At 43.8% G+C, this 103440-nt stretch overlaps 2 protein-coding genes across 6 annotated transcripts; one reads left to right on the top strand and one right to left on the bottom strand.

Moving 5' to 3' along the window:
* Positions 1-1376: 1376 nt before the first annotated feature.
* On the top strand, positions 1377-62171 carry ABCG1 (ATP binding cassette subfamily G member 1). Of its 5 annotated transcripts, none has more exons than XR_011679665.1 (16): positions 1377-1512; positions 4478-4721; positions 39471-39588; positions 40329-40461; positions 41848-41898; positions 43907-44052; positions 44805-44928; positions 46512-46626; positions 47445-47593; positions 47756-47857; positions 48965-49133; positions 49893-49993; positions 51475-51633; positions 53639-53757; positions 55098-59669; positions 59705-62171. XR_011679665.1 is itself a non-coding variant. In XM_071430195.1 (15 exons), exons 1-15 carry the CDS (start codon positions 1471-1473, stop codon positions 55324-55326), a joined length of 2052 nt encoding a protein of 683 aa, XP_071286296.1. In that variant the 5' UTR covers positions 1377-1470; the 3' UTR covers positions 55327-62171. The 5 variants fall into 5 exon arrangements, 3 of the variants coding, with proteins under 3 accessions (XP_071286296.1, XP_071286294.1, XP_071286295.1); XR_011679666.1 differs by having other exon boundaries at positions 59740-62171; XM_071430195.1 differs by having other exon boundaries at positions 47445-47600; positions 47712-47857; positions 55098-62171.
* Positions 62172-72277: 10106 nt separating this feature from the next.
* Positions 72278-75177, bottom strand: LOC139591903 (trefoil factor 2-like). Its single transcript, XM_071431132.1, is given in 4 exon segments — positions 72278-72558; positions 73920-74066; positions 74992-75078; positions 75081-75177. Coding segments are annotated over 4 exon segments (591 nt in total). The 3' UTR covers positions 72278-72298.
* Between the last annotated feature and the right edge of the window lie 28263 nt (positions 75178-103440).

Here is a 103440-nt window from a genome sequence, read left to right on the forward strand (position 1 = left end):
ATTTGACAGAAGCCAACCCTGTGCTGAAGCACTTTTTTGTGCAGCCACTGTCAGGAGGGAGGACACTGCAGGGCAGGGACAACATCTGATCTGGCACAGATGTTCTGGGCAGCAGTTGCCTCCCTGCAGCGCCGTGCTGCCTGTGGTAAACACAGGAATAAAATACTTACCTGCCTCCCAGGGCTTTGTGAGGCTTATCCCATGTCTGTACAATGCTATACGAGTTCCAACCACTCTGGGAAGCTCCCTGATTAGAAGATTCCTCTCAGATTACGAACTCCTGTGTGTCATGTTTGATGGTTGCTCTGAAACCAGTTCTCAGACCGCTGCTGTATTTTATCCCCACTTTCTGCTGCTTCCAGAGGAATCGAGAGGGAGCCTCAGCACACACCTAAAACAGTCCCAGCAGGAGTGGGAACACTCAGATGGCTTGTGGATTTTTCAGCATCTGGCTTCTTGGGGCAGAGCTTTTTGTCCCCAATGGATTCACCTCCAAGCCTAGTCATGGATCCAGATCCAAGCCAGCAGAGCCAGCAGAGCCCTAGTGCCATGTGAGCACCAGACACTGCCCTTCCTGTGCAGGACCTCAGTGTCCAAAGGGAGGTGTCAGAGGATGAACCACGCTCTGCTCTGTGGTGCCCAGCAGTGCGACAAGAGGAATGGGCAGAAACTGATGCCCAGGAAGCTCCACCTGAACATGAGGAAAATCTTTCCTCAGCAGTGACTGAGCACTGGGCAGATTGTCCAGAGAGGGTGTGGAGTGTCCTTCATTGGAGATATTCCAGAACCATCTGGACACAATCCTGTGCTGTGTGCTCTGGGATGGCCCTGCTGGAGCAGGGGGGTTGGACCTGGTCCCTTCCAGCCTGACCATTCTGTGATTTAGTGACTGTGTGACCTCGCTGAAATGCAGGTCTTCGGTGTGAGGAGTAAATGAATGGAGAATGTAACTCAGTGACAACTTCCCTTCCTCTTCATTCCTGAACTACAATGGCTCACTCACAGGTCAGTGGGCAGGAGTCCCAGGGCCAGAAGAGCTGCCTCGTCCTCATGAAGATGGGACGCACAAGGCGATTTCGGATGGTGCTTCTACTCCTCATTTCCTCAGGGAAAGCCCCGGGGAGCTCTTTAGGAAGCTGTCGCTGCCTGGAGCGTGCGGACAATGCTGGCTGCCCTCCTCACTTTATCCCGGCGAGCGACCTTCGGTGCCCCAGTCCTGGGGACAAGCGTCTGCCGCGTGTTTGGGCAGAGCGACAGCCACGGCCACCAGCGGCTTGGGGACACGCTGCCCACCTTCCCCAGTGCCGAGGGGTGCCCCGAGCCCCCCGCTCTCCCCATCCCCGGGGGGGGCGGGCCGGGCCGGGGGCGGCCCCAGCTCCATCTCGGCCCGCCCGCCTCCCGCAGCCAGTCGGGGCGGAGAGGCGGCACTGGAGGGCTCCTCTGCCGGCAGCCGGGCGGGCAGCGGTGCACATGGCATGTCTGATGGCGGCTTTCTCCCTGGGCAGCGCTTTGGTAAGGCGAGCCCTGCCTTCCCCCTGCCAGCGCCGGGCGGGGGGCGAGGTGCGGCGCTGGGGGACGGAGATGGAGCCGGGGCTCCGCGGGCAGCTCCCGAGACGCTTCCCGAGGGAAAAGCAGGGTCGGAGGGTACACCCGGGGCTGCGGGGTGCAGGATGGGGACTGAGGGATGCGCAGGGTGAGGGATGCGGGGTGAAGGATGCGGGGTGAAGGATGCGGGGTGAAGGATGCGAGTGTGCGAGCGGCTGGCGGCGCACGGCGGGACTTGACCGCTGGTTACCTCTGTCTGTAGCTAAGGCGGGGGGATTATCGCCGAGCATGCTCCCTGCGCCGCTGCGCCCCGCCGGCTTCCCGGAGGATTTGCGGAGGGACCGTAACCTTTGCATAACACCCGGGGCCGGCGGGGGACGGAGCGGGCAGAGCCCGCGGGACCGTCCTGCCGCTGCCACCGGCCGGGCGCTGCCGTCCCCGCCGGGCTCCGGGAGCGGCCCGGCTCCTCACCGGCTCCACCAAACTACATGGGAAATAGCCCAAAGTGTCCAAAAGCAGCTGAGAGGTGAGCGCGGTGCTGCGGAGCCGCCGGTCCTGCGAGCGCAGGGCTCGGCATGCGGGGCTGGGGCATCGCTGCGGGGTGGCAGCGGAGAGGAGAGAGCGCTGCAGGTGTTGGGGCGTACAGAGGGGGCTCAGGTGTGCCTGTGCCTTGGCTGAGTCTGTGCCTGTCGTAGCCACGGCATTGCCCAGCTTTTTCCAAGCGAAGGTGAACCCGGGAGGCGTTTGGATCATCCCGGTTGCTCGGGGGATCCTCACCCGTAGCGGGTGGTCCCTGGAGGAGGAAGGTGTGTGAACAGGCAGTTCGGTCCACACAGTGACTGAAATTGTTTAATGTCCCAGTAACAAAAATCTTTGGCTTCACACTCTCGGGTGATTGAGTAGTCAGAGGCAAGGGTCTTGTCCAAAGGATGTTTTATTTGGAATCGATCTAAACTGGAGAAGCTCTGACTGTCACCTAGATAATCAAGGTGACCTACTCATTCAGAGTTCATTTTTGGATATTCCCTCTGATTGTGTGGAAGTGCCCAGTGGTTCCTCAGAACAAAAGAGATTATGAGTGCCAGAGTCAGCCTTGAAAACATTCAGGGAAGAATATTGTAAACTTGCCTTCCCAACGTTTCTAGGGAAGTTCCCCTGCTTTGATTGTTGAGCTCTAAGATGTTTCACATTACTCTTGTTATGTTCAAATTACATACCATGGCACTGAACTATTTAAGAATTTGACAGTAAGTGTTAGTGGATACCTGACCTCTAAGTAAGTTGAGAGCATGATTAAAATCTCTTTCTTGAGAAAATGTGGCGAGCAGAGCTGATTATTTTCATCCAGAACTTGGGGCTTGTGCGTGAAGAATGTGAAGATGCCAGCTATGGAGTGGTTAAGCAGAAGTATTTTTTTTTTCATCAGTGATTATGTAGGACTTGAGGTTTTTTAAATGTTTTTGTCAGCATTCATGACAAGTGACTGATCTGAGCTGGGCTGGTGTTACAGCAAAGATGGGAAGACCGGGAACCATGAGAGGGAAATGGAAGTGGCACAGGCAAGAGGAGGCAGTGTCACTTCTTAGCTGAATTAGACAAATAGAGGGAAACAATGGCAAGATCTTCAGCTCTGTTTGTGTTCATGCATTGAAAAGTAGTGCAGCACATCTGCTTTCCAGGAGATAACTTTGTATTATGTGTCAGCATGGAAAGCTTGGCACATCAGCCATATACAGGAGTCCTTTCCAATACAAACCTACATTAAAACCACTAAATTTCCTAATAGACAACTGTGCAGATGTTTGGCTCTGCTTAAGCCATCCACCAAACAACAGATGACAGTGAACAGCCTTTCAACAGAACTGTTCAAAATTCTGTTTAGCTGAAGAAAATTCATGACTGTTTTTCTGTTGAGCTTACACACATCCTGCTCATATTGGTCCAAGGCACCTGTGGCGGTAAAAGGAATCCAAAAAGATCCAAATTTTGTAGGCATAATAAAAAAAAAAAAAAAAAAAAAAAAAAAAAAAAAAAAAAAAAAAAAAAAAAAAAAAGAAAAAAAAAAAAAAAAAAGAGAGAAAGATGGGTGGAAGGCCATTGTCATGGCCAGGAGGTGGGGGGGGCGGGAGGTTTAGTCCAAAAAGTGCCAAGTGGAATTGCACAGAGTGCTGTGATAGGCAAAGTGTAGCAAGAGGGATGGCTGTGAGCACAGGACATTGACCTTACAGTGTCAGTGGTGCAAGAACTGGAGCAGGGTTTGTGTGCTCATGTGGCTGATAAGATTTCCATTAGTTATCACTATCAAGCATGGAAAGCACTCAAGGATTTTGGGTGCAAAGCATTGTGCTTTCCTAAAAGACCTCCAGAAAAGAACTTATACTGTCGTCCCAGGTTGCAAAGTCTCCAGAACTATCAGTGCAGGAGAAAATAAAGCATGAAATAGTACATTTGAAAATTCTCAGAAATATAATTTCACCTTGACAAAAGCATAGGCTGATCTAGAGGAGCAAGAGCTCTTAGATATTTTGAGTGGCTGTCTGTTGAAATGTCGGCACAAATAATTGTTCAGCCAGCTCCCTTCCCCCTTCAGCTCTGTACCAAGCCCTGGAATCAGAGTAACTAGAACCAAATTCCTTGAGTGCATGAGAAACCAAATACAATGGGGACTGAACTTATAAATGTATTAATCTGGTGCAAGATCTGAAAGACAAACTGGTGCTAAAGGAGCTGTATGTGCTGCAAAAGCTCTTTTACCTCTTCTGTCAAGGCTCAGGCAAAAGAACCAACAAAAGATTGCTTTATTTTACTCCTCTTTCACCTTTCAGCACATTACAGCTGGATTTTTGTGCTATTTAAAGAACAATTCTGGTGCAGAAGGTTTTGAAACGTGTTCCTAACAAAAGTCTGTGAACTTTCTCCACTTTCCCTGCAGGGTGGCAGCAGTTCTGGTTGCACCATGGCCGAGCCCAAGTCTGTGTGTGTTTCAGTGGACGAGGTGGTCTCCAATGGCACAGACACCCAGGACATCCACCTCATCAATGGACACTTAAAAAAAGTGGACAATGCTCTGACAGAAGCTCACAGGTTCTCCTACCTGCCCCGCAGGCCAGCTGTGAACATTGAGTTTAAAGAACTGTCCTACTCCATCCAGGAAGGGCCATGGTGGAGAAAGAAAGGTGAGGAAAACAAGGTTTCATCCACAGGAGGCTGTAGAGGCAGCAGTTCATACAACTGCTCATTTCTGCCTCCCAGTTCTTGAGGATCTGAAGTAAATATAGTATTGCTGTGCTGCCAAATATCTGTCCTGTGATCTTGCCTGTCTACAATTTATTGTTGAGGGTGGGTAGAGCATGCAGGAGTTTAAAGATGGGGGTGGGGGAAGTGAGGAGGCTTTGTTTTTTTACTCCTGCAATTGGCTGTTTTGTGAGGTGGTTGTTTTTTCAGTACTCTTTCAGAACAGTGAGTATCTCAGAATTTCACAAGGCATTAGACACCAGGATAAAAACTGTTTTCTTTAAGGGCTGTGTTTGGAAAGAAATGCTGTGAGCTCTAGGTTTCTCTGCAGCTTAGATGGGTCTCTCAAAGCTTGTAATTTCTGTGATGAAATCACTGGTGCCTGCTGGGACTGAATCCTGGGGTTCAGTCAAGGGCCAGGATGCTTTTTGGTTTGCTGATACACACTGCAGAGAGTTCACACCAAAATTATAGATATTGGGCACTTCTCAAAGAAGAGAAGCGTTGGGAGTAAGAAGGGATTATTCAGCTCTCTTCTCTAGAGGTTCTTGGTTGATTCCAGTTCTAAAAGGTGATTCTGTCCTTTCTCCTCTGCTTGCCATCAATTCCTTTCATGCCTTCATTGGCTTTGTGTAACCATGTGTTTCCTAGAGAGTTTTCTGTTTTTTAGGGTTTTTTTTTTTTCGTGTGTGTGGCTGGTTGTCTCTGAAAGGAAAACTAGGTCATGCAGTAAATTCCTGCCAGCGAAAAGAAGTATGGCCCAAGAGAAAAATATTGAAATCTTCAGGAGAATTTTGTGTACTAAATGCCATAGTTGCCCTTCCTTGAGGAACTCTCTCCCAGCAATGTAAGTTGGCATGGTTGTGTGCTTTAGTTCTTTATAGAGATAAGGCCCTGCCAGTGCAGCCCTCACCTGAGCCATACTTGATACCTGCACTGGCCCTGAAACTACAAATCCACTGGCTTAAAGGTTCCACTTGAAATTGTTTCACCAAGTACTTGGCTGCTGTCTGTAAATTGTATCATTATCACAACACCAAGGCTTCAATAGTCTAAACATGTATGGTATGAAAAGCTCTGGAGCTGTTGCCATGAAAGTGCTACTGTATGCGGGCAGGCTGTGCATACAATTATTCATTTGTTGAAAGATCTGCAGATTTCATGCTTTAATGGGTTTTTCAACATCAAAACTGTATGTAGACCCACTGGCCTTCTTTTAATTGCTTGCTAAAATTGCATGGAGCTACATTGTCCATAGGAGAATAGCTTGGTTTGGCAGCAACTTTGGTACATTCAAAATTATTCTTTATCTTATCAGAATGAGCACAAAACACTGAAGGTTTTTTGTCCTCCAAGAAATGGAGCAATGCCAAAATGTCTCATTTAAGATTTAAAAGCTTGAGATTTCTAACTGAATCTCTTTCTCACTGGCCAGAATTGATTGAGGGATTCTATACCCAAAACCTCTGTTAAGATTTTCTGACATGCCTGGGTGACTTGGCTTGAACAAAACAATGTCCTGGCAAAACACCCTGCTGCTGAAAATGACCTGTGGAGGTATTTAGCTCTGGGCTATGGTTATATGGCTGTGTCACCACATTTGGGTTTGAAAGAGGAGATTGAACTCTCCTGGCTGGCTGTGTGGAGGGGTTCAGGTGTTCCTCAGCTGCTCTCACACCCCGTGTCACCCCTGGGACCACCAAGGACAGGCTCAGAGCGGCTGAGCTGCTGTCTGCCAGCAGGGCTTGGCTCTCCTCTGCTTGCCAAGGAGCTGACACAGACCTGGGAGGTCTGCACCCAGTGCCAAGTGAGCCAAAGAGTGCTCTCACAGCCAGGGAGCTGAACCACATCGTGTGGCTGAGGCCATTCCCAGCTGGAGACGAGCCCTGACCCTTCTCCTTCCTCATCAGGGAGAGCACAGCTGGAATATTCTGTCAGTTTGGGTGCTTTGTATCAGCAGAGATATGAAGCTGGAAAGGGCCTGTCAAAGGGGTAAAAAAATGGTTGAGGGGACCTACAAAGAGCAGCTGAGGAGTCTGGGCTGCTCCTGCCAATAGTGCCAGATGATAAATTACAAGAGCCCATGGGTGGTTCGGGGTGGACACCAGGAAATAAATTCCTGTTGCCAGCTGCAGCACTGGGATGTGTCACCCAGGGACAGTGGGGACACGTGGCTGAGCTGCTGATCTGATCTGGAGCTGGTGGTTCTCTTGCTTTGATGGAAAGCTGGGCCAGGTGACCTCCAAAGGTCTCTTCCTCCAGTGTTTCAGTGAGTTGCTGGTCAGATTATAGAAACCTTCCAGAACCAAACTTTCCTCCCAGCCGTGTTCCCTCATCCAGGGGCTGGCTCAATATATTGGTTTTAAGAGAAAATATTTTCCATTAGAGAAATAGAAAAGTAAGTTGCTTAAATAGTCCCCAATGAAGGTAGGAACCAAACAGTTCAGATTCTCTCATTTATTTTAGTGGTTCTGCAAGTAGAAGATTTTTTTGTGTGTAATTTGGGATATCTCTGTTCAAACCTGGTGGATTTATAGCTGAGTGCATTACATATAAAACTATTCTGAATACCTTATGCAGGTATAAGGTATTCAGAATAGTTCCAGTGGGAAGCTGGGACTTTACAGTGCCCAGGAGAAGGGCAATATTGTACCTCCAAACATTGTGCTGGATTCAGCACTCCTTTTGGATTCCCTGTGCTAAATGTCTCTCTCATTGCTGTAATGTGAAATATTTGAATTCACTTTTTATGAGAAGAGTAGCAGAAAACATGCTGGGGAAAAAAAAAGAAAGGAGATGTCTCTCAGTTCACATTGTTCTTGGGTGTTGGTTGTGGTAAGAAGAGATAAGGAATGCTGTTTCAAAAATGTCTTTTAATTAATGGTGTTTCTATTCTTAAATGGAGCTTGAAAAAGAAAATCTACTATTTCTACATCATTCTCTATGACTGTATATGAATTAGTTAAAACCTTTCAAGAGTGTTGGATCACAAAGGCAGAAGTGCAGTTCCCTTGCAAAGACAATTTGTGCCGGCATGTTGGACAGGAATCAGCTGAAGAGCAATTCCCTTCAGTAAAAATGGCATTGCAAAGTAATGTTAAGGTTAGGCTCTAAATGAGCAGGAGGAGGAATAATTAGTAGTGCTGCCATTGTGTTCTGTACTTAGCTTGATTGTTCAGGCAATGCAACTCATGGTATGTCATGTCTTTTACTTTGCATTAAAAGCCCGAAGAAAGGTGAATTTGCATTGCTTGTCAACAACAAAGAAGCTAAATAAGCCATAGTAGACTTCAGATTGGAATTTTTCATTTATTTTTGTCTCAGCCTTAAACTGCTTAATTAAACTATTAAATATCATTTTCTCTTTAAATACAGGGAGGGGCATTTTGATTCTAATGTTTATATGATAATGCTGCTCTCCTTCTGAGGTTTTATCAGACTCATGGCAGAGATTGGTGTGACTCTGGAGCTGATTAATTCCTGCTGTAATTTCCCCTGAGGTCAGTGGGATTAACAGGGAAGGAATATGGCAGGTCAGTCCTTGATCAAAGCTCCTCTATCTGACCCATTCCATTTGGTAGGAGCTGTTGCCAATATGGGAATTTGGGAGAGGTCAGAGAGGTAAAAGTTTCAGAAGGTCTCAGCTGACTTTGGCATTTTCCCCATAAAGCTTTTAGGGAGTTGGCCAACAAGTAGAAACAGCCATTCCTTCAGGTTTGAAGGAAAGGGATTTTTGAGTGACTTGTGAGGTTAAGGATCTTCCAGAACTGAAAATGTGTCCCAGTCTTTGAATCCAGGCTGTGTTCAAGCACGTCCTGGTGGTTTCCTGTGGGTCAGTGAGGTTCATGATTTCAGAAAGCCCCAGGGCTCCTGGAGGAACTGCTGTGAGGTTAAGATGGACTGGCAAAGACAGAAAAAGGGAACTTCAGCATATTTGGTAGAAATAATAGGGCTGCTTAGTCCTAGGATACTTCTGCTTTCTTTTAGGATGAGGGACCCAGCTGCCTTGGAGGGGAAAAGAAAGAGTCCTGTGTTACATCCAGCGTGGATCCTTAAATGTGAAAAGCAAGATCTACAGAGCTTTGGAACAAAACACGGCCAAAGTTTCACTGTCTTGTCACAAAGCCATTTATCTAAGGGCTGAGGAAGAGATGGAAGTGGGTCTTGGCTCCTGAGCTGTATGTTTAAACTGCAGTTTGAAATGTAAATCACAGGAACACAGAGATTGGTTTTACAGGTTCACAGAAAAATTACAGACGTGTAGGTTTTCATACTAGGACTCCTGAAAACTGTTTGCAAGAGGATTTGGTAGAAAAGTCAGTGCCTTGGGTTTCTGTCATTTTTCTTAAAAGCACCATGAAATAATTTGAATTGTGGTTTGGGGATGAATTAAGTACAGTCCCCTCTACAAAGGGGGCATGAAAAGTACTTTGGAGCTTTCTGTCTGGGTCAAAGTCATTCAGCTTTATTTGAGAAAGATACATACATTCTATGTATGCCATGAAAGGACATTTGTTCTATTGTTTCTAGGTGGGTTTGCTATAATGCAGGATGGAGATGGAAATGTTCTGCCTATATAATTGAGTGCATCCAGCAAGAAAATAGTAATAAATTTGCTTGCAAAACACCACAACAACTCAGGGATTGCTTTTCTTCTTTTTTTTTTTTTTTTTTTTTTTTTTTTTTCCCCTCCCCTCTCACACTTCTCAGTATTCATGGTTAATTAGGCAACGTTTTCGTTGGAAATTTCTCCGTTGTTATTTTTAGGGCTGTAATGAGTCACTTGTGCTGCGTTCGAGCTCTGCTAGGATTTGGTCTGGAGTAACCTCTGAGGGAGCTGGCTCCGGCCGGGCACAGTGCACCCGGGGATTTTCACTGCAGAAATTCGTGCTCAGCAGAAAACGCCCCATTTCTTGTTATTTTGGGTTTGCTCTGACGGCTCCAACCCCGTGCAAGCAAAGCGGAGCGGTGCTGGTGCTGTCCAGGTTGCTGTTCCGCAGCTTTGAGCGGTAGGAGGGGAATGAAGCGCTCGGACGGCTCCGAGGTGTCCGAGGGGGAGCACGGAGCCCTTGGCAGCTTGGTTGGTATTCATGGAAGGCCAGGAGTGGCCGTCACAGCCCGAGACAGTGTCATCAGAACAGCGCGATCCCTGCCTGCCGGCCCCGAGCGATGTTAATGCCGTTCTCTGCATAAGATGGAAACTTCACCGCTGTCAAACCATCAGCAGAGATTTAAACAGCCTGGGCTTTGCCGATTTGCTTCGGTGCCGTCTTAGGAATTAGCTCTAGTACACACACTCGGACAGACCCCTTTCTTTTTATTTAGCTGGGCTCTTTATTTATTTAATTTTTTTTGCAGCGTCCTCTCTATGACTTCACCGCAAAGATCTCCCGCACCCCCGTCTCTCTCCCATCCCCTCCGGAGATACCCAAACGAACCGCAGGAGAGGAGGGGGGGCCGGAGGGGAGGATTTGGCCTGGATGATGTGCTAATCCGTGCCGGGGGAGTCGGAAAAAGCCGGCCGGCGCTGCTGGGGCAGGTGCAGTGCGGTGGAGGTGCCGCATGCCCGCCCGGCGCGGTTACTGCCGGGCAATGCACTGCAGTAACCCGGGATGCGCTGCCGGCTGCTCCGCCGCTGTTGCTAAGACGGGAAGGAGGGAGGGAGAGATGCAGAACGGGAGCGAGCGAAAACCCACTTTCCGAGAGAGATTTTTGTTTTTCTTTCTTTCTTTTTTTCCCCTTTTTTCTTTTTTTTTTCCTTTTTTCTCTTCTTTCTTTCTTTCTTTCTTTCTTTCTTTCTTTCTTTCTTTCTTTCTTTCTTTCTTTCTTTCTTTCTTTCTTTCTTTCTTTCTCTCTTTCTCTCTTTCTCTCTTTCTCTCTCTCTTTCTCTCTCTCTTTCTCTCTTTCTCTCTCTCTCTCTCTCTTTCTCTCTCTCTCTCTCTCTTTCTCTCTTTCTTTCTCTTCCTTTCTTTCTCTCTTTCTTTCTCTCTTTCTTTCTTTCTTTCTCTCTCTCTTTTTCTCTCTCTCTTTCTTTCTCTAATTCTCCCTTTCTTTCTCCCTTTCTTCCTCCCTTCCTCCCTTTCCTCCCTGTCTTTCTCTTTCCTTCTTTCCTTCTTTCCTTCTTTCCTTCTTTCCTTCTTTCCTTCTTTCCTTCTTTTCTTCTTTCCTTCTTTTCTTCTTTCCTTCTTTCCTTCTTTCCTTCTTTCCTTCTTTCCTTCCGCCACTTCCGCCACTTCCTCTCCTCTCCTCTCCTCTCCTCTCTCTCCTCTCCTCTCCTCTCCTCTCCTCTCCTCTCCTCTCCTCTCCTCTCCTCTCCTCTCCTCTCCTCTCCTCTCCTCTCCTCTCCTCTCCTCTCCTCTCCTCTCCTCTCCTTTCCTTTCCTTTCCTTTCCTTTCCTTTCCTTTCCTTTTCCTTTCCTTTCCTTTCCTTTCCTTTCCTTTCCTTTTCCTTTCCTTTCCTTTCCTTTCCTTTCCTTTCCTTTCCTTTCCTTTCCCTGAAATTTCCTTTCCCTGAAATTTCCTTTCCCTGAAATTTCCTTCCTTTTTTTCCTTCCTTTTCCCCCCCTCATCTCTCTCTGCCAGATGGGTTGTATTGTTCTCCACCATTTTTTTGCCTGCTTTGTCTGAGAGTTGTTTTCATCTCTTGTGCAAATCAAGATCCATATGTTAGGAAGAATAAACAAGTTAGGCCGGTTGAAACCAACTGCAATACTGGTAAAAGGCTCATTTTAGGCAAATATTGTGTAAATTCTTTTTCAGTGGCTTAAAGTGTTGGCAAAATTAATTAAAATTAGGCATGATTTTGTAGCAGAGGGTTTCTAAGCACATGTTTTAACCTTGATAAAATCTGTGTAGTTTTTGTTTTAACACTTAAGCTGTGTCAAGACGGTAAAAATACATTGAGTAGCTGCTGTTACTGGGATAGTTCACAGTGTTGTATTAAGTGATAAATAACTCTTCCCAGTGTCCTTTTGCATGTGTTCTGTAAAATAGAGGTTATTGGGAACAAATCTTGGTCAGCCCCTTTGTCTGATCCTTCTACTGTTTCCCAGCTGAGTATGCTCTTACTTCAGCATTACTTGTTTTCCTTCAAGCAGAATCCATTGTTATTGTGGCTTTGTTTTTGTTGGGGTTTGGGTTTTTTTTTTTGTTTGTTTAGAGTTTTTTGGACCTGGAGCTTTTATAGAAATGTGCCTTGAGTTTGACTCAGTGCTTTTTGGTCACTGAGTCTTAAAGCAGAACATCTTCTTTCTCTCTGCTGTATTGTTTGTTAAACCTAAACATTACAATGACCTCACTAGTTTTCATTCTAGCTAATGTTTTGATAGAATAAACTTTATTAACTGCTGCTGTGAAAACTTGTGGCTGAGGAAGGAGGCTTTAGAGAGTTACCAATTAAAGCATTCTGGAATTCCCATGCCAGGAAGTGGTCACAGTGAGCTGTTTGGTGTCTGAGCTCTGGTTTTTTGCTGTTTCCATCTCTCACAAAAAGTGTTGGGGGCTGGCTGTAACTCACCCTGACACCCTTTACTACAACTTGCTGTGTTCTGAGTGGGGTTTGATGCAATGATTTATCCTCTGCCCATAGGTGGTCATGCCCTGCTCGAGGCATTGAGGAGGTAGAGGCAACAAGCACCAGCATCTGGGTGTACTTTTGTCACATTTCAAAGTAGACTTTGGTTTCTGTGGTCTGCAGATCCATCTGAAGGCTGAGGAAAGATGAAGCAAGAGGCATTTTGCAATTGGAGAACCTCAGACATCACATGGTTCATCAGGGTTTTCCACAACCTCACTGAAAGGAAAGAGAAATCACAAGAGCAGACAAAAGCAGAAGCTAACTTGAGTAAAAATGCTGGTGAAGTTCATTTTTTGTTGCGCACTTTGATGCCATTTTGGAAAGTGCCTTCTGGAAGTCCTTGGGGTCTGAGCTTACCAACTCTTTAGGGCAGATTTTTTGTTCTGTGGGGATTTAATATCTCAGAGTTCAGCTCTGTATCCTCTGAGAAATTATTATTATGTTTTGTTTCTCACAATGTAGCATTTTTCTTGTAGGTAAACTGTGGGGACAGTCAGAGCATGACACTACTCAGAATGTGGCAGGCCCTCACTCAACTCAGCTGCTTTATAATTCACATCTGCACCCTTTAAACTTTGGAGGGATAACTTTGTCTTCTATTAGAAAACAGTGCTTGGTGTTATTATTAAAATAACAAGCCAAGACTTACAAGAAACAACATGCAAGGAGATCCCCAGCAAAATTTACATGATTAGCATGTGGGAACGAACTGATTTGGATTCATAATTAAAGCATTGCAAACTGAAAGGTGGGTGTTCATTCTCAAAATGAAAGCCCTTGAGGCAAAACCTAAATCAGCCAGTGATGCTTTAACCCCAGAACCTCTGTGACTTGCACCTGGAGAGGTGCAGAAGGAAATGTATCTTACATAAGACTGACTTTCTGTCAAAAAGAAATTGGGAGTTTGTGTCACTGTGCCCAGAGTCCCTTCCTTTGCTGCAGGCATCTGAGAGAACTGAGCACCTACTTTCTTGTGGGACTGATTTATTTAAGAGCTTTAATAAAATACCTTGTTCAAACATGACATCCAGGTCAGATGACAAAATGCCCCTTTTTTTTTTTTTTAAGTATTCCTTCTAAAGGAAATCACATGCAATTAATATTGCCAAATCTTGTATCAGGAATTTCTGCACAAGGCCTTTTATCTCTTATCAAAACCCTTGGGACAGCAAGAAGCTGAGGTGGTGGTGGTTCAGATTGCCTGCCCACTGTGCCAGCTTTGGACTCAGAAATTTTTGGTTAGCACCACTGGTACAGAAGGACAACAAATTCACTCTTATTTACCATGTGGAAAATTTAGTTTTCTTCTGTGAAAGTAGTTTACATTCAGAACTTTAGTGCCTGGGACCAGCAGAGTGTTCCTTATTAAGCCCAGGAGCAATTTTTAACAGACATCATCTTCTTAATATCAAAGTCCATTAGGAAATGGAAAAACTGAGGGTATCCAAATTGTCCAGATGTACTCACTTTTTCACCAACTTCATGAGAAGAACACACAATACACCATGTATGGAAGGATTACTGCCCTTTTCAACCAATTCTTTAAGTTGTGCATCCCCAGGTATGATGGAGAAGGGTAACAGCACAGACAGAGGAGGCCAAACAGTTTTGGCTGTTTTCAGTAACTCCCTGAAGCTCAGTAACTCCCTACAGGTAACTGCAAGGAGGCCTGCTGAAATATCCCATTAATGGTTATTTTGAAAGCTGCTCCCTTGTGAATTCTGTGCTTTGGTGCAGATGTTTGAGTTTAATTTGGGCTGTGGATACTTTGTTGCCTGGAAAAGAAGATTTCAGAGAGAATATTTGATCTGAATGTGAGTGGTGGCATAAAATACAGCAGTACCAGTGCTGTGTAAGTGTCTCTGGAAGGAGGACAAAGCAAAGACAGACAGAGTTCTGTCCAGGAAATGGAAATGGTGTGGCTGGAGCTGTGTGCTGCAATGTGGCTCCAGTCACCCTGCAGGTCCTCACTGGGCCTTCTTGTCACTGCTGAGCTTCTGTTCCCATTTGCAGCTCATTTAGGCTCTGCTGATTTGTGGGGGGGAACAGATGCACTCTGCAGACTTAATTTTCTTCAGAAGGTACAGGGATAAATCCATCCAGATTCTTACCAGGCAGAACTACATGGAATTACACGATAGCCATAGAGATAACCGCTTGTTTGTTCAGGGTTTTTTTTTTTTTTTTTTGGTTATGTATCTGTTCCAAATAAAAATAAATGGCAGAGACCTTGGCTTTACAAGCTAATTTACCATCTGCCTCTCATCTAGTATGTACAGCCTGCATCTTTTGTGTAAGAACCATATTTCTTCCGGCTTCACGTGTTTAGAGTAATGACAAATGTTGTTTATAATTGCCGAGCATCTGCTACAAAAGAGAGGAGAAGATTGAATATGCAGTGGTCAGGTTCCTGGGTAAATGAGAATGGACCTGTGCTCTGTCTCCTGCTGAGCTTTAGAGGGTAGGCTTTTATGCCAGACAGAAGAAAGAAGTTTCAAATGAAGCCATGCACCTGGTTAATATGAAATTTAAAGGAAAAAAACCACCACAAACTGAAGCTTTTAATATTCTTGTTAAGCAATGGAGCTAAATTCTGCCCTGTTGCATCTGTTTTTGAAGCAGTCAAGTGGATGGGGCTGCACCAGCAGAGCCTGGCCAGTATAATTTTTTTTTTTGTCATGATGCAGTTATTACCTCAAGTGCTTTGAAAATTAAGCACTCTAATAACACCAGCATGGCAGGGCTGGAATGGGTAAATGAGTACCCAATTAAAAGAAAGGGGATTGGAGCTAAATATTTGCTATTAGAGGAAGAGCATTTTCTTTTTCTGGGTCAAAAAGCCACAAACTGCAGCCAGCTTATTGCATATGAATATCAAGGCCTGATGTCTAAAATTCAATTTGAGGCTTATAAAGCTGAAGCCTGTGGGTGGCTGGCTGGGATGGAGTTCCATTTCCTTCTCCACTTGCAGAGGTGAAGCTCTGATGCTGTCACCAGAGAAATGTGAGCCAGAAAGCCAAGGACAGTGCAGGGGGGCACATCTGTGCACAGCTGGCAGTGAAAAGTTACTCCCATGGGTTTTAATTTTGACCCTGAGTCTTGCAGAATTTCTTGAAGAAGAATTTTCCCCAGAGAAACAAATTGACAGTAGATAAATACAAAGATGAACGATGGGAGAGCTTTTGGAAAGGGAAGAAGTTGGGTCCGTCTGTTTTGAAACCAGAACTGCTGAGTCCTTCACAAGGAGTGCCCAATGATAATGACAGTAATTATCAGTAATAAAAATGAGACTCTTAGGAGCAGCTGGAGCTGGTGGGGCTTTGAGGCATGAGGAGATTCCTCCTGCCCTGGGGGGTGGCAGCCTTGGTTCTGGAATTGCAAGTCCAGCTGGTGGTGAGGCAGGGCACCCAGGCAGCTGGATGGACCAGCAGGAGGACAGAGGGCTCCTCCGGCACCCTCCTAAACTCAGATGACACCTGGGCAAAGCTGAGCAGCCCCAGAGCCTCCCTGGCATCCTCTCTGGCTGGTTGTGGTTTGCACACACAAACACATACAGATCTCTCCACCACTGGGTTTTGGACATGCTGTCCATCCCATCAGTCCCTCAGACTTTGGTCTCCTTCAGTTGTTGGACCTCCAATAACCCCTCAGATTTGCAACCTCTTGCTTCAGCAGCTGGTGTGGAAATTTTCTGCTGCTGACCACTGGGTCCATGGTGATGTCTCCTGCACATGAGCTCACAGAGGTGAGGGCATTCCTATCATAGAGATTTTTGCCCCCAACAAAAGGGGAGGAATGATGAGGACAACTCCATCTCATCAGAAGACAAATTAATTACTTTATTATACTGTATATTTATTAGACTGTATTATACTTTATTATAATGCATTATTCTATATTATATTACACTATATTACATTACATCTAAACTGAATCTGCCAAGCACTCAACTGCACAGAATCTCGTGGCTGTCAGCCCCACACACACCTGGATTCAATGGTCAGTGAATCAAAACACACACACCAGAATCCAATTACCAGTTCTCTTCAGGTAAACAATCTTCCATGATGCATTCCACTTGTGAACAACATGGAGCAGTAAATGGGATAAGAATTGTTTTTCCTTTCTCTGCAGTCCAGAGAATGTGAATCTCAGAAATATTCTTGGGATGAATTGTGCCTTGCTTGTCTCTGTGAAGAGAAGTGTGGTGACACATTCCCCCAGAGGAGTTTGGGAGCAGTGTTTAGCAGGAGTGCAGGCTGGACTGCAGGGATGAGGAGCTCTGCCAGGCAGGGGTAGCTGCCTCCTGACATGCCTCTGGCCCCTCTAATCCTCATTTCCATCTGCTTTCTCAGGCCTGTTCCCCCTCAGCCCCTGATCCATCCCTTTCCCTGCCTTTGCCAAGTCCCCTGAGTGTGCTGTGGTGGATGTTTGTCCGTCTGTAATTCCCATGGCCACCCCATGGCTGGTTTCACACCACCCCAAACTCCTGTTCCCCCTGTGTGGGATCTCAGCACATCGTTCCCGATGTCCAGAGATGCCAGGAGAACCCTTGGGGGTCTCGGAAATCCTGGAATGTTGCCAAGAGTGCTTGGTGGCTTGATTTTGATCCATCCACAGAAGTGACAGCAGTTTGAGGACATGAGAATCACTTTAGAGTGAAGGGTGTAACAGGGACACATTTAGAGGGTGAAATATAAACTTTAAGGTTTTTGGTACAGGGGGGTTATGGAGACAAGATGGAGGGATCAGGGCGTGTCTCGTCCTTCTTCTTTCTTCTTCTTGTCTTCCATCTCCTGTGGTGATGTTGGCACTTGGGGATTGGTTTATGGTGAAGGTGCACTTGCCAACATGGGTGAAAAGCATTGGGAAATAAAGGTAAATATCATGTACATAGATTTTAGTATAAAAGGACATGACCGCCCCGTGGGTGGTCAGAGTGCCCTTGGCTGCCTTGCAGATCAGACCTCTGTTGGGCAGACAGAAAATTTTGTAGATAAGGAACAATAAACAATCTGAAGATCGAAAAGCTGAAGAGTCCAGGCTCGTCCTTTGAAACGCGTGCCACCCAAGAACCACCCTGCCCGTGTCGGGGCAGAGACAGACAGACAGACCCGACACCCCTGCACGCCATGGTAAAGTTCAGCATTCCACTGAGACAATTTCCTTGGGGACACATCTTGGTGGGATTTCCTCCAGGAACAGCAGCCCTGTCCTTTCCATTTTAGCCTCTTCAGAGTGCCCAGTTTAGTGGGCTCTGTCCTCTGAGCCTCGACTCAGTCTCTGTGCCCACTCTGCCTGGCCTTTTATCACATAACTGAGCCAAGACCATTGTTAGACCTTCTCAGCTGATTTGATTTTTCTAAGCTTTGAATTTAAAAATAAATGAAATAATATGGCTGGCCAGTCATTTGTTTAAGCCCATGGGAAGTTTCCCTGTGGTGTAAATCATCACTGAAGTGCAACTCACATTGGGCACATTTTTACCCCTCTCCTGTGAAAGTTTCAGGGGAGTTGTGAGTGACTGCAAATAGGAAATGGAGCTGCTGCACTTGTGATTAGAATAAATCAGCTCCTGCTGTCTTACAGGCTGAGTTATGACAATATGTGTGAGCTGCTCTATCACAAACAGTCAGAGAAGCTTGACAGACAGCCCTGAAGGAGGATTTGATACTTGATTTATTGCCTGGGAGAACGATGATGTAAACCTGAAGGAAAATGCATTAAACCTGAAGGAGAAATTCATAACCTGAAGGAGAAATGCATTAAACCTGAAGGAGAAATGCATAACCTGAAGGAGAAATGCATAACCTGAAGGAGAAATGCATTAAACCTGAAGGAGAAATGCATAACCTGAAGGAGAAATGCATTAAACCTGAAGGAGAAATGCATAACCTGAAGTATTCACCAGTGAATTACCTGTGAACCCTGGGGTCACTGTCAGACTTGGTGTTCATGGAGGAGGATTGTGCCTTTTGCAGTGATCTGACATCTGAGGACACCAAAAGAAAGATGAAATTTCTGAATATATATGATAGTACTTAATAGATTTACTCTTTAGTCTCCCAGCAGAAATATGGGCATCAATCTTCTGAATCCCATACATTCTATTCACATTATAAAATCAACCAAACAAATAAAAATAAAGCAGGCCTTCCCATGTAGGGCATGGCTGTGACATTTTAGCACTCATCTTCTGATTCTTATTGACAGGCAGTAAAAATAAGCTCCTCCAGCAAACTGAATTGGGACAAAAGGGTGGCACACGTTTTACAGTAAATAAAAATAACTTCAAAGCCAACCTACAATTCTTGGATGCTCAAACTGTGCTGCTCTAAAAGTACAGGCCCAAAGGAATGCTGGAATCACTGCAATGACACACAGGACAGAGTTTAGCCAAGGAAACAGGTATCAGCATTCTGCCAGGGCTGTTGTCTTATGATAGAACATTTTGGACCAAATTAACAGAAATTAATAAAGTTTGATGAAGGAAGGGTATGGCCTAATACCCAGAAGGAACTTTTTCACTTATTTGTATGTTTCACTGCTAAAGCAACAATCTAAAGATTACAGAAGCCAATGAAATTAATTCTAAATATCAGTGTTGAATGTCACCAACATTCAAGGCATGTTTATGTAGTGGTGAAATGTGTCAGCAGACACCATCCCATACAGACCTGTCTGAAAGCATCAGAGGGCCTCCTTTCAGAGCACTACAAGTAATATATCACAAATGTATTGTATGTGCATTGTCTTTCTAGATATAAATATGTTCACTATATGTGCATTTAATTTACCTATAGATACCTGTAAACATGAGTGAGAATATATATAAACACAGGCCAGATATATATTTCTATCTATATCTCTATATATATAGATATATATAGGTTATATATAGATATTTATAGGTTACCTGTTCTCATATTTAAATGTATGTATGCACCTACACTCAGGTGTATTTATTTATGTACTAAAACTGGCTGCATATCACTGCAACAAACACTTTGAAGATAACATTTTAATCGAGGTGTATATTCCTCCTCCTCCTTTGTAGTGACAAGATGATGTAATTATGGAAAAGCAGCAGCAACCTGATTTTTTTTCTTTTTTTTAATGAAAAGCAAGAAAGTAGCAGTTGCTTAAAAGTGGTTCAGGTCTGTTGCTACTGGATTAACAGCATAACAGGCTAAAATAGCAGGAAAAATGAATGTAAAATGGAAGCTGTTTTATCTGAGTGTAAGTGGTGAAAGGAATGGCATGAAGAAATGGCAGCATTTTGCAGATGCTTTTCAATAGGGACTTATTACATTACATAAGTTGAGTAATTTTCTGCTCCCAGTAATTTCTCTGGTAATCAGATTGTTTGTGGTTTGTTCTTGTTTCCTTTAGAAGTTGTGTAGGAATTGGTTGGATCTCTCATGTGTAGCAGTGGTGGGTCCAATTCAGACCTGTTTGGGTTATTTTGCCTGCTTATAGCTGCAAACAGCATCATTGTCTGAATTTCCTCATTAGCTGAGGAAATCTTTGGAGCTTGCTTTCCTGCTGGGTGTAAAGGAGAGTGTGTTTATGTGCCAGATAAATGGCTGCTACTTCTGCTTGTTTCAACAGTGGTTTGCTGGTGAAAGCTGGGGGGAGTTGTGTATCTTGTATTTCAGAAGGAAAATAACGAGGTTTTAAGTAGAATAATGTGTTTTGATTTGCAAGAGCCACCAAGAGAGTGGTGCAGAGAACAGGGAAATGGTGGAGATGTTCTTCTGGCTGATTTTCCTGGGGACTGGGAGCATTCCTTAACTGCACCAGGAAGGCCAATAACAGCACTGCAGATGCACAACTGGAAGCTATGGGATCTTCCCAGGAAGAGCTCTGTGCACATGCTGGGTGTCCACATTCCCCTGTGGCTGCTTCTGCCTTCCCTGAACACCTCTGTTGGGAGAAAGGGAATGGGCTGGGGGGGGAATTGTCTGTTTGTGGTCAGCCTGGGGAGGATCCACCCTGTGTAGCCCTGGCACATCTCAGAGCTGTGAGCAGGAGTGCTCTGTGGTCGCTTCATCACTGCACAGAGCAGAGTGGGATGGGGGTGACAAGGGGGAGCAGAGTGGGGTAGGGGTGACAAGAGCTGTAATGGCATTTTTGCTGGCCACACTGGCACTCCCACACCTTGGGATTGGTGTGAATTGCCCATTCAGAGGCTGGTCCCACCTGTCCCTGCTCCAGCTCCCCCATCCACAGGTGCAGCCGTTCTGTGCAAGTGCTGACCCTAAAACCACAGAGGTGGCTCCAAATGCTGCCAGGGTGTTTACAGCTGTACACAAGGAAAGGAGATTGGGGATATAGTCAAGATTAACCTCTCCTTTTGTATTGCAGTATCATTATCTAATGAGATCAGGAGCAAAGCCCAGCAGCTTAGTCAGTATTAGAGCGTAGGCACCCATTTCGGGAGGGAGCCTTTGAGAAGAGCAATCCTGAGCCATCCTCCTACACCATTTTCTTTGCAGCTCTGCAAGATGGAAAAAGTGACAGCTGTAAACCTCCCCAAAGGCAGTTAGTTGCATGTTCTCCTCATGTGCATTGCCTCCAGACACTTCTGCCCCCTGCCCCATCATGGGTGATCTCCAGGGTGACCCCAGCCCCTGCTGTCCCTGCTCTGCTGGGACTGAAACAGAACTTTTGGGGACAACGTCTGGTTTTGAGCCATCCATGCTATTTCCACCAGACCAGGTCTCATTTTTGGGGTTTATGTACTTTGGGACTCATGCCCTGTGCTCTTCCCTTGATTCTGCATCATTTCTGAAAGTACTCTCTGGTTTAAGTTCAGCAAACACCCCTCCACCAGAGCATGCCTTATGCAGTTTCCCCAAAAATTATTTTAACATAACAGATGATGGGATTTTTGTGGGCAAAGCCAAATTTTAATTTTTATTCTGTTTTGAATAAACCACTCTCTGTAACCTTTGCCTTACTGACATATGAGTGTGGCGTTTGTGAGGTCCCCAGGACGAGGTGGGAGATGAAAATTTGACTCCATGTTCTCAGAAGGCTGATATTATATTATATTATATTATATTATATTATATTATATTATATTATATTATATTATATTATATTATATTATATTATATTATATTATATTATATTATATTATATTATATTATATTATATTATATTATGCTATACTAAAACTATACTAAAGAAAGAGAAAGGAGACATCAGAAGGCTTAACAAGAATGAATAATAAAAACCCATGACTGACTCCTCAGAGTCTGACACAGCTGATGGTGATTGGCCATTAATTAAAAACAATTCACATGGAGCTAATCAAACATTCACCTGTTGGTAAACAGTGTCCAGACCCCATTCCAAAGCAGCAAACACAGGAGCAGCAATCAGATAATTATTGTTTTCATTCCTCTCTGAGGCTTCTCAGCTTCCCAGAAGAAAATCCTGGGCAAAGGGGATTTTTCAGAAAATATCATGGTGACATATGAGGGACTGAAGAGCAGTGCTGTGGGAACTGCAGCAAACCCTTCAGTTGTATAAGGACAATTTATCATCAGCAAATAAATGGAGAGTGTGGGAGACAGGAATTGAGTAGGTAAGATCCTGTCCCTGCTCCAAGATCTTGAGCTTAATATTTGATGTCAGTAGACTAAGAATGTGGGACCAGGGCATGTGGAGGCTGCTGTGCAGTAATATCAGCTGTAAAAGCACAGGAACTGTTGCAGATATTACAAGTACAGAGGTAGAAGCTCATCTGTTGGGGGCAGATAGCAGAGCTTAAAAGCAGAGTGTTGGGTTCCACTCAGGTCTTCACTGGAAGTGGAGCAGTGACTCAGTTTTAACACATACACACAGGGATTTAAAAACATGGCAATATTTTGAAAATGTTGTGATCTGGTAACGGAGCAATGTTCTGTACTTGTGCCATTACCCAGATTGCTGCAGCCCCTGTCAGAATAAGGTAATCTCACCTGTTGGCACAAGGACAGAAAAAGACACAGGTGGTGCATTCATCACTTGCACACAATGATCAAAAGCATTTTAGCCAGCACTGAAATGAAAACCAACAATATTAGAGGTGCTTATTTTTCCATTTGCACGCAGGCTACAGCTGTTATTACTGTGCTTTGTTCTGTCACATACACTTAGGAAAAAATTGCTTCAAAACTCTGAACTTGTGCATTGCCCATATGGCACTGAATGTGCTGCCCTGAGAATTGTCTGCAGCCTGGCAGACCACAATTGCTTTACCACCGTGTGTAATTCATGTGACAATGAGATTTGGAATTATTTTAAGGTATTATTTATTTTTAAGGGATTTTTAAGAAACATGGATTGCACGAGCTGTTGTATCTATAGGCAGTAGAGCAAATTTTTCCTCAGGTTTCTCACAGCAGTGAGAAACAGGGAACACATTCCTGGAATCACAGAATGGTTTGGGCTGGAAGGGAGATGAGAAATCATCTTGTTCCACTCCCCTGCCATGGGCAGGGACACCTTCCACTGTCCCAGGCTGCTCCAAGCCCCAGTGTCCAACCTGGCTTTGACACTTCCAGGAATGAGACAGCCACAGCTTCTCTGGGCAGCCTGTGCCAGATCCTCCCCACCCTCACAGGGCAGAATTCCTTTCTAATATCTAATCTCCATCTACTCTATCTTAATTTGAAGCCAATTTCCCCCTTGTCCTGTCACTCCATCCCTTTTAAATAGACCCTCTCCATCTTTCTTGTTGGCTCCCTTCAGGCACTGGAAGGCCACAATTAGGTGGCCAAAAGCTTCTCCTTCCCAGGCTGAGTCAGCCCAGCTCTCCAGGGCTTTCCTCACAGCAGAGGTGCTGCTCCTTTGAACCCATGCAGGTTCCTGGTGTGTAAGAGCACCTGGACAAATGATACAGCAACCTGGGCTCCTTTAATTGACAAAAGACTTCATTGATGGTCAGCAGACTGTGAGGTACTCTGAATTTCATCCAAAAGGTGCCAGACAAGTGAGTCTCCAAATTTCCTAGGGGAAATAGCTGTGGTGGGGTGGCCCTGGCCTGTGCCTGAGCATCCTCTCAGCCCCTCCCTCAATGTCTCCTCCATGCCTCCAGAACAGGGGAGAGCAAAAGCTGAAAATTATGAAGATCAGGGCAGTTTAATTAGTGAAGCCAAGCTGCCTGTGTCCCCTCCCAGCTTCTGGCACACCCCAGGCCACTCTAAGAAAAGAAAGCCTTGACTTGGTGCAAGCCCTGCCCAGCAACAGCCAAAACTCAGCGTGTGACCAATTCTGCTCCAGAGCTGCTCCTTGGGGGCTGCTCTGCAGGAATTCACTCTGTCCCAGCCAGATCCAGCTCACTTTTAATGTTTACATCACAGGTGTTTGCAGCTGGGTAAAATAAACCCCAGATTGATATTCTGAGTTCCTGGTAGATCAGTGTTGCTACATGGAGGGTTTCCATCTTGCACAGTTTTGAGTGGTGCAATATTGCCTTTTCTCTAGGTTGTCACGAGTCCCTGCTTTTGATCCCTGAGCCTGTGGCAGCTTCTGAACCAGCACAACTCTGTGCCACTGTATTGATTTTAGTGGTGCTGTGTTGTTTGGCAGGGGCTGAGTGAGGAGTGCCTATGATTTTTAGGATCAAAGCATGTTTTGAGGTGACATGGATATTCTTCTGGCTGTGTCTCTTTATTATTTCATTTAAAGTGACAGTATTTGTGGGGAAAACTGTGTAAACACCCTGGAATCTTTGTCTCCTCTTTATTTCCTGTGTGTACTGATGTGTTAATAGGTAGCAGAGATAAACAACTTACAGAAGGAGTGAAGTACAGCTGGGCCAGTGATACAAAGTTATAATAAGGGAATAAAGAAACCTCAAGTGACAAGCTGAATTTTCTGGTAATGCATCCAAACACTTTTCTGAAATGTCCTTGTCAGTTTAGTTGGTGGTCAGGAAAAAATGGAAACATGTTGCCTTGACTTTGGGAGAAAAGATGTGCACTGGAATATGGTTTACAGAGACATCTAATTAGAAGGGCTTGAGAAGACCAGCACTTTTAAAGTGTGTCTCTCTTACTAATGATATACATGAGTCTTCAGGCCATTAAAACAGCTCATTTCTTTTGATGGACTTTCAGTTTGTGGAGGAAGCAGCTGCTTTTACTACCAAATTTCTCCTGTCTAATTAGACCAGTTGAGTCAGCCAGCTTAAATCAGCCCATAGCTTACCCTTTGCCTCTTCACTGAAGAGCTGAATAACCTAATTGTAAAGAAGGACAGAAAATGTCAAAAGAAGTTACAGTTGTTACTGGGAAATGAACCAGTGCAGGGTAAAAAATCCAAGGGAAAAAAGGCTGTTAACACAGAGGGCCTCCTGATGAGCCTGTAATGAAAATCCCTCTGGAAATTCTCAATATCCTCTCTTTGTTGGAAAATGACAGTGCAGCAGAGTAAAAACTTGTTGTTTGTTCGCTGAATTTTCCTCTGGCTACATTTTCATGCAGGAGATTTGCTAGGTGGAGGATTTTTATAGCTAGGAAGGGGGAAAGCCCAGCTGAGTGGTGACCAGGGCACCACTCTGTGAGACCCAAGGTGAAGTTCTTGATCCAGCTCCAGGACCTGGGCTTGGATCATCCTCACCTCAGTGAGTTCCATTGCCCTCTGGAATGACTTCTTGCTGGTCAAGAACATAACCAAATGCCAAGAATAATATGCCAAGATATAGATGCAATAATATGCCAAGAACATAACTGAGCAAAAAAAAATCCACCTCCAAAACTCAGAGTTGAGTTTTCTCTCTGCCTCAGAATAGGGTGGGAAACTTGTAGTGGAAGTCAGGCTTTTGTGATATGAGTTACTGCTTCCCACCTTGTATCAATAATAATTCTGTAGATAATTCCAAAAAGACAGGAATCCTAAAATGCTGAATGACTCTGATTCCTTATTTTAGTATGTCCTGAAAATGTGAATCAAAAAAAGTTCATCCTTTTTTTAAACCTCAAATAATTTTAGTGTGTACATTTGATTTTTTTTTTAGTCTGTAAAATCAAAATTAATCAAATGGATGGTATTATACTCCAATTGAAGTGCATATATATATATATTTTTTTTGCTGTTTTGTGTGTGAAAAGTTTTTCTCTTAAAAACTCTTGATTTTTCCATGGGGCATATTATTGATGAAACATTTAATTGCTTATAATATGTGGTTAGCAGCAAGACTCCTGCTTTGCTTATGCTACTCTATAAGCTTCAACTAATCCATAACATAAAATGTAGGTCAGCTGGAGCTTTTAAAAACAGATGGAAATTCAGGAGTTTATGGTAGTGCAATGGATGTATGTCCCTGTGAGGCTGCCAACTTCTCCAAATGCAGAAAAAAAAAAGCAGAAATCAGAGTACTGAAAGGTGCTCATTCTACTAATTTCCACTCCAGAACCAGCAATGCCCCATGCAGTGGCTTTTGTTTGTAACTTATTCAGGTCTGACATGCTACAGAAGATGATAATTAATTCTGAGGTGTTTAAAGGTTATTATATTTACTTTGTTGACAACAAAAATATAATTTTTTAATATTTTTTTATATTTTAATTTGTGCAACTTCATTAGTGTAAGTAATCTAGAAGAGAGAGGTAAAGCACAGTTATTCTAAGCAAAATGTGAGAAGTGGAACTAATCCAGGTTTATTTCTGCACACGCTTCAGGTTCCCCTTTGTTTTTACATTCAGGATCATAGGTTGTATCTTTTACCAGATTAGTGTGGAGATAAAATAAATACATTCCCTCGTGTTTCTGTCTCATTAACGTCTGCAGTGTTTGGAGGAGAAGTGGTGAGAGGCACGGGGTGTATTTCTGGAATGCACTGGGTGTATTTTCTGTCCCCAGGACTCGTGCTGCAGCTGTGCCCATGGCAGGGAGCAGGGATGTGCTGCTGCCACCGGGGCTGCTCTCCCAGACACGGCCCCTGCTCCCTCTGACACAGCCCTCCCAGGCCTTCCCATCAGGAGCTCCTGTCCGTGCCTCTGCTCCTGGGTGTGTGAAAAACGCCAACCGCTCGTTTTTTAAAATTTTAAAGGTTTAATGGTAATAAAGTGGTTATAAAAATAGTAATGTAATTGGAGTAATAACAATTTGGACAGTTAGGATTAGGACAATATGAGACAATAGAAACAAAGAGTTACAGACAGTCTGGGTACCTCTTTCTGGGCAAAATAAGCCTGAGAAAGGACCCACATTAACAGAGACACATTAACCCTTAAAAGCAACAGCCTGTTGCACATTCATACACCTCATCCATGATGCATAAATTCCATTCAAACACAGGATTCTGTCTGGGCAATGTCATCTTCTTCCTCTTAGTCCTAACGGCATCTTCATGGCTGAGCAAGGAGGGAAGAAGTTCATTTCTTCTGATAATGGAGCAATAAATTCTCTTTCTCTGAAAGATTGGGGTGTCCTGTGGCTGCTCTCCTGGTGTGAATCCTTTCTTTTTAAAAAAAATATCCTAAATAGCATAGTTTCTATTTTAACATTATGTTATAACCTAAAATTATATTTAACATTTAGCTATATTTAATTTTATTTAACTAGATTTAATTTATTTAATAATTTAATAATGTATTTATTTAACTATATTTAATTTCTTATTAATTTTAAGAAAATGAATACAGCATAACTTTCTAACATATCACATACAATATTCATTTGAATATATGCAAAAAGCCAATCATAAAATACACGTTTTTCACAGTAGGGTTAAAGGCTCAGTGCCAGAGCTTAAAATTTACTTTTTAAAACAGCTCTGATGCTTGCCCTGCGTGTGTTTCAGAGGGTTCTGTTGGCTCTGAGTGCTCCTCACCTTCCTGTGGGAGAGGAAGGGGCAGGAGCAGTGGGCATGTGAGGGGATGGAAGTGCATTTGCAGTTTGCAGAATTGGTTTGGGACGGGGGAGAGGCAGGGCAGGGATGTGCAGGGTGTCCAGAGGCTCAGATCACCTGTGCTCCAGAGAAGGTTCCTGCCATCACTAGTGCAGCTGAGCTGGACTGATGTGAAAAGATGGAATTTGTTTGGAGTAAAATGTAACATTTTGAGTTTCCAGGGCTGACTAATGATCTGTGATTTTTTCCTTGATCTCAGGCTCCCTGGCAGCTGTTAAATTGCAGTGACTAGGGCTGAAAACATTTTTCAAAATCCAATAAATGCCTCTCCTCATGTCTGAAGGCTGGGGACAAAGCATTGTCTTGTGAGCGTGTGAACCATGGCAGAAGGCTGTTTTAGACAAAACTCTGTTTCTAACAGTCTGAGAAAATGTTTTTTTTCCCTGTGTAGTTTACAGGAGACATCTCATCACATCCCATTTTACCTAGAGAGCCTGATGCAGATCACAGGAGGCTTTCCTTTGTGCACCAAGCTCTTTGGAGCAGACATTGCCATGAGGCCCAGTGTGGAGGAAGGAGGTGCTGAATACCTTCAGCTGCCTCTGCTGTAACCCTAGAAAGCCCCAGGGCTCCCCTCTAACCCTTACACAGCTGGACAGGAGGACGGAGCCAAAGTTTTACTTTTGCTTTTCCCCCTTCCCTCCTTCTCGCTTTATTTTTTTTTTTTCCAAAAGGAAGGGGCTGTTGTGAAGGATTCTAGTTTTATTTGTTTGTAAGACTGTGAATAACACTGTTTGTACCTTGATGTATGAAGGTACTGCAATTATGAGAAATTGCTTTCTGCCTGATTGTCACACATAAACAGCTTTCATCTCACAGTGCATCAGGCTCGTGACTCCAGTTTGTCATCCCAGGGAATGTGTCAGCCTTTCATTTCAAACTGCCTTGGCTTTGCTTTTGTCAGGAAAGACCTTTCCTGTGTGCTGAAGTAATAGAAACAAAGGCAATTAAACCAAAAAAAAAAAAAAAAAAAAAAAAAAAAAAAAAAAAGGCAGCAAAAAGCAATTATCAAACAAAGATTAGGCTGTGGGTATTGCTTGGAAAAGACAATTCCACTAGATTCAGAGGAAAGATGAAGCTGTGCGTCATTCATACTTTTTTTTTTTCTCCTTTCATATTTCCTAAGGGTTGAAGATAAATTAGGGTAGCTATTTTCTGTACAGGCAAAGTACAAGCTATGCCCCAGATCTCCAAAATGCTTCAACATGTAAATAACTGCTTCTGGAGCCATCAGGTCCTGCTGCAAGTAGAGATTTATTTGCATTCATGTTTGAAGGTTACTCTCGTTCAATGACCTATTTAATTGTCATTCTCTATCCCTGGCTGCAGGCATATGGCTCCATGTGCCTGTGGAGGGAAGAGGAGCAGCTTTAACTCTCTCAGGCAGAAATATTCCACAGGGAAAAAACCCAAGAGCTGAATCTTAACATGGATGTAGCATGGTAATAATAAAAATAATAACAATAATAGCAATAATAAAAATAATAGCAATATATGAATAAGAATAAAAGAATAAGAATGAGAACGAGAATAAGAATGAGAATGAGAACGAGAACAAGAATAAGAATAAGAAAATGAATAAGAATAAGAATAAGACCCCTGGACTCACATGTAATGGAAATCATCCTGTAAACCTCACTAGAAGGCTGAAGAATCAAATAAAGAAGAGGCAAAAAAGGTGAATGCAAGGAAACACAGGTTGCTTAGATGCTTCTGCTCTGGTGAGAACCATAAAAAGCATGGAATTAAAGGGTGTTGGCACAAACCCATCCATCTCCCAGCACAGTGGGGAGGTGTAAGCAGTAGTAACAGGGACAAGGAGGTTTGCCACAATATTGGTGACACTTTGTTCCTCTCTTCTGTTGCTGGAACATTTATCAAGAAAATGTTATCAAGAAAATCAGGAACATTTATCAAGAACATTTATCAAGAACATTTATCATTTATCAAGAAAACCAGAATTCTGTGTCCACCTTCAAACACCTCTGTTTTTTGTCCCTTGGAGGTTTGGATTCTCCAAATGAGGGGAGAAGGGTTGTATGGTCTATTAAACCTTCAAACTCAAAATTAGGGAGCTGCAGGTCTTGCAGGCCTAACAGAGTAATAACTCAGCAGTTATTCAGAGGAAGAGCAGCATTCAGATACTGAAATAATGTGATGAGCAGCCAGGATAACAGAGAAGGAGCATGGTGCTCATAACTCCTATTTCAGAGTTTCAAAGGAGTGGAATCTTTACTTAGGGCTTTTTTTGTTTGACTGCACAATGTGAACTGTCACATCCAGTGTCTTGCATAAGTTTAATATCTAGTCCATGGATCTGAGAGAACAATGAAATTAAAGGACTTTGCAGATTCTCTATAATCTACAGCTTGGTTTAAGATTCTCCCTCTGCTGGAACTTGGTTTCTTGCCTGATTGGCCTTCTTCTCATCATTCTCTGCTATTATACAACATGACCTGCAGTTACTGGGGATTTTATGTCATAAATCTTGGCTTGGGGGCTCACAATCACTCTTTAGGCTCCAATTTATTGTGTGTTTTTCTGACTTGCCACAGAAGGAAGTTACTGTTCAGCATGGAGGAAGTGGTGTCTAACGTTAGGCATTCACACAAACCAAATCCAAAAACTGCTTTTAAGTTTGTCCTCAAATGCTTAGCTTTTGATTAACACCTTCCAAAGCCCATTTGGGTTTTTTCAGGCTCTGAGATGTTCTGGTGAAGTTTAAACCCAGTGCTACCAGCACAGGGCTGTGTGCTGGAGCTAGGGGATAGCTTGAAGAAAATAATTCTTGTGTGTGAGTGTGAACTGCCCCCAGTTATCAGAGTGAAAACAGCATCTGATACCTTTGGGCATCCTGAGCATGGCCAGGCTGCTCTTCTTGATGAGCATCTGAAGGTGTGGAGTTCCAATCCAGCCTGAAGTTTGGGAGTGTGCAAGTGCTGTGATGGTGCAAGCAAATGAGGGACCACAATCAAACTGGCATTTCAACCCACAAAAAAGATGCTGAAGTCAGCCATCATTTTCTTGGCAGTGGATGAATTTCTCACAGCATCAAGAGGCTCACCTAAGCTAATTGTCCTAAACTCCCACTGTAGTGAAGACAGAGGCATTTCCACAGGGTTATTTATCCCTTCCCAGAGCAGGAATGCAAAATAAATAGAATTAATCAGCAGTTTGCTGTGCTGGTTCCTATCCATTGATAATTTATGGGCCCTAGAAATGAATTTGGGTTAAGCATCAAACATTTTGATGTGTGAAATTAGGTAGATTGAGCACCCCCAGCCTTGCTGTGAGCCGGGGCTAAGCCCTGCACCTGAGTTAGGACTAATCCACCTCACGAGCACTAAGTGGGATGTGGATCAAGAGCAATATGTTTGACAAGGCCTGGCTGTGGGCTATATTAAGAAATGCAGTTTAGTCCACTGCAAAGAAAGAGCTTTGCTGCCCACAGGGGGATTTCTTTTCTTTTTTTAAAGCTTGAAAGACTTACTCGTGTAGGTTGTGAGGAATGAATTCCTCGTTTCTGAGCTGGAACGAGCTGTGAGGCAGAGGAACTGGATTTGGTTACTTCACACACTCCCTTGGCTTCTCTGCCCTTTCTGTGCCGATGTTTTGGAGCCTGGCTTGCTGTTTTATAGACATTTACATAACCAAGGTCGTTTCTCTGAGGCAAGGTACAAGAATACATTACAATTGCAAATTCCCTTAATTGTCCTAAAGCTGGGCTCAGGGCTTAGACAATGGAGAATCCTATTGTTTAAGGGAGACTGTGTGCACAGAGCAGAAATGTTTGGATGTGTTGATTAGAAAGTTTTAGAATGAGAAAATTATTAGTGGGAAAGGTTTGCTCAGTTTTGGTACACAGTGGATGGCAGAAATTATGAACCATTGACATATGAGTTCACAGATAGGTTTTATTTGGTGGGCTTAAACATGTTTGTTATTTCTAGTGTGAGTTTGGCCCTCCAGGCTTTGTAGAGGCACAGTTCAAACCAGTGTAAAATTAGGAAGGTGCCTGTTATTAAAGCAATATATTTTTTCACTCTGTTTGTCAGGAAAGCTGTTTCTGTCCCCCAGATTTTCTGGGAATTAAAAGATGCTTTTTTTCTTCCCAAGTATCTGTACCTGTAATTCACTTTAACTTAAGCTTGTTTGAACTCAGTGTGGAGCTTGGGAAAGGAGCCTCCATTTAAATAATCCACATCAAGAGGGTTTTCAAAATCCAAATTATTTAAATAATCATCATCTGATGCAGATAATCCCTTTCAAGTGAGAATTTACAAACTGAAGCATCTACAAACCCTGTTGATAGCAGGGAGAGGAAAATGCTCTGTACTCAAGTAATGGGTGGGGAACACAGAGCCCTGGCTGGTTAAAGCAGAATTAGAAATAAATGGCAAACTATATTCCAGCTTAGGGAAACACCCTGCCTTTGATCTAATGTTGCTTTAGGTGAAAAATCACTGGATGAAGCAGATTGGTGTGGTCCCTTCTAGTAAACACAAAGATGTTTTCTGAGGTGGCTTCTCAGGAGTGAGGAAGGGGCTGAGATGCAGAAAGTGAATAAGAGACTGAGAAGGAGCAGGCAAGGGAAATTCTTTCTGGCATATTCACACCTGGAAAAGGATGATGTAAAAATGATAAGGAAAATTGTTTCCTAACTAATGTTTCATTGCACCTCCAAATGTAAATCTGGCCTTGAGCTGTTATCTCTGTGTGTGTTTCTCATCTTGTGCTTCTCCATGAAGTTTCTGCCAGTATTTCCCAGCTGTTCAGTCTCCTGATGGAAATCTGAAGAATCTACAAATGAAATTCCTGCCAGATCACCTGAGGATGTTTCCAGAGGCTGGGGGGGATTTCTGCAAGGTCCCTCTCTCAGCCATAAGTCACTAACTCCACCTTCAGTGGGACATGGCACCAAGTTATCCTGCATTTCCCTTACTTGGGCAGTTCCTGTCCACTTCATAATCCAGGGAATGGCCTTTGGCATCGAGGTGGGACCCTGGTGGATCTCAGGGGCAGCAGCAAACTCATGAATTTTCCAGGAGTGTTTTCCTTAATGGGAGGATTCCTTGCTCCTGCCTCAAGGGGAAAGATGTGACAGCTTGGCTCCACGTCCCCTTATTTCAGTTTAGTGCTGGAGAATTCCCTGGATTTCTGCATAAATTTGGGGATTTTTTAATTGATGTAAGAGGAGGTGAGGGCTGAGCTAACAAGCTTTAGAACAGAAAAATACAATGGGGATTCTTTAATGGGTCAATATACAGTGCCAAGAAATTGCTGTGGTTTCTTGCCATGATTTAAGAAACAATTTGGTTGATAGTACAGTAAGATATTTGTGGATTGAAATTTAAACTGCTGTTTAAAAAGCATGTTTCTTATTGAAAGCATTAAAGGAAGGCAAGTAAGTAATACAGTAGTTGCCAGAGATGTCTTCTGTATTTCCAGCTGGATATTTCTCTGCAGGAATACATCCTATCTAAAAAAATGCAGAAAAATAGTCCTTGTACAATTATTTAATTTTTAATAAAGGAATGCTTCATTTCTGCCTGGCAGGGAGTGTGGAAAGGGCAGGTTATGATGCCTGTGGTTTCGATTTTTAAGTGCCAAATGCTGATTTCTTTGTGGCTCAGTTTCCAGTTGTTTGTGGCTTTGCCAAACTGGTGCTGCTTGAGTTGAATTTCCCCTGCTCCCTTTTACTTCAGTCAATGCTCTGAGAAACCTTTGAGCAGTTCCAGGCCAGTGGCACTTGCAGGGCTCCAGCAGGGATTGCCTCCAGAAGAGCTTGTGATGAAAGAGAAGCAGTTCAAATACATTGGGAAGGGCAAATCCTGCTCTAATTGCAGCGGGCAGGGAAAGCCTGCTGTGCTCACCCGGGACCTGAGACGGGGTCTGGTGCCCACTGATGGAGGCAGAAAGAGGTTACAGCACCTAGAAGCTTCCAGGAGTGTGTGTGACATTTCCCTGAGTGACAAATGAGGATTACTGACAATGACATGCAAATGAATGAAGCATTTCAGTCAAAAACCCAGAGGTGGTGTTTACCTGAGGAAATTCACTGTGAGGTAGGAGTGGGTTTTGGTTATGTTCTAATTGGTGCTGATTCAGACACATCCTGAAGCATTATTCCTGCCCTGAGGGTGAGGAGGGGATGGCTTGCTTCTTTCCAGATTAATCATAATTTCTGCGGGAATGGCACAGAAATTATGATTAATCAGAAAACCAGATCTCCCTATAAAACTCCGTAAAATCCACGAAGAAGCAGATAACACCATCAACATGCTTCTCCCTTACTTGCTGATTCCAGTAGGTAAAAAATGTTGTTGATTTGAGCAGAGGGAGCTCCCTTGGTGTCTTGATCAGAGACACGAGGTCCCCTCTGTGCATTCATTGGAAAAGGGGCTCTTGTGGGCTCAGTGCTGCTGCAGGCAGGGAGGGAATCCCACCTCTGGGAGCGAGGTCTGCTCAGGCCAGGCAGGTGGTTCAGCTGTGAATCTGCTCAAATACCACAGTGCCTCACTGATTCCATGGGAAATCCTAACGTGGGAGAACAAAACACATTCCGCTCTTCTGGAGAAGCATTTCAGCTCCACAATGTAATGTGAGGTGAAATTAAGGCCAAAACAGTTTTGTGTCGCCAGAGTTTTCTGTTTCAGTTTTGATTTGTTTCTGCTGTGCTCTATTTTTAGGGGGTTGGGCTGAGAAATTTGCTGAGGGGTTGTTCTGGTTCGTGATGGTGTGTTAATGTCAAATCCGTATTTTAAGTAGTCCTTGAAAACTGATATTAAAATTCCCATGGGTTTCAGCCCCTAAATATATATTTTTAAATATATATTGGTAATCATCCTGTAAACCTCACTAGAAGGCTGTGAGGTTGTGTCACAGTAACTTCAGGAGGGGACATAGGAAAACTGAAAGATCCAGGCTGATTTCTGTTGGAAATTGAAACAATTTTAGGAGAAGTGAAAGAGGAGAAAGTCATAATTCTGCACTTGCTCTTGGTGTAAGTTGAGTCCAAAGGGAGTGTGAAAAAGGCCAATCGCTTGTTTTTAAAATTTTCAAAGTTTAATAGTAATAAAATGGTTATAAAATAATAATATAATTAGAGTAATAATAATTTGGACAATTAGGATTAGGACAATATGAGACAATAAAAACAGAGAGTTACAGACATCCGGGTACCTTTTTCTGGGCAAAATAAGCCCGAAAAAGGACCCACGTTAACAGAGGATTAACCCTTAAAATCAACAGCCTGTTGCATATTCATACATCTCACACATGATGCATAAATTCCATTCAAACACAGGATTCTGTCTGGTCAGTGTCAGCTTCTTCCTCTTAATCCTGATGGTGTCTTCAGAGCTGAGTGAGGTGGGAACAAGTTCGTTTCTTCTGATAATGGAGCAATAAATTCTTATTCTGTGAAAGATTGGGGTGTCCTGTGGCTGCTGTCTGGTGTGAGCACCTCATTCCTTTTTAAAAAAATATCCCGCTTACATAGTTCCTATTTTAACTACAAAAGTTACATTTTAACTACAAAACTACATTTACCATACAATTAAAACATTAATACAGCACTACTAATCAATACAACAAAATACCTATAGTAAATATCTGCATAGAGCCATATAATATGCACTTTTCACAGGGAGAGAACTGGAACTGAACAGCCCAAGGTGTGCACCCACCCTGGAGTGAGCTGGCTTTGAGCTCCCATTAAACTCTGCCATATCCCAACTCTTCCATATCCAAACTCTGCCATATCCAAACTCTACTGTATCCAAGCTCTGCCATATCCAAGCTCTGCCATATCCAAACTCTTTCATATCCAAACTCTGCCATATCCAAGCTCTGCCATATCCAAATTCTGCCATATCCAAACTCTGCCCTATCCAAACTCTGCCATATCCAAACTCTGCCATATCCCAACTCTGCCATATCCAAGCCCTGCCGTATCCAAGCTCTGCCATATCCAAGCTCTGCCATATCCCAACTCTGCCATATCCAAACTCTGCTATATCCAAACTCTGCCATATCCAAGCTCTTCCCTATCCCAACTCTTCCATATCCCAACTCTGCCATATCCCAACTCTTCCATATCCAAACTCTGCCCTATCCCAACTCTGCCATATCCAAACTCTGCCATATCCAGACTCTGCCCTATCCAAACTCTGCTATATCCAAGCTCTGCCATATCCCAACTCTGCCATATCCAAGCTCTGCCATATCCAAACTCTGCCCTATCCAAACTCTGCCATATCCCAACTCTGCCATATCCAAGCCCTGCTGTATCCAAGCCCTGCCATATCCAAACTCTGCCATATCCCAACTCTGCCATATCCAAACTCTGCCATATCCAAACTCTGCCATATCCAAGCCCTGCCGTATCCAAGCTCTGCCATATCCAAGCTGTGCCATATCCAAGCCCTGCCATATCCAAGCTCTGCCCTATCCAAACTCTGCTATATCCATACTCTGCCATATCCAAACTTTGCCATATCCAAGCTCTGCCGTATCCAAGCTCTGCCATATTCAAACTCTGCCATATCCAAACTTTGCCATAACCAAGCTCTGCCATATCCAAACTCTGCCCTATCTAAACTTTGCCATAACCAAGCTCTGCCATATCCTTGCTGCAGGGACTGAGGAAAACAAGGTGGTTGTATCTCAATATGACACAAAATGAACGACACTCACAGCTGAGATGTCCAAGGCAAAAAAAGGCACATTTATTTCTGGACCTTAATATTTATAGAATTCCAAAAGTGACCATGGATTGGAGGATGAAATTGCCACCTCTCCAACCACACTGGTCAAACCAACAGTTTGACCATCAATTCTCTCCTCCTCCAGAAAGGAATGCAAAACAATCATTATTTACATGAGAAGCGAGTGAGAAACTCCATTACAAAAATGTAAACATCAGAAGGCTTGGAAGAACTTTAGAAGAACTGTAGAAGAACAGGGTGACAGGGCTGCTAGGATTGAAGGCAGTGAGAAATTCCTGATGTGTGGATGTGGAACAGTCCCTCACTGTGAGAACACAATCCCCTCCAAATGCATAATCTGTTTCTCGTGAAGCACATGTGGCCCCGTATAGAAGTTTTAGGTCAACTGATTCAGTTGAAGATTAGCCTCAATATTCTGAAAGGGGAGACTGTGGCTGCTCAGGGGACTTTAATTCCTCATAAAGGATTATACTGGGGCACCACACTGCTGCCACGGTGTCAAATCTTTTTGTGGGTTTGCTAAATTAACCTTTGTAATGGAAAAGCTTATTATGCACTTCCAGCCAAAGGAGGAGACGAGTTTGGGTCTGTAGCAACTTAAAATGCCAGTGATTAGGATCCTAATCTAATATTCATAGTTTTGGGGCTTTTCTTCTATTTCTTCTTAAAGAACATTTCCTTACTGTATTGCAAATGACTTGCTGAGAGTTTCAGGAAGAATTTCTCCATGGAAAAGGGTGGTCAGGCATGGGAAGGGGCTGCTCAGGGAGGAGGAATGTCCAAGGAATGACTGGATGTGGCCCTCAGTGCTCTGTGCTAGTTTGAGAGGGTGATGATCAGTCAAAGCTTGGACTTGATGATCTTGGAGGTCTTTTTCAAGCTGATTCTGTGTCTCTGTGATGAGTCCTGCTCTGATTTAACATCGTGTGCAGGATACTTAAAATGGAAAACTCTATCAGAGGGACAGGAACACGTGAAGGTCATGAGGGGGAAAATACTGCAGTTAAAGATAAACCAATCATCACTTGTGAAACTCTGGAAAAGTGACTTTAATGTGTGTAATGTTAAATCTCGCAGTCCTACGTGGGGAGAGGAAAGGTTTCAGTTTTAGGCAGTGATATCTGTGTTTCCACATGTTTGCAGCTGCTGAGCCTGTATTTTAAGGTTGCATGCCCCTCGTTGATGGCAGTGTGCATTTTTTATCCTCCCTCACGAGTTTGTGCAATATTTACTGCCTGGTGCATAATGCAAATAATTGGCGGCACATTCTAATATTTAAGTCTCTTACAGGTTTAACAGGGTTGGAAGCGAGCAGCTTCTCATTACACTGAAGAGGCAGAATGAAGGACTTTGTTCCTGCATTTCCAGTTTATTAAATATTGCCATGCCTGAAAGGCCTGATTGTTCCCTGCCCTTTGCCTTCAGATGCTGCTGTGGATGGGGGCCTTGGTGTGAAGGACAAGCTGGCTGACCTTGTGGGGTGCCATGGATTTCTCTCCTCAGAGCTGCTGTTCCTTTTGATAGATTGTCCTTGCTTTCCCTTTCAGGACTGGTGCCACAAACAGGCTGTGTGGATACTCTGATATTTTTGTACCTGTGACCCTGGTGCCTTCCAAACAAGTTGTTTCCTCTAGGTCCAGGGCAAGATTTATAGGGAAAAATTACTGGCCTGTTTAGAAAAAAAAAAAAAAAAAGGCACTCAAGGAAATGGTTGTTTTGATCCATTTGGTCAGTTACATTTTCTATTCTACATTTCTATTTCTATATTCTATTCTGCCATGAGTATTGTAGGATCAGATATTTCTAGAGAGATTTTTTTGGCTATTGAATTGCCCCTGGGCTGGGTGTGCTGGGGAAGAGGATTTGCTGTGGATTTGGGAGACCAGACAGCAGCATGACATTGTTTTTGGTGCAAAATTACCTCTCTTGTGGCATAGGGGGAGTGTGAATTGAGAATATTGACAAGAAGAAAATTTAAAGAGAATAAGTGGAGATGAAAACAAATAATGACGTTAGGAAGAAGGAGAAATGAGAAGATAACACACAATTCTTTTTTTCTAGGAGCTGGCAGACAATGAGGGTTTTTTTACCATTTCCATGTTCCAGCTACAACCTTTGCTCATCATGAGAGCTCTGGGATAGTTCACATGTGGGATTTACATCCTGCCTTCATATCCACCAGGGTGGCAAAATGGATTGCCAAACCCTGACTCTGCATTTAAATGGATTTTCCACCCTTCTGTTTTAGTTTTAATTGAACCACATAAACATTGCCAACATGTGAGATTGGCTTTTGACACCTTACTTAGCATTTTTTTATTATTAGAAGCTTTACCTAGAAGCACTGGTAATTAAAATAAAGTAAGCAAGCAAAGAAAAAAAAGACAAAAGGGAAAGAGATCCTGAAGAATTTAAATGCTGGTCAGGGCTCTCTCCACCTTCCTTACACAGTTTTTGTGCCTTCACATGGAAATCCTGCAGGGCAAGGTGGATGCAATTGGTCCAAATCTGGAATTCTCATTGGAGCACAGTTTGCTTACACTTAGAATAACATGGAGTTAAGGGTTTTAATAAAGGTTTACTGGCAAAGATAATTAAATCAGAAATAAGTTGAAATGCTCGAAGGAGGTGGTGTTGTCACTCTAGAACATCCTTGCCTGAGGATGTAATTATGGTGGCATGAAGTTTTGGAATGGATTAATCTAAATGAGAAAAACGCCCTGCATGTTCCTAACTATAAATTTTCCCTAGAAATTGTTTTTACAGTTCCTGTGGTCAGTCTCCCTGTCTAGAAAAGCCTTTGCAGTTCCTCTGGTAAGAGAGTTACTGTGGCAAGAGAATGAGGAAGTTTGTGTATCTCCTTTTGCTGAGTTTCTTGTCATGCAGGACAATTTTTCCATTTCTTTTATGGAAAAAGGTCTTTGAGATCTTGGCTGTTGCTCTCTCTAGGAAGTTGCTGTTTTGGTGAGAGGGCAGAATTTTGGCACTGAAACTGCCGTGATTGGAGGGCAGCCTGCTCCAAGACTGTTAACTTGGAGTGTTGAATATTTTAACAGCATCCTGCTAAAATACTCTGGGAGGACTCAGAGTATTTATAGTATTACAGCATTTCACTATTTTATATTGCTGCCACTTAGAGAATGGCAACAAGGCTTCATAGCCCTGTTTAAAAACCATCCTGCAGTGAGGCAAGAGTGTGAGACCCTGTAATCCCATTTGTGTCATGGCAGGAACTGCTGCTCCCACTCACAATTTGGCTTTTGATAGTTATTTTGATAGTTACTTTGATAGTTACTTTGATAGTTATTTTTATAGTTATTTTGATAGTTATTTTTGACATTGCAGCATGCTGATGTTGGCATCAGCCCCTCAGGAGGTGGCTTTTGAGGCCTGTTTGTCACCAATATTCAGTGGAAATGAACTTTCATTGCTCTCCAGATGTGATTAAGGGTTCAGTGGGCTTTTCTCTCTTCTTCCAGGTTATAAGACCCTTTTGAAAGGAATTTCAGGGAAGTTCAGCAGTGGAGAACTCGTTGCAATTATGGGACCTTCAGGAGCTGGGAAGTCAACACTTATGAATATTCTAGCAGGATACAGGTAAGTACCAATGAAAATCCCAAGTTAAGATAAAATCACTGAGCCTGAGGGCTCCTTGGAGACAACAGAAGAAGAAATTTTGGCCTGGAGTTTGTCAAAAACAGGCACTTCAAAGATTTTGAATTAGATTCTTTTTGCTTATCTTTTTTCCTCTGTGTCCTGTTTTGGTCACTTGGGATTTATCTCTCAACAGGTCTGATCCAAAAATAAAAAGCAATTTAAAATCCAAAAAACACACATATAAAGAAAATCTCCTTTTTTGGCTGCGTAACAAATCTGACTCAGTGTCTTATGTTTGTGATGTTTTTTAAAATCACATAAACACTTGAAAAATCTACTCTTTTTAGTCACCACTTCATAATGTTGATGTCTTCTTCACCCAAATGCAGTGACTGTGCTTCATTTTTCTAAATCCCCTCCTGTATGGACATACAAGGTGTCTCTGTCTTGTCATTTGGGCATAAGGAACAGGATAGAGAAACCTAAAAAAAACCCCTCAAATTTAAGTTCTTGATATTTCTTCAGATTTATATATGACAGCATACATTTTGAGTAAAATTTTCAGCATCATGGCATGAAGCTTTCTATGAAAGAAAGCCTAATCAGGAAATAATTTAATTTCTATCCAGTCTACCAGATTTATTTCACAGCGGCAGCAACTGCCTATGACTTCCAGGTGCTGAGTCATTTGGGAGCACAAGTGATGGTGATATTCACCTCTGGTTGTTTTGCTGTTTCAGAGAGACGGGGATGAAAGGAGAAATCCTCATCAACGGGCAGCCCCGCGACCTGCGCTCCTTCCGCAAGGTGTCCTGCTACATCATGCAGGATGACATGCTCCTTCCTCACCTCACTGTCCAGGAAGCTATGATGGTGAGCTTGCTTCCTTGCTCTAATTTCTCTGAGCAGCAGAAAATGGGGAATGGTTTGTGCTGTGCCCTTGGTCCTGCCCCTGGACCGTTATCCCCGTCCGATCCCGCTCAGTGAGAGTTCTCGGAATTTGGTGATGCCTTCAGTTCCATTTCAGGCTCATCCTTCTTTGGCTTTATAATTTCCAGTTTGTGCCCAGCATTATGCTTTGGAAGGAGATCTAAGTGTCTGCTCCTTAGATCTAGAGAATGGAACCTGAAATTCTTCACAAATGAGCCTTTGTAGGGACCATCTGTTTGCTTGGGTGGTGGATGAGTAACCTCATCTCTCTCTCTTTCTCCCCATCTTTCATGTTCTGACTGAAAATTGGTATTTACACTTCAGTGTGATCTCTCTGCCACTTCTACTCTTTGGTGCCTTTTTTTAAAAATAAAGGCATTTTATAAAATCTCTTTCCTTTCTTCATGGGGAAAAAAACAGGAACAGAATAAGTCCAAGATGCACAGGCAATGTTAATTCTTCTCACTGTTTTGCATCACATCAGCAAGTTTATGAATTGCCAGCTTGACCAGTTAGTCTGGAAGTGTCTGTAGCTCAGCTTGAGAAATGAGCCAGTTTTTCTCAGAAATTGTTATCAAAACAAGGCTCAGGTTGCTCACACTGTGCCAGCTCAATTCACAAATTTTTAGGCCAGGAGAAATCACTCCAGTTTTTATGTGGCTGATTTTCTGCAAAGGTTCTTTTCTGTGGAGAAGTTTTTTGTCTCTTTTGTTTACTTGAGTGTTTTCATCAGAATCCCACGGGACCACTTTTGCAGAATTTGGCCCAGATCATAGTTGCTGTCTAAAATTAATCAATCAAGGCTTTGACAAAAAATAATTACCTAACAGTTTAATTGCTTTTAAGAAAGGTTAATCATGATGTTTTGTGGAGCTGCCTTTCAGGACATCAGATGACATCTTTCACAAGATTATTTATTTCTGTGCTCACTTGTTTGCATGCTGGAGAATGGCAGAGTTCAGTTATCCTTCCAGTGAGAATGAAGCACAAATAAACTCTGTTTCTAGGATTATCTGGGAAGTTTTTGGATGTGCAAAATATGTTACTCCCCCATCCTCCTGTAAAGCTCTTTGATTTGCAGAATGGCCTTTTTTTTAATACACTTTCTCTCAGGTGCTTTCCCTAAGTCAAATTAAACTCAGTTATTTACTGCACAGAAAAATGTGATGCTTGTGACTGGAACATTGTAGTTCAAGTTCAGATTTTCTGACTGGGTTGAAAGGAGTTGTTTAAGGGATACCTTGGATTGCTGTCCCTGAGACATCTCCTCTCAGTGGTGGTTGTGCTTCAGAGCAGCTCAAAATCAAATTCCACTGTTTTGCATTCCAGGTATCTGCTCATCTGAAACTTCAAGAGAAAGATGAAGGGAGGAGAGAAATGGTATGTACACTGCCCATCAAACTGGAATTTGGGGGATGCCAAGAAGTGAGCTCTGTAAAGCAGACATTTTTATCTGACATTGAGCTGCACTGGACTTGCAGTGACAGAATAATTCATATTCTCTAGGCTGACATGTGCATTAGGAGGGAATGTTCACTGCAGTCTCCATGAAAGCTGCTTTCAGTACAAGACTGGAAAATTGGGAAAGGTTCACTGAAACAAATCCACAGGTTCTGCAGGATTCCTGTTAATGCACCTTGGGTTCTCCAATGTGCATCTCATGTGGGGTGAGATAAATCACCCAGCTGGACCTGCATGAGGACCTGTGCTCCTCCAACCCATCCATGGAGAAAAGCACAACTTTTCCTGAAATATGAAACCTGTGGCAATTTCCTAGGTAGATCAGCTGGTTTTGTGATTGTCCTTTCTCTGTGTTTATTTCCAAATTGGAGCAATGGGCATTTCTTCAGACTCAAAAGAACCCTTGAAAATCAGAAAGGGAAACTTACAGGAATCAACTTGTGAAAAAAAGAAGCACAGGTTATTTTCTTATTGGAAAATATATTTCTATAGAAACAGCTGTTAACTTAATTGTACTTTGGAAGCCTTAGTTCATTTACACTTTAGTGAAGTTAGGCCAAGCAAGTTAATTCACTTGTTCACACTGTCACTGTAATTACAAGCAGCTCTTTGAGTTAAAATCTGTGCTGTGTTTATTCAACACATGTTAGAAGAATTTTCTAGTTCATGTGCAGGAGAAGATAATTAGTTTTATTGTTGTAAATTGGAGGATAAATGTTTATCACAGATAAATGTTATGAATTTATACACTTGTGCCAGCAGGATTGCAGACTCCTGTTTAAAGCAGGGACCATGAAAATCCTCAGGTGAACCACAGTTTATGTTTCTAGCTGTCCTTGCTTGGGCTGCCTGAGTCCTGTTTACCCTTCTCAGAGATAAAGGGAATGAGGCAGTTGGGTTTTTTTTCTCTGAGAAGCAAGGCTTGGTGGGTTTTGTTACTTTTTTACTCCCCCTTTCTGGGAGAGAGAACTCCTGGCAATCAAAATCAGGACAAGCAAAGGGTCAGGCCCTGGTTGGTGTCAGCAATTTTCACCAGGTCAGGCACTCTTTCTGGAGAACTCTCTCCATCCAAGCAGTTGATGCTTTGAAAAGTGGTGGGCTCTGTTTCCTAAACTTCAGTGAAGTATTAAATGTCTGGGCTGCTTTCTACCTTTGAAGTGGTGGAGTTTGTTAATTGAATGAGCCATGTAGCTCATGGATTCACTCATTTTTGTGTCCATGCTTTTATTGAAGCCAAAGAGCCGTTTTCCATATATAGGAATGCCAGCCCAGATCTACAGTCACTGAAACAGAAAAAATCCTAGAGCCTGGGATTGTCCTCCTTTTGCTCCAAAAGCCCTGGGACGAGCTGTGCCCTCCTGAGGCTGTGCCTTGAGGGAATCCCAAACATCTGAGAGTCCCTGTGACAACTGCATTGACCCTGAGTGGAATGAAAACACTTGAAATCAATGGCTGCACTTGAAAGAGGAGACTGTGGAGAAGAGATGAGATAAAGCAGGTCACTGCTCCACAGAATCCTCTGGTTTTTGTTATAGATCCCTGGTAGAGACAGCCCCAGAGTTCTACTGAAAGAGGCTTCTTGGTTTCACTGTGTAAGAGCCCCTCACAGGCTGCAAAGCTCTTTTGATGTCAGTGCCATGCCCATAAATACACAGCTACAGAAGAGCTGATTTCCACTCCTTTTTCACCTCTTCACTGAGTGAGGTCATGCAGGACAAACAAGCAGAATTTGGGTCAAAACAGTAAATGGCAGAAAAACCTGTCAACACTGAGTCTAATAAATGACTGATAAATACATTAGATGGGAAAAGGCTTTATGTGGGCGATGGAACAAAGTTGTGAGCTGGTCTGCACCCTCCATGAAAATCAGTGAAGGGGCTGGAGGTTTTTCATGTTCCAACACTCTGGAATGTTCTGCTCCCTCCAGGTGAAGGAAATCCTGACAGCCCTTGGTTTGCTGACTTGTGCCAACACGAGGACTGGGAGCCTCTCTGGGGGCCAGAGGAAACGCCTGGCCATTGCTCTGGAGCTGGTGAACAACCCCCCTGTCATGTTCTTTGATGAACCCACCAGGTATACTTCAAGGCCAAAAATCAAACATAGACAAAAATGCTTTTGCATAGTAGAACACAGCTACAGAAAAGCCATTCCCCTCTAAATCCTTGGAAAAAGCTCATTTTGTGTTGTCTGCAAGCGCTGAATTAGGCCAAGAAATAATTTGATTTGGGTTCTTGGCGCCTTGGGTCACTGCTGGAACTGCTGGGCTGTGGGGCTGTAAGTAAAATTTAAAGCAGAAACAAACTGCTGGGTTGTAGGTTTGTAAATGATATTTAAAGCAGACACAAACTGCTGTGGACTGTGGGGCTGTAAGTAATATTTAAAGCATTCACAACCTGGAAGGAAAGGAAGGAAAAGAGAGGAAAATATTGTGGCACGGATTTTATTTTTCAAGCAAAGACTGCTTGAATGTAAACATTTTAAAATGTGACTTTTGGTAATGAATGTGATCAGGCTGGGAGGAGGCTGGCAAAGCTATGAATATGTATCTGTTCATTAAAGCTGGGAGCATTTAAATCTGCAGCCCTAAAATGTAGAAGTCCCTTAAGGCAGCTTTGACAATACTCTTTTTCATTCTCAGGCATGCTTCCAACTTAATTAAAAGCCTGATGGAGAAGTTACAAGCATAAGGTTGGCATATGATAAAATGAAACTGCTACAGAGAAGATTTGTCAAAGGATAATAATGGGATACCTTGCAGCAAATGCATGTGCTGGTTTTGAGCGGTGCCTGTGCATAATAAACTTGTTTGGGTTTTTTTTTTCCAGTGGCTTGGACAGTGCATCATGTTTTCAGGTGGTCTCTCTGATGAAGGCTTTGGCCCAGGGTGGCAGATCCATCATCTGCACAATTCACCAGCCCAGTGCAAAACTGTTTGAGCTCTTTGACCAGGTATTGCTCTCAGACTTTCTCTGCATGTGTAGGCCAGGGTGCTTATGCTTTCAAGGCATAACCACCTTTTAATCAAAAAAACCATCAAAAAACCATCAAAAACCATCAAAAACCCAAAAACCATCAAAAAGGCATAACCACCTCTTTAATCAAAAAACCACAAATAATTCTGGTTGATGGCTACAAATCATATAAAGAAATTAAATAAATAACAGCAAAATAGACTTTTTTATTATTTTTTTTCCTTCTTCTCTGCCTGTTTCCTTTATTTATGCGTAATGTTTGTGAAGAATCTTGCTGTTATCAAGACCATTGCACTGGTGATTATGATGCCTTCACCCTTGCACAGGGCTGTCACTGAAGTAAATCAGAGCAATATAAAAGCAGGAGAGCTGCAGTGTCAATGTCTGCAATAGATCTGTGTATCCTAGATACACATGAAATAATAATAATCAAATTTAGTATTGAAAATTAATTGAAATTAAGTCAGTCAGAGAACTTTTCTCCAAGCCAACAATGGCATGTGGACCACGTGTGTTTAGGTTAGATAAAAAATGTATTTTAGTCTTGTCAGAGGGTTTAGATTAGCCCTGTGAGAGCTGAGAGAAAACCTCCACCACCACAGGTGAACAAACTCTTGCAGATTGCCAGTCTGGCAGGGAGGTTTATTTAAAGTCAAAATCGTGGCTAAAAGTGAGAGTGATGGAGCTGTTTGCTGTTGCTGTGCTGTCCCAGCTCTCCTTCCATCCCTGCCCAAAATATCCATAATGTGTGGAAATTAGATGGCTTGGCTCTCCAGCTCCTTGCCTATTTTCAGCATGTGCCAAAGGCTGGAATGAGTGTGTTTCTGTGTTAATGTGTTTGAAGTCCTGCAGGCAATGTGTGCACAATTCCAGCTCCAGGCATTACATTTTCCATTAGTTGAGATTCCATGCAAAGTTAATTTCGAGTGGTGACAGATCTTCCCAAGGTGTTCTTCCCACAGGGACAAGGAGATGTTATCAGGCAACAGGTTCAAATATTTTGATGCTATCTCACTTTTTTCTTATTTATTTTCCTTTCCTTTCCTTTCCTTTCCTTTCCTTTCCTTTCCTTTCCTTTCCTTTCCTTTCCTTTCCTTTCCTTTCCTTTCCTTTCCTTTCCTTTCCTTTCCTTTCCTTTCCTTTCCTTTCCTTTCCTTTCCTTTCCTTCCCTTTCCTTCCCTTTCCTTCCCTTCCCTTCCCTTCCCTTCTTTTCCTTTTCCTTTTCCTTTTCCTTTTCCTTTTCCTTTTCCTTTTCCTTTTCCTTTTCCTTTTCCTTTTCCTTTTCCTTTTTCTCTTTTTTCTTTTTTCTTTTTTCTTTTCCTCTTTTTTCTTTTTTCTTTTTTCTTTTTTCTTTTTTCTTTTTTTCTTTTTTCTTTTCACTGTTGAGACTATGGACCAGTCTACCCGGATGATCTCAACCTCCCTTAAAGAGGATTTTTCAATTAAAAGTGGTGTCAAAACTTAAAGAACTTGGTTATTCTTGGTTGAGACTATTCCACATTTTTTCTTATTTCTTTTTTTTTTTCTATTTCCTTTTTTTTTTTCCTTCTTGTTTTCCAGCTCTATGTTCTAAGTCAAGGTCAGTGCATTTACCGTGGGAAGGTAACAAACCTTGTCCCTTACCTGAGAGATTTGGGGCTGAATTGTCCAACCTACCACAACCCAGCAGATTTTGGTAAGGACAGCTTGAATAGTTTATTTCATTTATTTTGTATTTTATCATCTTATAATTTTATCACCTTCAGGGTAAAGGGAACCATGGTGTGATTTATACTTCTGTACATATATTCTTATGTGCTTTGTCCATATATCAACCAAAATAAAAGTAATCAGATTTTTTTTTTCCAAAGTAATTTGAATGCCACCTAGTGGTGCAATTTAGCGAATATTGCTCTCTGTTAGAAGTCCAGGAAATAAAAGATAAAGTGTATTCTTTAGTGTTTCATAGTAACTAATATTAGTAACTTTTTAAAGTGGCTTCAGTTTTCTGTTTGTTTTCTTTTTATCTTGAGCAGTTAGTACAGCTTAGAGCATTGAGGGTTTTTTCAGTGTGCTTCTTAATTTTAAAAATAATGGAAAGTGCCACAAAAATAGACTTTTGTCTATTTTCTGTATAAAAATGAACTGGTTCATTTAACTTCCAGGATGAAGAGATCTCTCTGAAGATTTATGGAAAGATAAATTAAAACATTTAAATGTTGTTTGCGTGTGGATATGAATTTGCAGGTGGCATGTTAAAGCCTGTACCAAAAAAAAAATTAAAAAAAATTTAAAAAATTTTAAAAATTTAAAAAAAAATTAAAAAGTTAAAAATCTCGTTTTGTCAGTGCATCAAGGGGATTTAACAACAAATCTGGTCAGCAGTAACTTCAGCCTTTGCAAAGCAGTAATTTCTAACTTCAACCCTTGTAAAGCAGTAACTTCAGCCTTTGCAAAGCAGTGATTTGTAAGTTCCCCCTTTGCAAGGCAGTAACTTCGAGCTGTGTTTTTCAGTGATGGAAGTGGCCTCGGGTGAGTACGGGGACCAGAGCAGCCGCCTGGTCAGGGCGGTCAGGGAGAGGATTTGTGACTCCGACTACAAGAGGGACGCGCCTGGGGAGCACGAGCTGAACCCCTTCCTGTGGCACCGGCCCTCTGAGGAGGTACTCTGTGCATCTCTGCAGGGAAGGGCAGGGGATTTAACCCTCCCTCGGTGGAGGAGGCCCTGGGCACACTCAGCTGATGTGAGTGGGCTTTGGGCTTTCGTTTGTGAATGAAAAGCGAGGCTGCAGGGGAAGGGGTTTGTTCTGTGTGTGTTCCTGCAGGACTCCTCCTCCACGGAAGGCTGCCACAGCTTCTCTGCCAGCTGCCTCACCCAGTTCTGCATCCTCTTCAAAAGGACCTTCCTCACCATCATGAGGGACTCGGTAAGAATAATAACTTGTAACTCGGTTGTAATAACTTCTGTGGCCAAAAGGTCTGTCCAGCTGGGTGGGAGGCTCCTCAAAGGTCCTGAACAGCAGCCCACCCATGAATTATCACAGAATTGCAAAGGGAAGAGGCTGTTCTCTCTGTCTTGCTGTTAACTCTGCCATCTTCATTGTCAATGACAGCTTTCTACTCAGAAGCACCTGGCCTAAAAACCCAAAGTTCAAATCCCCTCTGTGCTGGCAGGTCCCTTACACAGTTATTAATCCTACTGAAAAGTGAGTGGGAAGTTGTAGTGCTGTGTCACAAAATTAGGTTTTCCAGAAAATTCAGGATGGAGGAGATAATAACTTCAGTGTGATGTAATGTTACCACTTAAAATCTTCATTTTTGTAAATGAAAGTTGGTAGATAAAAACTTTGCTTCTTTGCCATAATTTGTTCTCCCTTCCTCCTTTTTATAAGTGCATTTGTCAACGGGGATTAATTAAGTTAATGGATTAAAATCAGGAGAAACTGCAACTGATTTGCTGATGCATAGATTGAAGGACAATGTTGTTTTTAATAATTTTTTTTCCTGCTCAACTCTAAAGGCTTGCAGTTGTTCCCAATGTTATTATTTCTCTTGTTCTTCCCAGCCTCTTGTGGGAATACTGTGTTGCAGAGAAGGCACAGAAAGCTAATTTATTCCTGATGAACTTACTTGGGTCTACACAAGCCTGAAATGCCTTTTCTGCTTCTCTTCTGCTCTGGGGAAATTTAGCTTTTAGTCAGAAAGTCTCTTTCCCCTGAAGAATAAGAGCCAGTGGCTCCATGATATTGTCAGACAGGGAGATTTCAGCTTGCAGCATTTGCAGTTCCTGCCTCTGTTACCTGGAAGAAATTTTCGTGGGAAGCTCATAGTTTTTGTAGGAAATGAACATTTCTCATGACAGGGCGTTGGAGCTTGGTGATCTTTAACTTTCCAACCCAAACCACTCCATGGTTTCTATATAAGATTTTCTGGGCATAAGTGCTCCTTTTCCTGCAATCTATCCAGTTTCAGCCCCACTGTCACTGTTTTTGAGCCCAGGCTCCCTGATAAATGCCACTCTTTGCTTCCCACAGGTCCTGACACACCTGAGGATCACCTCACACATTGGCATTGGGCTGCTCATCGGATTGCTCTACTTGGGCATCGGAAATGAGGCCAAGAAAGTCCTCAGCAACTCGGGGTTCCTCTTTTTCTCCATGCTGTTCCTCATGTTTGCTGCTCTCATGCCCACTGTCCTCACCTGTGAGTGCTGGGTGCTGTGTCACAGCACAGGGAGGGGGTGCTGGAATGCTGGAATGTGTCTGGGTTGCTGACTTGGGATTCTGCCTCTAAGACAGGTGTGGGGATAAACCTTGCACCCCCAGAAGCAGTGCTGTGCAAGCAGGAACAGGCTGGGCCAGTGGCACTGCTCCCTGCCCAGTTTTCCCAGTGTTTTCCAGCACAGACAGTTCAGTGTTACAGTCCTGGACTGGAATTTCTCCTTATCCCAGTGCGTCTCAGCCATGCCCTGAGCTCGTGGTTGGACTTAGGGAGGATGGAGTAATTTATCTGGGGCTTCCAAGTTATGATTCCTGCATCAAATCAGCTCATTCATGTGGTGTCAGAAGCAAACTCCTGCAGAATGGACTGTTTCATAGCTGCTCTGTTACTCTGGATTCCCTGTTGGACCATGAAGAATAACCAAGTTCTTTAAGTTTTGACACCACTTTTAATTGAAAAGTCCTCTTTAAGGGAAGTTCAGATCATCTGAGTAGACTGGTCCATAGTCCCAACAGTGAGCAGCTCTAGGGGCTGACATTTTATATCTCATTACAAATCACTGACACTTTTGCTGCTCTGTCAAAAACCTGAGGGTTCTAGTCCCACCCTGGGACTGCAGCAGTGCAGGATTAGACAGGGATAAATCTTGGTTTTATGTGTTTAACAACAACATTTGAGTTGTTTCTATGTGAAGCAGCATTGCACCTGCCAATCTGACAGAATAATCTGTGTTCTCTGCAGTTCCCCTTGAGATGGGAGTATTTCTCAGAGAGCATCTGAACTACTGGTACAGCCTGAAAGCCTATTACCTGGCCAAGACCATGGCTGATGTTCCATTCCAGGTACATGCTCTACTCTTCAATAAAACAGAACCATTTCAGTTCATGAATGACAAGCCCTCTTGCCAAGAAGATTAGTACTGGTATTTTATCCATTGGAACAGTGGGGAAAATGTCCAGATGTGTCTGGTGAAGCTTCAGGGATGAATCAGAATTCCCAGAATCCCTGGGTTGGAAGAGACCTTCAAGGCCATCGAGTCCAGCCCAGCCCCAACCCCTCAACTGAACCCTGGCACCCAGTGCCACATCCAGGCTTTGTTAAACACACCCAGGCATGGGGACTCCACCACCTCCCCGGGCAGCCATTCCAGAACTTTCTCACCCTTGCTGGAAAAACCTTTTCCCTGCTCTCCAGCCTGGATTTCCCTTGGTGCAGCTGGAGGCTGTGTGCTCTGGTTGTGTCAGTGCTGCTGGAGAAAGAGCCCAGGGCCAGCTGAGCACAGGCCCCTTTCAGGAGCTGTGCAGAGTGAGGAGGGCAGCCCTGGGTCACTCCAAGCCTCATTCAAGGCAGTGTGGTGGTGTTCACAGGGGACTCAGGAGAAGGGAAGAGATGAGAATCTTGACTCCACATTTCAGAAGGCTGATTTAATATTTTATGATATATATTATATTAAAAGAAAATGATATACTAAAGCTATACTAAAGAATAGAAGAAAGGATTTCGTCAGAAGGCCATAAAGGAATAGAAAGGAATGGAATGATAATAAAATCTTGTGACTGACCAGAGAGTCCGAGACAGCTGGACTGTGATTGGCCATTAATTAAAAGCAACCACATGAGACCAATCCCAGATGCACCTGTTGCATTCCACAGCAGCAGATAACCATTGTTTTTCTTTTCCTCTGAGGCTTCTCAGCTTCTCAGGAGAAAAAATCCTAAGGAAAGGATTTTTCATAAAATACATCTGTGACACAGGAGGGTGAAGGGTTGGGAGTGGAATCCTTTTTTAAATGCCCAAGCAGAAAGACAGGTATCCTCCACCTGTCATGTCATGGAAAGGCTGAGAGCTGTGGATTAATGGGAACCCCCCTGTGATGGTGTTCACAGGGGTCTGAGGAAGAGGGAAGAGATGAGGATCTGACTCCATGTTTCAGAAGGCTGATTTATTACTTTATGATATATATTGTATTAAAACTATACTAAAATAATAGAAGAAAGGATTTTATCAGAAGGCTGGCTAAGAATAGAAAAAGAAGGAATGATAACAAAAGCTTGTGTCTGGGACAGGGAGTCTGAGCCAGATGGACTGTGATTGGCCATTAATTAGAAACAACCCCATGAGACCAATCCCAGATGCACCTGTTGCATTCCACAGCAGCAGATAACCATTGGTTACATTTTGTTCCTGAGGCCTCTCAGCTTCTCAGGAGGAAAATTCCTAAGGAAAGGATTTTCCATAAAAGATGTCTGTGACACTGGCCCACGTTTTTGTGTCAGTGAGTGTCTGGCTGTCAGGGGCTCACTGCCAGTGCTTGTCCTTGCAGATCATGTTCCCTGTGGCCTACTGCAGCATCGTGTACTGGATGACCTCCCAGCCCTCGGACGCGCTGCGCTTCGTGCTCTTCGCTGCCCTGGGCACCATGACATCCCTGGTGGCTCAGTCACTGGGCCTGCTCATAGGGGCAGCCTCCACATCCCTGCAGGTACTTGTCCTGCTTTGAACAGGCAGGTGTCTGCTGAAGAAGGCAGGAGCCTCCCTTGAAATGGAAGATATAAACCTTATCTCTCCAAATTATTATGATTTTGAAATTAAGGGGCTCTCGGGCAAAGATATGGGAGTAGGAATAACAGTTCTTTATTAGGGAAAAAATAAAAATACAAATGCAATAATACAAAGACAAAACAAAAAAACCCCAAAACCAAAACCCTGACAGAGTCAGAACAGGAGCTGACACCCTGTGGGTCAGGGTGGTGGCAGCAGTGCCATTCCATGGTGGCTGCAGCTCTCCTGCCTCCCTTGAAATGGAGAATGCAAACTCCCTCCCTCCAAATTATTAAGATTTTGAAATTAAGGGGCTCTCAGGCAAACATATGGGAGTAGGAATAACAGTCCTTTACTAGGAAAACTAAAAATACAAACGCAATAGTACAAACAAAAAAACCCGACAGAGTCAGAACAGGACCTGACCCCATGTGGGTCAGGGTGGTGGCACCATTCAGTCGTAGCTGCAGCCTTCCTGCCTCCCTTAAAATGGAGAATGCAAACCCCCTCTGAATTATTATAATTTTGAAATTAAGGGGCTCTCGGGCAAAGATATGGGAGTAAGAATAACAGTTCTTTATTAGGGTAAAAATAAAAATACAAATGCAATAGTACAAACAAAAAAAACTTCACTGCCAGAGTGAGAGCAGTCCCTGTCCCCCTGTGTGTCAGGGGGTGGCACAGCCCCATCCCATGGGGGCTCAGCCCTCCTGCAGTGCCAGCTGTGGCTCTGCTGGAGCAGGGATCCTGCACAAGGGGGGAGTTTTCCTCTGCAGCTCCAGGGCTGCTGGAGATGGGCCTGGGCTCCCTCTGGCAATGCAGGGCAGCAGAAGCTGCTCCTCTGGCAATGCACTGGGCAAAGGCTGCTGGGCTGTGCCAGCACCTCAGATTGGATCCAGGTAGGAATGCTTGGCTCCTCCCCTGGGCAATGCAGCATCTCCCCATGGGATGATGGGATTGGATCAGCCCTGCAGGGACACTCAGTGGCCATGGACAGCAGAGATCTCCTGCAGGGAGGATTGGCTGTGGGAGAGAGAAAGAAAAAACTGCCCCATGAACAGCAGAGAGCTGCCCCAGCTCTGACAGATGGGAATAGAACACACACCCCCTGCTACATTTTCCAACTTAAAACAGTACTGATGGTGTTTCGTGGTCTCACAGGAGCTCTGCTGTGCCCTAACTCTGCTCCCTGTCACGGCTGCTGTGTCCCCAAGACGTTTGTTGAGAGGTGACAGGCAGAGAGTTTCTTGCTGTAGCAGAGTTCTTGCTGCTCCCCCCTCACCCCCGAGCACAGACATGCCCTGGATGGGAGGCTCTGAAGTTCCTGCCCCACCTGAAGGGGCTGTGCCTGCCCCTGCTCGGGTGGATTCTCACCTGCTGTCCATCCCAGACTGAGCAGGTCCTGGGAACTGCAGGACTGATGTGTTTCTGCAGCCCCACAAACTGGAAATTTTCCACAGTAGCTCAGAAGGTTCTTCCATGCACATCCAGAAAAGCTGTGGAAAGAAAGGTAGGAAAAGGCTACAGGTAGGAATTTGCCCAAAATCCAAATTTCTGGAAAGGAAGGGAGAGTGGCATCTGTTGGCATGGCTGGAAGCTGGCCATGTAACTCCTGGCAGGAGATGTGCTGAGGTGACCATTCCACAGCAGAACAGATGATTCTGACCTCAATATGCATTGATGCTGTCAAGCTTTCAGCAGTAGAACACTTGATTCCCTCTCTGTGCCACCCTGTGGGGACCAGCATAGCCTTACTGCATGATCCCTGGGCTTCTGCTCTTCCCCTCACAAGAAAAAAAAAAAAATCAGTTTTCTACTATTTCAAACTGTGATAATTTGATAATTTGGGGCAGTAGAATTTTTCCTAGGAGTAATAGGAGAGCAAGTTAATTTTTGCTTTTTCTCTGTCTTTCTGACAAGAAATACTCTGTTCCTTCTCTGCACAGGTGGCAACTTTTGTGGGCCCAGTCACTGCCATCCCAGTCCTCCTGTTCTCTGGGTTTTTTGTCAGCTTTGATACCATCCCAACATACCTCCAGTGGATGTCCTACATTTCCTATGTCAGGTACTGCTGGGGAGGCCTTCACCCTCCCATCTGGACATGCTGCTTGTTTGCCTTTGCTTGCTTGGTTATTTTGGGTGCCAAAAGGACTGTTCTCAGCATGTTCTCTTAGAGTATAAACATACTCATACATGTGATGTAAACCACATTATCTCTCTGCATTTTAAGTTGTTGATGTTGTGAAATAAATAGGAACAGGTTGCTGGCCACAATTCCATGTCAGTCCCTTTGAATTCAGTGGGATTGCACAGCGTGAAAATCTTCCTGGATTTTGCAGTAGTGGATGTATGAAATAATGGGGCATCACCAACTGAGAAATTGATGCCAGCACCTCATTTTGGAAGAAAATGTATAATTCACTGCTGTATCCTAGATAGGTTTGTTGGATAAAGGCCTGTTTTTGAGTTTTGCAGTAGCACTGCCACAAGGGGCACAGGATTTGTGTCACCTCTAATTTAAACTGCTGCTTTAAGATCCATAGGCACCTTACAGTGCCTGTGCCTGTGTCTGACTCAGCTGTCTTAGGATGGGGCAATTCCCACCAGGAAACCTCTGGAGGGATAGTTTAGACTAGAGACTGAAAGGTTTTTAGCTGCAATTAGGAGAGGGGAGTTTTCCCACTCCCCATTTCCCCACTCTGCCCAAGCTGCACTGTTACTGAAAAATCCCAGGCAAAAAAAATCCTCTTTGTTGCCAAGTGAGGTCCTACACAGATTCCTATCAAAGATAATGAGACTGCACCCCCTGAATTACCACTTAGAATTCAAGGTAAGGCCTTAAATCATTGCCTGGCTCATGTGGGCTCTCCTGAAGCCAGAGGGAGCTTTCATAGGCATGAGATCCATGATGGTTTATCTCCTTGCAAAAGCAAATGCTGGGAACATTATCAGTGAAACTGTAAATGTACAGAGGGAAGAGAAGGGACATTCTAGATTGATGCTGGTTTTAACATTTTTCTGACTCCAAGCCATAATTGTATCCCTGTTGCTTGTTAAAAGATTTAAAAAGGCAAAATAATGATGTCACTTTTAAATGGGGAATTTCTGAATATGAGCTGAAATCATGCTGCTTTCTGAATTAACATTTTTCTCTTGGAGAAATTGCTCTGTGCACCAACTGGAAGCATCAAAGGCAAAACTCCTGCCCTTGTTCCCTCTTACATAAAATGCCTGTGACCCGCGATGTGCCTGATTGCAGCAGGGATAGAACTTGCCCCAAGACAGATGTGTCAGGGCAATATTGAACCCCTCAGCGTTTCAGCTGGGCTCTCACAGGGATTGTGTTGCACTTCTAACCAGATCATCACCAGGATTTTCCTTGTAATCCCTCCTTCCTCTCTCCAGGTATGGCTTCGAAGGCGTCATCCTCTCCATCTACGGACTGGATCGAGAAGATCTGCACTGTGACAAAGATGACACCTGCCACTTCCAAAAATCAGAGGCCATCCTGAAAGAACTGGATGTAGAAAATGCCAAACTTTACCTGGACTTCATCGTTCTTGGGATTTTCTTCTTCTCTCTGCGCCTGATTGCCTATTTTGTCCTCAGATACAAAATCCGAGCGGAGAGGTAAAGGAGAAGCAGCTGAACCGAGGCAGTAGGAGAACTTTAGACATCAAATAGAGGGCACTTGACATTGTCTCACTGTGGCAGGCTGGTCCCCAGGCTGGGGACAGCCAGATGCTGTCCTGACCGAGCCCATGGAGAGCCACAATGGGATAGTGGACATCCAGTGTTAAGCCAATCAGTCCAGTTGGGTTGGGTCATGTTCTCATTACACTTTCTAGCTTTAACTAGGAAGAAGAACTAGAAGGGAATTTTACACCACAGGGTATCAATACAGAGGCAATGTAACTGTCACAAGAAACCTGGCTGCAGGAGCTTTCCTTATGAAAACCAATTTTGGGATAAGGTCACCAGGATCCTGGTGGCCAGAATAGTGTAATGTCATCTCTAGTTGACAAGGTAGTGCGATGCAAAATGAGGAATGCAAAGAAAATAGGATTATCTCATCTTTTTAAATTTCATCTTTGCAGTTTTCTATGTATTATTTTGCAATTCTTTTCCACAGAATTACCCCCTTCTGGCTAAAAGTCTGTAAATGTATTAATAAGGTAAAGATATCTTTTTAATATGGATACTTTTTTAAAAGAAACCTAAAGTGATTCAAGTAATTATTTTTGTTTCTGTCTGAATTTAGAATTCTGGTGCTTTACTTGTCGAGCTGGTCTCATATCTGAAAACTGTAATGATAGGAGGAAAAGGCAGATTCTGAATCTGCACTAAACCTGTGGTCCCATTTGGAAGCAGCACTGGATAGCACATGCAGTTAGACATGGTCAAGCTGTCACTGAATGGTTGAAAAAAATATTCTTTTGCAGTGTCTTTAAATCCTTAGTATTTGTGATATTTTGGGATACTAGCTCTGTTCATTATCTGTTTGATCTACCTCCTGCCACTGAAAAAAAATCAAAGCACTCCAAGGCTTATTTTTAATTAAATTGTGCAAGCAGGATCTGTCCCTAAAGCGATTGTTAAAGGAGTGCAAGAGCTGTCCACGGATTAAAGCTTGGGCTGCTGTGTTAAAACACCTGTGACTGCCTCATCCAGAGGTGTTCATTGTATCTGCAGCACCCTCTGTGTGGGACCCTCCCAAAAACACACAAATCACCTTGAAATGCTGCAGCTCTCATTGTGCCCGGCAGTTTTGTTCTCATCCCTAAGTCTACATGCACAACATGAGAATCAATTGATCTGAACACCAATGAAACTGTTATTTTGGGTATCTCACCTCTGTAAATTTGGCAGGGGGAATTCTGGTTCCAAGCTGATGTGAATTTTCTCACTGATTTTCATGGGTTTGGATTTTCCACCCAAAATGAACCCACCATCCTCATGTTGGACACCTTGGTGAGCTTTGGTGCAAATTGCAGGGCTTTCTGCCATGACTGTGAATTTATCTGGGTGTCCCAGACCCCTGAGTGAGGCCTGAATGTTCTGTAAATGCATTATTCCCATCAGGATGCTGAACTTTTGCAGGTTGGAGGCAGCTGAATGTCAGCAAATCCTCGAGGAGCCCAGCAGCTCATGGCAGCAGGGTAGATAAGAGGGACCTGGGGCATCTTCTGGCTCCCAGCAGTCAAAAATTCACAAACTTTTCCAAGACTCTGTGGCTGTGTCTATCCTAGTGGAATAAATAGTGCCAGGCCCAGCTCTATCAGCCCTCAGACAGCTGGGGTTAACAGGAATGGCCCCTGCACTGACTTTTACACAGCCCAAACACTGTCTGCAAAAGCTCTGGCTCTGCTGGGCTGCAGCTTTCACATTTAGCAGGGAAGAAAATTGTTTCCCAGTTTTCCTGGCCCGTGCCCAGGCTCTGTTTGATTTACCAATACAGACACAGACTGCATGTATCTGTTAAACTCAGGACATCTGAACTAAGCCTGGGGTCTGGAAGGCTTTAAATCAAGTCCCATGTTTTAGGAAGGCTAGCTGAACTTTCCCTGAACATAAGGTTTACCTGTGAAAGCAAAACCAATCTTTACTGTAGAAGAAAAACCCAAATTCCTTGCATGGCCTCTTTACATAATTTTTGTTGCTGTTCTTTCTCAAAAAGGTTTTGTACAGCTCTGCAGCTTTTCCAGGCATAATCACGAGCAGGTACAAACCTATATGGCTGTCAGATTTGAGAAATAAAGAATTTGAGCTATTCCAAACAATACTCATAGCTGTGAGCAGTTCTTAAACAAGGCACAGGCTGCAATCCCTTTAGCACAACGTGCCTTGGTTATTTCAAGACTCACAACATATTTGAGACTATAACAGGCAGTTCAAACACTTCTTGCAAGCAGACAAAGACATTTGCCAAATTCCTCTTGGGTTGCAGACTTCTGGTCCAGGCTGAGCTCAAAGAGTGTGACATCCCTGGCACTGAGTACTTTCAGGGTTGATGTTTTTTGTGTTTACCAGCTCCATTTACCAAATGCACCCTGGCAATCCCTGCAGTGCTTCAGCTGAGGTGACTTTGCTCCATTCCCACACTGGCATCTTGCAGGATGCTTTTCTCTCCCATCTAGACCACTTTAGCTGTATGAATTCCTTGGATGCTGTCTTGTTATCTGTGCCTGTTCCTCTGGTTTTAGGCTGTCTCATTTTATGTTTTTTAGCCTCCAGCATGTGCTCCTTTACTGTAACTTTGTGTGTTGTGTTATGGCAGCCAAAAATCTGGTCCTCCACGGGTGTTCCTGAGAAAATTCCTGCTCTGGGAATATTTTTGTCACTCTTTTTTTGGTTAGATATGCTTTTTCCAGCCTTATACTGGCAGCATTTAGATGGAAGTTACTATTCTTAGGAATGCTTTCAGGCTGTAGTATCCCAGTAAAGAAGTAATTCTCTGGAGACTCAGTGATACACACAGATGAGATAATAATTTTTTCTCTCCCTAGCTCACAAATTAACTGATGATCTCTCTTTTGTCACTGCTTTGGGACAGAAGCATTTAAAATCCATCCCAATTATATCTTCATCTACTGCAGAGATTTTTAATGTAGTCTCAGGTTGGCTTTTTTTCTCTTTATGTGGAGATAAATTCTAACAGGCTGGTAAAAAACACATCCCCAGGTTAATGGGCTGAGCAGGTGCTGTTGTGTTGAGCAGCACTTTGTGAAGCTCTGGAGGCTTCACTTGGTAGAATAACAAGGCCAGCAAGATTCTGAAGGCTTCAAATGTTTGATTTTCAAGTCCTCAGTCTTATAGCCATATATAAAGAGCCATAAACTCTCTGAAATCAATGCCACTTTTACCAGTGGCACCAGTAGCCACTAAAAGTTGTCACAGCCTGGCTAAAAGTTGTGTAAGAGGCTGAAGGTTTCACTTGAAAACTGAATGTATGATTTTTGTGGGAATTACAGGAAGACTTTAATGTCCTCTTGGCCTCCTTGTTCTATTTTGACTTGTTTTGAGGTGTTGCTTTGGTTACTGTGTGCATTAATTAAGGCTTTAGCTCCTTCACAATTTTTTTGTTGTTTTTCTTCATGGAAACTTGCATATAATGTGAAAAACCCTGAAGGTTTTTAAGAATAACTTGGAGCATTATTATTTACAATTAAATAAAAGATTTGAAAAGCAGATTCTACTCTTAAGAAATTGAGAGGGTTCCATTGTTACAGGTCAGAATCAGAGGCCATCCTGAAAGAACTGGATGTAGAAAATGCCAAACTTTATCTGGTCAAAGGGAGTGGAAGGGCACTGGTGCTGAAATCCTCTTCAGCTCTCAGAATTTGGAGCACAAAGCACCTATTTTAATTAAAAGAGAGGAATATGTGCACATGTAGCAGGGAGAGCTGGTTATGTAAGTGGGAGATAATGAGCTTGAGTCCAAGAACTGGATGTCTCAGGTGATTGACAGTTCTGTCCACACTTCTGTGTCAAACTCAGTGTTCTCAGCAGAAAGGAATGTTTTATTAAACACTTGCTTCTGTGAGGAAGTGTGGTACATCCTGACCTGTGCCACCCCAGTGCTCCTCATAGAGGTGACCTATTTGCACAGTGCTGGGTGGATTTTGGGGTTCTAAGCATTGGGGAAGGCCAGCACAGCAGATATCCTGGTGGGAATCTCTTACAGACCACCCAGCCAGGATGGAGAGGAAGGTGAAATGTTCCATGGGAAGTCTTGAGACCAATGCCCCTTTTCCTGTGGGAGACTTTAACTTGCCAAATGTCTGCTGGAAATACAGCACAGCAGAGAGGAAACAGCCCAGGAGGTTCCTGGGATGTGTGGGAGGTAATTCCTGACCCAGCTGGTGAGGAAACCAGGCCCTGGTGATGCCCCACTGGCCCTGTGTGTGAGCAGAGAAGGGCTGGTGGGAGATGGGGTAGCTGGAGATGCTCTTGGGCACAGGGAGCACGAAGTGAGAGGTTTTGGTTCTTGGGGAGAGGTTTTGAAGTGAGAGGTTTTGGTTCTTGGGGAGAGGTTTTGAAGTGAGAGGTTTTGGTTCTTGGGGAGAGGTTTTGAAGTGAGAGGTTTTGGTTCTTTGGGAGATGGAGGGGTGGCAGCAGAACTTCTGCAGGGCAGACTGTGCTTGAGAGCTGGGCTGGCAGAGCCCCTTGGGAGGCAGCCCTGAAGGGCTGGGAAGTCCAGGGAGACACAGAGATTCTTAAGAAGGAATCCTAAAGGCACAGCAGGAGCAGGACATCCATGCCCATGGGCCAAAGGATGAGCCAGAGGGGCAGAAGGACTGGCCTGGCCAAACAGAGAGCTTTGGCTGGAATTCAGGGAACAAAACAGGGTGTTTGACCTTTGGAAGAAAGGGCAGGCAGCCCAGCAGGACTACAGGGACACTGTGAGGTTATTCAAGGAGAAATTAGAAGGGCCAAAGCCCAACTAGATCTTAATCTGGTTACTGCTGTGCAAAAGACAATAAAAAATATTTCTGTGAATACAGCACTAAGGAGAATCTCCATCCTTCCTTGGATTTTCTTTATTTCCTACCAGAACAGCCCCATAGGGTGCAACTGCTCAGGAGTTTCTGTGTGCACATCCATTTATAATGTATGATCATGTGAAAAGCTGTTGGGAACTTGAAGTAGGCAGAAAATGACACCGTGTCATGTTCTGTGTGACAGCCTGTGACAGGCTGATCACTGCAGTGCCACACAGCACTGGGGAGTGCATGCATTAAGTGCTGAGTGCCACTGGAGTTAATCAGAGTTAATCAGGAGCTCTGCCATTTGTCAACAGGGGCAGTGGCGTTTTCAGGGACTGACTCCTGCTGCCCTCCTCCCAAATTCCTGTTCCCCTAATGCACGGAGGGGTTGGTGTGGGGTGTCCCACTGAGTGATTTCTGTCAGCCCACATAGCACTCTTCACATTACATGTCTAAAAGTTTCAGGTTTGAGCCTGCAAACATGGCAAGTTTCATTTTAATTCTGTTTAATGCTTTATTTCTGTTTCTGTACATACTTCACATGGAGTTTCTGAAGGAGTAATTGTACTGCAGAGCACAAAATTCAGCTGCAGTCTTTTTGTTGTTTTGAAATCTTATGAAGAAGGATCATTTTATGCAGTTGTCAGCTGTAGAACCTTTCTTTAAGAGATTTAGACCATGCAGGATGTGTCTCCTATGGCACAAAACGTGGCCATGGCTCAGCCTGCATTCTCTGCACTGGTTGTGCATTCAGGACACATCCAGATTTTGCTGGTTTTTTTTTTTTTTTTTTTCCCCTTGGGGGCTCCCATGCAGCTCAGCCCATGCCTATCAATGGTTTGTGTCCCTTTTTTCTGGCTGTTCATGGCTGCTGTGCAGGTTGGTGTGAGGATGAGCTGCTTGGGGAGAGAGCAGGATGGGTAAAGGTGGAGGGATGACTTTGGGGCTTCTTTCAGCTACCAAAACCCCAGTGTGCTGGATCTCTGGGTGTGCTTTACTCAAAAAAAATTCAAAAATGTCTTTTTCAGCAGATTGCAAAGCAACATGGAAGCTTCTACTTTTAAAGGTTGATGGGGTTTTCTACTTCAGTGGCATCTGTGATGTCTCATTTTCTGACCCTGTTGTAGCTTATTTTGGGGTAATCGTTATACAAACTCCTTTCTGTTACTTCCAGAAGCAATCTTTCCTGGCCTCAGTGATAATTATACTAACCTTTCCAAATGTGAATTAGTTGTTGAATAATATTTAAAAAAAAAAAAAATGGAAAAAATTCTCTTAAATTATGGCAAAAGAAAATTAAATTTGAGACAATTACACTGATGATGTACCTTAAAAGAAGGAGATAACAAGCCCTGCAGTGGGGCCAAGCCTTCACCTGTGTCAGTAAAGATTTATCAAATACCTTTTCTGAGTCAGTTGACCTTAGTGTGAGATTCTGCCCTTGAACCTGTTACTGAATTATTTAACATTTGGTTCTTTTGTTTTTCAAAGCAAGAGTCAATGCAAGGTATGATTTTAAATCAGCGTGCTAAAGTGTGCATATTCTGAATATCTAATATGTCATTGTTGTCTCTTGTTTCTGTAATGCATTTGCATTACTATGAATCAATTTTATTCTGCTTCTCTAGAGACTATTGCTGCCTGCACGCTGTGATATATTTGCACTGTTGTAGATATATATATATACATATATTGTAATTATATTATACAAACCATGTCTTTTCCAGGTTGCTTGTTACCTTTGTAGTTTATGCTTCCTGGTACAGTGGACCTGAGTAAAAATGTGGGATGTGGGGCATTCTGATGATATATTACAGTAATAGAGAAATCTTTGTATATTTCTGTATACTTAATACCTGTAAGAAGAGATTTGTATGTGCATTATTTTCCAGACTTAGGGCTTTGTTTTCTGAGACTAGAGGACATTTATGATAATGTAACACACACACACAACAGAAAAAAATCAAATAAAGTGTTATTATTTTCAGACAGATGCCTTTGTTCTTGTTCTCACTCTGAGGGAAGATGTGTTGGTAGTGGTACATTTTCACAGCCTGCTCCTTGATCCTGGCAGCCAGCAAGGACATGGGATTCCTGTTTCCAATTGTGGTGCTTTCAGGTAACCCCCAATACAAGTGGGTTACAGAAATATCCAGTATTCATCCATGAATTGCTGTCACACTGGGGGTTGGAATTAGATCATATTTAAGGTCCCTTCCAACCCAAACAAGGCTTTTGACACCCCCAAATCAGGGGGTGCTTCTCTGAGAAACCCTACACAACTGAAGGACTTCCTGAACCAGTGGAATTAATTACCTTTGTGTTTTCATCCAATTTTGATGAATTTTTCTTCCACAGACTTACCTGTTCATCTTGTCCTTGCTACCTGCAAGAGGAAGATGTTCCCTGTGCTGCTTCATTACAAGAAGCAGGAAAGGATCATTCCCTGTTTGCCTTCTGCTTGGCACTCTGGAATGGCTGGGTTCCTTCCTCCTTTCTTCCCAGATGAGCAAAATCTCTGTTTCATCCTTCCAGTCCCACCTGTCCATTTCCCATTTTAGCAAACACTGCTCTCCCTCATTCTGCCACAGCACCTGTGGGATGTTCTGCAGCCCTCAGGGCATTTCTGGCACCAGGAAATTCTTCAGCAGGTTTAGAAAGTCAGTATTTTCATTTCTTGTGTTTCTCCTGATGATCCACATTGGCCATGAAGTGACATTGGGCAAGAAGTGACACTGGCCAAGAAGTGACATTGGCCATGAAGTGACACTGGCCAAGAAGTGACATTGAAGAAGAAGTGACATTGGCCAAGAAGTGACATTGGCCAAGAAGTGACATTGGTGATGAAGTGACACTGGCCATGAAGTGACACTGGCCATGAAGTGACATTGAAGAAGAAGTGACACTGGCCATGAAGTGACATTGGCCAAGAAGTGACATTGGCCATGAAGTGACATTGGCCATGAAGTGACACTGGCCATGAAGTGACATTGACCAAGAAGTGACACTGGCCATGAAGTGACACTGGCCATGAAGTGACATTGGCCATGAAGTGACATTGGCCAAGAAGTGACATTGGCCATGAAGTGACACTGGCCATGAAGTGACATTGGCCAAGAAGTGACATTGGCCATGAAGTGACACTGGCCAAGAAGTGACATTGGCCAAGAAGTGACATTGGCCAAGAAGTGACATTGGTGATGAAGTGACACTGGCCAAGAAGTGACATTACTGTTCCTGCTGCTGCCTCCTGCACTGGCAGGAAACCCTTGGGCAGAAATCCTGACCCTGTAGGGCAATGCCAGTGCCAGGAGGAGGGTTCAGGGTTGGTGTCCCGTGCTTTGGCAAACACCCACTTTGCCTGGCTGGTTTTCCAGGCATTTTTAAGGCTGTTTCTTGGTGTTTGTTGGATTTGAGGCCAAGCCTAGACAACATCACTGTCTTTGTGCCACCCATCCAGACCACCCCAGCAACCAAATTCCCTGCCTTGCTCAGCACAGCTCAAATGAAACTGCCCTAACTTTTACAAGTACCCACTCAAAAATAACATGAGCAGTGATGCTTAAAGCATGGATTGCCCTAAGGATGCAGTAGGATTACATTTTCAAGACAGTTTTCTCATGATGACAGAGATCATACTTTATGTTATGTTTTACAGCCCTGGGATTAATACTAAATTGAAAGAATTATGTTCCCAAAAATTTGATGCTTCCCAGTGCCAATTTTTGTCCACATATCAGGAAGGGAAGAGGAGGAACAGGAGTCCTTCATAGCCTGAGTGGCAACATAAATTACTTTAAGCATTTTATGTGGCAGTTAATGCTATTAAACAACCCAACCATAAACTTCTCATTAGCAGCACTGCAAAAATTAATATACCTCACATGCAATTCCTATCCACCGTGCTCTCCAAATGGATGCATAAAATAAAGAGTGTTTGAAACCAAAGGAAACTTCATTTTCTAACAGCTACCCCTTGAATTCCTGCTTTGGGATGCAGGCTGGAAGGGATGGGAAGCCAAGGGGGCGGGTGGAGTGAGAGATGGAGCAGGGCAGGGTGCAGGGACCTGCCCAGGTGAGCAGGGGGCAGGTGCTGCCAGCCACCAGCACTGACATCTGCCCATGGTTCACCTTCAGGAAGGGCTTTCCAGTTTCATTTAGGGGCAGGAAAGCTGTCAAGGGCTGGATTAGTCAAACTGACACTAATTGCATCCATTTCTGTTGTTTAGTGCATTTTAAATTTCATGGCTTCGTTTGGTTCTGTGCCATTTTTTCTTTTTCTTTCTGTGCCCTGTAGATTTTTTCAAGATCTGTGAGTTTCATTATGCACTGTTAAACTCTGTGTGATGGCTTTTCTGGATTCCTGACATTCCTGTCCAAGCCTGTGCCTGCACACACATGGGAAGGCTGAGAAAAAAGTCAAATTCTCTCTCTTCCACAGACAGAAAACATTATCAAGACATGAAGCCAATCCATTGTCAGCTTCTGACAGCTCAAACACCACTCAGAGTTTGCACTGTTTCCCCCAGATCTTTCTAGCAGAGTCATTCTCTTGTCCCACTGACTGTTTTGCTCTGCTGGACAGACAGAATAAAGCTCCACCTAACCTAAACAGGTTCCTAGGACCTGTTTTCTTCTCCCCATGGCATCTGTAGAATCAAATATTCAAGCAGATTTTGTGGCTTCATCAAGAGTCTTGCAGGTGCTTTTTGTCCTTCTCCTGTGAAAGAATCACACAGTAACCCCAAAGGACTTAAAGAAGAAACAAAAGTGAAAGTAAATATTTTGATTTTGCTCCTTCTGCTCATTAAAACTCATGTTCTGTGTCTTGGTGCAGCATTCCTTGGATGGGGCATGATGCCAAGTCTCAAAAAGGGTAAGAAGCAGGGAAAACCTCATTTTGTAGCAGGGAGGAGCTGGATTTTACTTACCAAAAGTTCTTCTCATGTAGCTTTCTGAAAACACCCCAGACTGGAGTGTCAGTCCACACTGGTGGCAAGTCAGACCCTGGGAATGTCCTAGAATTTCTGCCACAGCTGCTGCAGGAACATCTTTCTGCAGTTCAGACATTTGGCTCAGCTGCAGTGAAATATTTCAACTCAAGACTTTCAGATTCTCATTTCAATTGTGGTGTTCTAGTGTTGAATCCCCCAAAACTGCTGTTTACCAAAACAACCTTCTGTTATTCTCTGAGACAAAGCTCATGCTGGGGGAAGCCTGAGGAGCCCACAAGGACCCTACAAGGGCCTCTCTTTGTCTGGTGGCTTCTCCAAGGGGGATTTCTGGGTGTGCAAAGGGAGATCACAAAGCACAAGGAGTTATCCCAGCTAGGAGAGCAGAAACTCTGCTCTCCAGCAGAAAAGCACTTTGTTTTCTTACCCTGCCCACCTCTGGTACATGGAACTGTCATGAAATGAAGTTTTATGAAGTGAAAAATGGGAAAATTTACCGTTCACAAGCAGGGGAAGGAGCACCCAAGGATGGCAAACACTGGAAAAAAGGAGCATCCTCTTCTACAGCCCAGCTGCTTCTGGAGCCTGAATGCATTCTGTGCTGCAGAACAAATATTTTGCAGCAAAGTCTGTTTGTCTGGCTGTTTGTTCTAGTACTGAGGACACATTTTTAGCCCCATTGTGTACCAGGTGAATGTGCTGGGACAGGGATCATCCGTGTATGGGAGTTGGGCAGCTCGTGTTCATATACCAGCACTGGCAGCTCTGAAATGCTTCAGAAGAAGGCTCAGATGAGGGGAAAAAGCCTGCAGAGTAATAATGGAATAATGGACTGCTGTTTCTGGCATAGAGCTGCTTGGAAAAATCACCTGAGAGCTTCTGAAACTCTCACCTGAACATTTTTCCTAAGGAAGGTTTAGCAGCCATCACCCCAGAGTAGTGAATTTTCATTTTTTGGCTCAGTCTGGCAGTGAGGGTGACCTCTTGGAAACTGACTCTGGATCTGGAGATCATCATTCTGCCTGATTTTAACACAGGGAACCAGGCCTGGTTCTTGTGTTTTATGTTCTGTTCTCCAAGCTGTTCAATGGCATCGTGGTTGAGTTTTCACTCTTTAGCAAAGCCAGTAACACACACAGAGACCTGAGGCAGCACTGTGTGTGACTTAGCTGCTCTCCACAGAGGAAGATTTCAGTTCCCATATCCTTTTTCACGTCAGTTTAGCACCTTGTCTGAAATCTTTCATTTTTGCCAGAGGAGTTGTGTGACACAGTAGCAGGATCCATGCCCTGGATGGGATCCATTCATTTGGGAATGGCACCTGAAGGAGGTGGTACATTAAAAAAACCCCATTTTTTTGGAGGTGTTAGCAGTTAAATCCCGTGTTCACATGGCTACAGGTTTGTTCTTTGTTGCTGGCACCCACCTGCTCTGAGCTCCTTGTCTGTCCCATTTTTCTCCCCTGTTAGTTCTCCCTGACAGCCAAGCACAGCTTTCCTGATTACTTCAACATGAACGATTTCCCAGACCTTTTTCCCTCGGTGACAATTGCTTTAAAAGCCAGCAGAACACCTTCAATCACTGAAGCACCGTTGCAATCAATCTGCAATGTCAAATGTGCAAGATGCATGTATTTTGTGATTGGCTTTTCACAAATGTTCAAATGAATGTTATATGTGTTGTGTTAGAAAGTAATGCTGTATTAATTCTCTTAAGTAGTGTGGTAAATATAGTTTTAGGTTATAAAAAATGTTAAAATAGAAACTATGCTATGTAGGATACTTTTCTTTAAAGAAAGGACTCGCACTGAGATAGCAGCCACAGGACACCTGAATCTTTCAGAGAAAAAGAATTTATTGCCCCATTATCAGAAGAAATGAACTTCTTCCTGCCTTGTTTAGCCCTGAAGATACAGTCAGGATAAAGAGGAAGAAATTGATGATGACGAGACAGAATCCTGTATTTGAATGGAATTTATGCATCATGTTTGAGGTGTATGAATATGCAACAGGCTATTGCTTTTAAGGGTTAATCCTCTGTTACCATTTGTCTGGGCTTATTTGCCCAGAAAAAGGTACCCGGACTCTGTAACTCTTTGTCTTTATTGTCTCATATTGTCCTAATTCATATTGTCCAAATTATTATTACTCTAATTGTATTCCTATTTTTTTATAACCATTTTATTACTATTACACTTTAAAAAGGTTAAAAACAAGTGATTGGCGTTTTCCACAATAAGTAAACAAAGCTACGTTCAGCCTTTATTGGAAGCTGGAGCTGTGGTGGCTCTCAGCTGCCATGGCTGCAGTTTGGGACTATTGGGTATTTGGGATTTCCAACGTCATTCACTGCGTAATGGCCCCATCAGCACAGAGCCTTTGTGCCACAAATTGACACAAATGGGTTCCTGCAGCACCTTTGCTGACGAAAATCACAACGCTGACCTGCTTTTTGCCCCTTCAGAAAAATATTCTGCATTTTGTTTACTTATTGTGAAAAACGCCAATCACTTGTTTTTTAAAATTTTAAAAGTTTAATAGTAATAAAATGGTTATAAAAATAGCAATCTAATTAGAGTAATAATAATTTGGACAATTTGGATTAGGACAATATGAGACAATAAAAATAAAGAGTTACAGACAGTCTGGGTACCCCATTCTGGGCAAATAAGCCCAAAAAAGGACCCACGTTAACAGAGGATTAACCCTTAAAAGCAATGGCCTGTTGCATATTCATACACCTCATACATGATGCATAAATTCCATTCAAACACAGGATTCTGTCTGGGCAGTGTCAGCTTCTTCCTCTTAATCTTGACAGTGTCCTCAGGGCTGAGCAAGGCAGGAAGTTCGTTTCTCCTGATAATGGGGCAATAAATTCTCTTTCTCTGAAAGATTCAGGTGTCCTGTGGCTGCTATCTTGGTGTGAGTCCTTTCTTTAAAAAAAGTATCCTACACAGCATAGTTTCTATTTTGACATTATGTTATAACCTAAAACCACATTTAACACACTACTTAAGAAAATTAACACAGCATAACTTTCTAACACAACACACATAATATTCATTTGAACATTTGTGAAAAGCCAATCATAAAATACGCATTTTTCACACTTATTCAGCACTCCCTGCATGGCAATGTGGCTGTGCACAGCAGCCACAGGTACAAAGGGTGAGTCTCCATTCAAGGCTTTTTCTCCCTTGGCTGTGAATGAGGCCCATGGACCCTGACCCAGGTGAGGGGAGCCCTCAGGAGAGGAAGGTCCCTCCTTTTGTAGGACCAACATCTCTGCAGGTCCTGCACACCTCCCTTTGGCGTGCACTCCTGCTTTGGGATCTCACCTCGCTCTGCCTTGGCTCTGCCTGTCATCTTCAAACCCTCAGTGGCTGCAGCTTCCACGCTGATCCTGCCAGCTTTATTTTCTCACCAAAAATATTCCTTTTTAGAACTCTAGGCAGTTTTTTTTTCAGGTTCATTTGTGTGGGTGTTGAAAACAGTCTACCTAGAGAGACCTCGAGCTCTTCCTGTGAGAAATAGCTACTCACTTTTCATAGTTGAGGAAGGTTTATTAAACCTTATCAAAAACACAACAGAAGACTGAATAAAGAAAAAAGATTATAGCGCTGGGAGCAAAGATTTTCCCTGCCATGTGCTCAACCCCCTCACAATGGGTTTTTTTTTCCTTTTTAACCCTTTCACCCCTCCCAAAGTTCTGTCCATTGACCCCTTCTTCACTGTCCAGTGGTGGAGATCTCCTCAAATCCTGACTGGAGGTCAGGTGTTCCATAGTGACAAGCCAGCCCTCCCAGATGTCCCAGCTCCAGCTGTCCCTTGATACCCATGTGAGGGGGTACAACTTAACTATAAATCTATAAAACTTTTCTTAACCTATATACATGATATTTACCCATTAATTGTGAGAGTCAATCATGGCATTACTCATCTATCACATTCCCGAATGTAAATTCCCAGAACTGACATCATCCCCTTGGACTCAGTGATGATGCCATACCCTTAGGTAATGATTATTGGTGCTGTGAGCAGCTAACTCTGATTTATAATCCCCACCCCAGTGCTGGCTCAACTCTTGGGAATTCTGGTTCATGGTTCCTGAACAAGGTTCATGGTTTTTGCAGGTGACATCATGCCCAGGGATGATGCTGGGGGCACTTGGTCTGCTCAGCCTGGAGAAGGGGAGGCAGAGGGGAGACCTCACTGCAGTCACAGCTCCTTGTGAGGGGCAGGCACTGCTCTCTGCTCTGTGCTGACATTGACAGGACTCAGGGAAATGGCCTGAAGTTGTGTCAGGGCAGGTTTAGGTTGGGTATTAGGAAAAAGTTCTTCCCCAGAGGGTGGCTGGGCACTGAGCAGGCTCCCCAGGTTCTGGTCACTGCAGCGAGACAGAGCTCAGGGAGTGTTTGGACAATGCTCTCAGGCACATGGGATTCTTGGGGCTGTGCAGGGCCAGGGGCTGGAATTGATTTCTGTGGGTCCCTCCCAGCTCAGCATTTTCTGTGATTCTTTGAAACACTCCCAAAGACCTTCAGCACACTGCTGATATTACAACAGGTAATACTGGGTAATATGGACAGCATAAATATGGACCATATTTAAATCATATTATTGAGTCTGTTGGAAGTGGTTGATGAATTTCTAACCTGCCTGGATAAACTTACCACTAAAGTGTGCAGGGGTAAATCAAACCTCCAAGGAGGCAGGGAAAAGAGGAAGATTTGTACAGTGGGGGTGGTGACAGGCTGCAACAGATTGCTCAGAAAAGTGAAAAATCCCTGGAAAAGTTCGAGGACAGATTGGATGGGGCTAGGAGCAATGTGATCCAGTTGAAGATGTCCTTGCTCACTGCAGGGGGGTTGGATTAGAGGACCTTTTAAGGCCCCTCTAAATAAACCATTCTATGGCTCTGTGATTCAGTGTCTCCATCATTTTCTCCCTCCTTGCAGCACAGCCCTGCACAGGTGCTCTCCCCTGCTGAGCCCTGAGCACAGTTTGCTGCTGCAGCACTCTCAGGTCCCCACTTTGCTCTCAGCACAGCTCTCAGAGGCTCTTTATGGAGCTCTCACTCAGCTGAAGCAGGGAAGCACTCGAGCTGCTGTGCTGAGCATTAAACACTCCCAGGAGAAAGCAGCCACACTCAGCACCAGGAGCTTCTCCTGTGTCTGGTGAGACACAGCAGCTGCACTTCAGGTTTAGGCCAGGGCTGGGTGCTTTTAGTTTTTATTCTATTATTTTATTTTATTTTATTTTATTTTATTTTATTTTTTATTTTATTTTATTTTATTTTATTTTTCTTTATTTTATTTTTTATTTTTATTTAATTTTTTATTTTTAATTTTATTTTTATTTTTTATTTAATTGATTTTATTTTATTTATTATTTTTAAAATTTGTTTTAATTTTTAAAATTGTTTTATTTTTTATTTTTAATTTTTTAAAATTTTATTTATTTTATTTTATTTTATGTTATTTTTATTTTATTTTTATTTTTATTTATTTTTCATTTTATTTTATTTTATTTTATATTTATTTTTATTTTTAATTTTTAAATTTTTTTAATTTTTATTTTTAAATTTTTTTAAATTTTATTTATTTTATTTTTTACTTTATTTTATTTATGTTATTTTTATTTTATTTTATTTTTTAAATTTTATTTATTTTTTCATTTTATTTTATTTTATTTTATTTTATTTTTAAAATTTTATTTATTTTTCATTTTATTTTATTTTATTTTATTTTATTTTTATTTTTAATTTTTAAATTTTTTTATTTTTTATTTTTTATTTTTTTAATTTTATTTATTTTATTTTTTACTTTATTTTATTTGTTATTTTTATTTTATTTTTTAAATTTTATTTATTTTTTTATTTTATTTTATTTTTATTTTAAATTTATTTTTTAGTTTTTAATTTTTTATTTTTTAATTATTTTATTTTGTTTTACTTTTTAAATTTTTTTAAATTTTTTTTTTTTTATGCATCCTCTGTGCTGCTTTTAGTGCTGCAGAGACATTTCCTGAGTGTGACCCATTGCACCTGCTCATGGTGAGCACCAGGGACAGGGAGATGAGAGAGCAGGAGGTGTTTGAGTCAGACCAGCTATCAAAGGCACCTTCCCTATGTCTCAAGGGGAAATAAAAGCCCCAAGCCCACAGCTAAATCTATATAAAGGCAAACTCTGAATATTTCCAGCATTCAGAAGGATGGGTGGCCGTGTGATGCCAGCTGACAAATTCAAGCAATCACTTGCAAGTGTGAAGAGCAACTAACACAAAAAGCTGAGTGCTGTGTTCCTTTTGGAAGCACTGGTGCCTGCTCCCTCATCAGCAGGTTGCTGACATGCCAAATTTCCTGGGAAACCGAGAAATACACAGCTTTAAAATAGAGACAGCAAAAAACAAAACAAAAAAAAAGCCCTCACAAGTTGTGTTGTACTTGTTTTATTACAGTGAAATCCTGTGCAGTGCTAGCCTACAGAGAGAATAAAAGCTACCAGTAACTTTTCATCAGAAAGGAGTCAATCCCAGATAAAAAACCAGCCTAGAAATCATGGCTGTTGTAAAATACAAAGTCTGAGTTGGGACCTCCGTCTGTCGTTCCGTTGGAGCAGATCCAAAATCGCAAAGTTCTCCATGGAAGTTTCTCCTTTAACAAGCTGGGGAGGTAAAGAGGAGAAGCAGATTAAGGGGCATGTTTTCTCCATAAATCACACAAGATGCTAGGAAGAGTTTTGCCTCAATGTAGGACACCCAAAAGGGAATTTTTTAGCCATCTCGACCAACCCTCCTATGTAGACGTGTTTGCCAATTATGATCCAGAGCAGTAAAACCAAATTATGGTGAGTTGCATGTATTACAGAACACAGTGTGGCTGAGAATATTGGTTATTAAAGATGCTGAAAGGTCAATCCTAACTAAAACAAAGTTAGCTGGGGATCAGAAATTTCTGTAAGTTTCACTCCACATTTCCAAGGCAAAGCCTTTTATCCCTCATGATAAGGTGGATGTGAGCTGGGTGGCTGCACCTCTGTTCTGGGATCAGCTGGGGTCTTAAGCTCACATTGCCCACAAACCCCTGATGCATCAGCAGCACCCTTGTACAGAGAGTGCTCTGTACAAGAAGATGGTTTTTTTTGGGTTTAGCCACCTTTTTGTGCTCACACCCTTAGGATTCTCTGGCTGGCACAGCACAGCAGGCCTGGGCAGGGCAGGGACACTGCCAGGAGCACCCAGAGGGACACAGGGGACATCTCCAGTGGGACATTACCTTCCTCCACGACGCGGTGGTAGAAGCACCAGGGGACACCGGCGGGGTGTGCCCTGAAGCAGCAGCCCTTCCTTGTGCACTCCCTGGGCTTGATGCCAGGGTAGCCACAGTTTATCCTGGTGTAGGGATCATTGGGACACACTTTCTTCACTGTAAAGCAAAAAAAAAAAAAAAAACCAAAAAAAAAAAAAACAAAGGGAGGAAGGAGAATGTGTTACTTCGTGCTCTGTCTGTCCAGCACCATAGTTCAGAATAAAAGACAGGACACAAAGGTGAGGGCACTGGGCAGATGGGATGGCCATGATGACCTTCTCTGAAACAATTTCAACCACCAGATTCACTCAAATCCTCACCCAGCCTCCCAGGCAAATTAAATTCCAAAGGGTGATGAATTGCTGCTGTGCCCCAGGGATAAGAGGAGGCAAAATTCACCCCTGGAAGTGTCTGGCAGCAGCCCATCCTAAATGCAGCACTGGGGTGAAAAGTCCTGTGTGTCCTGCAGGGGTAACACACACACTGGCCTCAGAGCAGGTATGCCCATGACCTGAGCCCATGGTAACCCCAGAGCAGCCTGGCTAACACAGGGAAAGGACCACCCAGCCTTCTCTGCATGCCAGCTTCAGCTATAGAAAGGAAATAAGTGTTTTAGCAGGAAATCACAGCTCTTCAAGGCACTTAAAACTAAAATCCCAAGTAAAGAGATTATACCACCCAGCTTGAATACTTCAGTTTTCCTCTCATGGAGCAGTTCTGCTCAGAAAAACAATTCTATGAGAATACCACCCTAAGTTGCTGCTGCTCATTTTTCAAGGTTTACAAGAGTTGCAGGCAGTGCTCAAAAGCCAAACTGTTTTCCTACTGTAATTCTGATCCCTGCTGACTAATTCCACTTTATATCAGGCTCTTCTGTAGGGTAACATTGCCTTTGCACCCTCATTTCCTTTCATGCCACCTGTGCAGCTGCTGAGACTGCTCTGAAGCTCTCCTAAGAAGGAGTTGTGCTGTCAGCCCAGCAAATGTAGCTCACACTGAGTTATTTAATACAGCTAATTACACTCCATTACTTAACACAGTTATGTAAAATATCCAGCTAATCCTAGAAAGACTAGGAGAGCACCTGTTATCCCCTCTGAGAAAATAATGGTAAAAAATAGAAGCATGGTGCTGACAGGTGTAACCACAGAGCAAACCCACTTAAATAAGTGCTGAGTATCCCTCGCTCTACCCATGGACAAGACCACAAATGACACTGAAATGTGTCTGAGTAACCAGCACAGGTTGTTTGATAACTGAAAACCTGAAGGAAGAGCAAATATATTGTGTCAAGAGGATGAGGCAGGAGTCTGACAGCTAAGCAAGTCTCAATTTTGCATTTTACTGCCACTGGTCCCCTAACAGAGGTTTGTGCCCACTTTTCTTGCCTAAGGAGAAAAGCAGAACTGCTCCCTGGTTGTACACATTTCTGGATTATCAAACACGAGGTAAATCAGTGTTTCTGGCAGAGATATTACCTTTCTTTGGTTTGGGGTTGTAGCACCAGGGCACGCTGGGGACTGAGGCATTGAAGCAGCACCCAATTTTCTTGCACTCTGCTGCTGAGATCCCTGGGTAGCCACAGTTTGTCCTCTCCCTGGGAACCACTTTACACTGGCATTTTGCTGTTCAGGACAGAAGGAGAAAGTTACAGGTGTCAGTTTGCACTGCTGTCATGGAGAGGTGTTTATCAAATGCTCACTGGGAGCAATGCTCTTTCCCTAGATGATTTCCATCTTTTCTGTCCCCTGCTAAGACCACAACCTGAATGGTTTAAAAGTTGCTTTTACACCACTACCAACTTTGGTCAGGGCTGTACATCACATTTTGAGAATCTGTGGTCTCACTTGCAGCTGAGCAAGTGGGGTTTGTGGGCTTCAAATTGACCACACCAAATGGGAAATCCCATAAACTTCAAATATTAGGCAATTAAATCTTTTCTGCTTTGCCCTTCTCATGTGAAGAGGAAAAGACTTAAGGGTCCAGTGGATATTCAAATAGGTGTAAAGATACCAAATCTTTGCAATATTATAAAATATAGGATGTTGTGCAAATAGCTGCAGCAATGCTTTTAACATTTTAAGTCATTTGCACAGTCAGCCACGACCAAGAAATTCTGGAGCTGTCCTCCAGCTGCCATTGAGTGACTTGCTTTCCACTTCTGGAGATGCCTACATGACTTGCCTTTAATGAGGAGGCAGATAGACTCCTTTAAAACTGTATTCACGTGGCAAAGCAGCATAAACCAAATATCAGAAGAAAATTTAGGCAAAGCTGGCTCCTGTTCCAGCCCCGGTCCTGCTCTAGTGACCACCTCTGCCTTCGCAGCGGGCTCCTGGTTATTCCAACAACACACGAGTCCAGCTGCAATCTTTCTTTGCTATTGATCTCTCTGATAAAAACTAAAAAGCAGGCTCCACTTTGGGGATGAGCAGCAGCACAGAAAGCCATTTTCTGTCTGGCCTGCCAAAGCTGACAGGCTCTGGCTGCCCTTGGTGGGATGAGGGTCCCACACGTGCCTGGAGGGCAGCAGCACATGGGGGTACTTACTTGGAGGTGCACTTCCCTCTGCCAGGGTGCTGAGGGCTATGATGAGGGTGATGGAGAGTGCACAGACCACCTTGAGATCCATGGCTCTGGAAGGAGGAGAGGAGGAGAGGAGGAGAGGTGCTGCCTTCCCTGGAAGCCGCGGGTTTTATGCGCTCCCCGTGTTTGCCCAGCGGGCTCTGATAACATTGTTCCCTCTGAAGCTTCACCCAGAAGGTTGGGTTTTCTTTTGTTTGCTTAGGAAGTGTTGCCATGCATATTGTGATATCCCAGAGATAAATTTCTGGGCTCCCATGAGCTGTTGATCACATATCTGTTACGTACCTATAGATCCATGTCTATTACGTGATCCCACAATCAAATGGATGCTGCTGGGTGCCTCTGGCTGCCAGATGCTCTGAGTGCCAACCTTCATTGTGCTCTTATTTCATTGCCTTTAGAGCATTTTAAGCCTCTAGGCAGTTTTATTTTCCAGTCATTACTAAAAAACATGCACATGTATTTTCTACTCAGTGTATCTTTTTCTGCCTCGATTTTCCCTGGCTTTATGCTTACTCTGAATCAGGTGAGGGAGGAGGGCTGGAGCTGTGATACCTACAAGCTTCAGGAGAGCACTGTGCACCTGAAAAAATACATAAACACAGAAAATGGAAGGTGTGGCTGAGAAATACTGAGCACATAAGGCCACTGTTGGTTTCCACACAAGGGGGTTTAGAAAAAGAAGGTAAGAGCAGGGAAAAAACCAAACCCCAAAAGCCCCAGAGGTCCAACACCATAGAGACACCAGAGAAGAAATGAGAGTTTCTGTGTGATCTCAGCCTATCCCACAGGTGCTGTGCCCACCCAGGCATCAGTCCTGAGAGTCCCAGCTTCATTCTGGAGTTGCTGCCCTGTGCAAGGCCCTGTTCCAGAGGTGCCACCTCAGGGACTGTCCCCATCCCCTCTGCCTGATCCCCAGAGAGGAGCAGCACTTCCCAACCCATCCAACACCACCTGCATTGGTTTTGACAAAACCAAACTTCTGAAGCACCGTGTTTGACCTAATAATTTCCTGATTGCTTTTCTCCTGGTTTCAAAGGTGGCCTCCCAGGCAGCCTTTGGGTTGTTTTGGCACAACAGGCCTTAGGACTTGGACTGCTGAAGGCTTTTATCTTCCTTATGGTAGGGCAATTTCCTACCATTTACTGTAACATTTCTTAACTTCTAGCTACTTGTCAGCTCTTAAAAACAATCAGAGCAGGGCCAAGGAGGAGGGAGAAGCAGTGGGATGGTGGAACCATCTCCCAACAGGAGGCACCTGCAGAGCAGGCAGGGCAGGCTGCAGCCCCTTGGGTGCTCTGCAGCATCACTTTTCCTATGGGAAAACCACCAGGTGACCCTTCCTGGTCATCACCAAAATAAAGAGATTCAATGCACTTTTTGCATCTTTGACAGAATTGTGTCTTCTTGCTTTTGAATATTATTTATGAATTAGTTTTGTGCATCTTTCCATTACAAAGCTCAAAGTGAGAACTTTCAGCTTCTTATGCTTGTGTTCTGGAGGAAGTTTATTTGTTGAAAAGTATTTCCAACAAAGGGGGAGGGATTTTGTCCTACAAGAGAAAAAATAGTAGGGTTCTTTTTCCTAAAGGTGAACTTATTCAATACTGTATGAACTCTATTTATATCCATCCCTATTTAAGACATGAGAGATGTTTCTCATTGACAGCCACAATTGATAAATTAGGTATTTTGTAGTAATTGTAAATTAGATATTTTAGTATCCTCCATGTCACAAGAGCCCAGGCTGCAGGCAGAAGAGGGAGATGGAGCAGAAGAGGGAGATGGAGCAGAAGAGGCAGAAGAGGGACATGGATCAGAAGGGGTAGAAGAAGGAGATGGAGCAGAAGAAGGAGATGGAGCAGAAGGGGCAGAAGAGGGAGATGGAGCAGAAGAGGGAGATGGAGCAGAAGGGGCAGAAGAGGGAGATGGAGCAGAAGAGGGAGATGGAGCAGAAGGGGCAGAAGAGGGAGATGGAGCAGAAGAGGGAGATGGAGCAGAAGGGGCAGAAGAGGCAGCTGGAGCTGCAGCAGCTCCATCACTCAGCAGCACGGATCACATTTTCACCTCCATCACTTAGAGAAAATAGACTGAAAACTTTAAAATCCAGTTTTCCCCTGATGTGCAGAGGTCCACCATGATGCCTTGTGCAGAGAAATCATGGGGAGCTTTTCCAGAGCCTGGGAGATGGGCAGTGAGGGTGGCTCCAGGAGGAAAGCAGCGATCCCAATCCGAGGAGGACCATGGAATTCTCAGGAGATTATCAGCCCATCGTGTGAGTCAGCTGAAACTGCAGATAAGTTTCTTGGTCCTGCTCCTTTCTGGACATTAATCAAGCCCTTATCTGCTGGCTGTCACCCCTTGGGCCCGATCCCAGCTGCGGGCACAAAGGCAAATCTGGCCCCGAGCTCTCGCTGCGGAAAGAGCGTTTGATTGGCATCTCAGAGCAAACACAGCACAGGGAATGGGCTGCCTGCTTTCTGCCAGGGGATTACTTAAAGATCTTTAATATGTTTATATAGCAAAGCCTTGAAAATTATCTGGGGTTTCCCTGTAAATGTGTTTCCTTCTGAGAGGCCGGCACCTGCCTAAAGCTTTCGGTAACTCTGTGATGGAGCTCGGGCTCTGCAGGTGCCCATGGCCAGGAGGGGCCTGGAGGGCTCCTTGCTCCTCTCCAGGCTCCTTCCTCCTCTCCAGGCTCCTTCCTCCTCTCCAGGCTCCGTGTCCTCCTGTCAAAACCCAAAACATTCCTCTGGCTGCCCTAGAAGACTCGAGACCCTGGCAGGAAGCTCAAAGTCAAAGACACCTGTGCCTTTGATTTTAACCCACGGAAACAATTACCAACTTTGTATGAAGAGTTACAAACAACAAAAGTTTGAACAGAATGTTAGTGAATTTATCACAAAGTAAAAACGTGGAATTTTGGAGTTTTTGAATGGAGGTTCAAGAAGCAAAATAAAAGAATCTAAGTGTGTTGAATCTAAGTGTTCTGTGTTTCTTCTTCTTCTTCTTCTCCTCCATCACCTGCTGCGACAGTGACAATTTTAGATTAAAGTAGAGAGAAACTGCCTAACATAAGTAATAAGTATTACTTATAAGTAGTAATAATAATAATAATAACAATAAATAAAACAATTTAATAATAAAATATTTAGAATAAAAATAAAAATAAATAATAATAGGTAAAAAATTATTGTAAATAAAATACATGTAGTTTCTAGTATAAAAAGTTAACACCACCCCAACGGAGGTCCATGTGCCTCAACCCAACCTGCTGGACAGACCTCAGCAAGTCAAAAAAAAAAAAAAAAAATTAGATAAGAAAAAATAAACAACCTGAAAAACCAAAGCTGAAGAATCTTGACTTTTTCAGTGGCAGAGCTGAGAAAAAAGACTCTTTAATACCTTGGAAGCCATTCCAGCAACACCAAACCCGAGATCCTCCCTCATCATCCTCCCCTGGTCCCTTTCAGCTGCACTGGGGTGCTCTCATTTCCTCCCCAGCAAGGAGAAACCACAGCTGGATCTTGCTGTGGATTGGTGGCAGCCTACAACTCCTTATTCTCCTAATCCAGAATTTTTGAAGGATAAGGATGGGTTTTTTTCTATCTCTTTTCACTTAAAATAACAAGCAAAGAGTACAACTTTGATTTTCATCCTGAAGGGAGTGTTTTTCCCTGAAGGGAATTTCTTTTTGTGGTAACTCTTCGTTTGGATGCTGACATGAAGAAATCTGTCACTGGGCCAACATCACTGCTGATCAGCCCACAAAGTAAATCCCAAGTTTTTAGTGCTCTCTAAAATAAATCATCATAACAGAGAAAAAAAATCAGTGGCAAAGGAAGGGGGTGTCTGCAATTTGCTCCTTCCAGCCGTGTGAGGCACAGAAAATATTAAGTAGGCACATGGAATTCCTCAAACCAGGACAATATCTATATCAGATAACACTGAGGGGTCAAAAACAAACAGAGAAAACCCTACACCTTCATTTTGAAAATGGACAGTTCAAAATGACCCCTGAGATCCCTGGCTTTGATAAAGATCCCTGCCACAGATGTGTTCATGCAGTTGTCAAAATCAACTTGAACTTTGTGAGTTCAAACTCCTTCAGGGGAATTTTTTTTCAAAGAATATGTCATTCCTGCAAACCACAGACAGTGCTGGAAGAGGACTTTTGTCACATTTCTGTGGCAAACATCCTTGCCCAAGGTGAAAAGAAAGATTTAATTACTGAAGTGAATCAAATGTGTAACTCAGAGCTGAGTCAGGGATAAAAGCCTGAATTTCAGCATCCAATACACTACAAAAAGGTCTGATTGTGACTGCAAAGCCCAGTGCCAGCTCAGAAATACTGATCTGAGCCAGTAATTTTCCCTAATGCTTCTGGGATCTCCAAGCAGTCCGTGATCTCAGCATTGCCATCATTTTCTGTGAGCACCAAAATAACCCCAGAAAATCCTTATCCTTCCTGAAATGAGGTGGGGACCAGCCTGTGGAGAAGAGGACACACTGGCTGGAGCCAGCAAAGCAGGGAAATACGTATTTTGTTTATTTTCTAGACCCCCATCAGATTTGTAATGAAATCAAGAAACCCCTGAGAAATGCAGATCTGGTTGAAAATGTGGCCTCTGAAAGGTCTTGTTATGATAATGGTTATGATGCATTCCAGTTTACCATGCCACAGGCAATGAGGGAACCCAAATCCTGACCTGCTACCATCTAAAAAGGGAAAAATAAATCAAGAAGACTTATTAAATTGGGCTTAAAGGAAGAGTGAAATGTGTGAGGTGTTGGTAAACAGCAGGGTGCTATTGAAAGACACAATCTGAAAAACTCAGTAAATATTTACCATTGAACAAAAAATATGAGAAGGATGTCCTCAGGCACACATATAGACCCAGAATAATTAAATGAGAGAGTAAAGGAAGATACTAGAAGAAAAAAGCCTTTTTTTTTCCAAAGTAAAATAAAGAAAATAAGAAAAAAATACTGCAGAGAAGTAAATTCAGAAAGAGGTAAACAAATAACTTCAGAGAGGAGACAAAGGCCAGCAATCACAGGGGAGAGGATTTTTGCTCAACATACTCATAAATGATCAGCAAAGCTTGGTGAATAATGAAACAATGAATATGCTGATGATTCAGAATTATTTTTCATATTTTTTTTTTAAAGTGCAGCTAGCTGAACAGTGGTGAAAATATTTTACAAGATTGACTGGGTGATAAACGGTAAATGAAATAAAAAGTAAAGTGCAGAGAGGAAGAGTAACCTAAGATATAATCACCAAGATGGGCTGCAAATTAGCTGCTGTCACTCACAGGGCTTCCCATCACTGTGCATGTGCCAGCTGAATATTCAAAGTGAAAAAAAGGCAAATTGCTTTCAGCGGTTATTAGGAAAGGAGCACAAAGGAGAAAACACAATTCTGGTTCTGTCCCAGTCCCTTTGTGACGTTCTGGCTGCCCTGGGTTAAAAAGGAGACAATGCAATTAGAAGAGATGCTGAGAAAATCCCTCTGGCTCATGAGAGCAGTGAGCTATGGAAAAATGTTTTGAAGAGAGTTGGGATCTTAGAAACTAAATCATGCCAGGCCAGATGGGGAAATTTTCTCCTGGATTAAAACAAGCAGAGAGCAGGATGGTTTTCACTGCAGGGAGAGGTCATGAGAGGGCTCCTGCAGGGAGTTATGCTGGGACCTTTGCAGCCTAATGGGCTCAAAAACATCTGAAAGAGGAGGTGAGAGAGTAAAATCTGTTGGTGACACAGGATTTCAGTGGCAGTGAAAATATGGGGCAGCTGCTCTGATGGATTGTGCAAAATGGAATGACTGCAGGGTTGGATGTGTGTGAAACAACTGCTCACTTTGAAAAGTTAAAGAGGTTTATTAAACCTTGACAAAAACACAACAAAGGACTGCATAAGGAAAAAGCTGCAGTGCTGGGAACTGCCCCTCATGCACACCACATGGCCAGTTCATCTTCAGGATGGATGCTCAGTCTTTTATACCCCTGGGGGCTGCATCAGCCAGCCCTGGCCCTCCCAGAGTCTGTCAGTCAGCTCTTCTGTGCCATTTATCAGTGCAAACTGCTTTCTTGTCCCTGGATTGGAGCTCAGGTGTTGCCATGCCCACCCCCTGAGCACCCCCAAGCTTTTCCATTCCCAGCTGCCCCATGCCAGGGACACCTGTGCAGCTTCTTTGTACCTGTCCTGGACAGCCCAGGCTGTCTGATGGCAACAATACAGGGGGGAAAGGGAACCATGGGGAGAACAGAGGACATCTAAACCACAATAACATAACCATACATCACTAAAGCTTTTATTGATATTCACACAATAGTTATCCTTTAATTGCCAGAGCCAATCATCTCATTATCCATCTCTAACAGGTGGCATGTGAGGCATCACATCTGGAAATGTGGAGTGATGCACACCTGGGAAAGGGGCAATCCCACCTTTTCAGCTCCAGCAAAGGAACCTGAGCTGGCTGTGATCACTGAGTGTGACCATGTCCACAGGGGTCTCAGGATGAGGGAAGAGACGAGGATCTGACTCCATGTTTCAGAAGGCTGATTTTTTATTTTATTATATATATTACATTAAAACTATACTAAAAGAATAGAAGAAAGGATTTCATCATAAGGCTAGCTAAGAATAGAAAAAGAAGGAATGAAAACAAAGGTTTGTGGCTTGGGCTCTCTGTCTGAGCCAGCTGGGCTGTGATTGGCCATTAATTAGTAACAACCACATGAGACCAATCCCAGATGCACCTGTTGCATTCCACAGCAGCAGGTAACCATTGGTTACATTTTGTTCCTGAGGCCTCTCAGCTTCTCAGGAGGAAAAATCCTAAGGAAAGGATTTTTCATGAAAGATGCCTGTGACACTGAGGTTCCTGTGAGTGCAGGGGGAGGATGGCAGGAGCACATGGAGGATAACAGAGAGTTTGGAGAAAACAGCAGCCCAGTGCTTAGCAACCATGACAAAAGAAAATGCCAGATTAACAGTCCTTAGGCAAGGAATCAACAATCACAGATTTACAAAGCTTTTCCATTTTATAAACCCACTCTGTGTCTACTTTTTCATGCTGTGCTCTCAATCTCCAGCCTGTAAAAGGTCCCTGTAAAAGGGGACAGCAGTGTGGGCCAGCATGCCCATCAGGAATATTTGTGTACACCAGGCCTCTCCAGGTCCAGACAGGTCACAGGGGGCACAGCTCATGGTCTCATCTAACATAAAAGTCTCAGTGCTAAGTTAGAAGCACATGAAGGAAGATGGCTCATCACACAGCACAGGGATATGATGCAATTCAGCTGTGGATGATAAAACTTCCCACAAGTCTGTTTGTTTTTTGACCTGTATGAATTCATTGAACAAATATTGTTTGGGGCTGTTCAATCCCCAGACTGCACATCTATCTCAGGAAATGTCTAAGCTGCAGATCCTTGGAGGTTGGAAGGGTATTTTTTGGAAAGTATCACTGCCTGTGGCTGGCTGGACTTGAGCAAAAGTTACTCATCATTTCTCAGAATAAAACAACCAGAAAGCATTTAATAAAATGATGGAGCAGGACTGGGAAATGAAAATAATGTAGTGTATGACTGGATTATCTTTGCTTCTTGTTGAAGATCTCCTGTGAGCACCTGTAACTGGCTCAGGAAACTGGGCTAGGGAGGGATTGATTTAGTTTGGACAATCCCATGATTTTATCATTGCATCTTTTGATTTTCACCATTTCTCAAGGACATCTTTTCAAATCATCTAGTGAAAGTTTCAAGCTCAAAGACAAGATAATCTAGCTTGAGTTTAATACTGAATCTGGTAAAATTTGGTCCTGGTTTGGAGAATGTAAAATGCTGATGTGTGACCGTGGTCACAAGGGTTTTCAGGATGAAGAAGAGACGAGAATGTTGACTCCATGATCAGAAGGCTTGATTTATTATTTTATTATATATGTTACATTAAGACTATACTAAAAAGAAATAGAAAGGAAAAGGTTTCTTCAGAAGCTAGCTAAGCTAAGAATAGACAAGAATGAATAACAAAGATCTGTGTCTCAGACAGAGAGCAAGAGCCAGCTCTGCCATGAGTGGTCAGGAAATCCAAACACCCACAGGAGACCAATCAGGGGTCTACCTGTTGCATTCCACAGCAGCAGATAACCATTGGTTGCTTTTGGTTGCTGAAACTGCAGCTTCTCACAAGGAAAAATCCTAAGAAAGGATTTTTCATGAAAGATGTCTGCGACACTGATGGGTGAGGCTTCACAGATCATTCAGAAACTCACCAAAACCTGAAGCAAACCCTCATCTGTGGATTGGCTGTGATTCCCAGAAGAAAGACCCAAATCCAGCATCAGTTGTGACGTGGAGAAGGCTTTTGGGTCTGTTCCCTTCCACAGTGACTGGAGGTGTGGAGGGAGGGATTCTTACAGTGCAGTGAAAGAGCAGCACCTGCAAGGGACTGAGCCAGCCCCTCTCACTGCACACAGGGACAGGGACAGGGGGTCACTGAGGCCACCCAGCAGCCCCAAACACTGATGTTCTGAGGGCAATGGCATCAAACAGCTGATACACATTGCCCATATTGCATCTGTGAAAAAGGAGTATTTTGTGATTGGCTTTTCGCAAATATAAAAATGAATATTATGTGTGTTATGTTAGAAAGTTATGCTGTATTCATTTTCTTAAGTAGTGTGTTAAGTATAGTTTGAGGTTATAACATAAGGTTAAAATAGAAACTATGCTATGTAAGATACTTTTTTTAAAGAAAGGACTCGCACTGAGATAGCAGCCACAGGACACCTGAATCTTTCAGAGAAAGAGAATTTATTGCTCCATTATCAGAAGAAATGAACTTCTTCCTGCCCTGAAGATACAGTCAGGATAAAGAGGAATAAGTTGACACTGACCAGACAGAATCCTGTGTTTGAATGGAATTTATGCATCATGGATGAGGTGTATGAATATGCAACAGGCTGTTGTTTTTAAGGGTTAATCCTCCGTTAAAGTGTGTCCTTTTTCGGGCTTATGCTACCCAGAAAAGGGTACCCAGACTGTCTGTAACTCTTTGTCTCTATTGTCTCGTTTTGTCCTAATCCAAATTGTCCAAATTATTATTACTCTAATTATATTACTATTTTTATAACCATTTTATTATCATTAAACTTTTGAAATTTTAAAAACATGTGATTGGCGTTTTTCACACATGACTTTAGCATAATTCATTCATTAATGTCAGAGCAATTAGCAGTGTAAATAGGAGCAGGCAGGGGTCAGCAGCCATTCACCCTGCCAGCTAAAAGGAAATGTTACCCCTTTCCTTTTCTGGCAGTTTCTTAGAGCAGATTGAGAGCTCTGGGTTTCACCTCACATGTCAAGGACTGAATATTATTTGGGACACAAGAGATAATAAAAAAAAAAAATCCATGGCTCTCATTTGCTACTATGGGAACAATGATCAAAACTTTGAAAACCAGGCAATGCAGGCAAAGGGCTGCAAGGTTATTTCTGATACAAATAGCTAAAGAGATAAATACAAATGAGAAATGCCTGAAATAGGAGAAGCAGGAGACTTAGGAAATAATCAGTGAGCCTAAGACCCTGTGTGGGAGGAAAAGGTCACTTCAGAGGAGTTTTGCTCTAGTGGTTTCAAAAGTGGGCAGCAAAAAGATATTGCTTGAACTGCTGATGGTGAGGAAAGGCTGAGAGGGACGTGCAGTGTGACAGGGTCTGGGAAAGAATTGAGGTCAGAAAGTGACCTGGGCTGGCTCAGCTGAGCTGATAGCAAAAATTACCTACAGAGCTGGCAGAGTGCAGTCGAGATTATTGCTGTTTTTAGCAAGTTTCACTTACTGCTCTTTTCATTGATGACTGTGAGGGGAGGAAATATTGGCTAGGAAGTGTTTTTCTGCATCAATTAAATGTGGTTAAAAATAGAGGGAGAAATATTAAGCTCCAGTGTTAGCAAGAGTTGATATATGATGATTACTGGGAGAGCTACTTCAGGGGAAAACTGGGTCTCTATTCAGTTCAATTCTTCAAGGGATTTAACAAAATAATGATAAAGTAGAAAGTAGAAAGAAAGCAAGTAGAAATTTCAACAGAAAAAAGAAAGGCTAGCTATGAAATTCCTTTGAAATCTTCACTTTAAAGATTTTAAAGAGACTGGGCATACAAAATGAACAAATGTAAAGTTCTGGCAAGAATCAGAAAAGAAAAAAAAAAATCTCTCTAGACAGAAAAATCTTAACAGGAACGTCTTATTTTACTGTGCTTTTTTCACAAAAAGTTACAGCAGGTGAGAGCATTGCAGAAGCCAGAGCTCAGCCCAGAGGAGCACATTGGAGATTTCCAGCTGGGATGAAGGATGCCCCAGCACAGGAAAGGGCACCTGAGGCTGCCCTTGCTGTGTCCTGCTTACCTGGAGTAACCCCAGGAAAGGAAAAGAGCTGCAGCCACTCTGATCCACAGCTGAGGAGCAAGGGCTGGGCCAAATGCACCCAGCAGGATCCAAATTCGGCTGCTAGAGCTGGCTGGGGTCTCCCCAACATGAAGTTTTGTCAGGATGAGTGGACTGAAGCAGAACTTGAGGCCTGCAAGGATTGTGTTGGCAGAACAGAGCTGTGACAGCCCTTCCCCACCTGAAGGTGTTTTGGGATAGGGCAAACAAGAGGGGTCCTTGTCACCTCAACAAAAAGCCATTTGCAACAGTTCCTGGGAGGGAAAATCCATCTGGGCTTTAAAAGACCAAAAATATCACAGCTGGTTCATGAATTCCGTGAGTCTGTGGCAGCAGCAGCTGGGAGGACACGAGAAGGGGACACTTCCCCTCTTGCTGTGGCCAAAAGTGTGTCCAGGGCCCAAGGCAGCACAGCTTTGCCTGTCCACTCTTGCTGTAAGAGCTGAAATGAGGGATGGGGGACTCCAGGGGCTCTCCAAAATGCAGTTTATTCCATCCAAGAGGTTGCAGCAGCCCAGGGTGGTGGGTGACAGAGCCTGTGCCCACAGCTGTCAGCTCCAGCTGCAGGCAGGCCTGGAGACCCTTTGGTTTAGGTTCCAATGCATTATAGACTGTTCTTTGCTGAGCATCTTAATGCAGTACAACCAATCTATACCTGAACTTTTATCTATAGCCTGTCATAACTACTGTAATTACCATATTCATGTTACTGTTCTCCAATCACTAAAAGTCAGTACATTGCAGTTTAAGCTAGAAGTTGTTTTTCAGTTTTCTTGCAGTGGAAAATTCTGAGACCTTTTTTCTACTTGCATCTTTGCTGACTTGTTTGCCTGTGCTGTCTTTCTGCTTGGTAAAAACATCTTCTTGTTTGGGGTGGGTTTATCCTTTGTTCTAAGCCATAAAAGCCCCTTCTAACTAACACACCCTGTGCATCCTTGGTTATCCAGTCAGATTGGCCCAGCAATTCTTTTCTTCTATATCAAAACTTGCTTCCATCTCTATTCCTTCATCAGACTCTACATTCAAAAATCTTTCTGCTAAGCACACATATCTGTGAGACTTTCTTGTCAAATTTTCATCCTTCCCAACAACTTGCCAAGGGTGTGGCACTGCCTCAACCTTCCCCACTCTCATATGAAGTCCTTTCTCAAGGGCAAAGTGAAAGCCAGAAAACCTCTTTGGTAGTGAGAACACAAAGCTAGTTTGGTGCAAACAGCAGGGCAATCAAATGTTGATGATGAAAGATTTTGTTCACATTTTCTCTATATGTTAAACAGACAATGCAGTAACCCAAGAGAGCTCTCACATTGGATCGCTGGGTTAAATCTGTCATTTGTAGCACAATAAAAAGAAATTAAACATATTCAATATGAATTCAAATGTATTTCTGTCCACAGCAGCAAAACAGCAATTAATCCATGCCCATAAATATGGGGAAGAAATTCTAATACTGCAGTAAACCATGCAGCTTCCCTCTCTAACATATTTTGCTTTTCATAAATGAGACCTGAATTCTCAATGTCTCTCCACTAATGAGAAAATTCTTAAAACCTAATTAAAAGGTCTCTATTCAATGGGCTGTGGAGAATTTATAGCAGTGGAGCTGCCTGTGTCAGACAGATATGCTACTGATAGTCCTGTGGGAGCTGATGATGAAGGGCTGCGAGTCAGAATGGAGAGGAAAAGGAACTGGGAGAGCAAAAATAACTGGGCAGCAGGCTGGGCATGTGTAGCCATGATATTTTCTGAAAAATCCTTTCCTTAGGATTTTTTTTCTCCTGAGAAGCTGAGAGACCTCAGGAACAAAATGTAACCAATGGTTATCTGCTGCTGTGGAATGCAACAGGTGCATCTGGGATTGGCCTCATGTGGTTGTTTCTAATTAATGGCCAATCACAGCCCAGCTGGCTCAGACTCTCTGTCCAAGACACAAGCCTTTGTTATTCATTCTTTCTTTTTCTATTCTTAGCTAGTCTTCTGATGAAATCCTTTCTTCTATTATTTTAGTATATTTTTAATATAATATATATAATAAAATAAAAAATCAGCCTTCTGAACCATGGAGTCAGATCCTCATCTCTTCCCTCATCCTCAGACCCTGTGAATCCCATCACAGGCATGGTTTCAGGCAGCTGGGGTGGTGTGCAGGGAGGCTTGGGAAGGGACAGGGCTGATGTGAGAAATAGCTACTCACTTTAATTTAGAAAGGTTTATTAAACCTTATCAAAAATACAACAGAAGACTGAATAGAGAAAATGTTATGGAGCTGGGAGCAAAGTATTTTCCCCACCACGTGCTCACCCACACCATGGAGGTTTTGCCTTTTAACCCTTTAGCCTCTCCCAAAGTCCTGTCCATTGACTCCTTCACTGTCCAGTGGGATTAGATCCCAATATTGCTGGATGGAACGTGCCTGGGCTCGTCTGGCCCTCGGTGCTTGACCAAGAGTGGCAGCTGTGGTGGTTTCACCTCAGAGACACCTTTGGCTGCCTGGATGCTGCAGCTGGAGCCTGGGACAAGTCCAGGCAAGCAGGAGCTCAGGTTTACCTCTGGTGGAAAGGCCTTAGGGGATGGTGAAGGAAAAGGAGACGGGTCCTGCTGGAGGGTTTTGATCCAGAGCTTTATTCCTGGCACCCAGGCCTCTGAATGCAGCACCAGCTCCAACAGAACCCAAGGGCCACGTGGTTGCTGTGTCTTTTAACCCTGGGGAGAGGGGCAGGGAAGGGGTAGGGTCCCACCAACCAGGTAAGGGAGGGGAAGTCTCAAGGGACAAATGACACCTGGATGCCCAATGTCCCCAGGGCTGAGAGGCATCTTTGGAACTCTGCCAACCAGAGGATGCCCTTGCTGGAATGTTAAGATTGATGGACAGCACTTAGCAGGGGCAAGGGAGGGGAAGGGAGGGGTTATTGGCACACCTGGGTAAAGAACTGGGACACTGACACAGGCTAATGGTGGAGTTTGCTTCCTCAAATCCTGACTGGAGGTCAGATGTCACCATAGTGAAAAGCCAACCCTCTCATATATCCCAACTCCAGCTGTCCCTTGATAACTACACAGGAGGTGAAAAAAACCACCCTTTTTTTAACCTATATACCTGATATTTGTCTGGTAATTGTGAGAGTCAATCATCACATTACTCATCTGTCACAGCTGGGGATGTGCTGGTGTCAGCCCATGCTGGTGCCATCCAGTGGCTCTGGTAAAAGCCACTGAGGCTTCTGGAAGGGCAGCAGCAGCAGCAGCAGCATCTGTGAGGACAAACAGATGTGCTAAGAGCAGTCTTTGCTGTTGATGAACTGCATGGAAACCTGGTGGATTCAGGGGGAGTTCACAGCACTTCTCATTTCAGCAGCCACAGAACAAACACTGCTTTTCTCCCAAAGTTAAACCAGTTTGCCCAAAGCTGGAGCAGGCTCTGGCCCAGCATTATAGGCACACTCATGCCAGGCAGGTAAACAAAGGAAAGCAGCCCAGCTCTTTCACCAGCCCTGCCCCACTGAAAATGCTGAATTGGTGGCAAAAGTCCCCCTCCTGCAGCTTTGGAGAGCCACTGGGTTAAATTCTGAGCTGGCACCAGTGCAGAGCCCAGGCACACAGCACGGTGCAGCCAAGGAGATATTCCAGAGCATCTGGACACAATTCTGTGCTCTGGGATGCCCCTGCTTGGGCAGGGAGGAGGGACCAGATGAGCCTGACCCATCCTGTGAAGGGCTTTGCACCCACTGAGGCCAGTGGGGTTTAATTGCTAATAAACTGAACTATGAGTTTCTGCTTGTTGGAACCCACTGTTCCTCTGCTGTACAAATGCTCTTTCTGGGTTTTAGTCCCAGCCTGGTTGGACTTTGTTTGGAGTGGTTCAAAACCTCTTTATTCACCTCCTCGATAACAGAGGAGAGGTTTGGAAATGTGGAGAACATGAGGCCCCTGTAAAAATAGGGGACTGATTTCTGAGGAACCCTTCCCTGCCTGCTGGATGTTCCTCCTCATTTGGCAACAGGAGCAGCCACCTTCACCTGAAGCCCATTTAATTGTTGGCATTAAGAAGGGGAGAAACTGAGAGGGGAATTGTGTGAGCCAGAATGAAGCCTTGGAAGTTGGGAGCCCCAGCCTGCTGCTCTCACCTGAGGGTTTCAGGATTGGAGCTTTTCCCCTCATTCTCTGCTCTAGACTGGAGTTAAATGCCTGGCTCAGTCCCTTTGCCCCTTAAAGATATTTTTACTTAATAAAATTGCATTAGCAGTAAGAAAAAAACTCCTGCCAATGATTTAAATTATTTGTTGCCACCTCTGCAAGTCCTGCTGTGTGTGCTGGGATCTGTTCAGAGTAACTGTTATTTAGTAAATGCTTTGTTTGCTATTCCTAAGAGTAGTTTTATACAAACTTTGATTAGAACGTTCCCTACCAGTTATGGGAGTGAACACACTGGTCAGGAATTTTTAGTCAGAGGTTTTCTTCCCGTGTTGGATCTAAACTTGGCCATTGTAACTGCATGATGTAACCAAATAATCACTACTGCAAGGCCTAATTTGGTGAATTTCTTGGTGCTGCATTGCTCTCAATGAGATTTGCAATGTTCAAAGCAAGCGATGCCCATTGCTGCCCTTAGGGAAGCACAGACCTGCAGATGTGTGAAAGGATGAGATACCCTCAGCTGAAATGCTCCTAAAAACAGCTCCCAAACAGATTTCAGGTGAGAGGACAGCTGGGAAGGTCTTTAAAGGGCAACCTTGGCAATGAAGCTTTCTCCCTTTTGAAGGAGCCTGTCTGGACGTGGAAAGGTGAAATTAATTTGCTTTAGATGTCACCAGGGTCAGGGACCAGCCTGGCGTGAACATTTGGCTGCCATTCACACTAGGTGGGTCATCCTAGTGCCAACAGGACTTTCTGGGACTTTCCTGACCTCATTCATTTCACCCTTTAATAGAAAGAAAGAAAACAAATTTGCTTGTGTCCTTGGAGAGACCAATTCCTGTGCCATGGTGGCAGCAAAGGGGGTGAATGGGGACAGGATGAGGACAAAGGGCTTTGTGTTCTCCATCTGTCATCTTTATGTTCCTCTGGGATATAAAAATGTGAGTCATCTGTCTGTGGGACTGGTGGAGAGAAAATGAACCCTTAAATAACCTCTTCCTCTCTTTCTTCCTCTTTGTAGTTGGTTAAATCCAATGGGCTTTGTGCATAGAGACCCCTACAAAGCAGATGTGCCTTAAATCCTGTCCTTGACTAAAGTTTGGGCCATTCCTGTTCTGAACTCATCCCTCTCATGCCACAGCTCAAAGGAGGGTGAGATTTAGGAGAAGGAAATCATTTTCTCTTAGCATCCTTTTACCTTTCTAGACATTTTAAAATTAAAAAACTGCTCATGCCCTAGTGAATATTTGCTTTAACAGCTTCAGGATTCCTGCACTGCAGGTTACCCCTCTGGCTCCAAGTCCCCTGAAGCTCAGTGTGGGTCACTGATGGCTTGGTGTGACTGCTCATGGTCACCAGGGAAAACAGCCCAGCCAAAGCCCCACCCCTGATTCCAGGAAAATGCTACAACAACCCCAGACTGAGGTGGCCAGACCCCTTTTTCACCTCCCTACACAGCCCAGGAGGCAGCAGGGCTCTCCTGAGCCCCTCATTTGTGCTGGGTCAGTGTGTGATCCTGCAGGAACGAGGCTGGAATTGCTGGGTCAGCCTCTTGCTCTGGTTTTGGGAGCCAGCCTTTTGCTCCTGCCTCATTTTCCTCACAGGAGAAAGTCAGCAATCCCTCTCCTCAGGAAAGCAGCAGGATGAAAGCAGATTTCAGCAGGTTCTCTGCTTCACCCCCTTGCCATCCAGCTAAACTCAGATGGTGTCTTTCCTCTCCAGTCCTCCATAACAAACCTAAAAGTTAGCAAAACTGGTTTTGAAATCACAAATTAATTAGGTTGGAAAAGACCTCTGAGATCATGGAGTCCAAAAAATTCTCCTCCACGTGCTGTGGGGTGTGGTTGATTGTTCAGAGCTGAAGTCATGGGAGTAAAACCCACCTGAGATGCGAGATCCCTGCAGGAGATGGGGAGGGATGAAGCCACAGCCCAGCACTTTTCCCCCATTTTTCCTGAAACCAGAAGTGCCCAGGGATAAAGGAGCAGGAGTTCAGCTTTGAGTGGGCCCCAGGGAGGGCAGAACCTGCACCAGCCATGGCTGGGCCCTGCCTGTCCCTGGTCTGGGGCCGTCCCTGACCTGGAGGAGCCAGTCCTGAGGGCTGCATGGGAAGGGCTGATAATTGCAAACTCCATTTTTCCTCCAGCTTTCCTCTTCTTCAGCAGTATTGGGACAGGAATACAAAGGGATTAATTACCAGAGATAGAGGTCTTTATGTTTTCTTGGCAAACTGAGCACGTTTGGGTATGCCCAAGTCCCTGAGTGCTGTTCCTCAGGGCTCAGTTTGGTTGTCTGCACCCTTAATAGCCCATGGCATCTGCAGCACCAGCCAGGACCTGGGGGATGTGCACAGCACCCCAGTGTGAGCATCCCCATCCATGCCCAGCCTCTCTGCCCTGCCCTGGTTCCTGTGCACAGCTGGGACAATGCTGCTGTTTAAAAGATTCCCATAATCCAGGGGTGCTGAGAGGACAAATTTTCCCATTCCCCTTCCCCTCCCTCCACCAGCATCTGAGCACATCCACGCCTGAGCTTGCTGCAGCAGAAAGGAATTGATTTTTTTCTGGTTAATTTGTGTACTTAATGACCTGGAGATAGGGTTGTTTTTCTTCCAGGATTACCCTGAGCTCCTCCTAGCCCTTGTTCTTGCTCCCCAGCCATGCTCAGGAGATCTCTGCTGTGGGCACACACTGGCATTTGCCTCCTCAAGCATTCCCAAGTCCTCCTCCCATGCCACAGCCCTGGAATAAGGGACACCACAGCACAGGCTGTCCCCTGAAGGCTGCATGTCACAGAATCATTGACTGCTTTGGCTTGGAAAGAACCTCAAAGATCATCTGTTTCCAAACCACTGCCATGTCACAGGTCCTGCTGTCAGCTTCTCCTTGGTCCTGTCAGGGCCACACCTGCCCTTGCACTGATGGATCCAAACCTGCATCCAAAGCAGCCACGAGCCCAGGGCTGCACTGTCACTAGAAATGGAACAACACAGGTCAGTCCTCTGAGCAAAGGGCTGCCCAGTGAAATAGGTTATTGTCACAGACATCTTTTATGGGAAATCCTTTTGCTAGGATCCTTTCTCCTGAGGAGCTGAGAGGCCTCAGGAACAGAATGTAACCAATGATTGTCTGCTGCTGTGGAATGCAACAGGTGCATCTGGGATTGGGCTCATGGGGTTGTTTCTAATTGATGGCCAATCGCAGTCAGCTGGCTTGGACAGAGCGTCTGAGCCACAAGCTTTTGTTATCATTCCTTCTTTTTCTATTCTTAGCTAGCCTTCTGATGAAATCCTTTCTTCTATTCTTTTAGTATAGTTTTAATGTAATATATATCATTAAATAATAAATCAAACCTTCTGCAACATGGAGTCAGATCCTCGTCGCTTCCCTCATCCTGGGACCCCTGTGAACACCACCATAACCTCAAAGTTAAAGCTTTCTCCATTAGAAACCTTAAAGGTTTCTCCATAAGAAACCCTTCTGAGCTGTGTAAAGCATGGATTATACAGGATGATGCCCCAGAAACTTATTTAAATAAACCTTACACTGTTAGCAGATTAACTAAGCCTTTAGGAAATCTCTTTTCCCTTCTGAATATTGGCTTGTTTTTTGAGTTCATTTATCTTGGAGAATGAAAATTGATCTTTTGTAGCACAGTCCTTGGGGTATGTTCTCAAAGCCACTTTATTTTTCCTGATGTCACATACACAACAGAGTGAGAGGCTCCCATACAGAATTTGAAAGCATCAACACAGCTTTACTCCCTAATTCTCTGCTGGTAGGATGGGGCTGCTCCCTTTGAGCTACTGAATGGTTTAAATCAGCTTTTCACCAACTCAAGAAAGAAAGAAGCTCCAATAATTCCTAATCTGATTCAGAAAAATGTGATTTTTGGTCTGTTCAACAAGCAGCATTGCTGGGACAGCAGATCTCTGTGTGACTGTGCTACCACAGCTCAGAGAAACCCAAATCATTGGTGTCCCAACCTTTACCCCCCTCCTTTTCTGAGGAACAGTGCTCAAATTTTCTTCATTTGCTGTGTCCATCATGTCCACCATGGTCCTGTACTGAGCTACATTTCACCTTGCACATAACTTTACAGCTATAAGCATAATCTTCACTTAATATTTAATATTTCTTGGTAGTGAAGCATCACTTCCCTATGAAGTGTTATGCAGGAGTCCAGGCTAATTTCAGATGCTGGATTTTACATTTCCTGGATGCCGATAGGGAAACTCCTGAGTTTTCAGAGATTCAGGATAATGCCCATCTGCAGGCTTTGGGCAGGACATGTATCCAAAGGAAAAAATCCCTTTTGAGGCTTTTATTTGACACTGGTTGTGTTCACTCAAACACACTGATTTTAATTGTGGAGCTTTTAATTGTTTTAATTTTTTTAGTCACTTTAGATTAATGTGTTTTTAGCACATTCAAAGCAGGCAAGTGGCTGATCCTGGGCAAAGGGAAGTTCAACCATCAAGCTGGGCATTCTCACCAGCCTGGCTCTCATTTATCACTGGGTGTGTGCTCTGCCAGCTGCTAAATAAGTTCTCCAATACAGTGAATCACCAGATCAATGCTTTTATATGTGTGTGCAGCAATATTTTCTATTTGCTTCTTAAATTATGCAAGTGATGGTGATCCAGGGGACAAAATGAACAGGGGCTGCAAGTGATGGGGGGGAAAAAGGAAGAAATAGTTTTTTTCTTTGTGAGGCAAATATGTGCAGCCCCAAATGAGACAGGATTTGCAGAGGGGCTTGTTATTATACCTCCTTTCTTTTACCAGTGTTTGGTGGATTTGGTCCCTGTGCTTTCAGGTGAAAGGCAGAGCAGTGGTGCAGTCCTTCCATTCCAGGCTCTCCCTGCCTTGCTAGATAATCTGCAGAGGTTGTAGCACTGGGGAAATTGGGATTCTGGATCTGGGGGAGCTGCAGTTCAGCAGCAAAACCATCATTGACAAGAAAAGCCTGGCAGAAGCCCCATTCCCGTGTGTGCCTGTGGTTTCTGTTGCTTCCTGGGAACTTCCAGAGGGCCTGAAGGGAGCTCATTAAATGCTACACTCATTGCAGTAATTGCTATCCATAGGGACTGATTAGGGCTCAGTCAACATTGCAGGGCTGGTGACGTCAGTGGGGTACAAAAGGTGACACTGCTGCCTGCCAAGCTTTGGGGTGCAGGGGTCACCCTGGCAGGCACCAGCTGGGTGCAGGCAGCCCTGGGGAACAGGGAGATTTTGGGAACAGGCAGCTCTTGGGAAAGGGCAGCTTTTAGGAGAAGGGAGCTTTTGGGAACAGGCAGCTTTTGGGAAAAGATAGCCCTTGGGAAGAGGGAGCTTTTGGGAACAGGAAGCCCTTAGGAACAGGCAGCTCTTGGGAACAGGCAGCTTTTGGGAACAGGCAGCTTTTGGTAACAGGCAGCTCTTGGGAACAGGCAGCCCTTAGGAACAGGCAGCTTTTGGGAACAGGCAGCTTTTGGGAACAGGGAGCTTTTGGTAACAGGCAGCTTTTGGGAACAGGCAGCTTTTGGGAACAGGCAGCCCTTAGGAACAGGCAGCTCTTGGGAACAGGCAGCTCTTGGGAACAGGGAGCTTTTGGGAAAGGGCAATTTTTAGGAGAAGGTAGCTTTTGGGAATGGGCAGTTTTTGGGAAAAGGGAGCTTTTGGGAACTGGCAGCTTTTGGGAACAGGCAGCTTTTAGGAGAAGGTAGCTTTTGGGAACAGGCAGCTTTTGGGAAAAGATAGGCCTTGGGAAGAGGCAGCCTTTGGGAACAGGCAGCCCTTAGAAACAGGGAGCTTTTGGGAAGAGGCAGCTTTTGGGAAGAGGGAACTTTTGGGAACAGGGAGCTCTTGAGGACAGGCAAGGGCAGCTTTTGGGTAAGGGCAGCTTTTGGGAACAGGCAGCTTTTGGGAACAGGCAGCTTTTAGGAGAAGGTAGCTTTTGGGAACAGGCAGCCCTTAGGAACAGGCAGCTCTTGAAAACAGGGAGCTTTTGGGAACAGGCAGCTTTTAGGAACAGGCAGCTTTTAGGAACAGGCAGCTTTTGGGAACAGGCAGCCCTTGGGAACAGGCAGCCCTTGGGAACAGGCAGCCCTTGGGAACAGGCAGCCCTTGCTGGACTGCAGGAGCCCTTCCTGAGGGGAAGGATGCCCTGTGGGCTGGGAGCTCTCTCCAACAGCTTCCCTGCCCCTGGGATGGCTCTGGCTCCATCCCTGCTCTGCTGCAGGGCTCACACTTGAGCTGTGTGTGTGTTTGTGTGATTCTCATGAGTGACAAATCCCCCTGCCATGCAGGTCCCTGTGAGGACAGGTCTCACAGTGACACCCCTGGTGTCTCACAAAGGGATGCTGGCAGCACTCACAGGGCTGCCAGGAACAGCAGTCATCACCCCCCTCCCCAGCAAATCCATAGCTCAGGCAGGGACCAGGATTTTTCAGGTCCCAGAATCAGCATTTGCAGTGGGAAGGGGATTAATTATTTACCTGAAGCAGCATTTCTGAATTTCCAGTCCCAATCTGTCAGTGACCACAGCTGTTGCTGGCCAGCACAGCAGCTGCCAAAAATGAAAAGGAAATTTAAAGGAAAGGAAAGGAAAGGAAATTTCAAGGAAAGGAAATTTCAAGGAAAGGAAAGGAAATTTCAAGGAAAAGAAATGGAATGGAATGGAAAGGAAAGGAAAGGAAAGGAAAGGAAAGGAAAGGAAAGGAAAGGAAAGGAAAGGAAAGGAAAGGAAAGGAAAGGAAAGGAAAGGGAGAAAAGAAAAAAGAAAGGGAAGCTTTATACATATGAACACGTGTCCATGCATACACATGGGTGAACAGGAAAAGGGCAGTCCCATAAATAAAGGAGCATCTCTACTTGTAAATAAAAAATCATTTGGCTGCATGGTCCAAGGTGGTCCTGACTTTGTTTCAAATGACTGTGGCCCTTAGCTGAGAAAGCTGGGAAGGGCTGATCCAGAGGTGCAGCACATCTGGCACTGCACAGAAAGCTGGGAAGGGCTGATCCAGAGGTGCAGCACATCTGGCACTGCACAGCAGGCAGGGTGCCAGAGGAAAGGCCTGGCATTTGTCAGCACACAGCCTGGGATGCTCCCAGTTTGCTCCATCTGCTGCTGGCAGGGAGGGGAGCAGCTCTGAGTGCCCACAGCCCCCGAGGCAGTGAGGTATGCTCTGCCTCTGCAGCCACTGACCTGGCCTTGAGCTTCTATGTGGAGCCCAATCTCCACCAAACACAGCCTTTTGGGAGCTCCTGGACTGTGAAAGATGGAGCAGAAGGTCCTGGATATAAACCACAAACTCAAAGCTCTTTCACTTTTCCAAGGCGTTTGTTTTCAATCCTATCTGCAGTTTGAGGCTCCATTCCTTTCTCTGTCTCCCTCCTTTCTCTGCAAACACCCCCCAGGAGGCTCAGTTCCACAAGAGAGAAGGGTGAGGTGGCCAGGGGGGCTGTGGATCCCTTGGGAAGGAGCAAGGGACGGGATCTGCTGCAGTGACACCTGTGCAGGGACAGCAGCACAAGCCCAGGGATGCTCAAGGACTGACTGGGACAGGGACAAGAGGCTCCACCCCAGAGGGGTGAGGAGCTGAGGAGGAGAGGGTGCTGCCTTGAGGTATTTGTAGGATCCCCAGGATGAGGTGAAGAGATGAGTTTGACTTTATGTTCTTAGAAGGCTAATTTATTATTTTATGTATTTATACTAAAACTATACTAAAGAATAGAGAAAAGATACAGACAGAAGGTTACAAAGAAGAATAATGAAAAACTCATGACTGACTCTTCAGAGTCCAACACAGCTGATGGGGATTGGTCATTAAGTAAAAACAATTCACATGAAACCAATCAAACAATGACCTGTTGGTAAACAATCTCCAGACCACATTCTAAAGCAGCAAACACAGGAGAAGCAATTAGATAATTGTTGTTTTCATTTCTCTCTGAGGCTTCTCAGCTTTCCAGGAGAAGAAATCTTGGTGAAGGGATTTTTCCAGAAAATATGACAGTGACACTGCCTTAGGAAGGGAATGAAGGCTTGGAGTTTTCTTATACCTTGGGGTTCTGCCTGTTTCTTGCAAGTGGGGAGCACATCTGCCCTCCTCCCTCAGGGCTGCCCAGTCCCCCAATCACTCCATGCCCTGGTTTTGGCTGGGACAGAGTTAATTTGGCTGGGACAGAGTTAATTTTCCCCTCAGTAGGTGGTAGAGTGCTGTGTTTTGGATTTAGCAGCAGAATAATGTTGATAACACACGGATGTTTTGGCTGTTGCTAAGTAGTGATCACTTTAAAACAAGGACTTCTCAGTCTCCCATGCTCTGCCAGTGAGGAGCTGCACAAGGAGCCACGAGGGACAGGACAGGGGATCTGAGGAAGCCAAAGGGATATTCCATGCTGTGGAACCTCATCCTCAATGCAGAAACTGGGGGCAGCTGTCTGAGAGGGGCTGGGCTGGGCATTGGTCACTGGGTGGTGAGCACTGGGCATCACTTGGTTCTCCTGGGTTTCATTTCTCTCCCTCTTTCCTTTTCAGTGTTGTTGTTGCTTTGATTAATATTATTATTTTCAGTAATTAAGCTGTTCTTATCTCAACCCACATTTTCACCTTTTCCTTCTGATTCTCCTCATCCTGAGGCAGCTGCATGGGACTGGAGTCGAACCACAACACCCCTCATCCTGTTGGACAGAATTTGAGACAGAAACTGCAGGAGAAACTCCTGAAACGGTGACACCAATGTATGCCAAGTTTTGTGCCAATTTGTGACAGTTCCCACTGAGGGAAAAGCAGGGATGTGGCAGGTTTGCCTTGGCACCAGCTGCTGGGCTGGGGGTCTGGTGCCTGCCCTGCCTCCTGGGCACAGGCAGGGGACAGGAGGGACAACCAGCAGAGGGAAGGCTGGCATTTAGGGACACAGACCTGTGGAGAAAGCAAAGGGCTTGTGAGGCAAGAAGGTGTCTGAGAGGTGGAGAGGATCTGGGGTGTTGCAGAGGAGGAGCTATAAAAATCAGGGATTATCCTGGTGTGGGTGATGTGGGGATGCAGAGCCAGGGAGGGACAGGGACACAGAGCCTCCAGCTGCCATGGGCATCCTTTCCTCCTTCTGCAGGAGAAGCAGGAGAAGGATGTGGTATTTTTGGGGGTCCCCCGTGGCAGGAAGGAATGAATCTGACTCCATGTTCTTAGAAGGCTAATTTATTATTTTATGATGTTATTTTATATTAAAGAATGCTATACTAAAACTATACTAAAGAATAGAGAAAGGATACAGACAGAAGGCTTAACAAGATACTAATTAAAAACTGTGACTCTCTCCAGAGCCTTGACACAGCTGGACCATGATTGGTCATTAAATTAAAACAATTCACATGAAACCAATCAAACAATGACAAGTTGGATAAAAATTCACATGAAACCAATCAAACAATGACCAGTTGGATAAACAATCTCCAAACCACATTCCAAAGCAGCAAAACACAGGAGAAGCAAAATGAGATAATATTGTTTTCCTTTTTCTCTGAGGCTTCTCAGCTTCCCAGGAGAAAAATCCTGGGCAAAGAGGATTTTTCAGAAAATTTGACAGTGACAGGAGGAGGTAAAGGAAATCTTGAATAGGTGTCACTTTTCTCTTCCCTCTTCATTGCAGCCATGATACAATGAAGTATTTTGTTTCTAAAGTTTAACTTCCACTTCCCTAACAGCTTCTTAAAATTATCTGTACCTGGCTGTAAGTGTCTAGCATCAGGTACATGTGCAGAAATATTTTTATGTGATGGTCTTATTTTTGCCCTGAGGCCTGTAAGTTGTGATCCCATCCCAGTTCTAGTGCTAGGTGTGCACTAACAGTGTTAATAAAAAGGAAGGTTGCTAAACTCTAAATAAACTTTTTTCTTCCTGTCATTGGTGTCATTGGTGAGTGACAAAATAATTTCTAAGGAGAAGGTTCTTTTTCACTGTTAATGTCCAATTATAAATTCAGCCTCCAATGGGAATAGACAGGTGTTTGGAGATGTGGATAACAAACTGCTCAACAGATCTCTCTGGATCAGAGCCAACTCTGCAGTGACATCTTACTGCTATTCCACTGTAATTTTTTTAATATTTTGAGAATAACAATATATCACAGCAGGAGGAATGCTGAGGCTGTGATTTCCAGGGCATCCCACAGCATGAGAAGCCAGCAGCACTAGCACACAGCACTCACACAGTTTGGGGACCTGGGGCCAGCACCCACCAGAGGAGACCTAGGGAGGGCTGGGGATGCTCTGACCACACTCCCAGGTGCCTGAGAGTCCCCTCCTCTGCTGGGGGGGCTCCATCTCCTCAGTAACCTCTCCTCAAGCAGCCAAAAATGTGACAAGTGCTGTGACTGCATTTGCATTGTCCACTGCTGGTGGCTGGGGCATGAACTGGGCAGCGTTTATTTATTTATTTATTTGTTAACAGAGGATGGAGGCAAAGTTTTGCTGTATGCTGCCATCTGCTGTGGGCTTCACAGACTATGAGCATTCCAAATTTGTTTCTGACAGAGATAATGCTGCTTAGAGGAAAGGTGGCCAAACAAATGAGACATGGAGTTATATGAAAAGGATCTAAAACTCCCTTTCCACTTGACCCCCTATGCAAAACATCCTTCAAACAGTGAGAAACGTGTAGGAAGGAATTATGATTTACTGGTGCTTTTAAGGGCAAATTATTTCCTCTAAGTGCTTCATGCTGTGGTGCTTCAAGGCATTCTTGTTCTTTTCTCTTCCCTTATCATTTTCCCCCCTCCCTGCCTTCCCTGTCTCACCTGAAAGCTCCAGGGGGACCAATTTAAGGTTGGCAGCCTCAGAGCAGAGCTCTGACGTGGGTGCCTGAGGCAGAGCCAGGCTCCTGTCTCAGCTGCCAGCCCTGTGCCTGCATCTACCTTGAGTAAATACACTCCAGCATTAGGAGGTGGGAAATCAATAATCTTTTTTCCTCTTGCTCATTGCATTTTACAATTGCATTGCTCAGACTATCAAAGCTCTCTTCAGGGAAATGAATTGGTGATGGAGTCAGTTTTCTTTTGATCAAGAAATACTGGTCTGGTTGTATTTTGACAACCCATAAGATTGGTTGCCTTTTTTACCTCTCCCTTGCCAAAAATGATGCAAACTACTCAAAAACTTACTCATACACCTGGTGTCAATGCTGGGGCCACAGCCTGCTGTCCTCTGCTGGGGCTGGAGCTCCACCAGCAAGAAAACAAAGTGTGACAAAAGCAACAAAACAAACTTGGAAGCCTCTGCTTGTGTTAAACACATCAAAAGAGAGATTAGAGGCAATGATCAAATGTGCTCTTGCAGTCCAGATAAGAAACACTTCCTTGTACCTTCCCTAAAGTCAAACACACCAGGTAAGCTCCTTTCTTACTGTGCTTTATGTAATCTGGGGCTCTTGGTGCTCACAACTCTGATACTGCTTCTAACAGGGCTTTTTGTTGGAGGAAATAAATTTGGCCTGCAGGTCTCAAACCAGTGCTGCTCTCCCAGAGATGCTGGATGTGTGTGCAGCTTCCAGGGATCCAACCAGGCTGGAAGCAGCACCAGCAGGATGCACAGTGCAGCCCTTAGAGTGAAAGCTCTCAGCCTGCATTGTTTGGGTATTGGAGGCACTCTAAGAAGTGAAGAGCCACATTTAGGTGCTTTTGTTTTAAAGGTAATGTGCAGTACTTAAATTTGCATTTACAGATTTGAGTCTTGCCCTAAGAGCAGAGCTGGGCAGATCCTCACCTCTGTGCTGGGATGTACCCAGTGCAGGATGTATTAAAAGCATTTCAATTGCAAGTTAAATGCATGTCACTCTGTCACTGTCATATTTTTGGAAAAATCCCTTCACCAGGATTTCTTCTCCTGGGAAGCTGAGAAGCTTCAGAGAAAAAATGAAAACAATAATTATCTGGTTGCTTCTCCTGTGTTTTGCTGCTTTAGAATGTAGTTTAGACATTGTTTACTACCAGGTCATTGTTTGATTGGTTTCATGTGAATTGTTTTGACTTAATGACCAATCACAGCCAGCTGTGTTGAGGCTCTGGAGAGAGTCACAGGTTTTATGTTAGTATCTTGTTAAACCTTCTGTAAGTATCCTTTTTCTACTCTTTAGTATAGTTTTAGTATAGCATAATATAATATAATATAATATAATATAATATAATATAATATAATATAATATAATATAATATAATATAATATAATATAATATAATATAATATAATATATCCTTCTAAAAACATAGAGTCAGATCCATCTTTCCTCCTGCCACGAGGAACCCCAAAAATTACCAAAATCACCCCTCAGAAGTCACTTTGGCTTCCTCAGACACCAAACTTAGGCTCTCATTTTTATGCTTATCTCTGACTCTTTACAGAAATTTCCTGCTTATTTGTACATCACAAGTGGAAGAGAAAATATTTTGGATTGGCCAAAGGAGAGTTCATCCATGTGATATTTCTCAGAATGTCTGGGGAAAGTTCATATTGAATAAAAATCACATGTGGTTCATCCAAACTTCCCAGCTTTGTCTCAGTTTCCTGGCTAAACTGTCACAGTGACAGGAACAGATGATGAATGGCAAAGGAACTTTTCCTCACGTGCTGGACATGTCTCACAAAGTCCAGCATGTGGAGAACATTGGATTCATGTCCTGACAGTCTGTGGCACGTTGCTGCAAGGCTGTGCCCACAGGCAGGTATTTCTAAGGGATACTGTGGTTGTAATTTAACCCAGTGTCACACCAGGGTTCCCAAAGCAGAGGCTGTTTCATCAGCCTTTTTAATAACGTGGCAAATAGACACTCCCCTAATAGAAAGGTCTTAAACACTCCCAAGGTGTTTACCATGAAACCCCTAATCAGGATTGCTCAAACCAGAGCTGCCTCCAGCCCCACCTGCTTTGGCAGCCCTCAGTACCTGCACATGTGGTGTTGAAAATGGTTTTTGTTGAGCAAAGAGGAGAAATGCCAAGGAAAAGGAAAAGTTTGTTAACCTGCCTTAAAAACTCTTAAAAAACTTACTCTGTGTGCACCAGTTCATTCCAGCTGTAATGCTGATAACCAGTTCATCAGTCCCACACTTCTGAATAAAACACAATGCCCATGTCCATACAAAACACCTCCCACAGCAAATGTCTCAAACCCCCAGGTATATTCCCCTGGCTTAATATTAAGAAATATGTTAATATTGTGATTATATTTATTTTAAAGCCTCTGGCATGAATGTTAATGGCATATGGAGGGGAGGAAAATCCAACTGTAGGGAGACACTCTTTTTTGTGGCAAGGGGGTTGGAGTTGGATGATGTAAGGTCCCTTAGAAACCAAACCATTCTGTGATTCTACATCCTGCCAGTGCATTATTAAGACAGCACTGCAAGGAGTCTGGCAGAAATCAGAAGGAAGAATGAGGGAAGATTTGCAGGCTCACTGGGCTGGCTCTACCCATAAGTGACTGTCATTGATCTGGGGGTCAGCGTGGCTTCTGGTTGGGAAGATTTCAGTAGCTTTCCACATTTTACACTGGATTTCTCTTTAATACAAAAGCAGACCACAATGGATACATATCATACAGCCTTTTTATAGAAACAGAAGGGTTCAAAAGGAATTTTCAGGGGTCCTTTCAGAAATATGAAGTAACAACACTGTCAGCTCCAAGAGCAGCACCCTCATCTCCAGACTGCTGATACTATTAAAATATCAGCCATGTTAGGCTGTGAAAATGTTATTATAACAAGCAATAAACATGAAAACTCTTCTGAAAATGTCTCAGCTACACAAGGGTTCAACATACTTTGTTGTAGCTCTGTCGTGCTTCTGT

Source organism: Agelaius tricolor, unplaced genomic scaffold (assembly GCF_023055355.1).
Source record: "Agelaius tricolor isolate 1412-34295 unplaced genomic scaffold, bAgeTri1.0.p SCAF_7, whole genome shotgun sequence".
Classification (NCBI taxonomy): Eukaryota; Metazoa; Chordata; class Aves; order Passeriformes; family Icteridae; genus Agelaius; species Agelaius tricolor.

Coding starts and splice junctions, on each gene's coding strand:
- ABCG1 (XM_071430195.1), top strand. CDS start 1,471: ATGGCATGTCTGATGGCGGCTTTCTCCCTGGGCAGCGCTTTG. Junction 44,929..46,511: donor TGTTTGAGCTCTTTGACCAG/GTATTGCTCTCA, acceptor CTTGTTTTCCAG/CTCTATGTTCTAAGTCAAGG. Junction 49,134..49,892: donor CATGCCCACTGTCCTCACCT/GTGAGTGCTGGG, acceptor TGTTCTCTGCAG/TTCCCCTTGAGATGGGAGTA.